The sequence below is a fragment of the Perognathus longimembris genome, chromosome 20 (genome assembly GCF_023159225.1).
Source record: "Perognathus longimembris pacificus isolate PPM17 chromosome 20, ASM2315922v1, whole genome shotgun sequence".
Lineage (NCBI taxonomy): Eukaryota > Metazoa > Chordata > Mammalia > Rodentia > Heteromyidae > Perognathus > Perognathus longimembris.
Genome location: NC_063180.1, coordinates 23,976,221 through 24,109,492, shown reverse-complemented (window position 1 = coordinate 24,109,492; position 133,272 = coordinate 23,976,221). Strand labels below are relative to the sequence as shown.

General features: G+C 53.5%; 16 protein-coding genes across 17 annotated transcripts in view; 14 read left to right on the top strand and 2 right to left on the bottom strand.

Annotated features, from left to right (window-relative positions):
* Window positions 1-5,534, bottom strand: part of LOC125368112 — a 16,366-nt gene extending 10,832 nt beyond the window's left edge. Inside the window, exons 1-6 of the mRNA XM_048368969.1 lie at window positions 5,132-5,534; window positions 4,675-4,947; window positions 4,366-4,413; window positions 3,278-3,535; window positions 2,406-2,502; window positions 2,029-2,146 (exon numbers count right to left, since the gene is read on the bottom strand). Coding sequence (XP_048224926.1) covers window positions 2,029-2,146; window positions 2,406-2,502; window positions 3,278-3,535; window positions 4,366-4,413; window positions 4,675-4,947; window positions 5,132-5,534 — 1,197 coding nt within the window. The remainder of the gene's footprint in view (window positions 1-2,028; window positions 2,147-2,405; window positions 2,503-3,277; window positions 3,536-4,365; window positions 4,414-4,674; window positions 4,948-5,131) is intronic.
* Window positions 5,535-8,358: 2,824 nt separating this feature from the next.
* Ctu1 (cytosolic thiouridylase subunit 1) lies at window positions 8,359-12,491 on the top strand. Of its 2 annotated transcripts, none has more exons than XM_048329366.1 (3): window positions 8,359-8,594; window positions 9,659-10,207; window positions 10,813-12,491. In XM_048329366.1, the coding sequence occupies exons 2-3, from the start codon at window positions 9,700-9,702 to the stop codon at window positions 11,421-11,423; spliced, it is 1,119 nt and encodes a 372-aa protein (XP_048185323.1). In that variant the 5' UTR covers window positions 8,359-8,594; window positions 9,659-9,699; the 3' UTR covers window positions 11,424-12,491. The 2 variants fall into 2 exon arrangements, with proteins under 2 accessions (XP_048185323.1, XP_048185322.1); XM_048329365.1 differs by lacking the exon at window positions 8,359-8,594 and adding an exon at window positions 8,872-8,920.
* Window positions 12,492-17,931: 5,440 nt separating this feature from the next.
* On the top strand, window positions 17,932-22,270 carry Klk14 (kallikrein related peptidase 14). The gene is made up of 5 exons (XM_048329381.1): window positions 17,932-18,174; window positions 18,861-19,035; window positions 20,714-20,967; window positions 21,215-21,351; window positions 21,819-22,270. Exons 1-5 carry the CDS (start codon window positions 18,081-18,083, stop codon window positions 21,969-21,971), a joined length of 813 nt encoding a protein of 270 aa, XP_048185338.1. The 5' UTR covers window positions 17,932-18,080; the 3' UTR covers window positions 21,972-22,270.
* A 4,473-nt stretch (window positions 22,271-26,743) lies between these two features.
* Window positions 26,744-34,477, top strand: Klk13 (kallikrein related peptidase 13). The gene is made up of 6 exons (XM_048329380.1): window positions 26,744-26,772; window positions 27,616-27,690; window positions 31,399-31,588; window positions 31,870-32,138; window positions 33,600-33,736; window positions 34,243-34,477. Exons 2-6 carry the CDS (start codon window positions 27,639-27,641, stop codon window positions 34,429-34,431), a joined length of 837 nt encoding a protein of 278 aa, XP_048185337.1. The 5' UTR covers window positions 26,744-26,772; window positions 27,616-27,638; the 3' UTR covers window positions 34,432-34,477.
* An 8,730-nt stretch (window positions 34,478-43,207) lies between these two features.
* Window positions 43,208-47,855, top strand: Klk12 (kallikrein related peptidase 12). Its single transcript, XM_048368968.1, has 5 exons — window positions 43,208-43,244; window positions 43,729-43,906; window positions 44,489-44,745; window positions 46,380-46,513; window positions 47,700-47,855. The coding sequence occupies exons 1-5, from the start codon at window positions 43,208-43,210 to the stop codon at window positions 47,853-47,855; spliced, it is 762 nt and encodes a 253-aa protein (XP_048224925.1).
* A 2,307-nt stretch (window positions 47,856-50,162) lies between these two features.
* Window positions 50,163-53,718, top strand: LOC125338540 (kallikrein-11). The gene is made up of 6 exons (XM_048329389.1): window positions 50,163-50,195; window positions 50,998-51,072; window positions 51,494-51,650; window positions 51,940-52,205; window positions 52,994-53,130; window positions 53,435-53,718. The coding sequence occupies exons 2-6, from the start codon at window positions 51,036-51,038 to the stop codon at window positions 53,585-53,587; spliced, it is 750 nt and encodes a 249-aa protein (XP_048185346.1). The 5' UTR covers window positions 50,163-50,195; window positions 50,998-51,035; the 3' UTR covers window positions 53,588-53,718.
* A 2,003-nt stretch (window positions 53,719-55,721) lies between these two features.
* Window positions 55,722-59,953, top strand: Klk10 (kallikrein related peptidase 10). The gene is made up of 6 exons (XM_048329379.1): window positions 55,722-55,786; window positions 56,211-56,304; window positions 57,537-57,711; window positions 58,280-58,554; window positions 58,780-58,913; window positions 59,279-59,953. The coding sequence occupies exons 2-6, from the start codon at window positions 56,220-56,222 to the stop codon at window positions 59,429-59,431; spliced, it is 822 nt and encodes a 273-aa protein (XP_048185336.1). The 5' UTR covers window positions 55,722-55,786; window positions 56,211-56,219; the 3' UTR covers window positions 59,432-59,953.
* Window positions 59,954-63,669: 3,716 nt separating this feature from the next.
* LOC125368110 (kallikrein-9-like) lies at window positions 63,670-69,069 on the top strand. The gene is made up of 5 exons (XM_048368967.1): window positions 63,670-63,712; window positions 63,879-64,035; window positions 66,308-66,573; window positions 68,463-68,599; window positions 68,914-69,069. The coding sequence occupies exons 1-5, from the start codon at window positions 63,670-63,672 to the stop codon at window positions 69,067-69,069; spliced, it is 759 nt and encodes a 252-aa protein (XP_048224924.1).
* Window positions 69,070-69,736: 667 nt separating this feature from the next.
* LOC125368109 (kallikrein-8-like) lies at window positions 69,737-74,077 on the top strand. Its single transcript, XM_048368965.1, has 7 exons — window positions 69,737-69,925; window positions 70,460-70,526; window positions 70,658-70,804; window positions 71,168-71,360; window positions 71,607-71,869; window positions 72,643-72,776; window positions 73,922-74,077. The coding sequence occupies exons 1-7, from the start codon at window positions 69,737-69,739 to the stop codon at window positions 74,075-74,077; spliced, it is 1,149 nt and encodes a 382-aa protein (XP_048224922.1).
* Window positions 74,078-79,310: 5,233 nt separating this feature from the next.
* Window positions 79,311-84,109, top strand: Klk7 (kallikrein related peptidase 7). Its single transcript, XM_048329384.1, has 6 exons — window positions 79,311-79,395; window positions 79,937-80,062; window positions 80,389-80,548; window positions 80,956-81,203; window positions 81,380-81,516; window positions 83,710-84,109. The coding sequence occupies exons 2-6, from the start codon at window positions 79,990-79,992 to the stop codon at window positions 83,863-83,865; spliced, it is 774 nt and encodes a 257-aa protein (XP_048185341.1). The 5' UTR covers window positions 79,311-79,395; window positions 79,937-79,989; the 3' UTR covers window positions 83,866-84,109.
* A 4,826-nt stretch (window positions 84,110-88,935) lies between these two features.
* On the top strand, window positions 88,936-93,147 carry LOC125368108 (kallikrein-6-like). Its single transcript, XM_048368964.1, has 5 exons — window positions 88,936-88,975; window positions 89,554-89,710; window positions 90,226-90,473; window positions 91,927-92,063; window positions 92,983-93,147. Exons 1-5 carry the CDS (start codon window positions 88,936-88,938, stop codon window positions 93,145-93,147), a joined length of 747 nt encoding a protein of 248 aa, XP_048224921.1.
* Window positions 93,148-96,415: 3,268 nt separating this feature from the next.
* Window positions 96,416-100,867, top strand: Klk5 (kallikrein related peptidase 5). The gene is made up of 6 exons (XM_048329377.1): window positions 96,416-96,491; window positions 96,685-96,774; window positions 97,755-98,013; window positions 98,702-98,958; window positions 99,038-99,171; window positions 100,611-100,867. Exons 2-6 carry the CDS (start codon window positions 96,702-96,704, stop codon window positions 100,761-100,763), a joined length of 876 nt encoding a protein of 291 aa, XP_048185334.1. The 5' UTR covers window positions 96,416-96,491; window positions 96,685-96,701; the 3' UTR covers window positions 100,764-100,867.
* Window positions 100,868-106,587: 5,720 nt separating this feature from the next.
* Window positions 106,588-109,111, top strand: Klk4 (kallikrein related peptidase 4). The gene is made up of 5 exons (XM_048329391.1): window positions 106,588-106,651; window positions 107,436-107,604; window positions 107,945-108,195; window positions 108,274-108,410; window positions 108,911-109,111. Exons 1-5 carry the CDS (start codon window positions 106,588-106,590, stop codon window positions 109,061-109,063), a joined length of 774 nt encoding a protein of 257 aa, XP_048185348.1. The 3' UTR covers window positions 109,064-109,111.
* An 8,454-nt stretch (window positions 109,112-117,565) lies between these two features.
* On the bottom strand, window positions 117,566-120,919 carry LOC125338541 (kallikrein-1-like). Its single transcript, XM_048329390.1, has 5 exons — window positions 120,874-120,919; window positions 119,557-119,716; window positions 118,335-118,621; window positions 118,116-118,252; window positions 117,566-117,763 (listed from the first exon to the last, which is right to left on the bottom strand). Exons 1-5 carry the CDS (start codon window positions 120,917-120,919, stop codon window positions 117,608-117,610), a joined length of 786 nt encoding a protein of 261 aa, XP_048185347.1. The 3' UTR covers window positions 117,566-117,607.
* Window positions 120,920-127,623: 6,704 nt separating this feature from the next.
* On the top strand, window positions 127,624-131,125 carry LOC125368107 (kallikrein-1-like). The gene is made up of 5 exons (XM_048368963.1): window positions 127,624-127,675; window positions 128,318-128,477; window positions 129,451-129,743; window positions 129,836-129,975; window positions 130,970-131,125. The coding sequence occupies exons 1-5, from the start codon at window positions 127,624-127,626 to the stop codon at window positions 131,123-131,125; spliced, it is 801 nt and encodes a 266-aa protein (XP_048224920.1).
* A 1,523-nt stretch (window positions 131,126-132,648) lies between these two features.
* Window positions 132,649-133,272, top strand: part of LOC125338543 (kallikrein-2-like) — a 4,187-nt gene continuing 3,563 nt past the window's right edge. Inside the window, exon 1 of the mRNA XM_048329392.1 lies at window positions 132,649-132,694. Coding sequence (XP_048185349.1) covers window positions 132,649-132,694 — 46 coding nt within the window. The remainder of the gene's footprint in view (window positions 132,695-133,272) is intronic.

Genomic DNA, 133,272 nt, shown 5'->3' with positions numbered 1-133,272 from the left:
GGCAGTGGGGAGAGGAGAAGAAAAGGGGTTCCAGTGAATTGGAGGTCCCTTCATCCACACATCCACCAGAAGGCTCTGAGATCTGATCAGCAGAGCATAAAAACCAGTAGTTTTTCTAGACACTGAAAGAAGCAGGCTGAGAAAGAAAATCAGTTCCATATACAAGAGCCTCAACCACAAGCACAAATGCCTAGGATTAAATCTAACCAAAAAGGCTAAAATACATTTACAGGAAAATCATAAAACCTTGAAGAAAGAAACTGAAGAAGATACCAGAAGGCAGAAAGACCTCCCCTGCTCGCCCCTCCCCCTAAGAAAGAACCAGACCCACCTGCCAACTCCTTGATTTTAGCCAAACTAGACCCGCTATGGACTTATGGGACTGTAAAACAATATTTTTAAGTGATAAGTTTGAAGAAAGGTCATGAAGATATATGTTAGCTTGGCACCAGTGGCTCAAACCTGTAATCCAAGATGCTCAGGAGGCTGAGATCTGAGGATCCCAGTTTGAGTCCACAAGACTCTTATCTCCAGTCAAACACCAAAAAGCCAGAAGTGGAGCCGTAACTCAAGTGATTAGAGCAAAAAGGGTCAGGGACAATGTCCAGGAGTACAAGCCCCAGGACCAGTGCACACATACACAGAAATGGTGTATGTTTAAGAAAATAAGTTTGAAGCTTCTTATTTATGTGATGAGTGGGGAGGGATGGTGTCTCCCTGGGGGGCAGGGCCCCTCCCCAGTGCCCCACCCACACAACAGCATTGTCTACACCACGGCCAGAGACATGCACCTCCCCTTTTCCCAGGATGTGTACAGTAAGATCCAGTCCTGCTTCAAGGAGCTCCACTGGGCCAATTCCAAATGGCAGAGGGACCAACGCTACCCCTCTAACTGGAAGTCCATCCAGTCCCTCAGGCAGCCCCATCGTTGGGCTGCCAGCCACCACCTCTGGGCTCCAATGTCCCTGCCCTTCTCTTTTCAGCCACACTATGGCCAGATAAGAAGTGAAAATGAAAATTGAGTGGCATCTGTTTGTCATCCATGGCTGTGGCCGCCACACTCCACATCTCCAGGCTCATTTCCTGTGGTTAGCCCTGGCCTCTCGTTGTCTTCCTTCCTCTTTGCTCTTCTACTCGCCAGTCAGTGCAATGTGTCTGAGTATTAGGACCAGCTCTACCCTATGCCCAGCCTTCAAATGACCACCTCCAGACTCTTCCAGGGCAATAACAGAAAATACAACTCAAGAGACAGAATGAGAAATCAGATCCTGGAAAGGAATTAGCATCCACCTACAATTCAACAACAAAGGAATAAATAATCCAACTGCAAAAGAAATGAAGAAATACCATCTATTATAACCACTATTAAGAAAAAAAGGAAATATGACAAAAAAGAAAAGAAAAGAACAAGGGTTGAAGGTGGCGTTGCGTTGAAGTTTTAGTGATGGAATTTCCCACCTGATCCCACCATCCTGCCCATGAGTATATGCTCAAGAGAACTGAAAATAAAATTTCGGAGAGAAATTCGCATGTCTGTGCTCACAAAAGTCCAAAGGTGGTAGCCATGGCAAAGTCTATGAATGGATAAATGAAGAGAATGTATATATGTGCAGTGGATTATTACTAACCTTTAAAAACAGAAGGAATACTGTCATGTGATCATGTGGAAGGGCCTTAAGGACATATATTAAGTGAAAAAAGGCAGTCACAAAAAGACACATAGTGCGTGAGCCCACTTGCATGAGCCACTTAGAGTAGTTAAATGTGTAAGAATGGAAAGCAGAACGGTGGGAAAGCAGAATGATGGGTGTCAGGGCCTGGGAGAAAGCAGAGTGGAGGCTGCTATCTGTTCTAATAAGATGGAGAACTGGCTGGAGAGGCCCTGTGACCCTTAGAGAAAGAGAGAAGGCAATTTGGGTCACACTCAGCAGAGCAAGCTAGAGGGCTGTCCAGGAGGTGTCCAGGAGGGACGCTGAATGTGGCCACACCCCCACCATGCGTCTGTGAAGCCACGCCCACACCACTCACCTGCGAGGCCACGCCCACAGCATGTTTGGCCCTGCCTGGGTTAGGGCCAGTGCTGGGAGCCCCCACACCTGCTGTGGCTGCCGCTGGCTTTGCTGACTTCCTCCTGTAGGACCGGACTCTGTTTAAGGACACCAGGGGGCTTTTCAGGCTGGCCAGGCTGGGATGCAGCAGGCAGAGCCTCACCCCCACCCAGGTTCCCTGTTAAACCCTTCTAGTCAGGTGGAGATGGGGGGCAAGCTAGGCTGATGCAGAGGCTCCAATGTTGAGAAAGGAGTAACATGGACGACCTGGCTTCCAGCCCTCAGCTATCCAGGTCCTTCTGGGTCTGGGCTGGGGGTTCTGAGCCTGGCTTGCCCTCCCCGCACCTCAGTACTCACAGGACAAACAGGAGGCAGATGACCAGGAAAAGCAGGGTGACCACGCCAGCGCCCCCAACAGCACCCAGCATCACTCCTGTCAGAGACCCTGCTTTGCCTGGGGAAGGAGGGGGGGGCTGTTTTGTGGATTCCCCTCCAGAATCTTCCTTTTTTCTCCTTCCATCCCCCACTATCCCTGCTAGTCTGCTTTCTAGGCCTCTTGCTCAGACACAGAGAACAAGGAGAGGGTGCTGGAGAAGGGAGGCCTGGGCCAGGTCCCAGAGAGGGGGCCTCCAAAGCCCTAGCTGTAGCTCATCTTCATTGGAAATTACTACTACTACTACTACTACTACTGCTACCGTTACTATTATTTGATGGTGCTGAGTTTGAATTCAGGGGCTCACCCTTGCTAGGCAGGTGCCCTGTCACTACAGCTACAATTTCAGACTTTTTTTTTCTTTTTTTGCTTTAGGCTATTCAAAAGACAAAAATCATGGTCTAGCATTTTTGCCTAGCAGGCTTCTGATGGGGACCCCCCTAACTAGGCCTCCCTCCTAACTGGGGTCGCAGGAATGCCCCACCATGTCCAGCTTGTCCGGATGAACAGTGAGCCTCCCAATCTCCACTTCCTGAGTAGCCAGTTACAGGGATGAGTCATCATGCCTGGACTCATTTTTATTCCTTTTTTTTTTTTTAATCATAACGATGCTATTTTTCACATTGGTTGCTGAGTTGGTTGGTTTGGCCCAAGAGAAACTAGCCAGCGAAGCCCTGGGCCCCAGGGAAACTCCAGGCCTTGCAGCTGGGCTCCTCTTTGAAGCAGAGGCAGCTGACTTTGGGGTGGGGTGGGGGCTTCCCTCCTCCAGTCCCTCTCCAGCCCAGCAGGCACTCACTCTGTGGGGAGATGGTCAGGGACACATGCCGGGCACCCAGGGTGTTCTCAGCTCGGCAGGTGAACTCCCCTCCTCGCTGCAAGTTCACTGGAGAGAGTTCCAGCATGCCTGGGTCAGAGGGCTGAGTGGGGCACAGGCTCAGGTTACCCCAGGACCAACTGAGCCTGGCAGTGGGGTAGCCATCTGTAGCACAGAGCAGGCGAAGAGCTTGGCCTTCCAGAACTGAGATGGATGAGCCATTCCTGAGGGCTTCTGGGGCTGCAGAGAGAGATGGGTGGTCAGATAGACAAGAGAAAGGAGGGCAGAAGGACAGCTGGGCCCACAGAAGGGAATGCACATCCATGCACACATGCACACGTGCACACACGCACACATGTGCACACACATAGAGATAGATAGGACCATTCATTGCCCATTTCCATTGATAGAATAAAACCAGAGCCACCCACTCCATTATCCAGGGATGCCCACAGAACCAGGGCCCACCAGGAAGTGGGCAGCACCATCCTGGAGCCCGAGGACCGACTGCGATCTCCCAGGTACTCAGGGGATGAGCCAAGGTGAGGACAGCTGAGGTCCCAGGTCACTTCTGGGGAGGGATGGAGCTGTGGGAGCAGAGTGCGGTGCAGGCTGTGCATGTGTGTCCACGTGGCTGCATCTCCTCCACAAGCAGAGACCCCAGGTTGTCCATGTGTGTTCACATGGCTTGCATTTCCTTCACAAATGAAGACTCCCCCCTTCCTAGTTGTCCACACGTGTCCACGTGGCTGCCTCTCTTCCGGGAGCAGAGACCCCGGTTGTCCACACATGGCCCTGTGGCTGTGTCTCCTCACGAGCAGAGCCTCCAGTACTGGGGCAGGAGGCAGACATGTGAGGACACGCAGGTGGATGGGGATGGGAAAGCTGGGTCCTGCCACGTGACTGTCACCTGTCCCTGTGTTGGCTGAGGGCCATGAAGTCTGGAGGGTGAGTGGGGAACATGATGATGGTCCCCCACAAGGGGCCTCTGTCCACAGTGAGTCCAGGGTGGGGAAGGCCATGTTCCTGAGGTAGGGGTCCCCTCACCCCACCTAGGAGGCTCCTCCTACCTGAGCTGGCTCCTTCAGACACTGACAGGGTCAGGTTCTGTGGGGCGTCTGAGACAGGAGAACACAGGAGGTTCATCACTGGTGTGTGGCTGGCTGGACATCCATCATCCATCCCCAGGAGTTGTGTAAGCAGGGAGAGGTGGGGGCTGCATCCTCCTTCCTCCCATGCCTAGCCCCCTTGTTTCCACTGCCCCCCTTGCTCAGCCCCCATTGCTGCCACCCCTGTGCCCAGCCTCCCCCTTGCCTCCCCCCCCCTCACATCAGTGTGTCCTCTCCACCAGACACTCAGGGGCCCAGCCCAGCTCTCACATAAAACGCTGAGCTGGACGGCTGTCCTTGTGGTCACATTGGTCGTAGGCAGGGTCACCTGGCAGGTGAGGTTGGTGCCATGGTCCTGAGGCCGGGGGGTGAAGGTGAGCACTGCCGACTGGGTGTCCTTGGGACTCAGGGAGGACACAGAGGCCCCCCTCCAGGAGAAGATGGGGGGTGTCCCCTGCTCACAGGCCCAGGGCACAGAACAGGTGACATTACTGGGCCGGCTAGCTTCCAGGGTCCCCGGGATGAGGATGTTAGGGGTTAGGGCTGGTGAAGAGGGGGGAACACAGGGTGTCAGGAAGGAGGCCCTGAGGAAAGCCCACACTCTGACCAAGCTCCTTCCCAGAGTCCCTCATGTTCTCCCTTAGCTCTCCCAGGATGGGGTCCCATTGGATCCTCCCTGTGGCCCCCCCATGACCCTCCCCAGGACCCACGTGGAGCAGGGACTTACCTCTCACTCTCAGGAACAGTCTGTTCTCAATATAACTATAATTCAAATTGCCCCTCTCTAGTCGAAAGAAGTATTCCCCCTTGTCCTTCGCCCTAGCGTTTCTGATGTCCAGGGAGCAATTGTTGCTCTTGGGGTCCCCGAGCAGGTGGAATCGACCCTTGTTCTCCTCCTGCACCTGTCGATCTGGGTCATTTGTGGCCACCAGAATGCTCAGACTTAAGGTGGTTCCAAGCTTGTACCAGTAGCCACGGACTGGGATCCTGTCCCGCCTTGACTCCCAGGGGTAAGAGAAGTGGCAGGGCACATGGACACATAGGCCCTCCTGCACTGTCACCTGCCTCTTTACCTGCAGGGTGTACTGCCACCCCTCCACCTCCAAAAACAGCAGAAGCAGAAGCCACATGTCGGGCTAGTGCTGTGGGTTTGCCATTCGCAATCTGTTCCTTTGGGCTCTTCTTTGAGGAACCAAGTACTGTAGGACTTGGAGGAGGGGCTGCAGAAAGGGAAGGAAGTCAGGCCTGCTCAGAGGAGGAGAAGGAAAATGAGGAGGAAGAAGAGGAGGAGGAGAGAGAGAGGAAGTGGAGGAAGAAAGGGAGGAAGCCCTAACACAGGTACTGCCAGGGCTCAGTCAGCACTCTACCCTCCACGGTCACCCCTGGACCTTGACAGTAGAGAGAATCCCCCATCTCCTACCCCTATCTCCTCCCTCCTTGGTGATGTTCTTCCTTTGTGGGGGACATTGCCTGCATTGTAAAAAGCAGGTCCTCTCTGATTGCTCCCTGATGGACTGTGGGTGTTGAGGCCAAGAATGAGACTAGAGGTCAAGAGAACCAGAAGGCCCCACCCAGTGAGCAGCTGCCCCTCGCTCCCCTCCCTTCCTCCACAGCAGACCTGGACACCAAACCCTAGGAGTCAGCATCCACTGGGAAGGAAATACACATTGATGTTGGTGCATCTGGAATTGGTGGCAGGATGCTAGGTGGGCCTGGGAATGGGGATGATTCTCAGGCTGAGTGCTGGGCTGCTCTGGCCCGTGCCAAGGTTTCATCCCAGGCCAGGCACCAATGGCTCACACTGCTAATTCTAGTTACTCAGGAGGCTGAGATCTGAGGATCCAGCTCCAAAGTCAGCCTGGGCCGGAAAGTCATCGAGATTTTTACTCCTTTGAACCACTAAGAAGGCAGAATTGGAGGTGTGGCTCAAGTGGTAGAGTGCCAGCCTTGGGCAGAAAGAGCTAAAAGACAGTGCCCAGGCCCTGGGTTCAAGCTCCAGTATTGATGTGCACATATGCACCCCCCCCACACACACACCTCACTTTCTGCATCATATCCTGAGAGCCTCTGGGGCCCCTTTTCTTGTCCAAATACTGCTGTAGTAGAAGCAGTTACAACATCCCTGTGGTCAGAAGGGCCCACCCCACCCCATGGCCTCTCATTTGTAAAGAAAAGCAGAAGCAAGAGGGCAGGGCATGTCGGCTCAGTCCTGCCACCCCCGCTATTTGAGAAGCACAAGGAGAAGCATTGTGGCCCAAGGTTAGATAGACCTCAGAAGAATGTGAGAACTATCTGAAAAACAGGCTCCAGCAGAAAGGGCTGGGCACGGTCCAAGTGTAAGCACACGTGAGGCCCTGAGTACAGAGAGGGGGCCTGAGGACACAAGGGAGAAGCTTGACTCAGGTGGAGAGAGCTAGGCTGCCCTCTAGATCCATGCATTCCACTCAAAGGACACGGAGGTCCACAGTACACGTGCCATCATTTGAACGTGTACCTCCAAATTTCAGATACTGAAATCCTAACTCCCATTGTGATAGCAGACAGCCACTCATGACCTGACGTAGAATGCTCACACTCAGTGTACAGTTCCTTTCACTCACCTACTATGTCAGAGACCTTCAGCCACCTACCAAGTTCTGCACCCCATAAGTGACTTATTTCCTCCCACAGGGGTCACGGCACTGCCCCGAGGGGGTGCCTCCTCTGCTCAGGACAGGTTCTGGCTCTAGGGAGCCCTAGCAAAGACTGGTGCTGTCCAAGGTGCTGGTGCCCACTGAGCTTCCTTTGGAGCTGTCTGCAGCTCTCTGGAAAAGCCTGATCATGCAGAGCAGAAGGTCAGGGAGTGAGCTGGGGAGACCCTCTCATGTCCACCTGAAAGGAGGAGCTTCCGGGGAAAGGAAAAGATCTTTGCTGCTCTCCCCGCCCCCCCCCCCAATCCTCCTGCCCATCTCAGGAATGTCCTATGTGCAATATCAGTGTTGTCAACATTGCCGGGACAGAGAAGGTGGAAGCTCAATGCTGCCTCCACACGGTGATGAATGACACAGGGAATGTTTGCTGGTCTGGACTTGTCTTTGTTTTTTGTTGTTTGTTTTATTTATTTACTTATTTTTTTGTGGCAGGGTCTCATTATATAGCTATTCTGGAAGGCAAGACACAGCCTAGGTTAGCATTCATCTTTCAGCCTTCTTGTCTCTGCCTCCCAAGTGCTAAGATTACTCAGGAGGTAGAGACAGGAGGACTGTGAGTTTTCAAGGTCAGCCTGGGCCCTCCTCTCTGGCCTGGGCAACCACAGCTCCAAGACCCTGCACAAAGCAGGAGCCTGTGGAGGCTGGAAAGTGGGCACGGCCTCCAACGCGTCTGCGGAGGAGGATGGAGGCCAGGCAAGGCTCGAGCTCAAGACATTGGAAGGCTCGAGGAGAGAGATCAGAGGAAGTTGGTCTTGGAAGTCAGGGTGTCTACGATCTCCCAGATCCTGTTCAGGCCTCTCTTGCCGATCCTCCATCCTCGGGCTGCACCTCTGGTTTCAGGTGCCATGCTGGGCACTCTTTTCCCACCCAGTGTCTGCACAGTGGTCCCACTACCTAGAACCAGGCACACGTGCAGAAATCCTGGCCCCCAAATCGCTGACAGGTGAAGGTCTCTGAGGGGTGAGAAACCCTCCACCACTAACCAGACCCCTTTCTGGCGCAACTGCGCACGCGCACCACTCCCAGAGAGCCACCGACTCCAGCTGTGGAAACCGCCTCGCGCATGCGCCAATTCCAACACACACAGACACACACACACACTTTCATCCGTAACTCCAACACAAAGCAGAAATCACACGCCCAGCAATTCCTTTCACTGCCTAAACGCACACAAAGTCAGCAATTCGCCTCGTTTTACGCAGCCACAGCAGTAGTCGTACAGTACGCCAGGCTCCACCGCGACCGGCCGTACGCGCGCGCCGAAGAGAAGCCCGACAGCGTATTTAGGAAGTAGGCAGAACAAAAACAGAACCGCAAGCGTTGTCGGGAGTTGTAGGCAAGGCAGACTCGAAGACGCTGGTGTCTTGGCAGGACTGTTGCATTCTGGGAGCCATAAGCCGGGCTGTTCCAAAGCCTTCTGGGAGTCGTAGTCTCAGAGCCACTTCCGTGCCCAGTTTCCGCGTTCTAGGCGCGTGGAGCTCCGCTCCGCGTTTCGTCCGGGTGAGTGTTCTTTCTCCCGCCCCCTGCCCCCCCCCCCCTGCCATCGGGTCGGCCCGCCGACCGGTGCTATGGTGACCTGGTAGAGTTCAGGGTCTCTCTATATCGGGGTGGCGACACTCGCCTCTGGTTTCCAACGCCTGGGTCCCAAATGCCGGAACTCCCACTTCGGGCACTGTGATCTGGCCCACCTCTTGGCGGGAGTCAAAAACTGGGGCGGGGTGTGTGTGTGTGTGTGTGTGTGTGTGTGTGTGTGTGCGCGCGTGTGTGGTTGGGGTGGGTTAGGGGAAGCTGATCAGCTGTGACAGATGAGCCTATGGTCACAGTTGGTGAGTCCTGAGGGACCCCTGCTGGGTTGTGACGGAAAAGGAACCCCTGACATTAGAAGCTATGGGGGGGGGGGGGGGCGTGGAGTTAAAGCCAGTGTGGTGAAGGAGACCAGCAGATGACATCAGAGAAGACGCCACGTAGCCTCTCACGGATCATTAGCATTTATTAGAGTGAGATGAGGCTGAGCATTGGTGATACATGCGTGCAATCCCATTACTGGGGAAGTGATGGTGGCAGGGTGGAGTGTTCGAGGCCAGCCTTTGCCCAGAGAGGCCCTGTCTGGATATATGAATGGAGGAGTGGATATATATATATATATGTATATATGTGTATATATATATATATATATATATATATATATATATATATATATATATATATATATATATATATATATATATATACTTCAGGCCAGTCTGGGCTGCATATAGAGAGCCTGTCTCAATCATCTAGGTAGAAAGAGCTCTATTAGATATAGAAAGACTATATAGACTATAAAAACCTATCAGTCTCTATCTATGGGCAACCTAGTCTCTATGGCAAGTTCCAAGCCTATGTAGGGATCCTATCACAATCAGCCAACAAGTAAGTAAATAAAGTGAGATTAGACCCGTAGCAGGATGCTAGTTCAGGAGAAACCGTCGGTCTGGTAGACTAAACCTGCCAGCCGCTGAGATGGTTGCCAGCTTGGAAGCTGCAGTCCTGGCTTCACGTGTAACCCACTTCTCTCTGTGCAGACGAAGGCCGACCTCTCCCACCAGGTCTCGGTGATACGACCATGCCGGCCCCGACATGCGCCTCCTGCCAGGCGGCCCGCGCCGCTCTCCGCCGCCCGCGCTCGGGGCAGGCGCTGTGTGGCGCCTGCTTCTGCGCTGCCTTCGAGGCCGAGGTGCTGCACACGGTGCAGAGGGGCCGCCTGCTGCCTCCGGGCGCTGTGGTGGCGGTGGGCGCCTCAGGCGGCAAGGACTCCACAGTGCTGGCACACGTGCTGCGCGCACTCGCGCCACGCCTGGACATCACGCTGCACTTGGTGGCCGTGGATGAGGGCATCAGTGGGTACCGGGACGCGGCGCTGGCGGCTGTACGGAGCCAGGCGGCCAGCTGGGAGCTGCCCCTCACCATCGTGGCCTATGCAGACCTCTTCGGGGGCTGGACGATGGACGCTGTGGCCCGCAGCACGGCCGGCTCGGGCCGCAGCCGCTCCTGCTGCACCTTCTGCGGGGTGCTGCGGCGCCGCGCGCTCGAAGAGGGGGCGCGCCGTGTGGGAGCCACGCACATTGTGACCGGTAGGTGAGCGCGTGCACAATGGCGAGCTGGGCAAGAGGGGAGGGCTCTGAGAGGGCGCTAGGGCGCATGCCGAGACTTGGGCCACGGAATCGTGGACCTGACCTGGGGAGCATTCGGGTCTGGACGTGGGGCGCGCACACCCAGAATCGGGGCTAGAGACACCCCCCCCACCCCAAAGGCTCCTCGCTGGTGAGACCAGGCTGGGATGGGGCAAAGGGTCCAAAGACTTAAGTCCTGACCTGGGGATATCCTTGGCCCCCTACAGTCCCTCCCGGGGTCCTGGCTACCCAAGGTTACCTGGGGTTCTCCATGACCACTTTCCCCTCCAGCCCCTCCTGGGGTCCTGGCTATCTGGGGTTACCAGCATCTCCATGACCGCTTCCAGCCCCTCCCAGGATCCTGGCCGTCTCGGGTTCCCCGGGTCTCCATGGCCCTCTCCAGCTCTTCCCGTGGTCCTGGCTCTCCAGGGTTCCCGAGGTCTTCATGACTCCCTTCATTGTCTGCACTCCCAGGGTCCCCCTGCTCCCCTCCTTGCAGCGACCTAGTGGAGCAGGGTCTGCGCGCCCTCTTGTGCCCTGACCTGCGCCCGCTGTCTCCCCCTCAGGTCACAACGCGGACGACATGGCAGAGACCGTGCTCATGAACTTCCTGCGGGGCGACGCGGGGCGGCTGGCCCGCGGCGGGGGCCTAGGGTCTGCGGGTGAGGGTGGCGCGCTACCGCGCTGCCGGCCGCTGCAGCTGGCGTCGCAGAAGGAGGTGGTGCTGTACGCGCACTTCCGCCGCCTGCGGTACTTCTCCCGCGAGTGCTCGTTCGCCCCCGAGGCCTTCCGCGGGCACGCGCGCCAGCTGCTCAAGCTCCTGGAGGCGGCGAGGCCATCTGCCGTGCTGGACCTGGTGCACTCGGCCGAGCGCCTGGCGCTGGTCCCCGCCGCGCGCCCCCCGCGCCCCGGCACCTGCTCCCGATGCGGAGCGCTGGCCAGCCGCGCGCTCTGCCAGGCCTGCGCGCTCCTGGATGGCCTCAACCGCGGCCGCCCGCGGCTGGCCATTGGCAAGGGCCGGCGCGGGCTGGACGAGGAGCTGGAAGATGCGGGGCCAGGGCCAGAGAGTAGGGGGTCGGGGTCTGCTGCTGCTGAGTCCAAGGCTATCCCTGCGGCCCCTCCAGTCCCCTTGGGCACAGGTGAGGGTGGAGGTAGGGCTGGAGCCTGGGAGCTGTAGTCCCTCTGGGCCCGATGTTATTTATGCCAGGGTCCGGAGGGTGGGGGTGTATGGGCTGCACATCTGGGTCTGGGTGAGGAGGGGCTGGTCACTGAACCCCATGGTGGGGCTTGGATGGCTCAGGCTGGTTCAACCCTATTTGCCCACAGAGAGGTAAACAAAGTCATAGGATGCGTGCAAGCACTATCTGCAGACAACTGTACTTAAACCCCACCTCGACCTCCAGATTGAGCTGGCCTGTGCGGGCTGGGCCCCTCTCAGGTCTCCTGTCTTCCTGTCCCCAAGAAGGATGGGCTGGTGGGCTCCAGTGACAGCTTGGCCATGTAGTAATAACCTTCTGATTCCTCCTCTGAAAGTGGAGTCAGCTCTGGTCTTTGGGGTGGACACTGTTGAGAGAGATGGGAAGCCTGAGGTGGATGTGTCAGATATGGAAGGGGGGAGGTGGTCAAGTGTCTCCAGAGACCTGCCTGCCAAGTGGCCACCAGGGGCGCTAGTTTCCGGTTCCCAGGTCACAGAATGCAGGCGCTGGAAGGGGTGAGACCCCAGCCTTCCCAGGACTTGTTCTCAGCCACCTCCCCGTTGCTAGCCTGGGTTTTATTGTCCTGCCTTGATACTTCCCCTTCGCCCACCCAGCCCTGGACAGGAGACACTCCCAGCCCTCCTACCCCAGCCTTACAGCCTTCCCAACCCCTTGGACTTCCTTTCTGTTTCATGGAGCTGGTGGGCAGGACATCGGGCTGCCCCAGGTTACCCCGGTAACAGCATGGGGTAATTAACCATCCAAGTGTTCCTCCAGCACTTCCGTATGTTGGGGTGGAGGGGCTCCAGGGGCCTGATCTCCTGACTGACATTGTTCAAGAGACCCAGCAGGTGTCAAATAAATGTTTAACATCAGATAGGAGTGAATGTCCCAGCTTTTTTTCAAAGGAGGGATGTGGGGAGAGGAGGGCTCCAAGAGCCTTTGAAGTAGGAACCCATATTTCAGCCATAGGCATTGGAGCAGAGATGGCATAAAGGCAAAGAAGCCAGCAGTCCTCTGCAGGGGAGAGGGCTCCCTGGGCAGAGGAACAGAGCCAGGAGGTGGGAACAAGTTTGTCCAGCTGAGAGAGCCATCCAGGGTGGCTAGATCAGAGGCAAGGGAGACAAACAAGGTCAGAGGCAGAGCCACCTGTAATGCATAAGCTCCTGAGTTCAATCCCCAGTGCAGGGCCGAGGGAAGATGGTCAAGATCGTTGCCTGTGTACCTGGCACTGTGCTGAGGAAGCATTCCTGCCTCTGGCTCAGTGAGGAGACTGGTGTGATGAAGGGTAGGTGGAGGCCCCCAGAGGGGGCAGTGACACTCAAGGTCACACAGCAGCAGCTCCAGAGGACAGGAGACTCTTGGTCCTTTTGTTCCACAGCCTGCTGGAGGCCATGAGATCCAACTCTTTTTTTTTTTTTTGCCAGTCCTGGGGCTTGGACTCAGGGCCTGAGCACTGTCCCTGGCTTCTTTGCTCAAGGCTAACACTACCACTTGAGCCTCAGGGACACTTGCAGCTTTTTCTGTGTATGTGGTGCTGAGGAATCAAACCCAGGGCTTCATGCATGCAAAGCAAGCACTCTACCACTAAGCCATATTCCCAGCCAAGACCCAACTTTTGTTTACAGGTGTGTTTTTGCATTTATCCCTGAACCTAAGGAGATCAATAAGTTAAGTTCCCAGTGCATTGGGGCTTAAAAGGCCATTAGCCGGTCTCTGAAGACTTGGGAAGGTGCAGTTTACAGCTTTGGCCACAAGGGGGCACCATGACCTCACTTGTGCACCAGGTGGCCACTGCATGGCTGCCAGTGTTCAGTGCTCTCTGCTACATCCCCAGATCTGCACAGTCCCCAAGGACAGGAGATCAAGAGGACCTTTGACCTCAGGACCCCTGGGTTTGTTCACTTATCCCCCACATCTATTGAGGCAGAGCTCTGTAAGACGACGGCGAAGGAGAGAAGCTAGTCTAGGCTAGCCCAGGTACAAGTGTGATGCTCTAAAGTCCGAAGAGCAAAAGATGAGAGGGTGCCTTAGGGTCTCAGGTAGAGACCCTAAGTTCAACCTCCAGTACTGCCCAAAGGGGGGAAGATGTGCTCACCAACAAAGTTCAGAACCTCTCCACACTCAAGGCACAGTTCAGAGCTGAAAGAATGACAGGAATTCAAAGATCACGTCAGTCCAGGAGGTACACAGAGAAGTGAGGGTGTCTTCCCATAGAGAGCATTGTAAATTCCAAAGACTCTTTACTGAGAGTAGATGGGCTGGCCAGGCTGTGGCCTTGTAAAGACAGAAACCCTGCACACCACAAAGGACCCTTTCTACTTGCTGAACATGGTCAGGAGCATTCTCTCCCTGAGGGAGTCGAAGGTAGACATTACCACCTTCTACCTCCATGGGCTTTCCCACGGCTGTCTCAGTGGGGACCACCACCACTCTGGGAAGAATTAGGCTCCCAGATGATCCCACTGGCTCAGCTGGTTCCCACACAGTCCCTGCCACGTGCCAGGCACCAGACCTCACGCTACAGCTCCAGCAATGAAGGAGGCAGGCAAGCACCATGCCTTCACCCAGCCTCAGCAAGACTTGTCTTTCTTTCATGGTTGGCTCCTGAGAGCCAGGGTGGAGAGTAAAGCCTATCTTGTAAGAGTTGACACTGATTTGGCTGAGTAAGAAAGGAGATAAATAAAACATGAGGGGTGTCCAACTTGGATAAGTGCCATAGAGAGAAAAACACAGCAACAACAAACAAGGAAGCAAGCAGTTACCAATTAAAATGAAGCGTAGGGAGTGAGTTGAGATGTCAACTCCGAAGATGATGGGGAGATGAACTTTCATGCTGAGATTTGAAGGGTGGAGTGGTGGGGGGACTGTGTCTCAGGCAAGAGGAACAGCCAAGTCCAAGGCCCTGAGGTAGAGAGACACCAGCCCCATCATCAGAGAAGGGGTCTGCAGATATTGGAAGGTTGCTACATGCCAACTGCCCTGGGGCATTTGGGTTTGATTTCAGTCACAGTGGGCCCTCGCCTGGCTTCGGGATAGGCCTCAACAAGACTCCAGCCCCTGGATGCCACATGGGGGGGTGAACGTGGCTCTGGGTGGGAAGGTGGGGGAGGGGGTTGAGCACAGAAGCCGCATGACCAGTTCAGATGTTCTTGCACCTGAGCAGGTGAGAGATAAGGCTGGCTGGCTTGGCTTGAAGGAGGCCGAGAGGAGATAAGTGGGCGTAATCCTTGCTCTATTTTGGAGCTTGGGTGACAAACTGCCAAAGCAGGAGGTGAAAAGAGCCAGGGAGAAATCAGACCACACCCAGCTCTTGGCCCAAGCAGCTGAAGGGAAGATTGGGGGCCATGGGGAGTGACTAGGGAGAAATGGGAAGGGGAGGGGAGAATACTGGAGAAAGAAGGGAAATGGGCACAGCGGCTGGCACTGGGGGCACACAGGGAGTGCACTTATGATGCACACCTAAGAGCAAATGAGCCAGAGAGGTTGGGCCACCCCAGAGCCACCTGGTAGGAGTAGAGCAGGGACATGAAGCCCGGTGGGCTTGGGTTCAAATTCCGCCTCTGTCACTTGCTCACCACCCAACATAGGGCACGTGGCCTCATTTGTCTTTTCACCTTAGCCACTTTGACTAACTTTTCTGAGGATTAAGTGTGATGCTGATGGTTTAGCCCTCAGCAACTTGTTTGATGTTGGTGCTTGGTAAGAGAGGGACCCACATTTGCTCACACAGACGCAGGGGGCATCAGGAGAGGGCCTTTGTAACCTGGCCTGAGCTCTCTTCTCACATCCCCACCCAGCTCCAGAAAGCTGCACCTCCGCCAGCACGGAGCCCTACCACAGCCTCCGGCTTCGCTTCCGTCACACCTGTCCTACACCGCAGCACGCCAGGCCCACCCACCCTCTGTAACTCTCTGTGGTCACCCACAGAGCCTTGGCCTCCTGAGGCCGCCCTCCAGCCCAGGCACCTTTTCTGCCGGAGAAGGTGCCCCCCCCCCCCCACTATTTGCCCGTGCCCTGTCCCCTGGTAGCATCCTCAGCCCTCTCCCCCCCCACCCCAGCCTCCTGACCACTGGGAAAATAGAAGCTACTAGGAGGGTGTGGCCTCTACTTCCTGGCCTCCACCTGGTCTACGCCTCTTCCTCTTCCTCTCCCTGGAACAATGGGAAGGCAGTCCTCCCCTGGTCTGGGGTTAATCCCACCACTTAGCTGGCTGCCCTGGCTCCACTCACGGTGCCACCTCAGAGCCTTGTGCAACCCCGGGAGGAGCCTGACCTCATCCCCACTTCCGGGTCCCAAGCATGCAGGGGAAGGTTCCCCCAGGCTCCATCACTCAACACTCCATTCAGCCCATCTGCAAGAGACATGGACCAAGGCCCTGGCAGACGGGAGAGACCAGGACACTTCCCTTTCCTGCTGAGAGGCCTTGGGCAGCCACAGCCTCTCTCTCTCTCTCTGCCTCAGTTTCCCCATCTAAAACGGGGGTAAGAGAGTGCCTATCCCGGGTGTACCTCACTTCCACCTTCCATTCCCTTCCTATCACCCTGGTCTCTCTCCTCTAGTCCTAGACCCCTCACACCCCCTCTACCTCAGGATGTTTGCACACCCTTCTCCCTCTCACAAAACCTTCAGGACTGGGGACTCAGTATGTATTGTATTTAGTTACTTCCTTTTTTCCCCTTCCCAGATTATAAGGCAGCAATTTATTTTTGGTCTATTTTATTGTTGTTTCCCATTCCTAAAACCATGAAGGAAATATGTATACATGAATATTGATTGACAGAAGGGAGGAAAGGCTACAGATAATGGTTCCAGTAGAGCACCACCTGGCCAAGCAGGAGGCACTGAGTTCAAGCCCCAGTTATCTACAAATGAAGGAGGAAAAGGAGATGACTGAACAACAAATGTGGCCTGTGTTCCGTCACATGCAGACTCTAGATTTAAAAGTGAGCAAATGAGATGACATGAACATTAGAAGGGGACTCACACCTGTCATCCCAGCTACACAGGAGGCTGAGGTCTGAGGGTCACAGTTGCAAGCCAGCCAGGGCAGGAAAGTCCGTGAGATTCCTATCTATAGTGAACCACCAAGATTAGAAGTGGAGGTGTGGCCCAAGTGCTAGAGCGCTAGCTGTAAGTGGCCCCAGTACCGGCACATATTAGAAAAAAACATAGGGGAGAGGAGCTAGTGAGGGGAGAGGGGTGGAGAGGGCATTGAGGGAGAAGAGGACGAAGCCCAGTGTACAATAAAATATATGTAAACAAATAAAAATGTCTCCACACACCCCGGTCTCCTGATTTGTACACCCCCATCTTGTGGTCAAGTCTGCCCACCCCCCTGGTCATCTCTGCTCACCCCAAGCCCCTGCACACCCCAAGCCCCTGCACTTCTTTGGGGCCTGCACCAGAGCCGTGGGTGTGCATTAGAGAGTGTGTGTGTGCATGGGCGCGTGTACGTGCCCCCACATCCAAGTAGCTGTCCTGCCGTGTCATCGCTCAGAGAAGCCCTGGCCCACTGCTGCCAGCTGCTCCCTCCTGCCGACCCCTCCTGTGTGCCCAGGGCTTTTCTGCCATGCTGGTCAGGCTGGGTTACACAGGCGCTGCTCCCCATGGAGTCGCACATGTGTGGGACAGGTGTGTGGCCTGGGCCACAGCCTAGCATGGCTGGCAGAGCAAGGCCTGGGCTGCACTCCACAGTGGCCGGCCGGGGGAAGGAAGTAGCCTGGAAGCCTGCCCCCACATAGCAGAGGGAGGGCTACCCCCTCAGGAGGAGAGGGCAGCCCAAAGGGGCTGAGTCACCCAGCCCCTTTCCCCCAGGGTGGGGGCTGTCATGGGACTGCAAAGGCCAGGGACAAATTATAATCATTAGGGAATTTAAGAGGCTGGGGGAGGGGCTGAGGAGGGCAGGTCCTCCCCCAGGTCAGGATGGAACCCCCAGGACCAGGACCAGCCCAGGCTCACTGGGCCTCCCCCCAAGCCACCCCTTCTCCCTCCCTCCCCCCTTCCTTCCCAGCACTTTCCTCTGAACCCCTACCTGGATTTCACTCATCTACCACCCAATCCACCCACCTAGCATCCCACCAGCCTGCCCCACCTGGGATCACCCTCCCAGGCTGCCATCCATATTTTAACATCTTTCACTGGGGCAGGTTCTTAGCCTTTGCTTCTTTGGCTGGTGAGGTGGGAGATGGAGGAGGGGAAGAGGGAGGGAGGGAGGTTCAAGGGAGGGAAGGATGGATGGAAGGAGGGAGGAAAGAGAGAGGGAGAAAAGGAGAGGGAAGGAGGAAGGGGAGAGGGAGGGAGGGATAGAGGGAGGAAGGAAAGGGAGGGAGAAGGGATAAAGGGAAAAGAGGGAGGGATGGAGGAAGGGAGGGAGGGAGGGAGGAAGGGGAGAGGGCGGGAAGGAGGGGAGCAGGGAGTTCTGGAATGGAAACTAGGCAATAAAAAAGGCAGCAGGCCAGTGGGGGCAGGGCAGCCACCTGACCAGGGATAAAAGGCTTTGCTGGCGTGGCTGGGGAGACACCACCCCACTTCCTTGCACCACACAGGAGGGACCTGACCAAGCATCCTTGTCCTTCATCCCCACCTGAGGACCCCCAACCCCACCACTCATCCATCCTCCAGTCTGTCCTGCCTCCATGTCTCTGGGGGGCAGATTCCTTCTCTCCCACCTTCTACCTGCATCTGCTAGAATGTTCCTTCTTCTGGCAGCACTCCACATCTTGGCTGGAGGTAAGAGAGCAAGGAAACTTCTGGAGTGGATGCTGGGGGAATCCTGGTCATACAGAACAGGGGCCAGTTTGGGGGTGGAGGCTGTCCTCACTGTGAGTTGGGGGAGCTTGTAGGAAATGCTGGGGTCCCAGAGGAGGCAGTCGGAGGGGGTGGAAGAGGTGAGTAAAGAATTGGGGGCCTCCAGGGTACTTGAATGGGTCCTGTCAAATGGTGGCACCCAGGACTCTGCTTGGTCACAGTGGGGCACAAATGATCTGGCAATGATGGTTGTGGTGGGAGGGTGGGTGGAGGGGGACTGAGGGGTAGGATCATGGGAGGAGGGTGTCCCGGAGCAACTCTGGGGAGCAGGACGGAAGGGTGAAAGTACCCATCAGCCTGTGGGCCTCAGCGCCCTGTGGAGGCAGCCAGGACGAGGGCACCATGGGCATCATCGTTCCAGGGAAAGGTCACTGAGGGAAAGATCTGGAACAACCTGGGTCTGGACACCAGAGCTATGGCTCTAGTGGCAGAGCCACATGAGGTCCTGAGTTCAATCCCCAGTACCTGAAAAATAAGAGCTACCCTTGCTAGTTATGTTAAGAAAATGTTGGGCACAGAGAAGTGGGAGACTTGGGAGTTTGGGGGCCCGTGCAAGGGTGGTTGGGTTGGAGAGAATTGGGTCACTTGCTCGGCCTGTCTACTCCTAGCCTGGGCACAGAGCCCGGCAGAGGATGACCACAGGATCATTGGCGGCTACACGTGCGTGCCGAACTCGCAGCCGTGGCAGGTGGCGCTGCTGGCCGGCCCAGGGATGCGCTTCTTGTGTGGAGGGTCCCTGCTATCCAACAAGTGGGTCATCACCGCCTCCCACTGCTCCCGCCCGTGAGTGACCCTCCCTCTGGGCCTACACCAAGTGTGTCCCAGAGTCTTGAGCCCCAGAACTCAGCCAAGAACCAGAGCACATGGTAGCCACGCGGGGGGGGGGGGGGGGGGGTTGGTGGTGGTGGTGGTGGTGGTGGTGGTGGTGGTGGTGCTGTCTACTGAAGAACCTAGAAGGAAAGGCAAAGCTCAGAAGATAGAATCAAACTAGAATTCTTGAACCCAGAACAAACGTGTTTTTTCTTTTCTCAACGAAATCTACCCCGGCAGTTCAGAACCTCTCAGCGATGTAGAACAGAACAAGGGGCCTGTGGGCCAATCTATTCCAGATCCCTTCTAGATCCAGGGCACGGGATCTCAGAGCACTACCTAGAACCCAGAATCCAGTTCAGAACATAGACTACCCCCAAGTCTAGAACATATCTCATAGCTGTAAGGATATTGAGTTGGAACCTGAAACTCATTCCTGATCTAAGTAAGGCTGAGCTTGGAGTTGAACCTACAGCTCCTCTTTGAGCATCTCAGCACCCTGAGTGCTGCTTAGAATTTCTTTCCCAAAATAGAGACCATAATCTAAAGACTCTTAAGAACTAGGAGCCCCTCCCAGATTCTGCACCCCAGTCTTGACGTCAAAGTCCAGCTTACATGGTCGCCTATAGCCAGACTAACACCCGAAAGTAAAGCTCAATCCAGAACAGAGAATGAAGCTCAGAGAGCATCAAGAGTAATATACAGCCCAGAACAAAATCCAGCTTTTAGTTCCTCTGATCCTGGACATGATCTAGAGCTCTATCAAGATTTACAACTTCATCTTAAAGTCTGGGGCTCAGACCAGAGTGAGAATCAATAGCCAAAACAGCAACCTATTATTCACTCAGAAATAGAGTCTCCTAGAACCAAGAGTTCACACTAGATCATAACCAAGAGTGTAATCTAGAAAAGAGGAGCTCACTGCAGAACTTGATCTGGATGAAAGTTCCTACCATGTTCCAACACCTGTAATCTAGATCACCTAGAGATCTCTTGCTATGGAACCTCAGCCTACTCCGGAAGCCTTCACCAAAATCCAGAACCCAAACTGAAGTCACACCACAGAGGCCAGTCAGAGGAGAACTCTTAGCTCATCCTAAAGCCAGAAGCTCACATCACAATCTAGAAGTTGGGCTAGGGAGTTAGCTCAGGGGAAGAGCGCCTGCCTGGAGAGCACAAGGCCCTGAGTTCGGTCCTTAGCTCTGGAAAAAAGAAAAAAAAGCAGAATCTAGAAGTTATGTCGTGGTCTGGATGCTCTAGAATCTAGACTAGAGTCTCTAGAATTTAGAACTCAGAGGCCAGACTAGAACCAGCACAGGGCCTATGTTAGCATATGGATTCTGATGGAAAGCCTAAAGCTAGAATGTAGAGGCTTATTAAGAACTCAAAGTGTAGAAGTCTTCAAAGCCCCAGGGACAAAGCCGAGAGAACTCAAAGCATCACCTTCCACCAAAGCTCGGAACTCAAGCGCAGTGTGAGAGGGGAGTCGGCCTCCGGTGAGGCAGAGTGAGGCAGGGCGAGGCTGGGCCGGGTGAGACCAGGGCAAGCTAGTTGCAGAGGAAGTCTCCACACCAGGGAAGGGAATGGGTGGGAGAGGAGGAGGGTCTCTGGGTGGGCTCTAAGCCATGTTACTCTCGGGGTTCTGGGCCAGGATCCTTCACGTGGCCCTGGGAAAGCACAACTTGAGACGGTGGGAGGCCACCCAGCAGATCCGGCGTGTGGTTCGCCAGGTGCCGCACCCCCAGTACAATCCCCGCACCCACGACAATGACCTCATGCTGCTGGAGCTGGAAAGGGCGGTCCCGCTGGGGAGGGCCGTGCGGCCCATTGCACTGGCCTCCACTTGTGCCAGCCCTGGAACACCGTGCCGGGTGTCGGGCTGGGGGACCACCTCCAGCCCCATCGGTAAGAACGTAGCATCCTGGGGAGATGCAGCTGGGCACCTCCTCAGTATGCCAGCAGAGGGCTGGGGTCTGGAGCCTGGGTCTGAAGGAGGAGGCTGGGGTCTGGAAACTGGATCTGAGGGAGGAGGCTGGGGTATGGGTTCTTGGGTCTGAGGGAGGAGGTTGGGGCCTGGACTCCTGGGTCTGAAGGAGGAGGCTGGGTCCCCGCGTGGGGTATGCCCCAGTGTTGACCCCCTGTGTCCCCACAGCCAATTTCCCCCCCACCCTGCGCTGTGTGAACGTCAGCATCTTTTCGGAGCAGGCCTGCCGCCAGGCCTATTCTGGAGCCATCACGTCCAACATGGTGTGCGCTGGCGTCCCCCAGGGCGGGAAGGACTCTTGTCAGGTGAGGCAGGTCCCCGTGCTGTGGGAGGCCCTGTCTGGGGAAGAGCACCAAGGCCCCCAAGAGCCGAGGGCCAGTGGAGATGCAGGGAACAGAAACCCAGGGCCCTGGGACACATCCACACCCCAGCTCCTCAGATAGCAAGCAGGGGAGGTGGTGAGCAAGGCCAGGGAAAGCACGGAGTGAGGGTGCCTGGTGTGTTCGGACACCAGCGACCATCTCTGAGAGGGGCAGAGGCAGAAGGAATGAAGATAGCATTCTGCAGACAGAGAGAAGGTGAAGGAGCCAGGACCCGCACGTGACAGACATGGTGGGGAGGTGGGGGCCACCAGCGTGGGACACAAGTGCAGGTCCAGGGAAGAGAAGCCGTGCCTCTCTGGGGCCTGAGACTGGGACTGGGGTGGGAGGTTGAGTCTCCCTCAGCTTCCCTCCCATGGCCTCAGCCTGATTCTGTCTCTGCCCCCCACCAGGGTGACTCTGGGGGGCCCCTGGTGTGCGAGGGGCAGCTCCACGGCCTCGTGTCCTGGGGGATGGAGCGCTGTGCCATGCGTGGGTACCCCGGAGTCTACACCAACCTGTGCAGGCACCTCGGCTGGATCCAGAGCATCATTCAGCGCCCCTGATCCCCCAAGCGACTGCTTGTCAGTGGTCCCTCTGTGTCCTCAGACCCAGGGGTCCAGGCCTAGCCTCCCCCCCTCAGACCAGGAACCCCCACTTCCACGATCCTGACTTTCACTTCTGGCTGCTGTGCCCCACCCCATCCCAGTCTGGGAAGCAATGGCTTAGGTTTTCTCTCTGCACCTCAAATATCACTGTCATGTTTCAAGACCCCCCCTTTGGGCTCTGAAGCAGCCACACAAATGCTCCAAAGAAGACACTTTTCAAAATCTTCCATGTGTCTAAAATTGAAATAAATGCTAACAAAAAGGGAACTGTCTCGGGTTTCATTCACCCCCTTTGCCCGGTTTATTGAAGGCACATCCACAGTGGCCTGTTGTGTCCCGACAGGGGGCTGAGTGGGGAGGGGGCTGAGCTGCTTCCTGGGGTCTGCACCCCACCAGCCATGCAGCTCAGAGCGTCAGGGTCGAGCCAAGCCCACAGTGGGACCCAGGGCAGAATTCCTCTGAGTTCTAGACAAGAAACAAATGGACACAAGGTGCCCCAACCCTGTCAAGCCTCAGGAAAGTGTGAATGAATCACACAAGTTCAAGTCCTGACAAAGCCATTCTGTCAGCCAGGCCCAGTGACTCATGCCTATAATCCTAGCTACTCAGGAGGCTGAGATGTGAGGAGTGGGGTAGAAAGCCAGCCTGGGCAGGGAAGTTTGAGTCAGGTATCTCCAATAGCCACTAAAAAGCTGGAAGGGGCTGTGGCTCAAGTAGAAGAACACTGGTATTGAAGGAAAAATGCTCAGGGACAGCACCCAGGCCCTGAGTTCAAGTCTCAGTACTGGTGCATGCACGCACATCCCCGCACACAAGTTGGATGTGTGCAGAGGAATTCAAGAGAGACCAAAGTTTTAGTTCAGTAATGAAAGGAGTATGTGATTCCCTAGCAGAGCAAACTAGGGTCCGGAGAGAAGCATGCAGATAACACAAAAGCAATGGAGTTTGGGTTTAAACATGGAGATGTTGAGTGGGTAGCTGGATGTGAAGACAAACGTTCAAGAGCAAGGTCTGGCTGGCAGAGATGTTAAATTACAGGGGGGTGGGGGGTGTCAGTGGCATGAGGATGGCACGTAACGCCGGAAGATGAGATGAGATCACACGGGCCCAAGCATGGAGTCCTAGGAGGCTTCCACCGTGGAGACACCAGGAAGAACAGGAGAAGCTGGTGCCACACCCAGAGGAGGAGGAGCTAGTGAGCGAGTTCAAGTTCCATTACCAGCTCATACACAAACCTTGTTCTGCTACGGAAATGCAGGGGAAATCACAGCATGTATGGGTACCCATGAGACTGCCTTAAAAAGTTCATACTTGGTAGCTGAGTACCGTGGCTCATGCCTGTAATCCTAGCTATTCCAGAGGTTGATATGTGAGGATCTCAGTTCAAACCCAACTCAGGTAGGAAAATCTGGGAGACTCTATCGCCAACAAACCACCAAAAGGCTGGAAGTAGAACTGTAGCTCAAATGGTAGAGCACTGAGCCTGGAGAGGAAAAGCTCTGGGACAGTGCCCAGGCCCTGAGTTCAAGCCCCAGGACTGGTGTATGCATGCGCTCACGTGCGTGCGCGCGCACACACACACACACACACACACACACACACACACAAACTGATAGTTGCAAGACAGCTAACTGCTAGCTAGAATATAACGCCCTTGAGAGGCTGTGAGTGGATGGGACACTGGGCCAATTGAAGAAAACAAGAGAGCACAGGACCTGTGCACAGACACAGGGAGCTGGCGAGGTGGACGGTGTAACCTTTGCTAGTCGGGTGGTGCCGTGTGTGGATGTGGAAAGGCAGGGGACCAGAACCCCAAGAAATGCCAACCCCATTCCAGAAAAAAAACAATCCATCCATTTCTCCAGGAGTCCCGCCTCCCTGGATGTCTCATCATCATGGACCCCTGTGCCTGTGGGCTGGGCTCCCTGCGGTCCACCCTGTGCGTCCCTCTCTGTGTCTTCTTCCCTTGGTGTCTCTCCTGGTCTCCCCCTCCCTTCACACGTGCAGGGGGGGGGGGCTCCTCCTCCTCCACGGCCTGGGTGTGGGGCCTGACTTTCTCCACCCAACCAGCAATTCCAACCAGAACTTCCAGTTTCTGCTTGACAAAGAATCCCATTTTGAAGCCAAGCTAGGGTGAGGCCTCTTCTGGGAGCTTTGGCTGGCCTCCATCTCTGCCTTTGTTTATTAACTCAGTGTACCTCACCGGGGTCCCCAGTCCTTACTGGGACAGCTCCTAATCTCCTTCAGAGGATGATATAGCTCATTTAATGCAGCAGATGTCATGCCCCGGGCCACTTGACCCACAGGGAAACTGAGGCATGGGGCAGTCATCCCCTGGGATCTCACACCCTCCGCTTCCACAGGCTGAACCATCAGGGATGCCGTCTCTTTTTCTAGTCCCAGTCCACCTTTCTCCGGACCTGCTCTGTGCAAGGGAGAGGCGGGGATGTGTGAGAGATGGTGCCTGGATCGGGGCCAGCCTCGATGTGACTTCCAGCCGTGGGATCCTTGTTGTCTTGATAATCAGGTGAGGGGGCGGAGGTGCCCAGCCCTCAGTGGGTCCATGACCTCGCGAGACACCCAGCACCCTCACCTCCACGCTGACCTGGCACTCACCCCTCGGCAAATGCCCAAACCAGCCAGCCACCTCAACTCTGAGCCTCCAGCCTCTCCCAAAATGAGAAAGCTTTTCTGGAAGCATTGGGGCTAGGGCCACAAGAGGGCACAGGTACCCCAAACTGCCCAAGCAACCCCGTCACCTCAAGTCACCCAGCAGCCTCCCTTTTCACCCCACCTGAACCCAGCTCTGCTCTGCAGGAATGAACTGGTCGCCCACTCAGAGTCCGGCCCTAGGAGGCGGAGGGAGCAGAGGGTGAGGACTCCCAGGAGCCTCTCTCAGACAGTCACAGGACCCCGTTGCCGTGACCAGTCCCCACTCCGACCCCACAGCCCCTGCTCCCCCAAGCAGCCCCAGGCAACCCCATGTCAACACCCCAGTATCCAGCGCCCCCCCCCCCGCAAGGAGAACCCCTGTCAGCAGCCAGACCTTCCCCCCAGCTACCACCCGCAGCCCCCACCCTCCTCACCTCTAGATCCCCCAAACCCACCCCTTCCCTGTGCTCCCCTCGCTGGTTGACTTCCTTAGTGTCTGCCAGCAAAATCCCAGAATGCTGACCACAAATTCTCTTCAGATACTGGTGCGTGCGTGTGTGTACATGCATGCGTTCGTGTGTGTGTGTGTGTGTGTGTGTGTGTGTGTGTGTGTGCTGGTTCTGGGGCTTGAACTCATGGCCTTGGCCATTCACTGTTCCTTAGCTATTTCATTCAAAGCTAGCACTTTACCATGTGAGCCACAGCTCCACTTCCACCTGGTTTATTTTGCTTGTTTGTTTGTTCATTTTGGGTGGTTCAATGGAGATAAGGGTCTCCGGAACTTTCCTGCCAGGGCTGGCTGATCGTTGGATCTCAGCCTACTGAGTAGTTGGACTGCACGTGTGAGTCACCAGCACTTGGCTCAGATTCTGTATTGAACTCAATTCATTTTCCTGATGAAAGGCTTTGAAATAGTGTTTTCGTGAAAAAAAAAATAGTAGAACACTCTTTTGATTTTGTGGTATGTTTTATTTGTCAACGAGTGACAGGACAACTTTAAAGTGTAGATCACTAATAGCAATACAAATTATTCTTGTCCAAAACCAGGAAAACAAATTTTGTCAGGTGAAAATATAATTAACCACCACCGACACCCACACACCACCATGTGGAATAAAGCACTTTTACACACACTGCCATATTGCATCTATGTGTGTGGTTTTTCTTCAGATCTTACTGGTACTGGCACTTCATGGTAAGTCAAGATAAACACCTTTTGTTCCCCCTGAGACAAGAGTTGTGTTGTGTAGCCCAGGCTGGCCTTGAACTCACGATCCTTCTACCTCTACCACCTAAATGCTGGGATTACAGGTGTGTGGTGTGTGTGTGTGTGTGTGTGTGTGTACTACCATGCTTGACAAAAGCCTCAAATCTTTTTTCCCCAAATATTTTTAGCATGTATTACTAGCACAAAGGAGTTTTCACTGTGACAATTCCATAGATGCATATGATATCATTTGAACAACCCCCACCTAATATAAACTATGAGTCCCCTTCCATTCCCACCAATCAAATTTGACTCGTTCATTGGGTAGATGTGAGACTTGTAATTAGAACTTTGTTTCAAAAGTCTCTTTTAGCACTAGATTTGGAGATCATTCCAAACTCCCAGAATATGGAGAGACACCAGGGTCCGTGCAAAACCAAGCCATTACCTGAACCCCACTATCTGTTCCCCACTGCCTGTACCGACATCTGACTGATGACACCAGGTGTCTCTTTCCAGCCTTGGCTTCTTTCCAAATTCTGACCCCACCTCTGTCCTCCTAATCCCTAACCCTGCCCCCTCCACCCCCTGGGGTTAATGTATGGGCCCCACCCGGCCACAGTTCCAGAAGACGCCCACGATCCCCAACCACCACCTCTTCCTCCTTCCTCCCCCCCCCCCTCAGCCCCCAGAACCCGTTCCCTCCCCACCTCCCTTCCGGGACTCCCTCACCCCTCGGATCTGCCCCTAAAGGCATACTGACCCCAATTGCTCCCCAGTCCGGATCCGGATGTGAGGCCAGCCTGGGCACCTGCCCCTGTCCACGCCTCGTGCCCGGCCGCAGCCTCCTGTCCTTCGGAACGGGGGTGATGGAACACGGTTGGCATCTCTAAATTTCGGGTGAGAAGGGGTCAGAGGTGATAACTGGGGATTGGGGTTCAGAAGTAAGAGGGGGTGGGGGCCTGGCGAGGTGTGTGGAGGAGGGCCACGGAGGCTAGGCTGGAGATGCCCTGCAAGATGGGGATCAGGAAGGGGGGCTCCCCCTTGGCCCTGGGCCTGCCGGGAAGTTCACAGTGGGTTCACGCGGTGTGGGCGGGTCCAGGCCCCGGTCCCAGCCTGTCCTCTGGGCCCCGCCCCGCCGGGGACCAGCCCAGGCTGGGGGTGCCGGAGCCGTCGGGGGGTGGAGAGGGGGAGTCAGCACCGGGAAACTGAGCGCTGGGGGAGGGAGTGCAGGGGTTAAAAGCCATGGGCCAGGGCTGAAGTTGGAGGCAGCTGGCGCTGAGCTCTCCTCTGGGGGCCCTCACTCAGGTAGGGCCATGGGGGGGGGGGGGCTGGGAGGGGAGGGAAGGGGGACACCGGGAACATGCGGGGCAGCTGAGCCTGCGAGGTGGCGGACTTCGGTGGAGGTGGGCGCAGGTGCAGGGAGATGATGGAGAAAAGACCTGAAGGACAGCATACCCCGGTGAGGACCACGCCAGAGAGGGGGTCCAGGACTAGGGATGGAGAGGGGGGCAGGACCCCGTGCTGGGCGTGCAGGAGGTTGGGGGGAGGGGGGGAGGGAGGGAGGGCATAGGTGGGCCCCGGTGCACACGCCCCTCCCCGCCCCCACCCTATGGCTGCAGTTGGGGGATGGGCAGGTTGCAGGAATTAATGAAGTTCAAGGCTGGAAGCTCAAGTGTAGAGCTTCAGAGGTATGGAAGGGTCCAGGCTCCCTCCTCACTGCACCCCTCAATCTCTCCCCAGGCCCCGAACATTCCAGAGTTGTCATGTGGCCCCTGGCCGCCATCGTGGCTTGCCTGACCCTGACCCTGTCAGGGGGTAAGTATGGGGGTGGCAGCAGGGGACAGGGGTGCCAGGCCAGGGGAGGGGGTGTGGGGCCCCCAGCTCCACCCCTCCTGCCCCCACACGGCAGCCTGACCCTGCTTGACCTGCTTGCCAACTGGGGTGGCCCCACTGACCCCCCCACTTCCTTCACCTCTGACCTCTTGGGTGAGCCAGCTCGGAGGGGGGTCCCCAGGGCAGCATGCCAAGCCCCAGGCCGGGTGGGCCTCCCTGACAGCCAGGAGAACTCGAGTTCAAATGCTGATGCTGCGGTTTTTGAGCCAGTCACCGGGTTTGCAGGTGCCCACGTGGGTGGTTTCTTCTATAAGATGGAGTCCTCCCAAGCTTTCACCCCAAGCCTAGGAAAATGGGGGGAACACTTGGGCCCGATTTGTCCCACTCTCCATTCTCAGATCCTTCCAGAACCTTCTACTTTGTTCTAACCTTAATCCTTGGGGTGACTCCACCCAAAATTTGTCCCCAAAGATGCCTTGCTTCATATCTGAAACACCCTTCCCTGCCTTTGCAGGCAAGGCCTCTGGCAACTCAGTGAAGGCACGCACGCATCATTCATTCACTCACTCATTCATTCGTTCCTTATGTAAGCAGCTCTTAAACACTGGGCACTGTGCTGGCTGCTATCTCGACACACAGAGATACACCATTGTGACTGCCTTTGGCGCCCACAGGCTAGCTGGCAGAGATGCAGACATTATTCAAGCAATTACTCAAATAATTAGCTAATAATTAATTAGGGAGGTGAGGTGAAGGTTTGAGGAGCGAGGGGGGTGGGGGGCGGCTAGAGAGATACAGCACAAGTTCCCAGTCTGCAGGACCTCCCAAAGGCTCTGCAGGTAGACAGAGGGAGGGAGGTCCAAGCGCCTGGCACCCTGTACCTAGCACCTTGGCCAGAGGTGGGGCAGCTGCACTCCCAGGATTCCCTCCCTCCCTCTCCTGCTGCTGCACCCTGGGCTGTGAGCCCACATGCTGTGTCTTGTAAAATCCTAAACAGCCTGATGAGGTAGGTGCTTGATAATTACGCCCATTTCGTGGCTGGAAATCCTGAGACTAGGAGACAGGAGGACACAGAGAGGCCTGAGTCAGGATCCTAATCCAGGCTGTCCGCCCTGACCATCATGTCCTGGGCTCAAAGACCTGTAAGCCATCTTCGTGGCTTCTGTCCCTAATGAGCTTCTTAAAGTCAGCTCAACGCCAGGCGTGGCAGTACACGCCTGTAATCCCAGTGGCTTGAGAGGAGGAAGCAGGAAGATGGGGAGTTCCAGGCCAGCCAGGCAAAGTCAGTAAGCCATATTATAAACAAAATACAAATAAAAGGGTAGCTAGGATTACAGGTGTGAGCCATCAATTCTCCCTTTTTTTTTTTTAGCTGAAACAAAAGAACATTACGAAGTAATATTTACATCATTGTTCTGAACAGACTTCACTCTCCAGCTTCAAAATAAATAGAAGGCAAATGAAATAATGACAGTAAATCCTAGTGTATGTTTGCTTGGCTGGACCATCTGAAACCACAGCTATTTTGCTCTTTGTTTTTGGACTCTTAAATATTGCTATTTAGTAAATAACTTAATGCATTTCAGGTGTTTTGCTCCTGAATTAAAAAAAAAAAAAAGTCTGTCTTCACCTGATGTTAAAAGTGAAGACCAAAGCCAGACACCTGGCTCACGGTGGCTCATGCCTGTAGTCCTAGCTAGGACTCAGGAGGCTGAGATCTGAGAATGGAATCAGCTAAGGAACAGTGCCCAGGCTCTAAGTTGAAATCCCAGTATCAGCACCAAAAAGAGAAAGAAAGAGTGAAAGAGGAAGAAAGAAAGAGAAAGAGAGAAGTAGACAGAGACAAAGACAGACAGAAAGAACTGGGTTGCAATTTAAGTCACTCCCACCCCTAACTCCAAGGCAGGTGGGGTCCAGTCCCAGGGCTCACTGTGTGAGCAAGAAGCTGGTCAGGGGGAACAAGGGCTCCCATCCTAGCTAATAATTAGTATGAAGTTTCCACGTGTGCTGTGTGATTGGAACTCAGGGTGTTCCTGGGCCCTGTAACGACACAGCACCCCCTACCTGCTGTTCATCAGCACCTCCTATCTGCACTTCCTCACCCAAGGGATCAACCAACTGCAGATGGAAAACACTTCGGGGTGGGAAAAAGGGCACCAGTGCTGAGCATGCCTGGGCCTTTTCTCCCTGGCATCCGTCCCTCAGCTCTGTGGAGCCAACTGTTTACAAAGCAGTTGGATTTTACGAGGCTTCATAAATCATCAGAAGTGATTGGAGCTGGAAGGGAGGATGTGTGTAGGTTTATAGAGTGCCTGGAGCACCCCTGTATTCAGGGCCTGGAGTGTCTGGTGTCTCCCTTACAGACCCACAGACATGAAGGGATGCCCATACTCCTTGGCTGGGGAAACTGAGGCTGGTAATTTGTACAAGGTGGTGCGATTTAAAAAAAAAAAACAGCATGTTCATGACTAGACTCTATGCTGCACTGCCCACAGCTGTGCCCCATTACTAGACACAGGGCTTGGCACAGACATGGTTCACTTACTGAGGACTCACTGTGTGCTGGGTCCAGCACTGAGCCTGAAGGATGGCACTCCAATTAGTGAAGGCATCTCTTGTCAAGGAAGCTTACAGTCAAGGTGGTGGAAAAGGAAAGAAGGAAGAGAGGGCGGAAAAAGGGGGAGAAGAAGGGAGGGATGGAGAAGACTGGGTTGGAGGACTGCAAAGGTATAAACATTTAGGGTGCTGACATAATCATCAGACAGGATTTGTCCCAAGATGGTGACAGGATATGGGGAGAAGTGGATTGTCAGGACATCGAGTACATCAGACTTGTGTGTTATGAATGACAAAGGAAAGAGGGAAAGCGAAGTTGACCCCTAGGGTAGGGGCTGAGCACTGTGGTGGGAAAGAGAGGAAGGGACAGCCTGGGTTGAGAAGACTGTAGATGACATGAGTCTCCAGCTAGTTCAGCAAGAGTACTTAACCTGTGCTGGTACTTTAAGGTCACGGAGGCACCCAGTAAATAAGTGTTGGAGGAATGATGAATGGATGGGTAGGTGGAAGAATAGTTGGATTGGGGGTGGGTAGGGGACAGTGAGTGAAGGGTAAGTGGGTGGATGGATGATGGATGAATGATGATGCGTAGATGGATGGACGGATAGTTGGGATGAATGGATAAAGGATGCTGGGTGATGGATGGGTGGTGATGATGTGTGAATGGATTCAAGGATGGATAATGGATGGGTAGATGATGGATGGAAGGATAGATGGATGAGTGGATGGAGGGGTGATGGATGGATGGGTGATGAATGAATGATGATGGATGCAAGCTTGCATGGATGGTGAATGGATAGATGGAGGATGATGGATGCAGTAACATAGATCAGTCTGAAATCCAAGATGGTACAATGATAAGATGACATGGATGGAGAGAAAGCTGAGCTCCTACTTATCAGAATCATCCTCATCCCAGTGCCCATCAGATGGACTAGCTCTTCTATAGAAAAAAAAAGCAATATTTGTCCTGACTCATCTCCACCTGATAGAACATGGCAGCTCCCAGAGGCTAACAAATGAGTCCTCAGTTCCTGGTATCCAGGGTGACAATCCTACCCTCTTCCCTGTCATCCAATTCTCACCTAATTCCCACCTTGGACCCCATTTTTCTAATGTTTCTCTTCTTTACAGGCATCTCCAAGGACTACCCCAAAATCCTCAATGGCACCAATGGCACCAGCGGTTTTCTCCCAGGCGGCTACACCTGTCTGCCCCACTCCCAGCCCTGGCAGGCCGCCTTGCTGGTGCGAGGCCGGCTGCTCTGTGGGGGGGTCCTGGTGCACGCACGATGGGTCCTCACAGCTGCGCATTGTAGGAAGGAGTATGTGGGGGATGGGGAGGGGCTGGGCCCTGGGGATGGGACTGAGGAGGTACCTAGGGGCAGGACCTGGGCCTTGGGGGCGGGGCCTGTGCCGGGGAGGGGCTGGGGCGGGGCCTGGGGGCACAGCAGGATTTAATGGTGAGGCTGGAGGCTGGGCTGGGACAGGCCTGGCGGTGGGATTGTGTTTGAGGGAGAGGCAGCTGGGATGGGGAGTAAGCTGGGTGGATGGGGGATGGGGGGGGCTTGCATTCTGCCCTAAGGACTTCTTGCCATCCTCACAGGGGGTATACCGTTCACCTGGGCAAGCACGCGCTGGGGCGCAGGGAGAGAGGAGAGCAGGTGAGGGAGGTGGTCCGCTCCATCCCCCACCCTGAGTATCAGGTCAGCCCCACCCACCTGAATCACGACCACGACATCATGCTCCTGGAGCTCCGGGACCCCGTCCAGCTCACTGGCCAGGTCCGTGTCCTGCCGCTCTCCCGGGAACCCTGCCTGCCCGTGGGCACCTGCTGCCGGGTGTCTGGCTGGGGCACCACCACCAGCCCCCAGGGTAAGCCTAGAGGCCTAGCAGGAGTGGCCGGGGAAACTGAGGCAGTGGTAGGAGGGAGGATCTCCTCATAGACAAAGACATGAAACACGTAACTGTATACATTTATTTATATAATAGTATACGATAACAAACCCTCTTGTGCAACTACTTAAAGATAATTTAAACATTATATATGAGAATGAATAGCAATAAATAGATACTATACTAAAATAATAAGCAACATTGTATGCTATATATATTTATATATTGACAAATAATAAATGACCAATGTTTGATTTAAATTTGTATTTATTTGTAAATAGGTTATTGTAACCTTATATATTCCAACCTACATATAAATGAATCATCTGATCTTATTTATGATATTTATAAATATTATTTATTTATAAAATACATAGGCTATACATATTAGGATATAGTATATGTAAATCCTTTAGGAATAAAAATATAAATATGTATGACATCATCATACATTGGTAGGAATAATTTGATGTTGTGTGACTGAGAATTATATCAAGTTTTTGTTTTTTTTGTGCTGCTCCTGGGGCTTGAACTCAAGCCTGGGCTCTGTCCCTGAGCATTTTCACTCAAGGCTAGTGCTCTACGGCTTGAGCCACAGCAACACTTCTGTCTTTTTTTTTTTTTTTTTTTGGTGGTGGTTTATTGGGGGTTAGAATCTCACAGGCTTTCCTGCCCCAGCTCGCTTTGAACTGTAATCTTCAGATTTCAGCCTGCAGAGTAGCTAAGATTACAGTGGTAAGCCACCAGCACCTGGCCGCTATATAATGGATAAGCTATGTTCTATAGTTTATGTTATGAATTTAAATACAACTCAGGTTGTAACATGTATTTACAAAGAGTACTGTGTATTTCATCAGTTATCCATTAAGTATATTTACAATCTAGAAATACACATATTGACACCTACTGTCGATTTACCCATAGCCCTGATATTGTCCGCATTATAAATACACCTGTTGCATGGATTACAATACATATATTTACATATTCTAGATGTACATTATAATTTATAATGCGCTTGGAGTGTAAATATAGATGAATGACTGCACACCATGATATGGTTACATATTAACAACTGACAAATACATGAACGGCTGACGGCACCATGTCTGGATCTCTAGAAACCATGGTAGCAGCAGGCCAAGCCAGGCCGACCCTTGCCCCTCACTCTCTGCTGGGCTCTTTTCAGTTTCTTCAGCTCCCCCTCTCCCATCACCCCTTCCCCTCTTCCCACCTCCAGTTCTCTGTCTCCCCAGGTCCTCCCTTCCCCTCTGCACCAGGTCCTCCCTTGCCAGTCCCCCACATGTCTCTCTACATTCTCTTCCTTCCCCATCACCCCCATCCATTTGCCCTCCTATGCTTTCCACCCTACTCTCCTTACAAATTCAGGGCTCAGCCTCCTCCCCACAGGCTCCCTGAGACCCTCTCTCTGTTCCCCAGTGAGTTACCCCCAAACCCTGCAGTGTGCCAACATCGAGCTGCGCTCTGATGAGGAGTGTCGCCAGGTTTACCCCGGGAAGATCACCGCCAACATGCTGTGTGCCGGCACCAAGGAGGGCGGCAAGGACTCCTGCGAGGTGAGGCCTGGGTGCCAGGCAGGGCTGGAAGGAAACAATCTGCCTCCAGCTCTGGGAGGGGGCACTGGGCTTTGTATGGAGAGCTGCCCTGATGCCCAGGGTGGCAAACCGATTTCCCCTTCTGCTTCTGCTCTGACTGAGCGCCTACTCAGATCCCTGGCTGCTACGGTTTCAAATGGGAAGCTCTGAGTTTCAAATGACAGAAACTCAACCTGGCCTTAAGCAATCAGCAAAAAGCTCACTCTTGTGGCTGAACATCCAAAAGTGTGTGGGCTTCAGGCACAGGTGGATCCAGGTGTGCAAAACATACTTTGGGAACTCTGTCTGTCTCCCTCCCTCTCTCTGTTGGTGACTCCATGTGTCTGTGTGTCCCATCTTCTATCCCCCATCTTCTATCCTCCAGTCTCCCCATCTCTGCACTAATAAGATCTCTCTCTCTCTCTCTCTCTCTCTCTCTCTCTCTCTCTCTCTCTCTCTCTCTCTCTCTCTCTCCACCCCCACCCCAGGGTGACTCTGGAGGCCCACTGGTCTGCAACCGAACCCTCCACGGCATTATTTCCTGGGGAGACTTCCCATGCGGGCAGCCCAACCGTCCTGGCGTCTACACCCGAGTCTCCAAATACGTGGATTGGATCCTCAGTACGATACAAAAACACCAACGGCAAGAGCAGAGATGGACGAAGGGCCCACAGTAAAGGCCAGGCTGGTGTGCTGCCCACCCCCTCCACCATGCCCACTCTCTGTCCACTCACCCCTTCTCTGTCCCTTTTCTCCAGGGTGCCTCAGTAGAAACGGAGGCCTATGTTGTCTGGGCATGCAGTCTGCCCCATTCCGTGTCTCAAGAGCACCCTGTTGTTGGCCTGTGTTCCCCAGACACTGCATACCCATAACACAATGTGCATAGAGCACCCCAACCTGGACAAAACCCCTGGTCTCCATCTGCACCACCACAGCTGCCATAAAGCCAGATGTTCCATCCTGGCCAACTTCCCTTAACCAAGGCTGGGCACTGGTGGCTCACACCTGTAATCACAGCTACTCAGGAGGCTGAGATCTGAGGATTGAAGTCAACTGGGACAGGAAAATCCATGAGACCCTTATGCCCAATTAACCAGTAAAACAAAACAAGCCAGAAATGGAGCTGTGGCTCAAGTGGTAGAGTACTAGAACTGAGAAAAAAATCACAAAACAAAACTCAGGGACAGTGTGCAAGCTCTGAGTTCAAGTCCTAGCACAACGAAAAGAAAGAGAGAGAGAGAGAGAGGAAGGAAGGAAGGAAGGAAGGAAGGAAGGAAGGAAGGAAGGAAGGAAGGAAGGGAAAAGAAAGGAAAGGAAAGGAAAGGAGGGAGAGAAAACAGGAAGGGAGGGAGGGAGGGAGGGAGGGAGGGAGGGAGGGAGGGAGGGAGGAAGGGAGGGAAGGAGGGAGGGAGGGGAGGAGGGAAGGTGGAAGGAAGGAAAAGAGACAAAGAAAAAGAGAGAGTGGGGAAGGGAGGGAATTTCTTACAGTGACTCTGGGTCCTCAGAATCTCAGTTTGGATCTCAGATGCCCCAGTCCACTTGACACCCCCAATTCTCCAATGCCAGCTCGCCAACACCCCTCTTTCAATCCCCATACCCACTAATCATCACTGGCGCTCTGACTGCTACAGTGATGGCCCCACAGGGCCTGCATTCTGGACTCTGCTGCCCACCACATCCCCTGTCCTCTGTCTGTGTCGTGCACCAGTCCTGCGACCCGCCGTGCTCAGTGTGCCTTCCTCTAATCTCTGCCTGGGACCCCGAAACAGAGTGGTGAGGTGCTTATACCTAGTATCTGCTTAATGCAAATCCCTGCTTTGAATAAGTCATAAAACTTGGAGCATCTTTATTTATTTTATTTTGTTTTGTTTTGTCTAAGATGGGGTCTCACTATATAGTCCAGGCTGGCCTTGAACTCACATCCTCCCTCTAAGTTTGTAGGAATATACCATAATAAACAGGTGCACAGCACTGTGGAAGAAGAAACACCACGAGCTTGCACACGTGATTTCTACTGGCATCAGTGAGTTGTACCCGTATTTCATCCCCATGTACCATACATGCGGGCAAGCCACCACGTACCCCACCCCCATCCCTGCCCTTTCACTCCCCATGAGCTTCATTGCTCCATTTCCACGTGTATACATAAGATCTGCCCCTCCCCCTTTTATTTCTTTTGCTGGTCTTGGGGCTTGAACTCAGGGCTTGGACACTGTTCCTGAGCTCCTTTTGCTCACAGCTGATACTCTACTGCATGAGCCACAGCTCCACATCTAGTTTTCTGTGGTTAATTGGAGATAAGAGTTTCATGGACTTTCTTGCCCTTGCTGGCTTTGAACTGGGGTCCTCAGGTCTCAGCCTCCTGTATAGCTAGGAGTACAGGCAGGATTCACTGGCCCCTAGCTAATATCTGCCCTTTAAATTGCTAACCATCAGACTGGGAATGTGGCTTAGCGGTAGAGTGCTTGCCTAGCATGCGTGAGTTTGATTCTTCAGCACCACATCAGCAGAAAAGGCCAGAAGTGATTCTGTGGCTCAAGTGGTAGAATGCTAACCTTCAGCAAAAGTAGCTCAGGGACAGTGCCAAGTTCAAGCCCCAGGACTGGCAAACAACAACAACAACAACAAAAACAACCAGTTAATCATCTGGCACCTGATAAGGTCTGCCCTTTAAATAGCTAATCATCTAAGCCAACTTTTCCGCAGCACTCAGAACTGCAATAACAAATGCAATTAAGAACACAATAATCAAGATAACAGCAAAGATACAAGACAACCAAAATAGACAAAGGATTACTTTAGTTATTGGACAAGATACACAATACCCAAAGGTACACAGTGATACACAATATCTGGAGACACACAATATTGAAATGGAATAAGGACAAAAAGAGACTGGGACTAGGCCACTAGTTGGCCCAACTTTCTCTCTACCTGAGAATCAAGAACTAAATACACCAATAAACATTTTTGAAAAAATATTTTAGCCAGGCACCTGTCAGCTACTCAAGAGGCTGAGATCTGAAGATTGCTATTCAAAGCCAGCCCGGGCAGAAAAATCTGTGACACTCTTATCTCAATTAATCGCTAGAGAAACTGGAAGTGGAGCAGTGGTTCAAAGTGGTAGAGTACTAGCCTTGAGCAAAAAAGTTCAGGTACATCACCCAGACCATGAGTTCAAGTCCCATGATTGATGGGGGGGGGGGGGGGGGGAGGGACAAAAACACCCAAAACTTGCTAGTCTGACTAAGTAGTTCAAACCTGTGATCCCAGCTACTCTCCTGTAATCCTAATTACTTGATCAGGTTCAGGCCAGCCCAGACAGAAAAAGTTAGCAAAACCTCATCTGAACAAAAAAGCAGTGTGGGGCTGGGGATATGGCCTAGTGGCAAGAGTGCTTGCCTTGTATACATGAAGCCCTGGGTTCAATTCCTCAGCACCACATATATAGAAAATGGCCAGAAGTGGCGCTGTGGATCAAGTGGTAGAGTGCTAGCCTTGAGCAAAAAGAAGCCAGGGACAGTGCTCAGGCCCTGAGTCCAAGCCACAGGACTGGCAAAAAAAAAAAAAAAAAAAAAAAGCAGCGTGTTCCCAGCTGTGTGAGTGTCTCCTGGCCCAAAGCTGGTCCCAGGCAGCAGACCAGACCTCTGAGAAATAACTAAAGCAAAGAGGAGCAGAGGCGTGGCCCACGTAGCCGGGCCTGTGAAGCCCAGAGTTAAAACCCCAGCATTACCTATGTAAATAAACAAGTAATGTATAAGTAAATATTTGTGTGTGTTTGCTTCATTTTGTTATTTATTCACAGTGAGAGGTCTCACTGTGAAACACAGGCAATCTGGAATTCACAATCCACCTGCCTCAGCTTCATGAAAAACTTGGGACTATAGGCATGTACTACCCTGCCTGTCTTGATAACCTTTTTCAAACAAAAACCACATCACACTGACCTTCAAGGTCTGTGGGTCAGGCAGCATTGCTTTTGCAGGTGGAAAGCCCTGGAAACAACTTGGGCAGAGTGAATACTTAATAAGAGGTGGGTGCCATTGTTATTGTTACCGCAGAGTTGCTCTTATTACAGACATAATTGGTGTGGCGCTGTGTCTCCCAGGTCCTCAAGCCAGAGCCAACTGCTTTGAGTGACAGCTGGGGATTTCGGAGAAGAGGCAGCCGCCCAGAGCTTCCTGTGGAACAGAAAATAATGACATGGCTGAGCTGGAGAGTCTTAAGTACTCACAACACTAAGTCAGGACAGCCAGCCAGGCTTAGCCTCCAGCCTCCCTCCTCCCTCACCTGGGATTTCAAAGCCACCTGCGCTTTTGGCCCAGGGGAGTTTCTGTGGGGAAGGAATGCATTCCACAGCTGGTGGAAGGCACAGTTCCCAAGGAGTGGGAAAGGGGCTTTGTCAAGGGGTAGCAGCTGGCTGACATTTCCTGGCATTTGTCCAGCTGGGTTCAGCCCTGGGAAGAACTTTCAATTTACCCTTCCAGAGCCCCATTGGGGGGTATAATGCCACTGCCCCAAGGGAAGCTCACGGGTGATTTTGCCCCATCCAGGCTAGAGGGGATACATGCCCCAGAAACCCCAGAATGTACTTCTTCAGCCTGGAAGGTCTGTAACAGGTCTGTAACTTAGTCCTGACTCCTGACTGGGGCTACCATCAACTAAAAGTAGGAGGAAAGTCTGGCACCTCTAGCACTATACTGCATGTGCGTTTGCTCTGAGTCAGTCAGGTAGGGTGGTGCATGCCTTTAATTCCAACATTCCAAAGCAGAGACAGGAGTATCGCAAGTTCCAGTTCCGTCTGGACTATATAAAAAAAGGTAAATGAAAATAAGATTTTGTTGTTGTTGTTGTTGTCATGGGGTTTGAACTCTGGGCCTGGGTGCTGTCCCTGAGCTCTTCAACTCAAGGCTAGGGCTCTACCACTTGAGTCACGGCACCACTTCTAGTTTTCTGGTTAATTGGAGATCAGAGTTTCATGGACTTTCCTTCCCAGTCTGTGTTTGAACCTCCATCCTCAGATCTCAGCCTCCTGAGTAGTTAGGATTATAGGCATGAGTCACTGGTGCTCGGCTAAAAATAAGATTTAAAAAAAAAAAAAAAGAATTCTTGGGCTGGACACCAGTGGCTCATGCCTATAATCCTAGCTACTCAGGAGGCTGAGATCTGAGGATTACAGTTCAAGCCACCCTGGGCAGGAAAAGACATGACTCTTATTTCGAATTAACTCCCTCCAAAACAGAAGTGGCGCTGTGGCTCAAAGTGGTAGAGCGCTAACCTTGAGCAAAAAGAAGCCAGGGATAATGTCCAGGCCCTGAGTTCAAGCCCCATGGTTAGCAAATTTTTTCTTTTGTTTTGTTTTGCCAGTCCTGGGGCTTGAACTCAGGGCCTGGACACTATCCCTGGCTTCTTTTTGCTCAAGGCTAGCACTCTACCACTTGAGCCACAGTGCCACTTCCAGCTTTTTCTATATATGTGGTGCTGGGGAATCGAACCCAGTGCTTCTGCATACGAGGAGAGCGCTTTACCACTAGGCCATATTCCCAGCCCCCTAAAATTTTTTTAATTAAAAAAAGTAAAATGAGTTCCTGTCCCAGTAACATATCCTGCAGTAATCAGACCTGTTTTGCTTTTGCACAGGACACAAAGTAGGAGCTGGAGCCTCACACACAGCCCTGGAGTTAAAAACACACCAGTTTTGCTCACCCATGCCAGCCCCGCCAAAGCCAACCAATGAGCTGAGCCATTTTACAACTGAGCTCAGGCAATGACCAATCAGCTGTAGGCATTCTCTGCAAGTTCAATCCTATTTTGCATAGGGACTGACCAATCAGGAGTGGACACTCTCCACTACCTTGAATTCTTTATTTGCATACAACAACCTAGATGGGAACTTTTGGTGGGAATTTGTCCTATGTAAACCATTAAGCAATACTGATTTAAAATTTTTTTTAAATCCTAATAAAATCTTGCCTGTATTCTCTGGGTCTAGTCTTTCTATCACGACTAGGTTCAACAACCGGCTCTGGTAAACACATTGTGATGTTTGCCCAATGGCAAAATCAGCTGAGGACACATTTCTAAGATATATTCCCACGGTTAAGCCATACACGGTTATATTTGGTGTGCCAAGGCTCTACCCTTCCGGTGTTGTGTTGTTAACCCTCACATGGGCATTGTGCCAACTGCATCTTTCTACCGAAGCACAGAAGTGACATCATACTGTTGGGTGCAAACACCAATACCATGGGTATGGTGTCATATTGATGATGTCATACTGACAGTGTGCACCTTTGTTCAAAGGAATTTGTCTGATCATTCCTCCAGGATATGCAAACCCTCATGAAGCAGCTTATACACAGTCACAATTTCTGAAAGTTGTTTGTTTAGAATGAAGAACTCCCTCCATCTCTGACTCTGTCAGAAAATGAAAACAAAACAACAAAAACCCTAGGTACTATGACTCTTAGCAACCCAAAAGTAAAACAGATCCAAGCCAGGGAGTGGTGGCTCAAGCCTGCTACTTACTTGGGAGACAGAAATTGGAAGTATTACATCCCTGAACAAAAAAAAATTGTAACAGACAATGCCTGGGGAGGAGAGGGGGCTGTGCTCCTCCCACTCCAAGCAACAGGTGACACCACCAAGGTGCACCCACCCATTCCAGGCGAACTCGCTGGAGAGAACCAGGTTTAGCCCCGGAATCTGGGAACTCCTGGTTTTACAGACTCTGCAGAGGGAACAAAATACTATTGTGAAGGAGCTAGGAAGGACAGGCGAGGAGGATGGAAGTTGGAGGAAAGGGTCTTCTTGGGAAGGAAAGAAGGAGGGAGGGAGGGAGGAAGGGAAGGAGGGGAGAGAGGGGAGGAACATGCAGACATTAAAAGGTGAAAATGAAGGCAGCTTGGAAAACACAAAAATCTCTGGACACCCAAATAACCTCCATACTGACTTTCACAGTGGCTGCCAACAGTGTAGGAGTTCCTTGAACTGAAATAAAATAAGGAGGAGGAGGAGGAGGAGGAGGAGGAGGAGGAGGAGGAGGAGGAGGAGGAGGAGGAGGAGGAGGAGGAGGAGGAGGAGGAGGAGGAGGAGATACGATTGTCAAGGGAAGACTCTGAGGAGAACCAATGGGCTGGGGAGGGGGGTGATGTGATTGTAAATTTTGTGTAATAAAAAACAATGAAGCTGGGCACTGGTGGCTCACACCTGTAATCCTAGATATTCAGGAGGCTGAGATCTGAGGACTGCTACCCAATGCCAGCCTGGGCAGGAAAGTCTGTGAGACTGTTATCTCCAATTAACCATCAGAAAACCATAAGTGGTTCCATGACTCAAAATGGTAGGGTGCTAGCCCAGAGTGAAAAAGATCAGGGGCAGCACCCAGGCTCCGAGTTCAAGCCTCACAACTGACCAAAACAATAAGGGGAGACATAGAAATGGAGGGACATGGAGTGAACAAATGTAGCAGTGGTCCTCACTGGCCACTATGTGGAAAATGAGCTACACAACTGTGGGTGGGGACGGGAGGGGAAAACTGGGAGAGAGCAAGGGAAGAGATGACATTGTCAAAAAGAAATGCACTCTTTAGCTGACTTAGATAACTGTAACCCCTCTGTACATCACCTTTATAAGAACAACTTTTTAAAAAGTTAAATATAAATAAGAATGAGCCAGATAGCTAGAAGCAGAATGAGAAGAGGTGTGGATGGGGAAAGATGGACGACAGAGAGAGAGAGAGAGAGAGAGAGAGAGAGAGAGAGAGAGAGAGAGAGAGAGAGATTATGGATGTCAGAGAGAGATGGAGAAAGAGAGAGAGTTGATCAAGAAGTCCACAGTTGGGCTGGGGATATAGCCTAGTGGCAAGAGTGCCTGCCTCGGATACACGAGGCCCTAGGTTCGATTCCCCAGCACCACATATACAGAAAACGGCCAGAAGCGGCGCTGTGGCTCAAGTGGCAGAGTGCTAGCCTTGAGCGGGAAGAAGCCAGGGACAGTGCTCAGGCCCTGAGTCCAAGGCCCAGGACTGGCCAAAAAAAAAAAAAAAAGAAGTCCACAGTTTCACGTGTTGGGTAGTGTTCTAGGATGAGGGAATATCCCACTATAAATCTAAACTTCTGACTCCTCATGAAAACCAGAGCGGTTTCTAAGGCTGAGCCAATATTATATCTAGCTATCCAGCTCCCACCCAAAGCGGAAGGATGACTTTTATTGGCTATAAATTACACCTTAATAAACTTGATTCCTCCAAAATGCACAAGAAGGGAGGGGTTGTGTTTGGTGGCTTCAGACAGTAAATCAAAAGCTAAAGTTTTATTGTTCTGAAAACAGACAGATGCAGAGTGCTGAGACAGAGGAGAGAGGAAAGATGAACAGGGGGTGGGGGTAGGACTTGTCATTTTCCTGCCTTCTAGTTCCCCTTCCTGTCTGTCTCTAGTGCCTTTCCTGGTTTTCCCTTTGTCCACCCTATGTTTCTATATCTTCCTTCTCTCTCCTTTGCTTTCTCCCTTTCTCTCTCTCTCCCCATGAGTAAAACCAGCACAGGCTTCTCTCTCTCTTTCTCTCTCTAGCCCCCCTGCCCCTTTCTTTCTTTCCCTGTGGATTTCATTTAATCAACAAAAGCACTTATGGTAAAGGAAAACCTTCATGGCATCAGATAATCGACTTCATCACACATATAAATATATACCAAGATACACGGAAGTCCTCCAGGGTGCTCAGAATTAACTGTGCCTTTAGGAAACCCAACTAAAATCTTCTTCAGAACCCAGTTTGGGAAACCTTTCTGTCCCGTCCCGCGGGGGCCCACCAACTTTGTCATGGCTCCTCTCCCCTCTCTTCCCCTCCCCTCCTCTCTCTTCCCCTCCCCTCCCCTCCTCTGTCTCAACTCCGTGAGCTTGCTGCAGGTCTCCCTTTTCCTGATGACTCCTCCTGTCCCTCCCCACCACCACCAGAGTGGGGATTAGAACCCAGCTCCACAGTCACCCTGAGTCATCAGGCCTGGGCCGCAGGCTGGCCCGAGACAAGGGAACAGGGGGTGGGGCTGCGTCTTCCCACCTCTGGTTTCCTTCCTCCTTCCGCACTGCATTTAACTGTGAAGCTGTTAAGTGTCATTAGCTGAAGTGAACTCAACGCTGAATTAAAGCATTCTCCACCTGGGAATGGCCCAGGTGAGGACAGCCCAGGCAGCCACACGGGAGAGGACAGGTAGGGCGCCATCCCAGGTGGATCGTAGCAGAGGAAAGGACAGGCAGGTAGGTGGGCAGCAAGATAGCAGAGACACAGACAGGCCGAACCAGTGACAAACACATAGAGGATCCAGCAAAGACACAGGTGAGAAAGGGGCAAGGATGGAATGAGATGCAGGGGACAGGGAGAGACTGAGTGAGGACAGGGGTACAGGACCCAGAAGGGCCATCTCTGAGATTCCCCATCCTTTCCTGCAGGCCCACCATGAGGCCCAGAGCCTTTATGTTCCTGGTTGTTCTTGGTGAGTTATCCGGGCAAGGGAAGGGTGGCACTGGGCCTGGGCCCCCCTCCCCATAAGGAGGCCAAAGGGACTTACCCCACACCCCATGGACCTCTAAGATCACAGGTCCTGCCTGCCGGTCTTCTTCTACTCTCCCTGTACCACTTCAACCTCCTATCTCTCTGGAGTGTATCTTGTCCCTACGTCCCTCCTCTCTTTTGAGATTCACTCCTTCCTTCCTTCCTTCCTTCCTTCCTTCCTTCCTTCCTTCCTTCCTTCCTTCCTTCCTTCCTTCCTTCCTTCCTTCCTGTCCTTCCCTCCCTCCCTCCCTTCCTTCCTCCCTTCTTTCCTTCTTTCTTTTCTTTTTCTTCCCTTCTCCTCTGCCTCCTCCTTCCCCCCACTTTCTCTTTCTGTGTTTTTATGCACCTCTCTTCCTGTGCCCCCTTCTTTCTCCACCCACAATCCTCTGTGTCTGCCTCCTCACACCCCCCCTCCTCCACTTCAGCCTCCACTGCTGGGCCAGGCGCCAGTCAAACCGACCTGGAGAGGATTTTTGATGGGGTGGAGTGTGTCCGGAATTCTCAGCCATGGCAGGTGGCGCTGTTTGAGGGAAACAACCTGCGCTGTGGGGGTGTCCTCATTGACCCTGACTGGGTTCTCACAGCTGCCCACTGTAGGGGCAGGTGAGCTGGTGTGCACCCCATCCTGGGATGGGCAAATGTGGGTGCTGGGGGGGGCAGGGCCTCCTGGCAGGTGTCACTCGCCCAGGTAGGCTTGGGGTGAGTGGGAAAGAGTGGGAAGCTGGTCCTGCAACAACAGTCAGGAGTTAGATGAGGAGGAGGACTTCCACAGGAGTGTGCCTGAGGTGGAGCAAGGTGGGGGAGGGCCTGGGAGGGTCCTAGATCTTATCCCCCTTCCCTTCCCTCTGTGGAACCTGTCTCCCCCCACCCACCCAGTCGGGACTTGGGGTCCTCACAATTCTCCTGTCACCACCCTGGGCCTCAGTGGTCCTGAGGTGCACAAATGAGCCCTTCTAGGACAGGTGCTCCAGGGAGTCTTGTGAAAGGGGAGACCAGACACAAAGGGACAGGGAGGCTGGGGGACAGGCAGAGCCAGGGCAGCGCTGGCTAGACATGGGAAGATGAATAGAGAGATCACCCCAAGTGGAAAGACTTCTCAAGATCCAGACATGCCAGGACAGACTGACAGAGAAAAGGAGCTGGGGTGGGGGCTGTCCATCACCAATCCCTGGTCTCCTCCAGCAGGTACTGGGTACGTCTGGGGGAACACAGCCTGAGCCGGCTGGATTGGACAGAGCAGATTCGCCTCAGCACCTTCTCCATAACCCACCCCAGCTACCAAGGAGCCCTTCGGAGCCATGAGCACGACCTGCGGCTCCTGCGCCTGGGGAGAACCGTCCGCCTGACCCGCAGCGTCCAGCCCCTGCCCCTGCCCACATCTTGTGCCCCTGCTGGGGCCAAATGTCACATCTCAGGCTGGGGAACCACCAACAAGCCATGGAGTAAGGGTGCACCAGAGTCAGGGGGCAGGATGGGGAAAGCCTGGGATGGCCAGTGAGCAGTGAAGAGTTGTGACACCAACAGAGTGTGGTGGCGCATGCCCGTAATCCCAGCTCCAGGAGGTGAAGGCAGTTGGATTGTGGGTTCAAAACCAGTCTGGAGGCTGGGAATATGGCCTAGTGGTAGAGTACTTGCCTTGCCCTGGGTTGGATTCCTCAGCACCACATGTATAGAAAAAGCCTGAAGTGGCGCTGTGGCTCAAGTGGCAGAGTGCTAGCCTTGAGCAAAAAGAAGCCAGAGACAGTGCTCAGGCCCTGAGTCCAAGCCCCAGGACTGGCAACAAAAAACAGTCTGGGCAAAGTGAGGGAGATCGTATATTGAAAACAAAATACAAACCAAAAGACTGGGGGTGTGACTCAAGGTGAAGAGCAGTTGCCAGGTATGCATGACGTCTTGGGCTCCATCACCAGAGACAGGGGTGGGTGGGGAAGAGTTTGGAGGGGGAAGGGGCCAAGGCATGGGGTTATACATGAGAATCATGGTTGGGGTCACAGGCCATTGTGGACCAGAGTGTTAGGAGCAAAGAGGCTGAGGGGTTGGGTACGGAGTCAGAGGCCAGAGGTCAAGGATGTGGTCAGGGGTCAGGTGATGTCAGGCATCTATAAATAGAGTGTTAGAGGCTGAGTGTTAGAGGCTCAGGTGTTAGAGGTCCCTGGAAAGCTGAGATCCTGGAATCTAGCCGTCTGCGCAACCGGTCAGAATCTGAAGATAAGAAGACCTTATCTCATGTCCGAGGGGCCTGCAGTTCGGGTTCAGGGAATCTACAATCAAATGAACTAGGATCGAGAGATATTTTGGAATTGGGATGGAGAAAATGAAGGCTTCCAAGGCCAGGCATGGTGGCTCCCACCTGCAACCTGAACCATAATTAAGGCGAAAACGGAGAGCATTGCGGTTCAAGGTTAACCTGTGGGGAGAAATTGTGAGACTTTATGTCAATAATCAAGCTGAGCCTGGTTTTTACACACCTGAGTTCCTACTATGAGAAAGGATCTCTATTGAGGTTGGTCCTAGACAAAAACTTGAAAAGTAAATAAAGCAGAAAAGGGTAAAGGGAGGTGTGACTCTAGAGCTCTTCCCTACTAAGCTTAAGACTGAGCTCAAACCACAGGACTATAAAAAAGAAAAGAAAGGAAGGAGGGAGGGAGGGAAGGAGGGAGGGAGGGGAGGGAGGGAGGGAGGGAGGGAGGGAGGAAGGAAGGAAGGAAGGAAGGAAGGAAGGAAGGAAGGAGAAGGAAGGAAGGAAGGAAAGGAGGAAGGAAGGAAGGAAAGAGGGAAGGAAGGGTTTAGAAGCTGCATAGCTGAGGTCCCAAGTGCAGACAAGAATGTGAAGTCAGGAGACAGGAGACGTGAGGGGAAGCTGGGGTCATAAGGAAATGGGTTGGTGGTCACTGGTCAAGGGGACTGGCCAGTGACCTGGGATCAAGGGTTACAAAGACATTGAGTCATCCACCTGAAACTCAAGGGGTTTTAGGATTGTAGAGGAGGCTGTGGGGTGGGGCAGAGTAATTGATTTGCATGGACTTCTTTGGGGAGCTTGGATGGGACTCTACAACACATATCTTCCACCCCCCAGACCCATTCCCAGACCGACTCCAGTGCCTCAACCTCTCCATCGTCGCCAGTGACACCTGCCAGGCAGTGTTTCCTGGGAGAATCACAGACAACATGGTGTGTGCCGGCGGCCTTCCAGGGAAGGATGCATGTCAGGTGAGTGAAGGCAGGCTGTGCCTGCCGCCCAGGACCAGGACTGAGAAGGAAAAAGGAAGTGGAGAGCCTGTTAGACAAGTCAAGAAATGGGTCCAGGGGAGAGAGATGAGCTGAGAAAGGCGGGGGAGTAGCGAAATAAAGAGAAAAAGAGACAGAATTCAAGAAAAGACTGGGGAGTGGAGCACCCAGAGAGGCAGAGGCAAGATGCTGAACAAATAGAAGGAGAGAGGAGACAGAAAAGGAAACATGGAGTAGGGGACCCAAAAGACAGGAGTGGAGGAGGGCAGAGAATCAGCCAGGATCTGGAACACAGGATGAGGATCAGAATCTCTGCAGTCTTAACTTTCCCCTTACGTCCTCCTCTAGAGGATTCTGTCCCAAACTGAGAGATCAAGATTCAGGGATGGGGGCTGGGGATATAGCCTAGTGGCAAGAGTGCCTGCCTCGGATACATGAGGCCCTAGGTTTGATTCCCCAGCACCACATATGCAGAAAACAGCCAGAAGTGGTGCTGTGGCTCAAGTGGCAGAGTGCTAGCCTTGAGCGGGAAGTAGCCAGGGACAGTGCTCAGGCCCTGAGTCCAAGGCCCAGGACTGGCCAAAAAAAAAAAAAAAAAAAAAAAGATTCAGGGATGGAGACAGGAAAGGTCCAGTGGACTGTTTCACCTCTGACCCTGCCTCACCTCTGACCCTGCCTCCTTGCCCTCCTGGGTATCCTAGCCAGGGAGCCAGCCACTGCCCCTAAGAGAGTCCTCTATCCTTATGAAGTCCAGCCTTCCTCTGGGGTTGGTCATTGGTGATGGTGTTCTCTCTCCTGATTGGTCAGAGCCCCAGCCATTGTCCTTCAGAGAACTGTCTATGACTATACAATTCTGCCCTCTTTCCCTCTGATTGGTCATTGAAGGTAGTATTCTCTTCACTTGTTGGGCAGAACTCCAGTCATTGTCCTGAATTAACCCTCTACCCTTTCCTCTTAGAATCTCGCCCTCCTTCCTTGAGATTGGCCTCTAGGGTCAGTGTCTTCTCTTCCCTTAGTTAGCAGTTGTCATTGTCTTCAGGTGTGCTCTTTTCATGGGACCAGGCTTGGAGCCACAGTCCTCAGTGAGGGTCTGGGAGTGGGCTGGGCATGGGGGAGGAAACAAGGATCTGCCCCTTATTCCCACAGCGCTCCTCCTTCTGTCTTCCAGGGTGACTCTGGGGGCCCTCTGGTGTGTGGAGGTGTCCTTCAGGGTTTGGTATCCTGGGGTTCCGTGGGGCCTTGTGGACAAAAAGGCATCCCAGGAGTCTACACGAAAGTGTGCAAATATGTGGACTGGATCCTGATGGTCATGAGGAACAACTAGCCTACATCACAGATCTCTAGGACTTGAGGGCTGCTCAGAGCCTTGGAGCCCAAACATCTTCGTCGCTCTCAGTCCCCACTCTTGTTGATCCGGGGGAACTCTGTGGATTTCTGAGTCCAGGAATCCACATCCCTTCTGAGACTTGGAGCTGGGAGAGCTGGGCATTGTCTAGAATAAATGTCTTATCAATGAAGAACAGCCCACGTCTGTCTGTTTGTCCCTAGATGACCTGAGATTGGAAGGAGGCCTCACCAGACCATAGAGATCTGGGGAGCAGGGGTTGAGCACTTGCTTTGAGTTTAACCCTAATCACACACACACACACACACACACACACACACACACACACACACATACACACACATTTCAGAAGACATAAAAAAAGATTCAGGAAAACAGTAGAAAAAAAATACTTCCAAAAATAAAATGAAAGGCTGTTTTTCCCCGGCGATCGTGACACAGTACCCAAAGTATATAAGATTTCCAATGGCTTGAGAACTAGAAAAAAAGAAAACTTTCCACTCTGAATTACCAAGTGAAAATTACAAAAGTTGGCTGGGTGGGGTGGCTCACACCTGTTGTTCTAGCTACTCAGGAGGCTGAGATCTGAGGATTGAAGCCAGCTGGGGCAGAAGTCTGTGAACGTTTTATTTCCAGTGAACAACCAAATAAGCCAGAAGTAGAGCTGTGACTGAAGTGGTAGAGTGCCAACCTGAGTTCTAGTCCCATTATTAACATGAGAGGAAGGGAAAGAAGGGAAGGAAGGAAGGAAGGAAGAAAGGAAGGAAGGAAGGAAGGAAGGGAAATTGGTATTTAACAAACTGTCTATAAAACAACACTTCCTCCACCCCTAACCAATTACAGCTGACTGCTCTGTGCCAAGCATACATCGTATTTAGTAGGTTTTCATATCCACTGACTTTTATACATCTCCAATAGTCCAGGTTGAAAAGCGTCAGGACCCAAACTAGGTCCTGCCCACTTGTTCTGCCTCCACCTTCTCTTCAGGAAAGGAGAACCCCTTCCTAAAGGGATTCTGGGGTCACGTAGAAGAGGGACTGGGGGTGAAAGAGAGGGAGAGGCTCTGAGTCTCACTGGGCCGAGCCTCACTAGTCTGAGCCTCGCTGGGCTGGCTCTTTCCAGCACTTTCCAGCAATCTTCATCTCACCCCCACCTGTCACCTGGGCAGGGCCAGCAGCCCCATCTTGCAGATGAAGAAACTGAGCCTCACTGGGGTGGAGTCCCTACCCCACGTCAGTCACCAAGGTAGGAAGAGGCAGAGCCGGAGTTTGAGGTCAGAGCCCAGGCCTACCCCGCCTTGTTCTGCATCTGGTGACAGAAGAGGAAGCTCCAGGAACAGATCTGGCCGAAAACAAACAAGCTGAGAGAAGTGGGGATCCGCACCCAGATTTCCCAGATGAGGAAATTGAGGTGTCTGAAGGATTGGCAGGCATCGAGCCGGGGTCACCCAGCATCGAGTAAGTGCACAGCTATCCCAGATGTCTGGTGTTGGAGGCCTGGTCGTGGAGGGGGTGGGTGTGGGGAGCAGGGAGGAAGCCATAGAGAAATGAGGTTCTAAAGGAAAAGGGGGGTCAGAGGCCTCTGCAGGAGGGTTCATCTCCCTTCCTTGGGCCTTGGCTCTCACAGGCCTCGACCTGTCTCCCCCTCCCTCCCGTCCTGCCCCTTCGCCTGGCAGCAGCCCCACCTCTGTGACGCCCCAGGTCCCCCCTCATCCACCTTGGAAAGGAGAAGGAGGCCAGGGACTGGCTGGGCCTGAGCTCTGACCAGGGAAGGGCTAGGCAGAAGGAGACACACTGGGACTAGATACAGTCCAAAGAGCCACAGAGAGATGGAGAGACAAAGAGAGACAGAGAGATGGAGAAAGACAGACAGAGATTGAGAGACAGAGATAAAGATGGAGATACACAGAAACAAAGAAAGCGAGTGTGGGAGGTCACAAAGAGGAAATCATAGGGACAGAAACCTAAAGATTTAAAAAAAAATCACTCAAAGAGGATTACAGTATGGCAAGCAATGAAAGCGAGGCAGAGTTGGGAGAGACACAAGAGAAAGAGAAGGCTGACCACCTAACAGAGTAGAGGGGCTTGGAGAGGTGACAGAGGCAGGCAGGCAGCTTGTCTCAGGGCTCCTGGCCCAGGGAGGGCCCCCCAACACCCCGCCCCCAGGGCGATAAGGCAGGGCTTGGAGGCCAGTCATCCTGGGCCCGCCCGGGGCCACCCCCTGCCTGCCTGCCCGCCCGCCTGCCTAGTGCCTGGTGCTCCGACCCAGCCTGCCAGCAGCTGCCACCGCCGGGCCCCTAGAGCTCCAGCCCCAGAGCCTGTGAGTCGGGAGGGAAGGGAAGACCCCTTTCCAGGAGCCTGCTATCCTGGACACTGCCCATACCCATCTCCCTCCTCTCTGTCTGGCCCTTCTTAGTTGGTGGGGGGTCGGGTGAAGGGAGCTTTCTTCCCCTCTGTGTGCCTGTCACTTCCAACTAGCTGCCCCTAAACTTGATGCCCTCTGACCTCAGCCCCAGTGACTAAGTCCAGCCCTTTACCCCCACCCCCACTGGCCAGGGCAGCTGAGGGCACTGGCCCTCCCTCCCCTGGCCAGCCCCACCCAGCTCTGTCCATCTGTCCTTTCAGAGGGCCAGGGGTTCGGGAAGGAGGAAGGGAGGAGAAGGGGTTCAGGATAGAACCTCATACTGAGCCCCCTTCTTCACTAGGGACAGGACTCACAGGCTCACAAAGTGGGGGGATTACTGAGTGGGTGACCCCCTGCCCCCCCCCCCCGTAGTCCCAACCCTAAGCCTGGGACCTGGCCGGGTCTTATAAGCAAGAAAGAAGACACCTCTCAAAATGTGCCCAGGAGGCCCCTCGGCCAACTGAAACAAGGCCAGTCTAAGACTTGCCCAACCAAGCCCTTCCCAGCTGCTTTTCAACACCCTCCTTGGCATTCCGGAAGCTTCTAGCTTGGATCCTGCCCCCTTTCCAAGGCCACTCTGAAAGTTTAAGTTCTGTGTGGGGGGTTTGAAGATGGTCTAAAAGGGCTTCTTGCCCCGCTCTTGCTTCTCCTTGGGGAAGCTGGCAGGGAGATCAGAAAGGCCATTGGTGATGAGCGCTCTCTTCCTCCTTGTTCCCAGAGGCACCTGGGGCCGGCCCCACCCCCCTCCAGGCCGTGATGATTCTGCGATTCCTCACCCTTGCTCTGGTGACAGGTACAGGGGCAGGGGATGGGGTGGGCAGGGCCCTCTCTTCCTGTCTCACCACTGGCACAGCCAAGGCTCAAAATACCGAACAACCCAAGTGATATCTGCATGGTGACAGATACTCTGGGCTACACCAGACAGGGTCCCCTTACAATCAGAGGGAGTCAAGGAGAGACCCGAGGGCCCAGAATGCAGGGGTGGGCATGGGTTACTCAAAGAGCTCAGGACTGCCATTTACTGACCCACCAAGACGGAGACACTTTAGTTCTGTAGTGCCTGGCCCATACATTTGCCCCACACCTCCTCTGGCTCACCGGGTTGAGACTCAGAGCACCCATCCTCTCGGTCTCCCTGCCCACCCTCAACTCTAGACGTCTGGAGCCTTTCTCTTGTCATGCCTAAGCCCCCTCTTCGGTCCCCACCCCTGCAGGGCATGTAGGGGGAGAAACCAGAATCATCAAAGGGTACGAGTGCAAGCCTCACTCCCAGCCCTGGCAGGTGGCCCTGTTCCAGAAGACAAGGCTCCTCTGTGGGGCCACCCTCATCGCCCCCAGATGGCTCCTGACAGCAGCTCACTGCCGCAAGCCGTGGGTGCGGGGGCTGGGGCGGGGCTGGGAGGGGGCAGGAAATGGAGGGACAGAGGGAGAGGGGCTCAGCCCAGAGGGGGCTGTGGGGGTGGCAAAAGAAGTTGGAGATGAAGCCAGTGGTGCAAGTGATGGCACATTGAAGGTGGCGGGCTAGGGGCTAGGGATAGTTTGTTTGCAAGGGGGCTGCGGTGGGCGTGGGGCTTGGAAGACCCCTAGGTTCTAGAAGGTGTCACCCCTTCCTGTTCCCCACCACCACCTTCTGTCTCTGACCACATCTCTCCCACCTTAGCCGTTACCTGGTCCTCCTGGGGGAGCACAACCTGCATCGGCGGGATGGCTGCGAGCAGAAGCGGACGGCCACCGAGTCCTTCCCCCACCCCGGCTTCAACAACAGCCTTCCCAACAAGGACCACCGCAATGACATCATGCTGGTGAAAATGGCGTCGCCAGCCATCATTACCCGGGCTGTGCGGCCCCTCACCCTGTCGCCACACTGCGTCGCCGCGGGCACCGGCTGTCTCATCTCCGGATGGGGCACCACGTCCAGCCCCCAGTGTAGGGGCTCTGGAGGGAAACGTGGCGGGGGGGAAGGGGTGGAGGTGAATGTGGAATGACACAGGAGACCACAGGACCCTCAAAGATGAGGTTTAGAGGGACACGGGACAGGGTACTGGGGCAGGGGGACATCAGTAAGTGAGGTCAGACAAATGAAAGATCCAAAAGTCAGAGCTGAAGAGGGCGAAGGCGGAGAGAGAACAGGGCACTGTGGCCATACCTGTAATCACAGATACTCAAGAGAGAAAACAGGGAGAAATTCTGTTCCAAACCAAGGGAGAAAAAAAAATGAGTGAGACCCCATCTCAACAAAAAAAATCAGGTATATTGGCGCTTGTTTGTCATCCCAGCTATGTAGGAGGCCGTAAGTAGAAAGTTATCAGTCTGAGGACAGCCCTAGGCAAAAACACAAGAGCCTATCCAAAAAACAACAACAACAACAAAAAATCACTAAAGCAATAAAGGACTGAGTGCATGGCTCGTGAAATACAGCACCTGTGTGACAAGCAGAGGCTGCGAGTTCAAATCCAAGTACCAGCTCTGTAACTCCTTAGTGTAGGGCCTCCAGGGAGGGCTGGCCTTTCAGGATTGCTTTTCTTCTCTATTTAATGAAAATCAACACAGCCACCAGCAGGATTAGAGTAGAGAGAGCCACAGAAGGAATGTACTCAATCTGTTTCCCGTTGCCATTGTGACAAGCAGAGATGGACTGGCTGCAGGTGGAAAAGCCCAGGGCAGAGAGGCAGGGTCCCTCCCCCACCCCTGCCTTGTCCGTGATGTCTCCACAGTGCGCCTGCCCCATTCCCTGCGATGTGCCAACATCTCCATCATTGGACACAAGGAGTGTGAGAGCGCCTACCCGGGCAACATCACCGACACCATGCTGTGTGCCAGCGTTCTGAAAGGAGGCAAGGATTCCTGCCAGGTGAGCAGGCTGGGCCCAGCCTCACACTCCTCCAGCCCCAGCCCTAGCTTTGAAATCTACACATAGACACAGCCCCAACCCCAACCCCCCCATTTCCTTGAATGAGATCGTTGGGTCCACGAGCACCTCCATGTCCAATCCCAGCCATCCCCATCCCCATCCCCATTATAACCCCAACCTCACTCTCCAACCTGCCTCCAGTCCAAGGACCAGTCCTGTCTTCTGGATCCCACCTCTGTCACCACCCACTTCTGTACCCCTCCTTTGCCCTGACTGGGTCTTTCTCTCTCCTCTCTCTGCCCAGGGTGACTCCGGAGGTCCCCTGGTCTGTGACGGTTCCCTCCAAGGGATTATCTCCTGGGGCCAGGATCCATGTGCAGTCACCAGAAAGCCCGGGGTCTACACAAAAGTCTGCAAATACGTGGACTGGATCCATGAGACGATGAACAACAACTAAACAATTATACAATGATAGTTGCCACAGGCTGACTCCTTCAGTGTTTTCCTTGTTTGTGATCTAATTTCTGTTCTTTCTACTCATCAGAAACCCTAAGCCAGAGCCACCTCCCCTCTTTGTGGACTGTATCACAGGCGTTAGCACTTGGGGCTTCAGAGTAAGCTGTGATTCTGGAAATAACGGTTGTTATTTTGTTTGGTTTTCTCTTTAGCCCCAAGGATAGTGCCTGGAATTAACCAAAGTTTCAATAAAATAAGTCAGATGAATGGATGAATTTACTGAGTGCTTATTTTGGGCAGGATCTGGGTATTGATGGTTCCTGTTTGTCATCCTAGCTACTCAGAGGTCTGAACATTGAGGCCCAAAGCAAGCCAGCCTGGGCAGAAAAGTCTGTGAAACTCTTTATTTCCAATGAACCACCAAAAAGCCAGAAGTGAAATTGTGATTCAAGGGGTACAGTACCAGCCTTCAGGGTAAAAGCTAAGGGACAGCGCCCAGGCCATGAGTTCAAGCCCCAGTACACACACACACACACACACACACACACACACACACACACACCAAAAGAAAAACCAAAACTACACAAAATCAAAAATGTAACTTGTTGACACAAATGATCTGGATGATCAGGGTTGCCATATTAGAAAGCACCAACAGACCATCATTATCACAAGATGTTTGATTGGAAAGCTGAGCTACACCACCCCCAAAGTTAGTTCAAATCTTCGTTTCCTATTTTTTTCTTTCTACTCTGTCACCCTTTGGTGGTTCTAGGGTTTGAACTCAGGGCCTTCTGCCAGACAGGAGCTCCACCACTTGAGCCATGACCCTAGCCTTTTTTGTTTTAGTCATTTTTCAAATAGCATCTCAAGTTTTTATCCAGCTTGGCCTGGACCTTGGTGTTCCTGTTTATGCTTCCCACATAGCTGGAATGATAGGTGCCTATCACTTTGCCCAGCTTATCAGTTGCGACAGATTGATAGCTTTTTACAAACTTGGGCTGGCTTCAGTCCACCATCCTCCTGATCTCTGCCTCCCAAGTAGCTGGGCTCACAGGTGTGAGCCACCACGCCCGGCTTTAACTCAGTTCTTGACGGACCAGATGTTGCATGAGTTGTCTACATGCTCTGCTCACCTTCTGGGCTTGGTGGCCAGTATGAGGACGAAGAGTCCAGAGCTGAAACTAGGGTTTTCTGGTTGTTGGGTGGACTGTCTTGTCACGCCCTCCCTGGTCCTTCCACCTCTCACCCAAAAGGAGGGAGTTGGCCCAAGTCGTGTTGATACCCTTGCAGCTCAGGCCTCCTGTGATTCACAAACCTGTGCGTCACCTGGAGACACAGGTGGCAGGAGGGCGTGAGGTGACTGCATGCAGGTGTGATGGCGTCATTGCCCTCAGCACGCACAGGATCAGCTATGGGGACCCGGGAGCCCCTGTCCCATCCACAGAACACCTGTGCCCCTCCTCGCCCCTCCTGAGTCCGCTTCCCTCTTCCTCATGCTCTGTGTCTTAGCTTAGTTCTCTCTACCCACACCACAGCCCCTCTTCTCTCCTCTCTCTGCCCACACCCCTAACTCTCCTCTCAACCTTGGTTTATCACAGCCTTGGGGAACTAGTCTCTGTCCTTCCCTCTTCCTGAGCTCTCAGCCTTCCTTCCTTTTCTTCTGGTTTCTCTCTCTCTCTCTCTCTCTCTCTCTCTCTCTCTCTCTCTCTCTCTCTCTCTCTCTCTCTCTCCTTCCCCAGTTCATTTCCTGAGTGACCATCACCATCACCCATCCTCCTACCACCCAGATCCCTGGAGCCATGGGACCCCCCCCATACACCTCTGCATCTGAGAACCCTCCCAGTACACCCCCACAGCTGAGAAGACTTCTTGGAACACAGGGTAGGGTATCCCTCCCCACAGGGAATCCAGCTCCCCAAAGGCTGTTTTGAGGCACCCAGGAGAAGCCTGTATTCCAGGGCCCCACCCAGGGCAGGAATCTGAGGCCCAGGTTGAGTGCCAGCCCCACCCACGTATAATAGGGGAGAGAGAAAGGGGAGGGAAGGAGTCCCTGGGGGGAGGGTGGGGAAGCTTCCGGGATCTTGCGGGTTAAAAGGGAAGATCTGGCTGGGGTCCCAGGGCAGAGGATTCTGAGGGCCCACACCGCAGGGCTGGGAAGCTCCGAGTCTCCACCCTGTCTTCCCATTGGCGACTCCAGGTGAAGCGGTGCCCTCCGCCCGGCTGGGGTGGAGTGCCCGAGGATGGGTGGTGGACCCTTGGGCCAAGGGCAGGTGCCTTGTTGGGGCTTCGATTTCTCTATCCGCAGGATGGGGAAGTCCCTCATCTGGGAGGTTTGGGAAGAGGCCACCACTGGCTCAGATCCTCGGCCCCCATCCCATCCTCTACCATGGGGGTGAAATGGGGCACTGGGCGCGGCTGGCAGCCCAGGCAGCCTAGGCACAGAGAGCGTTAGCCTCCGGCGTGGGGAGGACCGCAAGGTGCCGGGAGTGGCCTGGGCTCCTCAGGACTCTGGGTGGTCCTGGTTGGGCTGGGGTGGCCCAGGCCCCGGCAGGCTGGGCCCTCAGAGGTGGGGGGTCTCAGGAGAAGCATCAATTTTAACCCTCGCTGCCTCCCCAACCCAGGTCCTAGCCATGAGACCCCTGCTCCTCTCCACTGGCCCCCGTGCACGGGCCCTGGTGAAGCTGCTGTTGCCGCTACTGGTGGTGCAACTTTGGGGTGAGCTGGGGGGTAAAGGATATAGGGAACAGGGGGCAGGAGGTCAGGGGACAAGGAAGCAAAGGATGGGAAACAAGAGGACAGGGGGCTGGGGGCTGGGGAACAGAGGACAAGGGACAGGGGGCAAGAGGCCAGGGGGACAGAGAATAGGGGACAGGGGATGGGGGCTAGGAGGACAGGGGATATGGGCAGCAGGAGCACTGGGAAAGGGGAAGGGGCGTGAGCTATCACCAATTCTAGGACCCCGGCCCAGCTTTCAAGTTCATGGGGTAGGGGTAGGGAGTAGAAGGTAGGGGGTACAGGGACCCTTCTAGCTCCATCCCTGAGAGCCCATCCCTTCACCTCTTGGATCGTTGCTCCCCTCCCGGAGCCCTGCAGCACTCTCTCCTCTCATTCCGACTCTACCCTCACTCCGCCCTACGTTGTCCCGTAGTGCCCTCCCGCTCTTTTGCCCTCACCCATTTTCCAACCCTATCTGATGACGCCCACCCCTTTTCTCTCCCTGCATTCTAGTCCCACCAGCCTCTGGCCACGCCCCTTTACCCGCACATTCCTTCAGCCTCCGCCCCCTCCCGCCAGCCGCGTTCTGTCTCCGCCCCCTCGGCTGCCGCTCCGCGTTGTCTCCGCCCCTTTTGCTGCCACTCTACGTTGTCTCCGCCCCCTCGGCTGCCGCTCCGCGTTCTGTCTCCGCCTCTTCTGCTGCCGCTCCGCGTTGTCTCCGCCCCCTCGGCTGCAGCTCCGCGTCCTGTCTCCGCCCCCTCGGCTGCCGCTCCGCGTTCTGTCTCCGCCCCCTCGGCTGCCGCTCCGCGTTGTCTCCGCCCCCTCGGCTGCCGCTCCGCGTTCTGTCTCCGCCCCTCGGCTGCCGCTCGGCGTTGTCTCCGCCCCCTCGGCTGCCGCTCCGCGTCCTGTCTCCGCCCCTTCTGCTGCAGCTCCGCGTTGTCTCCGCCCCCTCGGCTGCAGCTCCGCGTTCTGTCTCGGCTCCCTTATCTCCCAGTGTACTCGCCCGCTGTTTTCTTAGGCTGTGTTTGAACCTCGCTACCTTTCGGCTGTCTCCTGGCCCGCCTGGCCTGTCTCGGTCATGCTCCACTCTCTGCGCCCCGCACTCGCACGCCTTTCTTCTCCACCCACTTTCCCCCTCCCTCGGCCTCGCGCGTCGCCCCCAGTCCGACCCCACGCCCAGCCCTCGCCCCTCAGGCTCTGACCTCCGCCCCCTACCCCCTGTCTCTCTGCAGCCGCAGAGGCGCTGCTTCCGGGAAACAGCACGGACTCGGCGGCCTTGGGCGCCCCGTGCGCGCGAGGCTCGCAGCCCTGGCAGGTCTCCCTCTTCAACGGCCTGTCCTTCCACTGCGCTGGCGTCCTGGTGGACCGGAGCTGGGTGCTCACGGCCGCGCACTGCTGGGACAATAAGTAGGGGTCGCCCCGGAGGGACATGCTGGGCAGAGAGGGAGAAAGCTCAAGCCCTGAGACACGCCCTCGGAAGACACGCCCCCGGGAGGACACCCCCCGTGGGACACGCCCACTTGATAACACCCCCCCCTCTGGGACCCGCCCCCCCCGGAGGACACCCCCAGAGGGCAGGGGATGGGGTGCGGGGGCGGCTGGCCTGGGGCTCCTGGTCCCAGGCCTTTCTGCAGGAAAGGCTCGGCTTGGACACCAGGGGGCGGCGCGGGCCTTTCCGGTGTTCCGCCGGCTTTCTTGGTACCCTGCGGGCTTGGAGGACACAGAACGTAGCTTTGACGCCCCTTGTCGTGGGGCCCGGAACTCAGAACTGAAAGGAGCCCTCATCCCGATGAGTTTCCACCGGGGAGGAAGGCCCGGGTGGAAAGGGGTACTGCGTTCCCAAGGTTCCCAAGTCGACACCTGACATCCTGGGGTCCTCACCTGGCCCCACTCAGTCCCAGGCCCCGAGGTCCCGCCTTGTCCCTCCTGGGACCCAATCTTGGGGCCGCTCTCCAAGGTGGATTTTCTTTCCAAGGCCGCTGTGGGCTCGGGTCGGGGACGACCACCTGCTACTTCTCCAAGGGGAGCAGCTGCGCCTGGCTTCCCGGGCCGTTGTCCACCCCAAATACCGCCGAGGCCCGGCCCCAATCCTGCCCCGACGGACCGACGACTACGACCTAGTGCTTCTGAAGCTGGGCCGGCCCGCCGACCTGGGGCCCCGCGTGCAGACGCTACGGCTGCCGGTCAGCTGCACCCATCCCGGGGACACCTGCCACGTGGCCGGCTGGGGCACCACCGCAGCCCGCAGAGGCGAGAGCTAGGGCTCAGGGCCTGTGGGGCGGGCTCTGAGTCAGGGCCCTGGGGCTGGGCCTGGACCCCTGGGTCTGAGGGAGGAGGCTGGAGCCTGGATGCCTGGGTCTGAGAAAGGAGGCTGGGGTCTAGACCCCTGGGTCTGAGGGAGGAGGCTGAGACCTGGACCCCTGAGTCTGGGGGAGGAGGCTGAGCCTGGGGCTCATTCAGTATATTCCTCTTCAGTGAAGTACAACAGAGGCCTGAGCTGCTCCCGGGTGAGAGTCCTGAGTTCTAAGGAGTGTGAGCTCTTCTATCCAGGCGTGATCACCAGCAACATGATCTGTGCAGGACTAGACAAAGGCCAGGACCCTTGCCAGGTAGGAACTGACCTCAAAGGGTCTCTGACCTGTGGGAGGAGGGGAGGACTGCCCTGCCCTGCCCTGCCCTGCTCCTGCCCCTGCCCTGCCCCTACCTCATACCTGTGCTACACACATGTCTAGTCCCCAGTCCCTTCTCCTGGTCCTTCTTCATATCCCACCTACCATGAGCCACAGCCCACAGCACATCTCCATTCTCCCTTCCCAACCCCGAACCTCCAAATCCTCTTCCTCCTCCTTTCCCAGGGCACCCCAACCTCATCCCTAACTCTCACCCTGAGTCCCACTGCAGGGACTCCACCCCTTCCTTTTCCATCCCTTCTTGGGCCCTAGTGGCAGATCCCACCTTTGTTCTCTCCCCCCAGAGTGACTCGGGCGGCCCTCTCGTATGTGGGGACACCCTGCAGGGTGTCCTGTCCTGGGGCATGTACCCCTGCGGCTCTGCCCAACACCCAGCTGTCTACACCCGAATCTGCAAGCTGGTCCCATGGATTGAGAAGACCATCCGCTCCAACTAACCTTACCACTGCCCCCACATTCCTCCCACTGCCCCCACCCCACACTTGGGTGCACCTGCCCCTCACTCCTCCTGCCCACTGGAGCTCTTGGCTCATGCTGGGGCCCAAGGGCAGAAAGTCAACGTCAAGTTTGTTCAAAGAAGCAAGAAAGCTGGCAGTCTTCTGAAAGTTTCTGGAGCCATGGCACCTAGTTTCTGCTACAGCCCACTGCTATATGCCCCAAGATAAGCTGAGTGTCCTCTCTGTGCCTTGGTACTCCCATCTACAAGATGGAGACCATGCAGTGCCCATCTCTTAACCACTGTGCGCGTCAATCTTTGTGATTGTTGGGGAGTGCTGAAGGCAGTGAGCCTTGAGCACAGAATAAATGTTATCTGATGGTGCATGCCTGTGACTACCCAAGGGAAACGGGGGGGCGGGGGGAAATGTCTTCATTCCCAAGCAACCCCAGTCCCCAATGGCTGATGGGAAAATCATGCCCCACACTCCCCCATGACTGGGCACAGACAGCATCCAGTTCCTGTGTCCTAGCAGGAGCCAGGCTATCCGTGACTTGCCTAGACCCAACCTCTTAGCTTTCACCTGTAATCCTAGCTATTCAGGAGGCCGAGGGTCCACCCAGGCAGGAAAGTCTGTGAGACTCTTATCTCCAATTAATCAGCAAAAGCCCATGTGAGCTGTGGTTCACATGGCAGAGTACCAGCCTTGAGCACATAACTAAAAGAAAGTGCCCAGGCCCCGAGTTCAAGCCCCGGGATGGGCACACCACACACACACATGCACACACACACACACACACACACACACACACACACACATCATTACTCGGTTTGTTTTTAATTTCTCCGGACCTTTCCTCCTCAGGACACTTTCTGTACAAATATTTCTCTCCTGGGAGGGATGAGGGCGAGATTACCCACAGAACCCAGGCAAAACTAGTAGGCAGCTTCATGTAACCCAGTGAGAGTCATCTCCAATGAACCAGAAAAAAGCCCAAAGTGGAACCATGGCTCAAGTGGTAGAGAGCCAGCCCTGAGCAAACACAAAACAGACAAAAAAGCTCAGAGACAGTGCTCAGGTCCTGAGTTCAAGCCCCAACACACACACACACACACACACACACACACACACACACACACACACACAGCCCAGTTGCTTTTGTGTATCCTTTCCAACATGTTTATAGGGAAACTACTACATGCCAATCCCGGCAGAGTCTGGGGAAGGTGGGTGTCTGAGGTCTGAGCATGAGGCGTGGGTGGCGTCTCCCTAGGGTTTGCTCTTCCCCATCCCCTCTTCCACAGCAGAGCAGCAGAACACAAAAGAGATGGGAAATATTCTCACTGGATTTCTGCATGAAAGCAATTCACCAGTTCCTTTTGCTCACCCCAAGATGTTTACTGAGTTTACTGAGCCCAGCCTGCTGCCAGTCACCAAGCCCTGCCCTCAAGAAGCTGCTCATCAGGTTGTGGAGATGACCAAGCCTTACATTCTTGTCATTCTGGTCCCTCCACTCGAAGGCCACTTCCTCCAGGAGACCTTCCTGGATTGCCCCAGGAAAAGGGCATTGGCCAATAATCTCATTTGTTTATTTCTTTCTCTGCTTTTTTTCCTTTTTTCCTTCTCTCTTCCTCCTCCTCTTCCTCCCCCTTTTTTCTTCTTCAGCAATACTGGGGATTGAAGTCAGGGCTTCTTGCTTTCTATATAACCACTACACCACTTGAGCCATACCCCCAGACCTTTTGCTTTTAGTTATTTCTGCTGGTTGGTTCCACATAGAGTCTTCTGCTAACCTTGCTGTGGCTTGGCCTTCAACAGAGATCCTCTGCCTCTACCTCTGCCTCCTGAGCACATTCTGGGATTATAGACATGTGCCACCACATCCAGCTCATGTTTCAGAGAGGGTCTGCTAACTTTTCATCCAAGCTGGCCTTGAACTTCCATCCTCTTGTCTCCACTTCTGGAATGGTTGGGATTACAGGCGTGCACTGACACACCCAGCTGTTTATTTCTTTTGTAGTGCTTGTTATAGCTTGAATTATCTCATTTACCTGTTTACCTGATAATTGTCTGTGTATCTCCCCCCATTCCTGCCCCAACACCTACACAAAATCAAGGCAGGCAAAGCTGTAGATCTTTGCTCACTGCATTTTTCTAAGCACTTACTACAATGCCTGGCACACAGCACACCGATGACTGACCCTGGAACACAAATGCATCAGTGTTGTCACAAAGGAAGTACCAACCATACCATGGAGAGTCAGAGAAGGCTTTTCAGATGAGGGGACATTTGCATAGGGTTTGAAAGGTTAAGTAGGAGTTCGCCAGCTAGAGAAGAAAAGCTTTTCTATCACTGATACATGGCTCTGAGCAAATGATGGAAATGTTCTTCCTACCACAAGTTCTCCCTCTGTGAGAAGCAATACCAGCACGTGGCCATGCTGATAGGTTCTAGGAAGCTCCATGAGACTCATTTATTCAACACTGCAATGTGCCATTCCCCTGCCTTCTCCCTGAGTACTGAGATAGAACCTAGAGCCCTGAGCACCCTTGACAAATGCTCTTCTGCTTGGTCCATACCCCCAGCCCTTTCATTTATAAGACCCTCTTGTTTCACCTCCAGTGTAGCTAGGGTGAGAGGCACGCACTACCCCTGGTCTTGCAAGTGTTTCATAGGTGTTCATTCCTGGAGTTCCCCCACAACCTTTTTGACAGATGGAGTGGCTCAAAGGGATCTGAGGTCTTGACTTGGGTCACAAACCTAATAAAGAGCAATCAGGAGCCCTGGACACAGGTGGTCCAGTCCTAGATGCTGTGGCCCAAACCAAAACATGATACACACTCCAGTGGATAGCAGTAAGTGGGCAGAACTGTGGGTTCCTGGTCCCTGGAAAAACCAGAGAAGGCATCTTGGTGGAGGGTTATTTAGGCTGGGTCTTAAAGGATGAGTAAGAGTTCATCAGAAAAAGAAGGGTATGGAGAAAGATATTCGCTCACTCAACTACCATCTCTTAAGGACTCCTGAACCCTGCCCAGGACTGGGTAGTCCTGGGGACACAGAGATGAGTCAGACCAAGAGCTTGGAAATGTGCAGAAAATATTCTCAAGAACTGGCAAAGATCTGGAAGTATTATTAATGATAGAAGGTAAGGCCAGTCACTGGTGTTCATGCCTGTAATTCCAACTACTTGGGAGTCTGGGATCTGAGAGGATCATGGTTCAAAGCCAGCCTGGGCAAGAAAGTTCATGAGACTCTTTTTTTATTTTTTTGCCAGTCCTAGGGCTTGAACTCAGAGCCCGAGCACTGTCCCCGGCTTCTTTTTTGCTTGAGGCTAGCACTCTACCTCTTGAGCCACAGTGCCACTTCTGGTGCTGAAGAATCAAACCCAGAGCTTCATGTGTACGAGGCAAGCACTCTACCACTAGACCATATTCCCAGCCCCAGTTCGAGACTCTTATCTCCTATGAACCAGCAAAAAGCTGCAAGTGCACCTGTGACTCAAGTGGTAGAGCACTAGCCTTGAGCAAAAGAGCTCAGCACCCAGGTAGCACCCAGGCCCTGAGTTCAAGCCCCAGTACCAACACAAGGGGCAGGGGGGCTTGGTTTCAGGCAGGTTCACAGGCACCAGGGTCCTTGGGGAGGGGAAGGTGTGGATGGGACAGGGTGTGACCTGATTTCTCTACATTGTTGGAAGGGCCTGGGTGCTACCGGGAAGGGACCCCCATCCACACAGGGTAGGGTGTGTTCTGTGGATCAGTGTGCTCTTTGCAGCCTCCATCGACTCTGGGGTCTTCCCTACCTGTCCCCCTCTCCTTGCCCCCCACCATCCTCTTTCCTCCTGTGCCTCCCTGCTCTTTTCCTTGGAGTCTCAGCCCCAGACCCATGAGAGGGGCTCTTCTCCATACAAGATGGAGCTTGTTCTATCCCAGAATGACTTCTCCCTACAGATCCTCCTCCCTTTCCTCCAGGCCACAGAAGGTTCCAGATGTAGATCCAGCAGCTTGAAGTCATAGGAATGGGGCTCCTCTCTCCTTGCTTATCCAGAGAGAGGACCCCTGCATGGCCTTCCCTCCCTAGGGCCCTATGCTGGGGCTCCAGGGCTTCCCCCTCCCCCAGGCATGTTTCTCAACCCCGATTAATCACAGGGGCGGCCCCAGGGAGGAGGAAGAGAGAACATGTCTTACCATAAAGAAGGAGGCACCAGGCACGGGCTGGAGGACCTAGGCACCTGGAGGTCATGAGGCTGGCGTTCACCTGGATTCTTCTCTCTCTCCTGGCAGGTGAGAACCTATGTTTGTTCCTCCCCCAGGGCAGTTCACGCTCTTATCTTGCCTCTGCTCCCCCCCCCCACCCTGCCAGCTGTGGCCAACTGGGCAGCCTCTCTCAGGTCCTCCTTGCACACATGCGTGAGCCGACCCTCTGACCCTCTGCTTTCCCCCACCCCAGGGCATGGCAGGGCCAATACCCGTGCCATTGGTGCTGAGGAATGTCCCCGCCACTCACAGCCGTGGCAAGCCGGCCTCTTCTACCTCACCCGGCTCTTCTGCGGAGCCACCCTCATCAGGGAGAGATGGCTGCTCACAGCTGCCCACTGTCGTAAGCCGTGAGTGCCCTGCTGTGACCACATGGCAAGGGGTCAGGGGACAGGCTGGGGGACAGGGGCAGGGGACAGGGTGGGGGACAGGGTGGAGGACAGAGGGAGGGGGACGGAGACACAGAGGGCCTCCCTATCACAGGAAAGACAGGACTGTGCAAGGCCAAGTCCCAACTCTTAAGATGAAATAGGATAGAATTTGTGGAGCCCCCTCAATTCTAAAATCCCAGAGTTCCAAAGTACCTGGTTCTAAGAATCTAAGAGTCAAAGTCTGCTCTTAAAATCTTAGACTTTGACCACTAGAAATCCAGTCACCAGGAACCAGTGGCTCACATCTGTCACCCCAGCTACTCAGGAGGCTGAGATCTGAGAATCACAGTTCTAATCCAGCCCAGGCAGGGAAGTCTATGAGACCCTTATCTCCAATGAACCAGCAAAAAGCTCAAAGTGGAGCTATGACTCAAGTGGTAGAGCACCAGCCTTGAGTGAAAAAGCTCAGGAACAGCTCCCAGGCCCTGAGTTTAAGCCCCAAGACCAACACACAAGCACACACACACACACACACACACACACACACACACACACACACACACTTTAGAAATCCAGAATCCTCCAGTGTTGGACCCATCAAATTCTAGAATCTTGGACCCTCTAGACTAGCCAGTACCCAGTGGAGTGTGGCAGCATAATGCCCACCATGCAATTAGGACAGCCGTTGTTTGTAGTAAGCCTTACCCCCTCCATGTGGTCAAAGGCTTTTCAGGTGGTGGGTGATGGAATCTAATGACAACCATTCTATAATCTTATCTTCAAAGTATTCTAGACCCATGGAGTAGCGACATTTACAGTCCTAGAGGCTTTCACTTACTCACCCTATCTTAGGAGATATGATTTCTAGAATTCTAGAGCCTGGAACTAAGAAAATTCTAGAAGCCTATATTTACAAATGTGTCAAATCTGGGGAACTCAGTGTCCCAGAATTCTATCATTATAGGGTTTCCAAACCCCAAAAGCTTTACTTCTGACAGTTTTTGGAGCCCCTGAACCATTTAAATCCTAGACTGTTAAATTTCTAAAAACCATATTCTAGGGTGAGAAAATTCTATTCTTCCTGTTCCAGAAGAGTATAGAACGCTAGATTCTTGAAAGGCTTATATTTGATGCAGAAAACATGATCCAGAGGAAACACAGACAGTTGGAACCTTAGAGCCCTAAGATGTCAAAACTTTCAGTATTCTAAATGCATGCGTGAGTTAGGATCTTAGGATTCTAAAATGTTCGATTCTGGGTGTTCTAATAGGATTCTAGACTCAAAACGGTGCCAGAATCCCTCCCCTTTTTTTTGGTTTGGTTTTGGGGTTTTTTTTGAGACAGGGTGTCACTATGTACCCCGAGCTGGCCTCAGACTTGAAATCCTCCTGCCTCTGCTTCTCAAGTGTGGAGACTATGGGTGCAGGGCTCATCATGTGTGACTTGGGAATCCTCTACATTAACTCTGGATAAGCTATCTTTCTTCCAGGAATAAAGCACAAATGATGGTTCCAGATGAAGACCGGGAATTTCCCATCATGCATAGCTCCGCGATGAACACAAGCTTTGGTCTCAGGCTAGGAGAACTTTGTATTGACTTAGCCCCAAAGACAAGAGGGGAAGAAAAGTAGGTGGGAGAGAGATTCGGAGGCAAGATGGAGGTGGAGAGGCTCAATTCCAGGCCCAGAGCAAACAGCACCAGGGTATAAGAAAGGGACAGAGACAGGAGTCATATCTTAGACTCCTCAGGCACCAAGTCCCCTGCCTTTAGCCTTGTGCCTAATGTCAGAGGGCAGAGGATGGGGGACAAGCAGACTTCCACAAGACACTCAACTCTCTAGAGTATAGACCTTGAGCAGAACACCTCGAGCTGGAACTTCAGCAAGATCGCCTAAGGTTAGGTATCAGGAAGAAGTGATGAAGGGGTTGAAGGATGTGACAAATAGGAAAAGCCTGAGGCCACGGACGCACCCCAATTTGGGAATTTTCCATATCCTATCCCCCTGTATGCACACACCCCAAAACAGTCAGAGCCACTCCCATAGAAGCCACCAGACCTGTGGTGGCAGGAGGTGAGGTTGTTATGGTGTGGAAGGTGGGGCCCCAGGTGCCCACAAGGGACCTCTCAGGTCAGCACTGAGGCTTCAGGTGGGCAGAGGGAAAGGTGGCTCACTAGACAAGAGGGGATACCAGCAGTCAAAAAGCCAGATTAGGGGACCAGAAAGCTTAGCTTCTGTCATCTGTCCGACAGGTTCCTGTGGGTCCGCCTTGGGGAGCACCACCTGTGGAAATGGGAGGGCCCTGAGCAGCTGTTCAGAGCCACCGAGTTCTTCCCGCATCCTGGGTTCAACAGTGACCTCAGCGCCAATGACCACAACAACGACATCATGCTGATCCGTCTGCCCAGGCCAGCAAGGCTAGGCCCTGAGGTGCAGCCCCTCAACATCAGTGAGACCTGCGTGGACCCCGGTGCCCAGTGCCTCATCTCAGGCTGGGGTGCCGTGTCCAGCCCCAAGGGTATGGCCTTGCCCCAGGGTACTTCCTTATATTTCATGACTGGGGTCCACTACACTGATCCTCCATCTCTTCCTTGTCTCCTCTCTCCCACTCTCCCTCCTTCTCCACATATCAACTTCATTACATATTAGTGTATTTCCTCAAATCCAAAATGTTCTAGATTTTAATGGATATCACTATTTTAATGAATTATTAAGAATGCAGAAAAATGTCAGGTGTGATGATGGCACATGCCTGTAATCCCAGCATTCAGAAGGCTGAAACAGAAGGATCTTGAGTTCCAGGGAGGGGGGGAGGGGGGGAGGGGGGAAGGGGGGAGAGGAGAGAAGAGAGAGGAGGGAGAGGGAGAGGGAGAGAGAGGAAGGAAGGAACGAAGGAAGGAGGGAAGGAGGAAGGGAGAGAGAATATTGGGGAACAAAAAGTGACATCAAGCTGGGCACCAGTGGCTCATGCCTGTTATCCTAGCTACTCAAGAGGCTGAGATTTGATGATCATGGTTCAAAGCCAACCCAGGCAGGAAGTCTATGAAACTCTTATCTCAAATTAACCACCAGAAAACCACAAATGGCACTGTGGCTCAAGTGGTAGAGAACTAGCCTTGAGTGAAAGAGCACAGGGACAGTGTCCAGGCCCTGAGTTCAAGCCCCATGGCCAACAACAACAACATAAAAGGGATATGGACAGTCAGACACCTTTGACTGGAAAACACACCCTGATTTCAGAGACATTGGAAGGTAAACATACATACAACTTAGAGCTGAAATAAAGCCTGCATCTCCTTCTCAGTCGTTACATTAGGCATTCCAAATAATAGTATTGCTATTAGTAACAAATATTTCCAGTGTTCAAAACATCTTGGAAAAAAGAATCAGTCAGAATTCGTGGCTGACAATAAGTCAAACTTGGAAAACTTTATATAGAAAGCCAATTCTCTGGGCTCATTTGAAAAATTTAAAGGCCTGGGCAGGGGACACACCTCAGAGTGGCAGAGAGGGTCTCAGCACACCAAGGCCTCTGGTTCCATCCTCACCACTGCAAAAACAAGAAACAAAAGCAAAACAAAAGCAAAAGCCTCAAGACCACACACCCTCATACCCAAGCCCCCTAGGCAATCCATAGAGGCTGCCCCAGACATGAGTTCTCTGGCTCAATGCAATCCACCCCACTGGCTGCTACCTGGCAACTCCCTCCCCCCACCATACTTCTATTTGCCTAGCAAAGGGTCCCCTCACCCCATGCAATTGAGTCTGTGCCCAGGTGTTATATAGACATAAATGGGGTTCATCTGTAATCCTGGATATCTCTGTTACCTGCGTAAGTTAAGACATTTGTCTTCTAGTTTCTTGGAGCTCTGCCTCTCCCTGTTTCTCTTCTCTCTACTTCTGCTCTGTCTCCCTCCTCTATCTATCTACCTGTCTCCCCTTCAATTTGAATGTACCAGGATTTGAACTCTTGGCCTCAAGCTTGCTTATGCAGGATCTCTACTTTGGGCAACATCCCCAGACCTGGGCTTGCCTCTCTTCTCCATCTCTGAATCTTTTTTTTTTTCTTTCTTTCATTTTGGTCATGGGGCTTGGATACCCTGAGCTCTTCAGCTCAAGGCTAGCGCTCTACCACTGAGCCACAGCACCACTTCGGGTTTTCTGGTGGTTAATTGGAGATTAGAGTCTCATGGAGTTTCCTGCCCAGGCTGGCTTTGAACTGGGATCCTCAGATCTCAGCCTCCTGAGTAGCTAGGATTACAGGTGTGAGCCACCTGTGCCTGGCTTTATCTTTGAGTCTTAAGTAAGCACCATTTGTTTCTGTGGAAGACCTGCAGGGGAGGCCTGGGGACAGGGTGTGCAGAGAGCTGGGCAGCTGCTGACCCCTGCAGTCTTCCTCCCAAATAGTGCAGTACCCGCTCACACTGCAGTGTGCCAACATCAGCATCTTGAACACCAAGCTCTGTCACTGGGCATATCCGGGCCACATCTCTGACAGCATGCTCTGTGCCGGCCTGTGGGAGGGAGGCCGAGGCTCCTGCCAGGTGAGACCCCACTGGAGAAAGGGAGGCAAGCTTGCCACTTTGTTGGGTCTTAGGGGAAGCGGGGAGGGCAGATGGCTGGAGCCCCAGAGCGTCCTGAGGCAAGAGAGAGCTAGGAGGTTGGAATGCCAGGGCAGCGGGTTGAGGGAGGAGGGTCCCCAAGCTTCTTCTGCTCCTGGGCCTGAGGGTGAAGAAACTGGAAAACCGGATTTGGAGGAGGGGAGAACTGGAACCTTGCCAAGGAGGAGGAAGGGACGCTGTCATTCTTACAAACAGTTCTGTTTAACAATTTCTCTACCCCCGCCCTCGCTGCACAGGGTGACTCTGGGGGCCCCCTGGTTTGCAATGGGACCCTGGCAGGCGTGGTGTCCGGGGGCTCCGAGCCCTGCTCCAGACCGCGGCGCCCGGCTGTCTATACCAGCGTGTGCCACTTTGGGGATTGGATTCAGAAAACCATAGAGGAAAACCAGTGAGCCGTCCCACCCAGGACCACCAGGAGAGCAAGGCGGGCGCGGGTTCGGGGGTCACCGCAGCCCCAAACCTCAAAGGTGTCCTCCCTGAACCTCCTACCGAGCTCTGGACAAGCTGACTCTGCCCCTCAGGCTGTGCCTGGCCAGAGAAGGCCACGCCCCCAGCACGCAGCAGACAAGGCCACGCCCAAGACCACGCCCCTCGGCGCCCAGTAGACAATACTCCGCCCGAAGGCCACGCCCCAGACGCTCCGCAGAAAAGACTCCGCCCCCTTTGGCCCTGTCACCGAGAAACGGCCCCACCATGTGGCTCCTCCTTCCAAGGAATAACTCTGCCCAATGGGACGTCTTCTCCTCTAGACTCCACCCACTTGGCCACGTCTTCTCACAGAGGCCCCGCCCCTGCGATGCCAGCGGCACAGCAGCCACGCCCATGTGGAACTCTGACAACGTTGGGTTCCGCCCCTCGCGGTCCCCACCCTGGGCGGGCCCGGGGTTTGAATCCTGGCGCGGAGGACTGGAAGAGTCCGGGAGGGTATCCAATCCTTTGGGGACGAGTGCGTGACTTACAATAAACGCGGGAACCCACTTCCTGGTGCTGGCGGTGTGGGATGCAGGGGGTGGTGGTGAAGGGAGAAGGAAGGAAGCCCGCCTTTCCCGCAGCCCCTCAATGCCGGGCCTGACGTGGCCTCCACCAGCCGAGGGCAGCCAGGCCCTCCCGCCGCCCCCAGGGGAAGGGGAAACCAGGTCACGACGCCTCCCAAACCTGCCTTCCCACATCCCGCACCCCTCAGACCGAGGGTGGGCCAGGCTGTCCTCATCAGGCTCGGCCAGGAAGACCGGCCTTCTTCCGATCCGGGTGGGTTACTGCGGCAGCCCCCTCCTCCAAGACCCTCCTGGAGGAAAACCAGAAACAATCCGGCTTCAGTCCTACCTCAGACTTGGGGGACTGGGTCCCAGCCTCCTCCCTCAGACCCAGGGATCCGGACCTCAGTCCTCCTCCATCGGATCCTGGGGTCCAATTCCAGCCTCCTCCCTCAGACCCAGGTCCAGACCCCAGTTTTCTCCATCAGACCTAGGGATCCAGACTCTAGCCCTCTTCCCTCAGACCCAGGGGTCCAGATCCCCAGCCTCCTCCATCAGACCCAGGAGCCCAGACTCCAGCCCTCTTCCCTCAGGCCTGGGGTCCCAGCACTGAGCCCCTCCTCTCCCTCACCTCAAGAGTCTGGAGAATCCAGTCCCTCCTCTGTCAAGATTTGGGTCCAGCCCCTCCGCCCCTCCTCACACACACCCAGGGCTCCCAGCAGCTCCCCTGCTCTGGGCTGGGGGAGGAGGCGGGACGGGGGCGGGGACTCCCAGTTAAAAGGCTGAGAATCTTGTACCCGGTGGACAGAACGGAAGTACAGGGGCCTCAGCCACTGAATCCGAATCAGGTGACCACGCCCCCCGGATTCTGGAAGGTGAGGTGCAGAGGTGCTCAGACTCTAGCCTAGAGCCCCGGGTTTCCCTCTTCCGCAGAGCCCAGACCCCAGCTCCCTCCTCCCCAAGACTGAGGGATTCCCACCCTCCCTCCCCTTCTCTTGGGATACAGGAATCCAGTCCTGCATCCTCTGCCCCACACTTAGACTAAAAATAAAATCTGGGGTCCCTTCCTCTTCTCAGCCCCTCTCAGAAGCCACCATGTCCCGCCAAGCCCTGGTGTGGACCACTCTGCTCTTGCTGCTGGGAGGCCGGGCAGGTGAGGGGGACTGAGGTGACCTCTGAGAGGGGGGCAGGAGGCAGCTGAGGGGGGACTTACCTGGTGAGGTGTGAATGCAGGTGGTGGCCTGGGGGGATCTGGAGCAGGGGACAAGACATAGGTGGGTTGGGTGGTATGGGGGAGAGGAGGCGGTGCTGCCCACGGGACCTGGGTCCCAGGACGTATGTGGAAACATGCATGATGACGCAAGGTCTGCCGTGTGTGTATGTGTGTGCACGCACCCGCAAGCGGCTGCTGGGGCCTCAGGCGAGATACTGGCATGACGAAGCATGCAGAGACCCGGCTGTGTATCCGTTTGAACCCACAGTGGTTTTCCTGGTCCTGGCACTGCGCATGCGTGAGGGTGGCGCCCCATCCCCTTCCCTCCTGCTGCAGGACGCTCCAGGGCCCAGGGCTCCAAGATACTGGAGGGTAAGGAGTGCAAGGCCCACTCGCAGCCGTGGCAGGCGGGTTTGTTCCAGGGCCAGCGACTCATTTGCGGAGGGGTTCTGGTTGGCACCAACTGGGTCCTCACAGCCGCCCACTGCAAAAAAAAGTGAGTGATGACTGGGCACAGATGGTGGGAGGGAGCTGGAGAAAAGAAGGCTGGAAGAGTCCTCAGAAGAGAAGGCTAGACCTCTGGATCTGATGGAGGGAGCAAGACCTTTGGGTCTGAGAGAGGAGGCTAGATCTGGACCCCTGGGTCTGAGGGAGGAGGCCGGGTCTGGACTCCTGTGACTGAGGGAGAGGAACTGTTGACAGAGTCAACTCACCCCAAGCTCACCCTCTCCTGAATTCCCAGGAAATACACAGTACGCCTGGGAGACCATAGCCTGCAAAGTAGAAATGAGGGAGAACAGGAAATGTCTGTGGCTCAGTCCATCCAACACCCGTGCTACAACAACAGCAACCCAGAGGACCACAGTCATGACCTGATGCTAATCCGACTCAGAGAGGCTGCATCCCTAGGATCTACTGTGAAGCCGATAGACCTGGCGTATCAGTGTGCCCACGTTGGCCAGAAGTGCACCATATCCGGCTGGGGCACGGTCAGCAGCCCCCAAGGTAATGGGCTTGGCTGCTGCTGGAAGAAGAGAAGCTAATTGGTCTAAGGGATCCAAAACCACTGGCAAATCTTCCTGCCCTGTTTTCTTAGGAAAAAGCCAAGAAGGAAAAGTGATGGGGTGGAGGGGAGGGGGGAAGGAGGGGGGAAAAGAAATCTTGAAAGCCCCCAGAGCAGAAGTGGAAAACACAAAGGAACAGACTATTTAGGATAAGCCAGAAAGGTCAGCACCCCAAGCACCTTCTTTCACAGTCTCATGGAATCTTAACAGAGTTTAGATAGATGGACTTTTTAGGGATCCTGTGAATTGTTTTTCCTCTTAAACCCCAGAAACCTAGCCTCATCCCCTCTTCCCTGTCACCCAGGGCTCCAGACCCTTCCTCTCTCTTAAACTCCAGTGACCCAGCTCCCCAATTTCTTCTCACCTACACTCCAGGGTTGGGAGATCCTTTGAAAATTCAGAATCTAGCCTCTTACTTGATGTCACTGTGAAAGCAGTTGAGGCTCAGCTCAGAAAGGCAATGAGGGCTCTCCGTGCCCCTGCCTGTCAGACTCCTACGCACCAATGAGACAGGGTATTGCTATAGAAACAATCTGCTCATGGGTGAGGCGATCAAACTACAAATCTGAGCCAGCCCATGGTTCCCACACAGCTGTGGATGTTCCTGAGAGAGGGGTAGACACAGGCGAGACTGGAGAACAGTTCAGGAGGGAGGGTAGACCAAGGCAAGACCATAAGAAAAGAGTTATGTTTTCTTGCTTCTCCCCCACTCAGAGAATTTTCCTGACACCCTCAACTGTGCAGAGGTAAAAATCTTTTCCCAGAGGAAGTGCAAAGAGGCCTACCCAGGGAAGATAAATGCCGGCATGGTCTGCGCGGGCAACAGCAATGGTGCCGACACATGCCAGGTAAAGAGGGCCTTCTAAGCTCCCCTCCAACCTCCTACCCTGCAGATCTAGACCCAAATCGTGTGTGTGTGTGTGCATGTGTGTGCTGGGGTAGGACGCCAATGAGGAGTTAGTATCCAAAGCAATTATCCTTGTCCCTACAAAGTGAGGACCAGGTTCAGAGAAAGGCAAACTCTCTCTCCCTGGAGGTTGCAAAGCACTGAATAGCTGGCCGTCATCTTCTCAAAATGAAGCCTAAGATGTGCTGAGGGAGACTAGGAAAGGCTCTGAGGTCAGCAATTCCACAGCATCATTTCCTGGGATTTGTGTAAACTCCAGCAGTAGCCAGGGAGGGAGTCCACCATTTCTCTCTGGTTAGGGCCTCAAGGGTGGGTCCCTTCTCTTGCCATTGGCTCCCTGGGAACAAGGATGCTTTGCCTATTGGCCAGGAAATGGCATCACTGACTTCATTGCCACATCAGGAAGCTCCCCCCTCCCATGCCCACTCCCCGGGGTTGTCACAGGTAGACATTCTCCTTCCTGTTAGCTGTAACTCCATCTGGTATCCTCTAGGGCTTCCTTCCACCCTTGGTCTTTCACAGGAGCTCCACCCCATTGTTAATGACTGGTCTATGGAGACAATACTTTCTTCTTCCATTGGCCAAGCGTGGTGTCAGTTCCATCGCTGTTAATATGGAAGCCAATCTTTTGGGTTCTTCCATAGAGACAAGTTACTGAGACAGAGGTCCACAGAGACAGTGGCTCTCCCTTCCTCTCCCACCCTCCCTTCCTTTCTTTGTTCCTTTTTTTCCTTGCTCTTTCCCTCCTCCTCTCTCTCTTCTTCTTCTTCCTCTCTCTTGGTCCTTCTTCTTTCCTCTCTCTTTTCTCTCCTTTCTCTTCTCTCTTCTTCCCTCACCTCTCCTCTCCTTCACACTGCTCTTTTCTCCTGTATGGTAACTCAGGTCAATAAAGAAAACAGCTAGGTCCTCTCCATCAATCCCCACTACTACACTGTCTCGGGATTGGAAGTCCAGCCTATCTCTCCTGCTTGGTCTCTAAGAGCAGTGCTCTTCTGATTGGCTACAGGAGACCAATCACATTAAATGAGCTCTCATTAAATGTATGCTGCTGCATCTTAAGGAAAATCCCTCCCTGTCTCCACCCAGGGCGATTCCGGGGGTCCTCTGGTGTGTGATGGTGTGCTCCAGGGTATCACATCCTGGGGCTCAGACCCCTGCGGGCGGCCTGAAAGACCTGGCGTCTACACCAACCTCTGCCGCTACCATGACTGGATGAAGAAGACCATGCGTAACAGGGGCTGATCTAGGGGGACCCTTGGATGCCCCCCAATAAAGTCTCAACCATGGCTGGCTCCTTGCCTGTCTGTGTTTGGACCCTGCAAGGGGGGTGAGGAGGTGAGGAGAGTGCATATATCCTGCTGATAGGTTTGGGTAGATCCGAGGACACTGAGATCCTATAAGCAGAACCACTCCCTTTTGTTCTGAAAGGATTTGAGGGAGGGAGAAGGGAGAGAAAAGAAAGTTGATGTCACCCCTGGAGCTTGAGCTCAGGACCACCAACTCAAGGTCTGACCCTCTTACTTGGCTTTTTCTCTTAATGCTGGTGCTCTACAAATTGAGCCACAGCTCTGCTTCCAGCTTTTTGCTGGTTAGTTGGATATAAGAATCACTCCAATTTGCCTGCCCGAGTTGGATTTGAATTGGGACCCTCAATTCTTGAATAGCTAGGATAATAGGCATGAGTCACTGACACCTGGCTTGGGAAAGATAGTCTTGAGATGATTCTCAGTTTTCTGAGCAGCTAAAGCATTCTGTATGAACATGGAATGGGGAAGACCCTGCCCCCATCCTCTCCTTCCTCTTTTCCTTTTGTGAGACAGAATCTCACTGTGTGGTCCAGGCTGGCTTCCCACCACCATCTCATGAATGCTGAGATTATAACAAACACTACCATGCCTCACTCCTCCCCTGTTTTCAGTGTTGTGTGTACTTAGGAATATGGAAATACCACGAAGTGGTTAAGCAGCCACAAATGAATACCCATGAATCTACCAAAGAGTTCAAAAAACAAAATACTTTTGAGAGCCCCCGCGCATCCAGAAATCTTTCTCGCAGTTTAGAGCTGTCTGGATGCATCTGTGGGGGAAATACTGGCTCCAAATTGAAGTGGGGAGCAAATGGACTTTGGAGGATTTTCAACCCAGAAAAGGTCAAACCTTATACATTTTATGTAGTCAGGAGTTATTATAAAGATACAAATAATCACTGTCACGATTTCCCAAATTATATTCTTAGAAAAGAGAATGTGCTTGTTTCATTTTATTTCTTAATAAAAGATAATTTGATGTACCTGGGCTCACCTGTTCTCCTTTGGCACATCATGAATCACTGGCCAATTGTTTGACTGAAGCCTTGTCATGTGACCGGTCTCACCCAATCAGTGGCTGTTTGGCATATGGGTCGCTGATTGGCTAATTGTTTTACTGCTATCCTGTCATGTGACCAATCCCATCCAATTGGTGGCTATTTGCCGTCCTGTGCTAGGAAACAGGATCTTACATAAGGTGTGTGGACAAGTGAGATTCCATGCACACTTTATACTCTCCAACTCTATTGATCCAGCTTGAACTGGGCTGTCTTGGATTCACCATTGTTAGTCCAGAGAAAACTTGGCCTGGGTCATTCCTTCATCAGAGTGGGTGGGTGGACTGGGAGAATTATGATTGACAGTTTCACCAGTCCCACGGGAGATGACAGAGCATCTCCCAGAAAGAAGTGGGATACTGTTCTTGAAGGAAGAGGGAAGGGAGCCCAGGAACTCAGAAACAATGGGTTTCAGAACACACAGGCTGAGTCAGGCAGGATTGGAGTCACCATGTCCAAGATTGCTCTGGGCAGGGCACAGCTGGTGGGATGGTCAGGTGCCAGTTCTCACGTGTGAATGCGAGCTGCTTGTATGAGTCACCCAACAGAGGTTCAGTAGGTAGGTCGTAGGTCTGAGGGTGAGGACACTAGGTGAGTCTTAGCAACAGGGGCTGGAATTCACCTCCAAAGAGCTGTGATTTGGGGCAATGTGGAGTTATGCACCATTAATGGAACTGAGTGTGTTTAGAGAGAGGTGGGTGAGGAGGGAACAGAAATGTTTCCTTCACAGGTATGTGCCCTGGGCTGATAGTTGATACCACAGGCTTCTGAATCCCCAGCATGCAAATTTGAACTGACTCTTCTTCCTCCTTAGCTCTGTGACTCAGTTCAAGTGATCAAACCTATACCCCTTTCCTCTCCTCCTCCTCCTCTTCCTCCTCTTCCTCCTCCTCCTCCTCCTCCTCCTCCTCCTCCTCCTCCTCCTCTTCCACCTCTTCCTCCTATTCCTCCTCCTCTTCTTCTCCCCTTCCTCATCCCCCTCTTCCTTTTTCCTCCTTCTTTCTTCTTTTTCTTCTCTTCTTTCTCTCCCACTCTGGTACTACTGGGGTTTGAACCCATGGCCTGTACTTGCTGGCATGCAAGTTGAACCACACTCCCATTTCTTTTGCTTTAGCTTATCTCTCCGATAGGGTCTCAAGCTTTTGCCCAAGCCAACATTGGACTTTAATCCTCCTCCATCCAAACATCTGAGGGGACAGGTGTATACCACACACACCCAGCATGATCTAACTTCTCCTGAACTTCCATTCATAAACCAAGAGCGAGCGTCCTCACTTGGGCTGAACCTGAGGAAGAACAGGGAAGTAAGTCTGGGAAGCTGGCACTGCCCCACCCTGTGGGTAGATAAAGATAGAAGCTGCTTCCTGCTCTGGGTGGTGGAGTCAGGGAGCTGATGCTAACTCAGCGTCTGCCACATGCCTGTCCTTTTTTTTTCCATCCATCTTTCACATGATTCTCCCAGTGCCTTGGAGAAGTAGGCCTTGCTCCTTACTTTAGAGAAAAGTGATAAGACTCTCACAGCGTACTTGTGAGGTGACGTTCTTTCTGTCACACCCCGAGACAGAATGGCTCAGGCGACACAAGGCAAGATTCAGACATAAAGTGGTGGGTCTGTGAGTGCCAGCTGCTGCAAACTAGTATTTATTTAAGTGCCTCCTGTGTTTCTGGTCTGGGCTGGGTACTAGATACATATCCTCTGCTCATGAAGACTGGGATCTAGCAACAAAGCCAGATTAAATAATTAGGGCTATGGCTTTTAGAATGACAGATATGTAATGCACATCTAGCAATTTTGGAATGGATAAACAGGGCTCTCAATGACACAGCTCTTTCTTTTCTAAGCGATCACTGAAAAGGCAGAGGGGTGAGAGAACCCGACAATGAAGATCAGCGCTGGAGTAAACAACTGCAAGTCTTGCTGAAATTCTTCTTGGGCAGGAAAGAAGCACACAGATGACTGGATCCTGGAGCTGTGAAATCCCATGGCCTGAGAGTGCCCTCTCCAGTCTCTCTCTCTCTCTCTCTCTCTCTCTCTCTCCTCTCTCTCTCTCTCTCTCTCTCTCTCTCTCCTCTCTCTCTCTCCCCATGATCTGGAAGGAGAACATTCCTCAAGGCTAGGGTACTGCTGAGGATCTGGCAGAGTCAGGATTCCAGGTCTGGAATGGAGTTAGCAATGTGTCCACGCTCATGTGGAGTGAGCCAGCATGGGTTTATGTTAAAGTAAGTGTGACGCGAAGGAGCCTAATTGCATGTGAAGTTGAGGAAAGGAAAAAGGAGCTGGGGAGAAGGCTGAGGTAGAGGTGAGGATAGACTCTGAGGCAGGAACTGGACGGAGATGAGCAGAGGGAGGTCTGGAGTCAGCATTTGACTGACATTGGATCACTGTTGGGGGCAGGATAGATATCAACACAGGTGTCCTGGAATATGACAGAGACTAAAATTTGAGTTGCACATGGAACAGGTTTGGGACAGGCTATGGTGACAACTTATAGTTGAGGTCCAAGTCCTAGTGTGTGTTGATACTTAGAGCCATAAGCTCAGCCAAGGTGCAGGTTCTGAGTTTAGATGTAAATCAGGCTAGGTCAAAAATGAGGCAGGACTGGGGGTTAAGGCTGGGTACCACTTGCAGTTTAGTTGTGTCAAGATTACACTTGAAACCTGGGCACTGGTGGCTCACATCTGTCCTCCTAGCTCCTCAGAAGGCTGAGATCTGAGGGTCACAGTTCAAAACCAGCCTTCTCTCCAAGTAACCACCAAAAAGTGAAAGTGGTACTGTGGCTCAAAATGATGGAGTGCTAACACGGAGTGAAAATGCTCAGGGACAGCACCCAAGCCCTGAGTTCAAGCCCCACAACTGACCAAAAGAGAGAGAAAGAGAGAGAGAGAGAGAGAGAGAGAGAGAGAGAGAGAGAGAGAGAGAGAGAGAGAGAGATTATGCTTGCTGTCAGGCTCTAAGGCCCTTCTCCTGGTGAGAAGCAGTTGACACCTGACCACCTTTTCCACAATTGGCACTGCCATCCTTCCATCAAGGGACAGAGGCTTGAACCTCTGACCACCGCACCACATTCATGCCTCCATTCTCCCCACTGCCAAGTCCTGTCGAGTCTTTCTCCTGAGAGCAGCTTTAATCTAATCTACTTCCCAAAACTCAATCTAAGTCACCCCCCTCTCTCACCCAGACAACAGTAATGATGTCTACCTGGTCACCTACCATCCCCACATTCCCCCAAATCTACTCTCCAATGTCAGCCAGGGGGACTTTTTGGAATGACAGATCTTAGGTTGGGTGTGGTGACACACGCCTATAAATCTCAACTACTCAGGAGGTAGAGATAGGAATATCATATTCTGTGGCCAGCCTGAACCAAAGCTCAAGATGCTATCTGAAAGACAAACCCGAATCAAAATGATCAAGGCAGGGAGAACTAAGGTCCAGGCTCAGCCAGGGAAACCCTATCTGAAAAGTAACAAAGAGGAAAAAGGGCTGGAGGCATGGCTCAAATGGTAGAGCACCTGAGTCCCAACCACCAAAAACGTGAGGTGCTAATAATACAGAGATAAACCCAAGTGCAATAGGATTTAGAAACATGAGAACACAGGCCAAATAATAGTAAGCAGGTGGAGCCAAGCAAGTGCCACGTTTCCATAGAAATGCCGGGAGTGAAATCAGGCTCAAAGATTCAACAGGATCCAGCCTGTACAAGCCCTCACTTGCTGCTCAGAAAGCCCCTCTCTGGGACACGGGGGGAGGTGGGGAGACGGGTACAGAGTCGGGGGGGGGGGAAGAGTCTACACAACCTCTTCCCATAGCAGGATCCAGGCCAGAGCCTTGTCCCGGGCCTTTGTCCCTCCTTGAGTTTTTCCCCAGCCCCTCAAAGCCCATAAACCTCATCCCTGTGTGAGTGGGTCACAGGGAGGAGATAACAAGGGGCAAGAATGTACGGGGGTGAACACCTGGGCATGGCCCCATGCGCCTGGGAGGGTGGAGAGAGCTGCATGGTATCTGTGGCTCCAGCAGCCCAAGGGACACGAGATAACCCGAAGCCCAGCTTGGGAGGAAGGAGCTAGAGTGGGCCCCACCCGCGCCCTGGGGTGCTGGGGCGGGGGCGGGCTGGTATAAGAGGGCGCTCCTCCAAGGGCTGGCACGCTGGGCTCCCAGCTCAGGCCCTGGCTGACATCAGATCAGACCCAGCCAGGTACGAAGGGACCTCAGCTGCGGGGTGTGCACAGGGTGGAGAGGGGGACCCTAAAATCTCTGGACCAGACCATGAAGGCTGGAGGTTTACTATGGGGAAGTCCCAGGGGAAAGAAACTGAGGCTCCAGATATATAAATACACAGGCAGCACAGAGAGGGAAGCTTAGGGGACAGAGGCCTTGACTCCTGAATCTGAAAGTGGAGGCTAGGTCTGGACCCCTGGGTGTGAGGGAGGAAGATGGGCCTAGACCCTTGGATCTGAAGGAGGAGGCTGTGGTCTGGACCTCTGTGTCTGAGGGAGAGACTGGGGTCTCAATCCCTGTGTCTGAGAGAAGAGGCTGGGCCTGGACCCCTGAGTGTGAGGGAGGAGAGCTGGGGTCTGGACCGCTGTGTCTGAGGGAGGAGGCTGGGCCTAGACCCTAGGTCTGAGGGAAGAGACTGGGCCTGGACCCTTGAGTCTGAGGGAGGAGGCTGGGCCTGGGCTTCCTGGAATACAGAGGAAACCTCCATAGAACTCTTGCTTCCTTCCTCTCATCCTCAGCTCCAGCAGCAGTGGCCAGTCCTCCTGAGGTGAACAGAGAGGCTGAGAGCACCATGGCGCGATCCTCTCTCCTTTTCCTGCTGGCTCTGTCACTGTGCTTAGCCCTGGGGATCACTGGACAGGAAGGTGAGGGCTTTTCCTGGGTCACCATGAATGGTCCTCCTGGAGTCCTCAAATCTGAGACCCTTCTTCCAGGCCAGCTCCCTTCCCTGCCGAGCTGGACGGTGTAGCCCCACGGTGCCCCAGGTCCCTGCTTGGCCATACTCACTGTCTGTCCATCATTCTTGGTGGCTGTCTATGGGCCATCTGTCCCCCGGTGGCCTATGAGCACCCCTCCCACCTCCCCATGAGCTCCTCTGCCCGTCTCCAGCACAGCCCACCGCTCTCCCTTTGTCTCTGCCTCTCTCCACCTCCGTGCTGGCTACCCACAGTGTCTCCATGTGTCCATGCAGATCAGGGCAACAAGAGTGGAGAGCGGATCATCGACGGCTACCCCTGTGAGAAAGGCTCACATCCCTGGCAGGTGGCCCTACTCCGAGGCGACCAGCTCCACTGTGGGGGCGTGCTGGTCCACGAGCGCTGGGTGCTCACTGCCGCCCACTGCAAGATGAGGTAGGCACCGCGCTGTCCCGCGTGGGGCTGGTCCCTTTCGCCAGCTCTCCTCCCAGCTTCCTGGATCTCTGAGTCTTCCCTCCCTGTGTGTCTGTCCTCTGTCTCTGAGTCTGTGTCCCACTCTGTATTTCTGTCCTGTCTCTCTCTCTCTCTCTCTCTCTCTCTCTCTCTCTCTCTCTCTCTCTCTCTCTCTCTCTCTCTCTCTCGGTCCACTTCTACGTGTCTCTGTCTATCTCTCTATCTCTGTCTGTCTCTATTGCTGTGTCTCTGTCTCTTTGTCTCTGTCTCTGTCTCTCTCTCTCTCTGGATCTCCCCCACCACCTCTACAGTTCTGTCTCATCTTTCTGGGTCTCTGGCCCCTCTCTGGGTCTCTCAGTGGAGTCTCTGAATATCTCTCCTTCTCCCAGTCAGTACACTGTGCAGTATGGCACTGACAAGATAGGTGACAGGAATGCGCAGAGGATGAAGGCCACCAAGTCAGTCCGCCACCCTGGCTACTCCACAAAGACACATGCCAATGACCTCATGCTAATCATGCTGAATAGGCCTATCAGGATGTCCAGCAAAGTGAAGAAAGTCAACCTGCCCACCCGCTGCGAGCCTCCAGGGACCTCCTGTACTGTCTCAGGGTGGGGCACCACCACCAGCCCAGTCGGTGAGGCCTGCAAGGAGCCAGGGGCACCAGCTCCTCCCTCATGCCCAGGGGTCCAGGCCCAGCCTCCTCCCTCACACCCAGGGGTCCCTACCCCAGCCTCCTCCCTCCAATCCAGGGCTCCAGACCCCAGCACCAGGCACCAGGCCTTTAACTGACAGCTCTCCCCCCACCCCCAGCTACCTTCCCCAAGGACCTCATGTGCTCTGATGTCAAGCTCATCTCATCCCAAGACTGCAAGAAGGTTTACAAGGACCTCCTCGGCAAAACCATGCTGTGTGCCGGCATCCCAGATTCCAAGACCAACACCTGCAACGTAAGCAGCCCTCCCCACCCAGCCCCCACCCCGGAATGCCTCTTCTTAGCGCCCACTGCCAGGTGACCAATCTCCTCTGGCCATACATGGGCAGAGCCTCTTGAGTTCTTGCTGCTTCTTTTTGCTGCTTGTGGGAAGCAGCAGCCCATTCAGGGGTTAGAGTAGGCCTAGAGGAGGGCTTCATGCAGCTGAGAGAGATGGGGCAGGGGGGAGGGGAACTGTGGGATCGGGGGGAGCAGTTCAAGAACACCATGTTTGAGATAAGTCATAATCTAAGCATGGTTTTGTTTTGTCTCATATTTATGTATTTATTTTATTTTATTTTATTTTATTTTGAGACCCATTCTGTATTTAACCTAGATTGGCTTGGATTTACTGTGTAGCCCCAGGCTGGTCTCAAACTCTCCATCCTCCTGCTTCAACATCCCAAGTGCTAGGATTAGAACAAGCTCCACCATTTCTAAACACAAATTTCTTTCAAATGCATGCACACACACACACACACACACACACACACACACACACACACGGTGCACAGTGAGCTGAATATCACAGTTTTAAATAAAATGTGGGTCTGTCTGTCCTACTTAACTTTATCTTGCCTCCGGCATTGTAATGGAGCTGTTTTTACTATAAAATTTGGAGCTGAGCATAATGGCTCATGCCTATAATCCTGGCTATTCCAGAGGCTGAGGTGTGTAGAATCACAGATGGAATCCCAGCCCCAGAGAAAAGCTCACAAGACTATTCAAACAATAAAAAAGCTGGCCAAGTCACACATGCCGACATCCCAGCTCCATGGGAAGCATAAATAGGATGAGCATGGTGCAGGTGTACTTGGGCAAAAAACGAGAACATAAGTATCAAAGCAAACAGGGCTGGAGGCTTGGTTCAAGTGGTAGCACACCTGCCTAACAAGTGCAAAGCCATAAGTTCAAACTCCAGTACTGCTAAGAAAAAAGAAATTGTGATTAGTGAGATTTTTGTTGGTTTGTTTGCTTAATGCATAGGCCTCATTGCCTGACCCTAGTCCTGGTTTTGAGGATAGAACTAACATGTTTGTCCTCCAACTCCTTCTCCTCCTCCTCCTCCTCCTCTGTCCTTCTCCTACCATAATCACCTCTGTCCATGTTTGGACAATGACTCTCACTCTCTGTGCCAAATTCCATTTCATTCCTCCTCTTTGTTGCTGACCCATGTTTGGCCAGCTGTCCTCTCCCCTCCACCCCCAACGACCCTCCCATGTCTCCTCACTCTCAGATCTCAGGGCAAGTGTTAGGGATAAAGGGATAGGAGAGAGAATTCTGACCTGGAGAAACTGCCTTCTCCCCTGGCTTGGTGAGGGTCAGCTTGGTACATGTACAAGATCTCAGTGAGTGAGTCTCACATTGAACAGCCTTGGGCTTGAATGAATGCTCTCCTGTTATGTTTGGAACCCTTAGTGATATTTGGACAGGAAGCCAGGCATTGCCATTTTGCTCTGAGTCCTGCAGCTGATTTGAGAGTTCCAGCCCCTGGTTTCCAAAGATGCCTGGTTCCCCCTTCCCATCCAAAGGTGCAGAGAAGGAAATCCCCCCTCCCCACCTCCCATAGTACAGTGCCAACCAATGGGCTTCATCTGAACATAATTGACACATTACTACCTGGAAGTCCCACCCCCATTTCCTCCAATTAGTTCCATTGGCCAAGGCTCAATCCAATGTCTTTGAAGAACACAGTTTGTCCATTCCATGACAGTAGCCCTTTCTGCTTTCTCATTGGTTCCCAGAAACAATGGGTCTTTCTCATTGGCCAAGGTGTTCTGGTAGACAGAAGACTGAACTGGGGAATGTATGAGACTGAAGGGGTGAAGGGAGCAGAGGACTCTAAGACCAAAGCTAATCTTCTCTTCTCTTTCTTTCTTTCTTCCTTCCTTCCTTCCTTTCTTTCTTTTTCTTTCTTTCTTTCTCTCTCTCTCTTTCTTTCTTTCTTTGCCAGTCCTAGGGCTTGAACTCAGGGCCTGAGCACTGTCCCTGGCTTCTTTTTGCTCAAACCTAGCACTGTACCACTTGAGCCACAGTGCCACTTCTGGCATTTTCTATATATGTGGTGCTGGGGAATCAAACCCTGGGCTTCATGTATACAAGGCAAGCACTCTTGCCACTAGGCCATATTCCCAGCCCCCCAAAGCTAATCTTGTGGTGTTTCCCACAGGGTGACTCAGGGGGACCGCTGGTGTGCAATGACAACCTGCAAGGTATCGTGTCCTGGGGAACCTTTCCCTGTGGACAGCCCAATGACCCAGGGGTCTACAGCCAAGTTTGCAAGTACACCAGGTGGATAAACCAAGTCATATCAAGGCGTCGCTGACAGACAAGCGAGGCCAAGCAACTGTGTACTGTCAAGAGAAAATCCACAGAAATCGGGGCGTCAAGGTTGACGAACAAGTCACTTCCAGCTCTACCTTTCTTCAAAGATACTTTCAAACCTCAAAGCACACCACATCTGTAAACCAGTTTTTAAAAAAATGTCAAGGATCAAAAACCAAAGGGAGAAAAGAAAAGCCTCACTGAGGTGGTGGGTGTTGTAGGGAGAAGATGGCTGTCAATACGGATAGTCTTCACCGTAACTGGGGAACACATGTATGGCTTCGACCTAGTGATTCTACTTTCACAGAATAATAAATTGTTTTTTCAAAAAGTGGAGTGAGATTTCAGTCCATCACCACCTGGCTGTAGCAAAGAGGAGAAAAGGCTAGAGAAGCCCCAGAGTATGTGGCTTCCATCACTGTCCGGTGTCTCCCCGGTTGTTAGAAAGAATTGTTAATCCCATGGAAATGTGAAATCTGCACAAACAAAAACACATGTGATCTTAGTTATGCAAAATGGCCCCAGGCTCCCACTCAGACCCAGGGGCCCAGGCCCCAGCCACCTCCCTCAGACCCAGGGGCCCAGGCCCCAGCCTCCTCTCTCAGATCCAGAGATGCCAGACCCCAGCCTCCTCCCTCAGGCCCAGGGGCCCAGGCCCCAGCCTCCTCCCTCAGGCCCAGGGGCCCAGGCCCCAGCCTCCTCCCTCAGACCCAATGGTCCAAACCCCATCCCCCTCTATTAGACCCAGAACTTCAAATCTCAGCCCCTTCCCTCAGACCCAGGAGTCCAGACCCCAGGATCCTCCCTCAAATCTAATGATCCAGACCCCAGCCTCCTCCCTCAGACCCAGGGATCCAAACCCAGTCCTCCTTCCTGAGACCCAGGGGTCTAAACCCCAGTCTCCTCCCTCAGATCTGGGAGCCCAGGCCACAGCCTCCTCTCTCAGGCCCAGGGATCCAGACTCAGTCCTCCTTCCTCAGACTCAGGGGTCCATACCCCAGCCTCCTCCCTCAGACCCAGGAGTGTAGTTGTCATCCTCTACCCTCAAACCCAGGGGTCCATGCCTAGTCCCTCCTCAGACCCAAGGCCTCCTCCCTCAGACTCACACGATGGAGCCCGCCACTTCCTTCAGACCCAATTTCCTTCAGACCCAAGAGTCCAGATCCCAGCCCTCCTCTCTCAGAGGTGGAGGTCCAGGTCCCATCTCCCTTTTCCCTGGGCTTGTGCCACATGTCAGGAGCCTCAAAAAGCTTTGGCCATCTCAGGAGAGATGGAGGCCTATCGACATTTCCTTTCCTACAAGACTCCCCTACAAACAAACATCCAAACTACATATAAATAATAACACCAGAGGTGGACTGAGCCTGTGTGTGCCTGACACCCTGTTCCTGTTTGCTACTGGAGGCCAGCGTGCAGGGCGTGACATGATACCCAGGCTGAATTCATGGGAAACAGACTCCATTGCTCTACCGGAGGCGAGTTATGTAATAGAGGCGAAGGAACAGGGCTTCGTGGATTCAAATCACACTCCTGACACCTCCAAACTATTCTCCCTCCCTCTCTGCCTGTTTCTGTCTGTGTCTGTCTGTCTGTCTCTGTCTCTCTCCCTGTCTCCCTCTGACTCTATATCTGTCTGTCTGCATCTGTATCTGTATCTGTTTCTCTCTCTCTCTCTCTCTCTCTCTCTCTCTCTCTCTCTCTCTCTCTCTCTCTCTCTCTCTCTCTCTCTCTGTTGCTAGGGACCGAACCTGCCATCTCATACATGATAAGTACAAGCTTTATCATTGAGTCACCACCCGTCAGTCTGTTCTCATTTGGTTTTGCTTTGCTTTGTTTTTGTGGTTTTGCATCTTGCTACAGAGCCTCATCTGATCTCGAACTCTGGATCCTTCTTTCTCAGCCTCCGGAGCACTGGGATTGGCAGGCATTTGCCACAGTGCCCAGATAGTTGGCCACTCCCACTACATTCCTTCCCTATCTCTATCTCTGTTCCGTTTCATCTTTAAAATGGGATACACAGCACCTATGCTTTCAGTATGACAAAGATTAAGTTTGTGTATAAAAAGTACTGAAAACCTGTCAGAGACAGAAGAAGCATTTGATGAGCATTGTCTTTTTATTGTGATTTCTGATATTTTCCCCTACTGGTACTCTCATTCATAAATATTTCCTTTTTGAGGTGGGGAGGGCATTATGGGGTTTGAATTCATGGCCTTGGTCTTACCCAGGTAGGTGCTCTGTCACTTGGACAATTTGGCAAAGCAAATCAACAGAAAGACAAATGCCAAGTGACCAAGAATGCATGGCGGGTAGTCAAGGAAGATGGATTTGGCTGGTCCGTGGAGAAGGAGTGGGGTTGAGCTGGCTGGCCACCATCATTGGAAGTGGAGTTCCAATTCAGGTTCCTCCACTTCCTGGGTGCTTGACCTTGAGCAATTAAGTTCCCTTCGGAGGAACGCAGGAGTGGGCAGAAGGAGGCCCTGTGTCACCACTGGGTCAACATTTCCTAAGCTTCCTCTGAACCAGGTCCTGCTCACGTACTGCAGACTCCGCAGTGAGGCAGCCCCAGGGCCTGCCTTCAAGGAGCTGGGGGGCCCATGGGGGAGACAGGGCCTCGATCCAGATGGCCCCCATCCAGGCTGACTGGAGGAAGGCAGGTGCTATGGGTGCTCATGTGAGAGACTGACCAGCCTTCCACGGCAGGTGCACACTGGGTGGTGATCGGGAAAGGCTGCCTGGAAGAGGTGACTGGAAGGGCAAGTGGTGACTGGCAGGAAAAGGTGGGAACAGCATGTCCAGGGAGAGTTCAGAGTCTCGCAGCCTTTCCTGGCTGGAAAGATCCTCAGATCTCAGCCTCTGGAGTCACTAGGATTACAGACACGAGTCATCAGTTCCTGGCCTTGTATAATGCCTTTTAGAACATTCCAAGAGCCTAGCGACAGTCTGAGCACACATGCATTTCCTCCAGAGACAAGAGGAGACCCAAAAAATGACAAGTAGAGTCAGCAAAGCTAGGAGAATGGGAGTGGAAGGTGCAGAGACAAAACAGAGGGAAAGAAAGATGGAGCTCAAGGCAGAGGGAAGCGAGATATACAGGCAGAGACTGGGGCGAGGAGAGATGCCCTCCAAAAAGAGGGGATATGGGTGGAACCAGAGACCCCAGAGAAGGGTGGGAGAGAGCCAGGGGGGGTCAAAAGTTCTGGAAGACTGTCATTCAGGGCAGGACAAAGGGAAGCCATGGACCCAGCCTCCCACCACCCTTCCTGGAAGAGGAGTTGAGAAACAGAGATGCACGCGCGTGCGGGTGCCCAGCCACGGCCCTGGGAACAGAGCCCCATTGTGCTGCCCTTTCCCCATCGCCCGCCCAGCCTGGGCAGGGAGCAGCTTGCTCACACCCTTTCTCACCTCTCCTGGGGACAGGGAGGTCATCAGCACCCACAGAGGGACTTACAGACACGTGAGTCACCCCGACTGCCCTGAACCTGAGTGGTTGGTTCCAGTGCCAGTGATCCAGGGCAAGAAGGAGGGCTTGCTGGCTCCTGAGCTCTCCCGGATGGGAGACAAGATGGGAGTCATGGAGGCCGGGGAGCAGTGATGGAGGCCGGAGAGCAGCAGTTCTTCACATCACAAGCTACACTCAAAGAAGCATCCTCAAAGAAGCATCTGTCTCTAACACTTAAAAACCTAACACTAAGAACTAGCTCCAGCCCTCTTCCCTCAGTCTGAGGGGTTCAGACCTTAGCCTCTTCCATCAGACTCAGGGGTCCGGACCCCAGCCTCCTCCCTCAGACCCAGGGATTGAGGCTCCAGCTTCCTCCCTCACACTCAGGGGTCCAGGCCTCAGCCTCCTCCTTCATACCCAGGGGTTCAGACCCAGCCCTCCTCCCTCAGACCCAGGTGAACCAAGGCTAGTTGCCTCCTTCCTGGAACTGAGTCAGGGGTCATGGGTAGCTGATGTGGGGGCAGAAGGAATGTGGGCAGCCTTCTCAGAAGGAAAAGGGAGGGGCTGACCTTGTGACTGGGAAACTAGGGGCTACTGGGGTATAAAGGGACGTAGAGGCCCAGGGACGGGAGTCTGGGAGGCCAGGAGGCCAGGCAGGCTCTGGGTGGCAGTGACCTGTAACTCTGTGCCGTCTTCACTCCCATTGGTGCTCCCTCTGCTCCCAGCCTTACTGATTCTCTCTGTTCCCTGTCTTCAGGTCAGGAGATGCTGTTCTTCTCCTCCAACCCAAGAACGCTGGGTCCAGCAGGTAAGACAAAGTACACACACACACACCACACACACACACACACACACACACACACAGCCTGCAGGTACAACAAGGTGCACCCCCCATACACATGGCCTGCAGGTCAGACAAGGTACACCTCACCTCTACACACACACAGCCTGCAAGTGTCGGGGGTGTTCACAAGGTAGGTGCAGAGCCAAGGCATGGAGAAAAGAGTCCCACTGAAGGCCAGGCACTGGCATTCACACCTGTAATCCTAGCAACTCAGGAAACTGAGGTTGAGTACTGTGGTCCAAAGCCAGCCCCAGAAGGAAAGTCTGTGAGACTCTTCTCTCCAATTAGCCACCAAAAAAAACAGAAGTGGTGCTGTGGCTCAAGTGGTAGAGCGCTAGCCTTGAGTGAAAAAGCTCAGGGACAGCGCCCAGGCCCTAGTTCAAGCCTCAGGATAGGCACGCACATGCTCACACACCCCACACACACGTTCCACAGATAGGAAGATAGGAAGCTCCCTAGGCTGACTCCTGGTTACTGGGAAAGGAAGAGAAGCAAGATCTGAGGACGCAGAAAGGAAAGGTCCCCGAGTCTCATGGGGAGTCACTGGGTCTAGGGAGTTCTCCAGGCTCTTTCCTTTGCAGATTTCTTAGCTGGAGGACAGGGGATGGGGGGTTGGGGCGGGGGGGGGGGAGAAATCAAGAAAGGACAGAGGTCAAGTAGAGCAGAGCAGGGCCAGCCAGGGAGGAAGGGGAGGGGGAGGAGGGAACAGTGCCAGGCTGGGCTTCAGGTGGAGGCTGTGGCACTGACTGATGGAACGCTTGCCTCCCTGTCCCCCAGGACTCGCCATGAAGACACTGAGCCTGTGGACACTCCTCCTTGCTTCAGGTGGGGGCGAGCAGAGTGGGGACTGTGATGATCTTGTGATGGGGAGGGGGGTGCTCTTGGGGAGGGAGTTGAAGATTGGGGTGGGGGCTCAGGAAGGAAGTCAATCTGGGCCTGGGGTTAAGAGTTTACAGATGAAGCCAGGAGCCAGCAGCTTGCTCTTGTCATACCAGGTACTCTGGGGGCTAAGAGCTGAGGATTGTAGTTCAAAGCCAGCTCAGGTGGGAATGTCTGTGAGACTCTTATCTCCAGTTAACCACCAAAAAGCTGGAAGTGGAGGTGTGGCTCAAGTGGTAGAGCACTAACTAGCCTTGGGCACGAAAGCTAAGGGACAACACCTGGGCCCTGAGTTGAAGCTTCAGTCCTGGCACAAAAATAAATACATAAATAAACAAATTTTTGCAACCAGAGTATAGGATGAGTTTAGCTGTGAGGGCGGGGACATAGATGAGGTAGTGGGAGGAAGGAGGGAGGGTCTGGTTGGGAGTGTGATGGGGCTGGGACAGGACCTTAGCTGGGGCTGCCCTGGTGGACATGCCTGGCCCTCCAGGCCCCTCTGTGACTCTGTCCCTGTCCCTCAGCCTGGACGGAAGACCAGGACAAAGTGGTGCATGGCAGACCCTGCCACCCGAACTCCCACCCCTTCCAAGCAGCTCTCTTCAACTCTGGCCACTTGATCTGTGGCGGGGTCCTGGTGGACCAGCAGTGGGTGCTCACAGCGGCCCACTGCAAAAAACCGTGAGTGTCTGCTACCGGCGGGGTGCAAGGAGGCCCTGGAAGGGGGTTCAGGCAGAGATAAGAGGGCCCCAACTGGCCTCAAACCTTGATCCTCAGCTCTCTCCACCTCTGGAGTAGCCAGGATTACAGGTGTGAGCCACCTGGGGGTGGGGGGGAAGCCCAATGCATGCAATATCTCTCTCTCTCTCTCTCTCTCTCTCTCTCTCTCTCTCTCTCCCTCTCTCTCTCTCTCCCCTCTCTCTCCCCCCATCCCCCCTTGTGCTTGATGCAAGCACCACTGGAGCCACAGCCCAGCATTTTCACCCTGGTTGGGTCTGTGGAGGCAGAATCCACAGAGGGCTGACTGAACAAAGTGCAGGGGGAGATGAGGCAGGGCAATTCTGGAGACGTCCAGAGGATGAAACTGCCCTGCGCTGGGCCGGGTGACACAGGCCGTGTGATTTCCGACCTCCCTGGCTTCTCTGAAGCCTCAGCTGCAGCCCCAGGGCTCCAGGTGAGACCCAGCTCCTTCTCAGGCAACTCCAGATCTACCTGGGGAAGCACAAACTCCAGCATCAGGAGCGCTCCGAGCAGCAGGTCCACGTGGCCCGCATGGTCGTGCACCCCAACTACAACCCCAGAACCCACGACAATGACCTCATGATGCTGCGTCTGGCGCACCCTGTGAAAATCTCTTCTCGGATACAGCCAGTGACGATGGAGACCAACTGCTCAGCCCAGAAGTCCAGCTGCCTCACCCTGGGCTGGGGCAAGACAGAAGAAGGTCAGTAAGGGTAGGGACAAGCCCTGGGGGAGGGGCCAGGGAAAAGGCCAAAAGGAACTCGGAATGGCAGGTCTTAGTGGGCTGTGGACAGGGACATTAATGGCAGAACCCAAGGACCAGTGTATTAATGGCAGGACCCAGGGACCAGTGTATTAATGAGCAGAAGGTCCAGGGAAGAGAGGAGGTTTAGCATTTGGGGGCCAATGAGTGTCCAGCCAATGGAGAAAGCAGACAAAGCAGTGAAGAGCATGGAAGGATGGGCCATAAAATGCAGGGCCATAGCCAGGCGCTGTGGCTCACACCCGTAATCCTAGCTGCTCGGGAGGCTGCGTTCTGAAGATTGTAGTTTGAAGCCAGTCCAGATAGGAAAGTCCATGAGATTCGTATCTCTTAGTAATCAGAAAAGGCCAAAAGTGGAGTTGTGGTTCAAAGCAGTAGAACCTCAGGGACAGTGCCCAGGTCCTGAGTTCAAGCCCCAGGACTGATACAAAATTAAAATACAAAAAGGATTCCCTGATGAGAAGAAAAGTTTAAGAAAGGAAGAAGTAACCCGAGGAGACCAGTTGGTTGCAAAAGGCAACCAAATGGAGTACATCAACTGACAGAAAATGGTATCGAAAGTATTCAAGGGACAAAGCCAGCACTCAGGAGGCAGAGGTGCTTGGCCAGTTGTGTCTCAAAAGCAAAATATGAATTAATGGGAAAGGGCCAATAGTCAAGAGGAGTCACTAGAAGAGGATCTAGAGGAAGAGACAGGTCTAATAGATGAGCAGGAACCACTGAAGGTGAGTGAAGAGCAAATGATGATGATGATGATGATCATGATCATGATGATCATAATAATAATAATAATAATAGCAACAACAATAATGGATCACTGGATGAAAGACCAATAGGAAATGAGAGCCTACAAAGAAGAGTGGGGTCAATAGCAAAGGACTAATGAGGGAGATGGACCATTGAATGAAGGGCCAATAGGAAAAGAGAGTTAACAGAAGACAGAGCTGATTAGGTAAGGACCAACTAAGTAGTGACTACTCAGAGTGACTAGTCGTTGGGGCAAGAAAGGCCCAAGGAAGGACAGCATTAACACCCTAGCAGGGTGCAATAGAAGAAGAAAGTCCCAAAGGTCAGCAGGAACTTCCAAAAGAAGGCAGGACAAATGGTAGACAGGTGGAGGAAGGACCTAAGAGAAAGTGAGAATCAATAGGAAAGGAGGATTAGGGAGAAGAGATGATCAAGAAGGAAGTCAGGCCAATGAGAGGTAAGCGCCATGGGGAAAGGCACCAATCAGGAGGCTCTGACCATAGAAATAGTAGGGGGTGTCTAAGCATGACAGACAGGCAGAGGGGACCAATGGGAAATAAGGACAACTGGGGAGTGGGAGTAGAACAGTTGGGGAGGTCTGGGAAGGGTGGGGCCTGGTGAGTCTAACCCACCTCTTTCCCAGCAGGTGTTTTTCCTAACACCATTCACTGTGCCAACGTCCACTTGGTGCCTTGGGCAGACTGTGAGCGTGCCTACCCTGGCAAGATCACCCGGAGCATGGTGTGTGCCAAAAATGACGAGGAAGGTTCGGATTCCTGCCAGGTGAACCAACCCAGACCTGCTGGCTAGAAAGCCAAGGACACCCAGCCAGAGACAGGAAGGGAGAGACACTGACTAAAACAGAGCTGCACCGATATTGGAAAACCAGTCCAGAGGCAGGAAAGAGGGAAAAGCCTCAAAACCACATGAAGAGACGCAGCAAGGGTCAGGCAGAGATAGACAGCCAAATACAGAAGGTAGAGACCAAGAGATTCAGAATAGAGGCAGGAGCTATGCCAGCCATCTCCTCCTCCTCCTCCTCCTCCTCCTCCTCCTCCTCCTCCTCCTCCTCCTCCTCCTCCTCCTCCTCCTCCTCCTCCTCCTCCTCCTCTTCCTCCTCCTCTTCCTCCTCGTCTCCTTCCTTCCTTTCCTCTCTTTCTTTCTTTCTTTCTTCCTTTTCTTTTTTTCTTTTTCTTTGCTTCTTTCTTTCTCTCTTTTGTTTGTGACCCTGTGGTTTAAACTCAAGGCCTTCAATTTGCTAGATGGGCACTCTACCACTTGAGTTATGCACACCCTTTTTTCCCCTCTATCATTCATTCTTTCATTATTTTTAGATAGGGTCTCTCCCTCTCTCCCTGAGGCCAACCTCAGGTCAACAGTCTCTTCTCTATACCTCCCTTGTAAGGCTGTCTGTCACCACCACATCCACCTTGCTCTGTGAAGTTGGGAAGTCTTGCTCAATCCCCACTCTCCTCGCCCCCTCCCCGGCTGGCCTAGAACCTCCTCAACAATCCCTGCCTCCTGCATGCGTGGGATGGCCAGGGGTTTCTATTCCAGAAATCAGGTCATGAGTGCAATGCACCTTGGCCAGGGTCACCCCTTCCTTCATTCTCCCCCCTTCCCCACCCTTCCCCATTGCTTTTCAGCCACTCTCCCTCTCCCTCTGGGTCTCTGAATTGTACCTTCTCCCTCTTTCTGGCAGGGTGATTCTGGAGGCCCCTTGATATGTGACAAACGCCTCCGGGGCATTGTATCTTGGGGTGACTTCCCCTGTGGATCAAAGAACAAACCAGGAGTCTACACTGACATCTGTGTGCACGTCAAATGGATAAAGAATGTCATCGGCTCAAGCAGCCCATGCTTGTGACAGCCCACACTTGACTTCCAACCCCACAGTATGGCCCCACTCTTGACCTCTGACCCCACTGTCTGGCTCCTCAAGATTCCCACCCCATCCCCTGCTTAGATCTAGCCCTGCATGCTTAATAAAGGTTCAAGACCATAGACTCTGCGCTCAGCTCTCGCCTGTGACATTAGAGCGGTCGGGGCATGAGGCCCCTAGGTGGACATAAAGTTCCAAGCCCATGAAACACATGGGTCAGTACACCCCACACACAGACACCAACTGGAAAGTCTGGATTTGACACTAATAAAAGCTTTTTGTCCTGGGCACCAGTGGCTCACGCCCGTGGCTCACACCTGTCACTCTAGCTACTCAGGAGGCTGAGATCTGAGGATCGTGGTGGGAAGTCAGCCCAGGCAGGAACGTCTGTGTGACTCTTATCTACAATCAACCAACAGAAAACCAGAAGTTGAACTGTGGCCCAAAGTGCTAGGGTGCTAGCCTTGAACAACAACAACAAAAAAAAAAGCTAAGGGACAGCACCTAGGCCCTGAGTTCAATGCCCATGACTGAAAAATGAAAAAAAAAAAAAAAAAAAAAAGGTGCCAGTCCTAGGACTTGAACTTAGGGCCTGAGTGCTGTCCCTTAGCTTTTTCACTCAAGGCTGGCTCTCTATCACTTGAGCCACAGCTCCACTTTGAGCTTCTTGACAGTTGACTGTTGATTAGAGTCTCACACAGTGTCCTGCCCAAACTGGCTTTGAACCATGACCCTCAGATCTCAGCGCTCTGAGTAGCAGGAGTGACAGGTGTAAGCCACCAACACCTGGCAGTTTTCCACTTCTCTTCTGTCCATTACAGCCCAGTGTGATTGCTCCCTGCCCCAGGAAGGTTCCTGGACTCCTCTACCTCATGCTAGCCTTCTCAGATGGTTCTCCATAGACTGTCTCCATGGACTACAGTAAAAAACAAACCAACAGGGAGGAGAAAGCGACTGGAGATGGTTGTGTAAGGGTTGCGGTGAAAAGAGACAGGATGGGAGAAGGCAGCAGGGGGCAGATGGTGGAGGCTGGACTTTGTCCTGGAGGCAGCAGACAGCCATAGAAGGGCTGGGAGCTTGGGCAGCAGAATGGACCAGAGGGGACAGACTGGGGCTGAGGGCCAGCATGGCGGGGGGGGGGGGGGTGTCATGGTGCCAGTGGAGAAGATGAGGCAGGGCTGGGGCTGGAGCAAGGTAGCTGGGTAGAAAATCTCCACACAGAGCAGGCTGGCTGGACGGCATTCCCATGGAGGGATGACAGGGTGAGGGAACCCCAGCAGACATCCTGGGTGCCAAGGCACAGGTGACATGGCTGGAAATGTAGGTCACCAGGAGGGAAAGAGAGTGACCCTGTGGCTCTGAGAGAAAGGACAAGGCCCATTTGGGTGCTGGACAGGCCTAAAGACCTTGGACTTCGGAACCCAAGAAGCCCAGCATGGTGCACCTACCTGCAATCTCGGCTACCTGGGAGACACGGGCAGGGAAGATCTGGAGTTCAAAGCCAGCCAAATCAGAAAGACTCTGACACACAAACAAAACACCACAGAAGGGGCAGGTTGCAGCCCAAATGGGCTCAAATAGGCCCAAACTGGTTTTCGTCATTTGGAATATCTTCCCCCTTGGGGACTCAAATCAGTCTTGGGGTTCTGAACTCCAGATTGGCACCCTGTTCCTGCCCTCGGGGAGAAGAAATCCAACCTAGACTGACACACCTTATCAGTGACAGAGCTGTGTCCAGCATACCACACAAGCTCTCCTTGCTAGCGTGGACACAGATCAGGAAGATGTGAGGCAGGATTGGATGGAGAAGGGGAGACAGAACAAAGAAGAGGTCAGGAGAGGCAGCCCCAGACAGCCACCTCTGGGAGGGCCCAGTCACCTGTCAGGATCCCCACCCAGTGTCCCATTTCCCAAGGGGCCAGAAGCTGCCGCCCCCTGTTCTGGCTCTCAGCCTCTTTTTCTATCAACAGGTAGCCCTGCCCAGCTCCAGCACCCACGCCCGGCTATGCCTCCCCAGCCAAGGGACGCGCCGGGCCTGACCTGAGTCTCCTTCTGCCCAGTGGCCTGGGCCCAGGTGAGGGGCAAGGGGGGTGGGGAGCTGAAGGGTTTCTCTGGCCAGGAAGACGGAGAGACAGACAGACACACGACAGACAGACAAAGAGAGAGACAAGAGAGAAAGAGAGAGAAGAGGAGGAAGCAACAGATGGAAAAGATCTTGACAGCAGGTTGCATACACCCAGAAAAGGACTCAGGGAAAGTCTTGGGGATGATGGACTTGCTCTCCATCTGGGCTGCAGTGATGGTTTGATATGTGTGTGTGTGTGTGTGTGTGTGTGTGTGTGTGTGTGTGTGTGTGTGTGTGTGTGTGTAAACTCACCTGGTTGTATGGTTTTAAAATATGCTGCGGGGCTGGGAACATGGCCTAGTGGCAAGAGTGCTTGCCTCCTATACATGAAGCCCTGGGTTTGATTCCCCAGCACCACATATATAGAAAATGGCCAGAGGTGGCGCTGTGACTCAAATGGCAGAGTGCTAGCCTTGAGCAAAAAGAAGCCAGGGACAGTGCTCAGGCCCTGAGTCCACGGCCCAGAACTGGCAAAAACAACAACAACATAAAATATGCTGCAACATAAGGCAGATGGAGTGACAAAATGCTTGAGAAATCATTGGAGGTAGATTCAATTGAACCATCACAAATAGTTCACAAAGACAGATAGACAGCAAGACATTGAGACCCAGAATGACAGAGAGGGAGATACAGGGACAGAGAGACCTCAACGCAGAGACAGGACTGAGATGGGCAGAGAGAGGCAGAAAGTGAGAGGGACAGAGACAGAGGCAGAGAGTGAGAGGGACAGAGACAGAGACAGAGACAGAGAGAGGCAGGCTCAGGAAGATTCCACTGAGAAAGGCAAACCTCAGTTGAGAGGAAGAAGAGTTTCAAAAGCAGACACAAAGACAGAAGGAAGAGAGACAGACAGACAGACTAAAGCAGGGGGAGGCCTAGGCTGACCTGGGCCCCCTCCCCATCCTCCCCAACCCAGGGAGGAAGTGAGGGAGGGAGGGAGGGAGGGAAGGAGGGAGGGAGGAGGAAGGGAGTGGCACCTGCTTGAGAGGGGGTGGGGGTACTCTGGGGTGGAGGCAGGGGAGGCCAGAGTGATTGCTAAGGCCTGATGGGAGGGCCTTTCTACAGAAGGGCCCCGGGGGCCTGTGGGTGGTTATAACCTGGCTGGTGGTGGAGCCTAGGCGAGAAGGCTGTGAAGACCAGGACGTCTGCGGCTGAGCTGGGAGCCTGGCCCCCACCCACTGCCCGGGGACACAGGGCCTCGGCAGGTGAGGCCTGTGGAGGGAGGCTGTGGTCTCACTGGGGGCTGGAGGGGGCTGCCTTCCATCATCAGCCCCTGGGTGTCAGCTCCACCCTGGTGGTAGAAACTTGGGATCCTGTCTGTGTAGAAAACAGGGCAGGGAAGGGAGGGGAAGCGGGGTGGGGGCTCTGGGAATCACCTCACCCTCCTGTTCCTACACCAGGCGCAGTGGTCATGGCTACCACAGGGTCCTCCCGGATGTGGGTGCTGAGCATGGTGATGACGGTGCTGGTTCTGGGGGTCACAGGTAACCACCCCTCTGCCCATGCATGTGCATGGGCATAGCTCCAGCAGTGGGCGAATGCATACAAGTCTGGGTGGGTTGCAGTGTGTATGTGTGTGTGTGTGTGTACGTGCACGCATGCATGAGTGTGTACAGGCACATGTGTGTCTGGATGGCTTTTCCCACCTTGAGTAATAGGGTGTGGCCCGTGGCACTGACCCTCAGCCACCATGTGTGCAACTGTGTGACAGAGGATGTGCATTTCAGCCTGTGTGTCTCTGCCACAATGTGGGCCAATGTGACACAGTGCGTAGCCAGGCTGGCCACGTGGCCTTGCCCGTGGCTGCGGGTGCCTGGGGCTCCCGTCTTCCCCTCAGCGTCACCATGTGCCACACAGGGGTGCAGTGTGTGGAGGTGGGTGACCGTGCTGGGAGGACCCATCTGTGGGCGTGGGGCTGCAGCTGTGTCTGGAGAGGGCTCCATGGAGGGGTGACTGTCTGTGTGCCCAGGGGCTGTGAGGTGACGGCCCAGCTCTGGACCTGGACGGGCCTGTCCTCACATCAGGGAGTCTGTACGCAGAACTAACTGCCCAGCTCCTGGAACCCAGCCCCACCGCCATGACCCTGGGGACCATGGCCTTGTCCCTGTCCCAGCTTGTCATGGCAGTCTCTGCTGTCTCTGGCCCTCACCCCACCCACTTTAGAAGCCCAGTCCCATCCCCACAGCCCCTGCAGGCCTGACCAGCTGTGACCTCAGGCTGTCCAGAGCCTCTGTGCCCAGTGTTACCCTCCTTGGTGTACCCCGCATTCCCAATGAGCTCTGGCCAAGCCCAGGAACCCTTGAAGTCTAGCCAAGGCCCAAGACCCCCTTGGCTGTGGCCCCACCCCTTCCCCTCCAGCCTGGTGGGGCCCCTCATCATCAGTGACAAGAGGAGAGTGCAAGCTTCACCTTCTGGTGCCCAAACCCCACCCCAAGTCAAAGCCCTGCCCACTTTCTGCCACCAGAGCCTGTTCTTACAAATGATGCTGTCACCTGTAACAATCCCTCTGACAAGGAGACGTCTGGAGACAGCCGGGACGTGGACTCCAGGGCCCGGGATGACTCCAGATCAGATAGCAGCCCCCGCATTGTGAATGGGTCGGACTGCGATAAGGACACTCAGCCATGGCAGGCCGCGCTGCTACTGGGGCCCAACAAGCTGTACTGTGGGGGGGTGCTGGTGAACCCCCAGTGGGTGCTCACGGCCGCCCACTGCAGGAAGCCGTGAGTGACAGGGCCCACGAGGCGCGGGCAGGCATGGGAGAGGGGGAGGGAGGGCGGGGGACCCAGGAGACCCAGGTAGAATTGGGGTGCGATTAAGGACCAGGTTGAAGAGAGCATGGTGGGGGTGGGAGGGCTGGAGGTCGGGAGTGTGGGGCTGGGCTGCACTGGGGTTAAGGCAACCGCCATGGATGGAAGGGTTTGGGATGGAGATGGGGTTGGGACTGGTTTAAATCCAGGTGAGGTGAGGATAGAGATGGGGCGGGGGAGGGGAGGAGGGAGGGTGGCTGGGGCAGGCAGAGGATGGGGGTGGAAGGTAGGAAAAGATCGGAGGTGGCCCAGTACAGAGTTGGCTGTGGCTGGATTTGGGCTTGGGATGGAAATATGGATGGTTTGGGGTAGTGGAAGGATTGGGGTGGGGGTTGGGATTAGGGTGTCTAGGATGGAGGATAGGGGGGAATGAGGAGGAGTTGGGGTCTACATGGGGGTGGGAGGAACCGCAGAGCTGAGGTAGGGTTGGCAGGTGAAGGATGCTAGGTGGTTGATTGGGGTTGACAGCTCCTGAGTGGAAACTCAGGGTTCTGGGTGGAGGAACTGGTATAGGATTGAGACAGAACCAGGTTCTGTCACAGTTGGGGTTGGGGCCGAGTTGGGGCTACCTGTGAGCCAGGCTGATCATGACCTTCCTCAGGGTCTACCGAGTCCGCCTCGGCCACCATTCCATGTCCCCCGTCTACGAAGCCGGGCAGCAGATGTTTCAGGGGTCCAAAGCCATCCCCCACCCCGGCTACTCCCACCCCGGCCACTCCAACGATGTCATGCTCATCAAACTCAACAAGAAAATCCAGTGCACGCACTCTGTCAGGCCCATCCACATAGCCTCCCAGTGCCCGTCTGCCGGGACCACGTGCCTGGTGTCGGGCTGGGGGACCACCACCAGTCCCCAGAGTAAGTCCCCGGCTCTCCCGCCCCCACCCACAGCTCCCTCTCCCTCGGCCTCCGCCTCTTATGTGCCTCCGTTTTACAGATAACTTTCCCAAGGTCCTCCAGTGCTTGAACATCACTGTGCTCAGTGAGGACAAGTGTAAGGACGCCTACCCAGGACAGATCGACAAAACCATGTTCTGTGCCGGTGACGAGGCAGGCCGAGACTCGTGCCAGGTGAGGCTGGAGACGTCGGGTCTCTGTGTACCGGTTAGAGCTATGCCGATTTTACATTCTAGAGCAGCACCATCCAATAGAAACGACATGAGAGGCTAGGTGTGGTCGAGTACCCTTGTAATCTCAGCTACTTGGGAGGTAGAGATCAAGGAGATTGTGGTTCAAAGCCAGCCCAAGCCAAAAAAAAAAAAAAAAAAAAAAGGCAAGACCTCATTTTAACAGATTACCTGAGTGTGGTGGTTCACACCTATCATAGGTAGGAAGGTTGTAATCCAGGCTAGCCCTAAACAAACCCCCAAGACCCTATCAGGAAAATAGCCAAAGCCACGAAGGCATGGCTCAAGTAGTAGAGAAATGGTCTAGTAAATGCAAGGCCTGGAGTTCGGACTCAAGGTAAGGGTATAACTCAGTGGCAGAGCACCTTTGTAGCATATACAAGACCCTGACCCCTAGCACCAGAAAGAAGGGAGAGGGAGCACAGGACAGAGGAGGGAAGGGGAGGGGAAGGGAAAAGAGGATAGGAGAAGACAAGGGGAGGGGAAGAGAGGAGAGGAGACCCCATATCTAAGAGATACTTACCTTCATATAACACTCACTACAGTTTTATCTGTACACAAAGAAAAAATGGTATATATAGATATTTTGCCAGTCCTGGGGCTTGAACTCAGGGCCTGGGCACTGTCCCGGAGCTTCTTTTGTTCAAGGCTAGCACTCTACCAGCTTTTTTCTGTTTGTGTGGTGCTGAGGGATCGAACCCAGGGCTTCTTGTATGCTAGGCGAGCACTCTACCGCTAAGCCACATTCCCAGCTCTTGCCTGTATATTTTGAAAGAGGCATAAACAGAAGAATCAAGATCTGAAGCCAAAAGTGGGAGACCCTATCTAATTAAACCATAAAGGGCTGGGCTGTGAACCAAGTGGGCATGGCCATGGTGGGCGTGGTCCTGGTGGGTATGGCAATGGGCGGGGCTATGGGGGAGTGACCTGGTCAGCGAGTGGGCGTGGCCGCGGTGGGCGTGGTCCTGGTGGATGTGGCAGTGGGCGGGGCTGTGTTGGGCCTGATGGAGGTGGCTTGGTGGGCGTGGTCAGACTGGTGCTGTGGGCAGAGCTATGGGGGAGTGATCTGGTCAGCGCAGTGGGCGGTCCGCAGTGGGCGTGGCTAGGTCACCAGGGCTGACATGGCATCTGCCTAGCGAATTCCCTGAGTTCCCACCCTGAAGGTTAATGACTCTCCCCCTCTGTGTCCGCCCTTTACCCACCGCTTCATCCTGGCCCTTCTGCCCCTTCCATCCTCCTGTCTGCTGCCCTCTGCCCATCTCCATCTGGGGGGCTCCGGCTGGTCTCGATGTGCCTCCTCTCGCTGCCTCTCTGCCTCTGTCGGTACCCCTCCCTCCTCCTCCTCCCTCTTTCTCCTCCCCCTCCCCCCCCCCCCCCCCACAGGGCGACTCTGGCGGGCCTGTGGTTTGCGATGGCCAACTCCAGGGCCTCGTCTCCTGGGGCGACTTCCCCTGTGCCAAGCCCAACAAGCCCGGCGTCTACACCAATCTCTGCCAATTCAAGAAATGGATTGAGGATACCATTAAGTCAAACTGATGGCTGCGCAGAGCCCGGCACACTGGGGGCCCCCACAGAAGCAGAAGCCCCATTTCTTCCCAAGCATGTCAATCCTTCCAGCCCTCTCTGGGGCCCCCTGAATTGGGGCCACACACACACACACACACACACACACACACACACACACACAGGGGCCAGACCCTGTCTCTCTATGGGGATCCTGGGACAATGTCTAGAGTGCCCAAGGGCGGGGGAGTGACTCAGTTTCCCCAGGGCATCCTCCCTCAAGATCTAGAGTACCGCCTTCTCTGTAGCCATGACCCACATTTTTGTCCTCAAAATAAAAGGCTGAAAAGAAGCAGCCTCTGTGTGTGTGTCCTTGATTTTGCCTCCCAGGCTGGATCTGCTGCACTGGGTCATTTGGCCCCCAAGAAACCAAGACCAGCGGGCTGCTCTCTACCCCTCCACACACCCAGGCCTCACAGCTGCTCTGCACTAAGAAAGTCATTGAAGTGAGAAGAAAACAGACCAAAACTAAATGAATATTCTTTTGGGGGGGTTTTTTTGGTCGGTCATGGGGTCTGGGTGCTGCCCTTGAGCTCTTTTTGCTCAAGAGTACCTCCCTACCACTTTGAGCCACAGCACCGTTTCTGGTTTTTGAGTGCTTCACTGGAGTTAAGAGGGACTTTCTGCCCAGCCTGGCTTCGAACCTTGATCCTCAGATCTCAGCCGCCTGAGTAGCTAGGATGACAGAAACGAGCCACCAGGGCGCAGCCTAAAAAAAATATTCTTCGGCGTGTTTGACTCCCATTTTCAGCACCAGGAACATTCACCCCGTAAGACCCTCCTTTCCTGTGAGGCACCTCCTTCCCCTCCTCCCCGTGAATGGCTTCAGGAAAGGCCTGTGATTCTCTCGCGAAGACCTGTGGTTCTTTGTGGAAACTGAGCAGCTAAGGGAAACACAAGGCGTCTGGCCAGCTTCTGCACCCACCCCATGCCCCCGAAAAAGAAAAGAACATATTTGAAAAAAAAAAATAAAGCAAAAAAGGACTGAGGACACGGCTCAAGTGATGAGTGCCTGCCGCCCTGAGAATGGAGGAGACGTGCGGGGCCTGCACACAGGAAGCAGACAGGATCTGCGGTGCCCGGGGCCATCACAGCCCCGAGGACAGGCACACCCCACCATGCTCGGGCTTTTCTGTTGAGATGAGGGTCTCTTGAATTTGTTTCTCCAGCTGGCCTCAAACTTTGATACTCTTGGCCTCCACCTCCCCAGTAGCTAAGCAGCCGCTGTAGGGTGAAGTCCAGCTGCAATTCCCTTGGAGTTTTCCAGGTTGCTAAGAGAAGGGAAAGAGCCGTGTTGGCTCTCTTCTCCCAAGGCAAGGTGATGGTCAGAGGTGGACCAGGCACCTTGGGGTTACCAGAAGCACAGCTCGCACCCTGCTGACTTCCTCCACGTCAGGAAGAAGAATAAAATCAAGAGTGTTTGGATAGGGTACTTAGCTATCCCTATGGCTGACCAAAAGAGACTGGTGTGGGAAGGGAAGTTTCTAGAAACCAAACGCCGAGCTGAGACCTTGAGTAGATTTTCCTTTTTCCTTTAGAGGACGTGTCTTTTCTGGCACTAGAGATAGTTCCAGAAGTTGGAAGATAGGGTCTTCTATGGAGGGCAAGTAGGATCTCACTCAGCCTGCAGTCGTCCACGCATGTGGAGGAGACACGCCCCATGGTGGTGCAAGAAACACGCTTGGCTCCCTAATAGACACTCACTGAGGCTGCAAAACAAACCCCATAGCTAACGCCAGGGGCGAGGCCAGCGCCTGGACAGCCAGGCGGCCAGAGGGAGAAGGGAGCCCAGAGGGCTCGGCCTCAATGGCATCCCTGCTGCTGGCTCACTGAGGATGGAGGAGGTCCTGATTGGGGGGGGCGGGGGGAACACCTGGTTTGGTGCTCCCAGATTACCAGGGGTCACCACACCACACCCAGGCCACACTGGCCCCCGGCTGAACCAGGGACCTCCAAGAGAAAGATAAATGTCAAGATCCGGGGGAGGAAAATCAAATATCTGTGAAACAGGAAAGGCTTCCTAAGATGTTGGCAGCACTAATCAAGCTGGGCGCGGCAGCTCCATCCTGTAATCCCAGCTACTTAGGAGGTGGGTACAGGCGGATTATGAGTTGAAAGCCAGCTCAGGCAAAGTTAAAAGTTAGTGAGACTTTGTCCCAAACACAAAATACAAATAAGATGGCTGGGATGGGGGACAGGGGGGAGCTCAAAGGCAAAGGCAGTGAGAAAGTGATCTGTAATTCTAAAATGGACAAATAATACGTAAAACAACTGTGAATCAATAAGAACAATGCTTTTATCAAACCTGAGGTGATGCGTAAGAACAGGCAATTTGCAAACAGAACCCCAAATGCTAGACGGCCACTCTTGGGGTTCAGTTATGACCAGGAGAAGCCAGCAAGCCTGGATGCAGGGGTGGAGGGTCAGGATGAACCGCGCAGTCGAGTTCCACAGGTGGAAGGGCAGCCCAGGGGTTGGATTAAAGCAGCAAACACACACCCGGTGACTCAGGGATTCCTTTCCCAGCCTGGAACCCAGAGTCTGACACGCCCACTAGTGGACACACACCACACACAGAGTGACTCATGGGGCATGATGAGGCGGCCACAGCCAGGACACGAAACTGTGACAGAAACGCGGCCAGCAACCACGAGACACAGGACCAGTGAGCAGAGGGATGGAGCACAGCTGAGCAGGGGGTTGGAGCACGGGTATATGACCCCTCGCCAACCTGAATGACTCTGAAGAGCAGAGTTGTAAAGAGGTGTTAAGAGTGCTGTCTGTGCAGGGCTTGTTTCTAGGGTTGCCAGGCTGAGCCACTGTTGCTGAGCTCCCTGTTACCCCCACCTGCGGGTGTCTGCAATCTGTGGTCATCATTGCTCAGTCCACTATTTTATTATGTGCTGCAAGTGGTGAATTTTATCGCCTGCATTTGTGATCCAGGTGCCACTATACAGACTGGTCCATCCTCAGCTTTCAATTGCTCTAAGCAACACTACAGTACAGTAAACATGGTACATAAACCCTCCTCATGGCCACCACCGCAAGAAAATGAGTGCTGACATTTTCCTCTGTGCCCTGGACAGCCTCTGAGCCAGGCACAAGCCCACAAGGTGGTGCTACAGATCCAGGGCCAGTGGTTCTCCCTTACAAATCCTCCAATCCCCACTAGGTGGCACTGCAGAACTGCTGTCTCTGGTTCTCCCCTGCAAATCCCCTGGTACCCACGAGATGACGCTAAAGGACACTGGCCTCTGGTTCTCCGCTGTGAGTCCCACAGTGTCCACAAGGTGACACTGCAGGATCACAACCGCTGGTTCTCCCCTGCAAATCCCCCAGTGTCCACAAGGTGGTGCTGTCAGATCACACTTTCTGGTACTCCCTGCGTGTCCTCTGTGATCCATAAAGTGATGCTGCCTTTGGTTCTCCCATGTGAGTTCCTCCCCACACACACACACCCGGTCCTGATGAAGTGGCACCGAAGTGGCACCATCAGATCACAGCCTCTGGTTCTTCCTGCGAGTCCCAATCGTACCCACAAGGTGGCAGTGCCAATCCAGAGCCTCTGGTTTCCCCCACAAGTCCCCTGGTGTCCACATGGTGGCGCTGTTGAACTATAGCCCCTGGTTCTCCCCTGCTAGTCTGCTGAGGTCCGTGAGGTGGCGCTGTGGGTCCAAGAACATACACATACCAACACACACACACACACACACACAATTATATATATACACATACATACATATACCCAACCCTGTACTATAAATTCCATATTATATCTATGCTTTATTATGTTTATTTATTTACACAAATGCCTTTGCTCTGAGCCATTCTCTGCAGACACTGCAACCACTTTGGAATGCCACTTTGGGGAGAGAGCGGATGGATAACATCTTTATGACCCAGGGACCCCAGGGGGACAACAGAGCCTCTTGGGGTAGTGATGACTCCTACTAACCAGTGATGACAGCCATAACAGCTTCTCTGGAACCTTCCAGAAACAAATCGCCATCCACCAGAACTACTTAATGGCTGTGCCTCCTTGTCCCCTCCTCTGTCTATAAAGCACAGGTTCCCTGTGCTGCCTCCCCCCACCCCACCCCAGGGCTGAAGGAACCTCAGATTTCCTCTGCACTTCCCTTTCTCTCTCCTCTCTCCTCACTGCTAGAGGGGACCCCGGATTGACTACCCCATCCTGGGCGTGTCCCGACAGGAATCGCTTGCCCCAGCTTTGTGAGTTCTCTTACCCACACTTCTCTCTCCAGAAGACCAGGCTGCTTGTCGCCTAACGCCCAGGGTTGTCACCTGCCTCTGGCTCTCAATGGCCTTCAGCTGGGCCTGCAGCTTCCCTGGGCTTAAAGGCTGCACTGGGCCCTGGCAAGGGGCAGCCAGGATGGCCGGGCAATTGGCCTGCCCCCCACCCCCGGCTCAGTGCCCTCGGGTGTGGGGGGGGCTGCTCTTCTGCCATCCACAGTGCTGCTGTGGTGCCCCCTCCCTTCCACTCCCAGACCCTGGGCGTCTTCCCCCAGTAACACCAGCTCACCTCTCCCTGACTTCAAGCTCCACACAGGACACAGGGGCTCAGGCTGAGGCCCGGGGGCAGCACTGTCCTCCAGCCTTCCTTCAGCCGCCCGCTCTCCCCCTCGGAACAGCCCCCACCTGTGAGCTCTGCACCCCAACTTGGTCACGGTTGGCATCAGCTACCTCCATCCACCTCCTCGGGAGGGCCTGTGGCCCCAAGGAGATGGAGAAGCCGAGGAAGAGCCTGACACAGACGGCACCCAAACTCAGACATGGGGCAGAGGAGACAGCAGTGAGGATGGAGGAAGGGAGAGAAAAGAAAGCAAATAGAGACAGACAGACAGACGACAGACAGAGAGACAGAAAGATTTGGGCAAAGAACTGCAGAGAGTGACAAGGAGAGTCAGGAAGAGATGGATGGGAAGACGTGGAGGGAGGAGGGAAGAGAAAGAATGAGAGGGGAAAAAAGGAGGGGAAGCAGAGGGAGGAGGAAGAGATGGAGGAGGAGGAGGAAGAGATGGAGGAGGAGGAAGAGGAGGAGGAGGAGGAAGAGGAGGAGGAGGAGGAGGAGGAGGAGGAGGAGGAGGAGGAGGAGGAGGAGGAGGAGGAGGAGGAGGAGGAGGAGGAGGAGGAGATGATGATGGTCTGCAGAGTGGAGGCTGGGTGTCACCCTGGCTCTGGTCCCTGCTTCCAGCCCCCTGGTCCCCCTGCCGGCCACCGGGGGGCAGGCCAGCCCAGCGGCAGGGTTTATAAGCCGGGGCCCCTGTGGCCACAGCAGCGGGTTCTGAGCCCCGAGGCGGCCAGGTGAGAGCGCGGGTGCCCCGCACAGCACAGCCCGGAGCCCTGCGCTCCGCTCCCCGCCCCGCGCCCGGTGCGCCCCGGACTCCTGCTCCAGAGGATGGGGCCCAGCCCTGCCTCGAATCTCCATCTCTGCCTGCGTCTCGAATCTCCATCTCCATCTCCATCTCCACCTGCGCGTCTCCACTCCCAGGCGCTGAGCCCGCAGAAATGGAGATGCTGGGGCGGCACCCCTCCTCTCCCTCCCTCCCCATTTCTCCCCCTCTTCCCCTCTCCCTCCCTCTCCTCTTCTTCTCTCCCTCTCTGCCCCTAAGCCCTCCCCCCTCTCTCTCCCTCCCTCTCCTCCGTGGTCCCACCCCCACCGGGTAGGGGGTAGGCCGTGTGGGCTGCTGACTGACACCCCAGGGTCCCACGGGGACAAGAAGTGGGGCGGGGGTCTCCAGGTTCATCCCAGGCCCCGTTCTTATTTCCAGGTTCTGACATGACAGTCACAGCGAGAACCCCCTGGGGCTGGCTTGTGGGGTGCCTCCTCTTTGGGGTCACAGGTATGGGTGTGTGTCTGCAGAGGACGCGGGGTTGGCTTCGTCGGTGGTGGGGACTGCGTCACGGTCCCCCGGGTGATGTTTCTGGGTGACACGGGTTGTGTCTGGGCATCCTGGGGGCAGGGCTGGGTTGGGGCTCGGGGGGCAGCACGCTGCCGGGTCTGTGCCTGCTTCGGGGGGTCTCCAGTCTGACACCCTGGGAGCCGCGTCCGTCGCGGTTTCTGCTCCCTCGTGCTGCGGCCCTGCTGGCCAGGTGAGCGGGGCAGGGCAGAGGGTGGGGTCCTGAGGGCGGACGCCCCTGCTCCTGCGGGGAGCTCATCCTAGCTCCCCCACCCTGCTGAGCTTTAACTCTCCCCAGGGACCTGGCCTGACACCCCCAAACCTGTTCCCACCCCTGAGCTGTGTGCCTGGGCTGGTGGGATCTCCCAAGCCCGGCCCCCCATTCAGAGGGGCTCTAAACAGTAATTCCCACCCCTGACTTCTCCCCCAGACCCTTGTATTGGCCTCCACGGCTCTGGCCACCCCACCCACAATCACACTGGGCCCTGAAAGCCCTGGACCCCTCAGATGGGGACCCGCCCTGCAGCCCTGACCACTGAGCCCCGCATCCCTGCAGAGGCCCCGCCCCTGAACCCCTGGGCGGGCCTGGTGGGCGGGGCTCAGCCGGGGCTCCACCCCTGACATCCTGACCCACACCCTGGAGCTCTGAACCTGCCTCTGGGGGGGCCCCCCAGTCCTGACCCCGCCCCCAGTCCTGGCCCCGCCCCGTCCCTGACTCCGCCCCCAGGGTCTCTGGCCTCCCAAAGCCACAGCCACGCCCAGATCATCAACGGGGAGGACTGCAGCCCCTACTCGCAGCCCTGGCAGGCAGCTCTGTTCGCCGATGATGAATTCTTCTGCTCCGGCGTCCTGGTGCATCCGCAGTGGGTGCTGTCGGCTGCTCACTGCATACAGAGGTGGGGCCGGGCGGGACCTGCAGGTGTCCTTAGCTGGGGCTCAACATCAGGCTCTGCTGGGCGCCCCAGTGGGTGGTTGCCATGGGAACTGAGCCTGGACTAGGGGAACCCAGAGGGAGCACCGGGCAGACAGATGCTATTGCTTAGGAAACAAGCCCTACGCAAGACAAAATCCCAGTTCAGAGGCTGGGTGGGACCCCCAGGTAGCTGCCTGAGGGCTTCGGGTGGTGGTTGAGGAACTCTTAGCACAGCATCCGACTGGGAAGGGGGGTTGGGGTGAAGGACAGGATAGGGGTGCCAACGCAGCTGCAGAAGATCTCATCTTCCCCCTGGCCCTCAGCTCCTACACCATAGGGCTGGGCCTGCACAACCTGGAGGCGGAGCAGGAGCCTGGCAGCAGGAAGCTGGAGGCCTTCCTCTCCATCCAGCACCCTGACTACAATCATCCTTTTCTGGCCAACGACCTGATGCTCATCAAGTTGAACGAGTCAGTGGTCGAGTCCAACACTATCCGGAGTATCCCTGTGGCATCGCAGTGCCCCACCCCTGGGGAATCGTGCCTGGTCTCTGGCTGGGGTCTGCAGAGGAACGGTGGGTGATCTGCCTCTCTGTGGGGGGTCGCCCCTATCCATCCAGGAAGGGCCTGACCCCCCAAGCTCTGGGTCCCAGGCAGACTGCCCAGCCGGCTCCAGTGTGTGAATATCTCCGTGGTGTCTGAGGAGCGATGCAAGGAAGTCTTCTCGCCCGTGTACCACTACAGCATGTTCTGTGCCGGCGGAGGCCCAGATGGCAAGGACTCCTGTCGTGTGAGAAAGGGGGACAAGGAGGGGGAGTGGGGGGTGGGGTGGCAGGTCGCACAGACATGCGGTGAGAAACACTGATGGAAGACACCAGGCAACAAAGAGAGGGAGAGAGGAATACAGAGAGAGGAAGGACGAGACACAGAAACTGAGGAAGACAGAAGCACAGGGAGAAAGGGGAAAGCCTCCGGATACATGCAGAGAGAGGTGAAGCACAGACAGACAGACAAAGGAGAGGCAGAGAAAGACTACAAATGACACCCTCGGGGGAGCAGCCAGCTGTGAGGGGACAGTGAGCAGGACCAGAAGGCCTTGGGACCTTGAGCTGGGACTTCCAGGTGGCAGGTGTGTGGTGCTGGGTGTTTTGTTGTGTTGCTTTGCGTTCTGTCTTTGCCTCCCAGTGTCATTTGGTTCTCCTTTGATTCCATGTTGTAGCGCCTGCTCTTTGGGTCTCAGTTCTGAGACTCTCTTCTCTCTCTTTCCTCCCCCTCCCTTCCTAACAACAGGGTGACTCTGGGGGCCCCATAGTCTGCAACAGATCCCTTCAGGGCCTCGTATCCTTGGGACTGGACAAGTGCGGCCAGCCCAGTGTACCAAGTGTCTACACCAATCTGTGCAAGTTCACCAACTGGATCACGAAAACCATCCTGACCAGTTAGTTCCAGAGGCCCCAGCGTCCTGCTGAAGGAACTCAACCCCACCTTCAGCCAAGAACCCACACCTTTAGCCACTTCCTCAGCGGGAGCCCAGACCTCCTCCCTCAGATCCAGTCTTCGTCCCTCAGACCCCATCTTCTTCCCTCAGACCCCGGAGTCCAAACTCATCTGAGTCCTTTCTATACATACTGTTGCCTAGTGACCCCATGTTGACCTGGACTTGCCACCATAAAGTTGGTTTTCATCTTTATTTTTTATCCCTTCCCATCGATAACAGAAATAAAAGTGTGAGTAGAGCCCAGGAGTGTGTGTGTGTGTGTGTGTGTGTGTGTGTGTGTGTGTATGCAGCACCTTTTCTGTTTCCACCACCGGTCTCAGATTCTTTCTGCCAAGTCCATGGAGAAGATACAGAAATATGGAAGACAAGATATCCAGACATTTCCAGACATAGAATGAAACGCACTGTCCCAACCTCAGCCTGGTGCCAAATGCCCTCCTAACCCACAAGACTTCCACTCCTGTGTACACACATGAACAAACTCACGCGGCTGGACACTGTGGCTCACACCTGTCATCTCAGCTACTCAGGAGGCTGAGATCTGAGAACTGAGGTTCAAAGGCAGCCTGGGCCGGAATGTCCACAACACTCTTACCTCCAATTAACCACTAAAAAGCCAGAAGTGGAGCTGTGGTTCAAGTGGTAGAGTGCTAGCCTTGAGTAGAAAAGCTCAGGGACAGCACCAAGGCTCTATATTCAAGGCCCAGTACAAGCACAAAATAAAGAAATAAACATCTTGACCTACATAATATATATGCCTAGGGATTTACATATGTGTGTGTGAGCATTTTTTTTTTTGCCAGTCCTGGGCCTTAGACTCAGGGCCTGAGCACTGTCCCTGGCTCCTTTTTGCTCAAGGCTAGCACTCTGCCACTTGAGCCACAGCGCCACTTCTGGCCGTTTTCTATATATGTGGTGCTCGGGAATCGAACCCAGGGTTTCATGTATATGAGGCAAGCACTCTTGCCACTAGGCCATATTCCCAGCCCGTGTGTGAGCATTTTTATAGCTCAACAGCCCAAATCAATAAACTGCATAAATGAATTGTGCCAGGCCCATACAATAGAATATTCAGTCACAAAAGGCAAATGAAGCTAATGCAAGCTTAGACAGCGAATCAAAGTTCAGGAACAAGTTGGACCAAAAGCAAGACCCTAAACTAGCCAAAGCATAAAGGGCTGGAAGCCAGGCCTCAAGTAGTAGCATACCTGCCTAGCAAGTGCAACGTCCTAAATTCAAACCCCAGTACCACCAAAAATAAATAAAATAAAATAAATCAACAAAGAAACAAAATGTTGACCATGTTGAAAACATGATGCTAATTGCAAGAACTCAGACACACACACACACACACACACACACACACACACACACACACACACATATGCTGTGTGTTGTCTATGATTGCCTCAATAGAAGAATCTCAGGCTGGTGATTTCTGGGAGTGAAGGGGGATGGAGAGGGGGAGAGGCTGCTCTAATGGACACAGGTACACAGGCTTCCTTTGGGAAGGATGAAGATGTTCTGAAATTGATAATGATGGGGGTGGTGTGTAGGTTTCAGTCAGGAAGCCCCCCCACCCCGGAAGGCTCAGAGGATGAAATATTGGTTCCCAATGTTGATGTTGAGCTGTGACTCTATGGATGCCCTCATTCACAAGTGAGTTCATAAATCAGAGGTATTATTGGAAAGTGGTGGAAACCAGCAAATGGGGCCTGGATGGAGGAAGTAGGTCATTTGAAGGTTAAACCTGGAGCCCCACCACCTCTTCTCTGTTTCCTGGCTGCCATGAGGGGAGCATCTCAGCTCTGCCCCACCCTCCCCATGACAAAGTCTATCCTGGCCTCACACCCAAAGGAGCCAGATGACCACGGACCAAACCCTCTAACACCATGAGCCAAAATAAATCAACCCTCCCTGAATAATTCCTGAATATTCTGTCACAAGGAGGAAATGTGATGAGTATCATTGCATAAGAAAATGAACATACAAGCCAGACACCGGTGGGTTACACTTGTAATCCTAACTACTCAGGAGGCTGAGACCTGGGGATCATGGTTCAAAACCAGCCTGGGCCGGAAAGTTCATGAGACTCATCTCCAATAACCACTCAAAAGCCAAAAATGTCACTGTGACTCCAAGTGGTAGAGTGCTAGCCTTGAGCTAAAGAACTCAGAGACAGCACCCAGGCTCAGAGTCCAAACCCCATGACCGACAGAAAGAAGAAAGAAAGAAAAAGAAAGAAAGGAAGGAAGGAAGGAAGAAAGAAAGAGAGGGAGAAGGAGGGAGGGAGGGATGGAGGAAGGGAGAGAGAGAGAAAAGAAAAGAAAATGAAAATGAGCATACTAAATATTGACAATGGAAACATCTATGTTTCAGAACAATGAAAACAATAAAGAACAACACACTGGGTGTGGTGGCTCACGCCTGTGGCCCCAGCTACTAAGGAGGCAGAGATTGGAAGGATCACGGTTTGAGATTCATCCTGACCAAAAACAACTTTGAGACCCCCATCTCAACAAAACAGTCAGGTGTGATTCGATTGCAAGGAGAAGGAAAGAGGAAGGAAAAGGAGAAGAGGAAAAAGGACAAGGACAAGAGGGAGAAGAAGGAGGAAAAGGAGTAGGAGAAGAAGGAGAAGGAGAAGAAGCAGCTGACAGCATCAGGGAATTCTGAACAAATATGACCACTAGGTAACAAGTAAAATCTGGATTTTAATATATGCTTGCAGTTTTCCTTTAAAATCTATCAAACTATCAAAGAACATGTTAGACAAGGCTGAAGAGAATATTAGTGAAATGGGATAGATGTTAGAAGAAATTATTCAAAATGCATAGGTAGAAAAGAACATAGATAATGTGAAAGGGATACAGAATGAGGTGATGGGGAAATTCCTCCCAGAAGGGAGAACAAAGAGAGAAAAACAATGCTAAAAATCATCATCATCTGCTGGAAAAATGTAACTCGAGGGCTGTGTTCTGAGTAAGATGTTAATGAAAATCCTTGTCTAGACACAATAAAGTACAGAGTTCCAGAAACAGAGAGAAGTTGCTAAAAGAAGTAAGAGCCAAAGGTCTAACCACCTATAGGAAAGCAATTAGGAAAGCAGCCAGATTCACAGCAGCAATTAGGAAATCCAGAAGAGAGGTAATGACTACACAACAACATAAATGCACTAAGTGCCAGCAAGTGTACATTTCACAACAATTAACTGTATGACGTGTGAGTTTAACTTCAATGGCTGTTTTGCTTTGTTTTTTAGCGTTTTGAGACAGGCTTTCGCTATATAGCCCAGGTTGGCCTCAGACTCAAGATCCTCCTGTCTCTGCCTCCTTAGAGCTGGGATTACAGTAATGAGCCACCATGCTTGGCTACCTTCCATTTAAAAAAAAAAAGGTAATATCAAAAAATTTTTTGAATACTGGAAAACAACAGTTTGAAAAACTGATCAGAATTCATTTGTTCTAAAGTCGTTCATTGTTTTTGGGAAACAGCTGGGCACACAAAAACATATGCCTATGCCTACAAAAAAAAAATATGACTATGTCAGATAAGAAAAATCTGGGGTGATGACTGAAAAACTAAAGCAGCTACTAAATTCCAAACAAACAAAAAAGGAGACGTGATGTTTGGGAAGCCCCCACCCAATCAAATTAACCAGAAAATCCAGTCATCTTGAGCGGCGGGCGAGACGGGAGGGTGGCCCGTCCCACACGAAGCTGGGCGCGGGTGGACGGCTGCTACATGACCTCACTTGCGTGGACCTCGGAAAACATGCTGGCTCACAGAAGCTGGGGGGGAATGGGTTGCTACCAAGACTGGAGGGTGGAGTGGGGCTGGGTGGGTCGCCAGAGCTGAGTTATCATTAGGAGTGAGGAGTCCAAGTGTGTTATAGCATGCATCGCAAGGCGGCCACAGATAATGATAACATGTTGCAGCTTTAAAAAACTAGAAGAAGGTACTTCCATCTTGAGGAGTTTAGATCTCTCTTTCTCTCCTCTCTTCTCTCTCTTCCTCTTCCTCCCCCTCTCCTTCTCTCTCTCTTCTTCCTCTCTTTATCTACCTCTGTTGTTACTATCATCAGTCCATCTTTGGGTGGCTGACCCCTTGTATTTGTTGGTGGCTCTACTTCCAACTGGGTCTCCAGGCTCCCAGTCTCGAACCCAGAGCCCGAGGCAGGAGGGAGGCTGTGAGCACCACATTCCCCCCTCCCCCATAGACTTGTGTTTTATCTCTGCCTTGTTCCCTGATTCAGAGTCCCCAAGTCCTTTGGAATGTAGGTGACAGGAAAATCCTTTGCAGTGATGAGGGAACCCCAGGGCTTCCAGAAGGGAACAAGATGCAGGGAGATCAAGAGTGGAGCTTAGAGTAAGGGGACAGGGCTGGAAATGGAGTTGATCTGCCACCATGCCCACATGACAGAGGCACCACAAATGTCCCCAAAGCATGTGATTGCTGAGAACTGGTGGCCGTCATCCTCGTTACTCAAGAGGCTGAGATCTGAGGATCACAGTTCAAAGCCAGCGTGAGCAGGAAAGTCGGTGTGACTCTTATCTCCAATGAACTAGCAAAAAAAGCTGAAATGGAGATGTGGCTCAAGTGGCAGAGCACCAGCCCTGAGCAAAAAAAGCTCAGGGACAATGCTCAGCCGCTGAGTTCAAGTCCTCAGGCCGGCACCAAGAAGAAACAGTTGAATCCCAGTAGCATGTAAAAGACAAGCACATACAATTAAAATAAAGTTAAATTAAATGTAAGTCTGTCATACAATTATAATACAATTCAAGATTTTTAAATTACTTTTATAATCTAGTCTTTCATCATGTGTGTCATCAAATTTTATCTTATTGTTTGTAGACACCATCATTACACTACTTGCTGTCATTATCAGTTAATTCCCACATGTTTGTCTTGGGATGGATTAGATGGGCGAGGTGGAACTGACCACCCTCACCCCTGCATCGCTCCCCCTCTTCCCCCTTTTGCCTCTCCCTTAAACCAACCTCCCCACGCAGAGACAAGCTGCCTGCACCAGAGCCCTCAGCGACCCAGTAATCCTCAGTGAACTTCTAGAACTACCCAGTGGTTCACGAAGTGCAAGTCAGTAAGGTTGTCCTGTCAGCCTCTTACCATATCCTCACAAAGGATCTTATCTCCAGACTCAAGACTCAATTACCCCCACCCAGCCCTAGACCCTCAGCTCCCTGTGCAGAGGCTGGCCCTGAGGCCCAAAGCCAGACATCCCCAGGAATTTCCACATGCTGATCCCAAGAAAAGGTCATCCCCGCCGCCCAGACCCCCTCTGCTACTTTCTGGGAAAACATTGCTGTTGGGGTCTAGGTGCTCATTTGGGTGGCAGCTGTGGTTGTGTTCCTGCTGGGATGGCAGAGAGGAGGGAATTACAGCAGGAACTGTCTGGCCCACAAAACCAAGCAGAATTACACTCTGCGTTTTGACAGTAAATGCCTGCTGACATCTGGTCTAGAGTCCAGTGAGGATCCCAAACCTCAAGCCCTGGAGTACAAACACTGGTGAGACTCACAGCCAACTACAGACTTCAGAGCCAGGCTCTTCTACAGGCCCTGACTGAGGCAGGACCCCAACCACACAACCACGCTACAGAGATGGCGGACATATACAAAGAGATGGGACAGAGTTAGGCAGAAGGGATGAGAGAAAAGAAGAGAGAGAGACTGCGAGAAGATGGAGAGAGAGATAAAAACAATCATATGGGCTGGGAATATGGCCTAGTGGCAAGAGTGCTTGCCTCATATACATGAAACCCTGGGTTCGGTTCCCCAGCACCACATATATAGAAAACAGCCAGAAGTGGCGCTGTGGCTCAAGTGGCAGAGTGCTAGCCTTGAGCAAAGAGAAGCCAGAGACAGTGCTCAGGCCCTGAGTCCAAGCCCAGGACTGGCAAAAAAAAAAAAAAAAAAAAAAAAAAAAATCATATGACACTTAAAAAGACCAAATAAACTGGGCACCAATGGCTCACACCTGCAATCCTAGATACTCTGGGGCTGAGATATGAAGATCATGGTTCAAAGCCAACCAGAGAAGGAAAGTCTATGAGATTCTTATCACCAATGAACCACCAAAAAGCTGGAATGCATAGAGGTATGGTTCTGGTAGCAGAGCACCAGCCTTAAAGGAAAAAACTAAGGGACAGCACCCAGTACCTGAATTCAAGCCACAGGACTGGAACAAAAGACAGACAGACAGACACAGAGAAAGAGACAGAGACTGGAAATACTTTCAAAGGCAAAATGACAAAACTAAAATGAGAGAAGGAAGGTAGCAGAGAGAATTAGACACGAGGAAGTAGAACATGGAGGGAAGAAGCCCTGGGAGGTAGAGAGAGCTGCTAGAGGTAGTGGGGGGGGGGTCCCCGACTGAACCCCTCCAGGAACCAGGATCTGGTTAGATTCAGGGCAATCAAAGGAAATTCACAACTTGGTGGCTCCTGCCATCTAGTGGTCAGAGCTGAGAACTGCTGCTAAACAGCCTCTAAGCCAAGGGGCAGTAGTGTCCCAGGAAAGAATATTTTCCTCCAGAAAGATCCATATGACCAAGACTAAGAAACTGCCTAGAGGGGCTGGGGATGTGGCTCAGCGGCAGAGTGCTCGCCTAGCATGTGTGAAGTCCTGGGTTAGATTCCTTAGAACCACCTAAACAGAAAAGTCCAGAAGTGTTACAAGTGGTAGAGTGCTACCCTTGAGCAAAAAGAAGCTCAGGAGCAGTGCCCAGTCCCTGAGTTCAAGCCCCAGCCCTGGCAAAAAAAGGAAAAGAAAGAAAGAAACTGCCTAGAATTCAGAGTCAGGGATTCAGAGCCAGGGTGAGCACCCTCCCCAGACTATTCCCTGGCGGCTCGGGGAGGGAGATGCTGAAGACCTCAGAATCCCAGAATCATCTCCCCATTGTTGGATGGGATGAGAGGATCACGGCAGACCTGATCTGACTCTTGAGGAACATCACCACACTGTCACAATGTGTGTGTGTGTGTGTGTGTGTGTGTGTGTATGTGTGTGTTGTGCTAGTTGGTACTGGGGCTTGAACTCAGCATCTGGGCTCTTGTCTCTAAGCTTTTTTCATCCTCAGATCTCAGCCTCCTGAGTAGCTAGGATTACAGGCATGAGCCACTGATGCCTGGCATAAGATGCAGTCTGGAAGGACGGAGCAGTGGGCAGGGAGAATATGCCTGGGCTCTCTCTATTGGGGCTGGCTAGCCTTAACAGCACTACCCCACTCTCACCCTCATCTCCAACCTTCCATGGCCCCAGCTCCGCTATCATTGCCACCTTCCATTCCAGTCAGGAGAACAGTAGCTAGCCCAGGATGGCCCTTTCTGTGTGGGTGCACTCAGCTAATCACTGAATGCTCCAAGGAAGCAGAGTGTAAAGTCAGGAGAGTGGGAAAGCTGGTGTGTGGAGAAAGGCCTGTCTCTGACTGTGGACAAGTTTTGGGTTGAATTCCTCCACTTTTTCATCATGGTGCTGTGTCCTGGCCATCTTGGTGCCTCCAAGGAGCTGGAGCTTGCCCTGGCTCTTTAGCTCTGCATTGTGGATTTAGTGCCCTGTTCTGTGACCTTGTGTGTCTGCTGGGTCCCTTCTGCTGTAACTGGCTCCCCCAACCTCTCTTCACTGTGCAGGCAGAATCTGCAGACAGGACACAGATCTGGCCCTCCCCTTTGACCTCCAACTAGTCCCCAGACTAAGCCTCCCTCACCAGAGTCCACCCTGTGTCATCCTGCCACCACCCACTGGGTCTTCACAGTGTCTGCCCTCCGGAGGTCCCACACTCCTCAGGTTCTGCCCCCGGGAGCAGCCACAGACTGAGCCAGGACACTGTGACCAGTTTGTGAGGCCCCGCCCCCACGCCTAGCTAGGCCCCGCCCCCAGCACCAACCCATACTAGCCGCAGGGATGCCTAACTTGGCCACGCCCCGGAGTATAGCCAGGCCTCCCTCCACCTATCAGTCCTCTCAGGCCACGCCCACACTCCTAGTCAGGCCCCCAGGTGTCCACACTAAGGCCACGCCCACTCGCCTAGCCCTGCCCTGTGCCAGCTCAGGCCACGCCCCCAAGCTCCCATCTGTTCCCATCCTTGGCATTTGCCGCAGCCTGGTCCAGGAAGCAGGCACCTTCCTGGGAACGTGGCCTGCGGTCAGCCTTCCGCAGCCTTCCCGCCCCCTTCCCGGCCACCTGCCTCTGCCTCCGTCTCCCACCACCCCCATGATGCCCCAGGCCTCACAGGAGGTCGGCCCAGCGCCTCCAGACCCTCTGGGCGTTCTGGACCCTCCCCTGGGTCCCAGCCTCTGTTGCCCCTTGGTCATCCACATTGGCCACAGCCCCATGCCCTACCCCACCTGCCACTGGCCAGGGCAGATGGGGATCTAGGCTTATGGGCCCCAGTGGCTGGAAGCCAGATAAAGACAGGAGACACTGGTGTGATGCGTATTTGGCTTTACTGGGAGTGGGGAGAAGCTGGGCTCAGGGGTTACTGGCCATAGTGTCTTCTATCCACTTCTTGTACTTGAAAACATAGGCGAATAAGGGTGGGGAGTTCGGGGCGCCACATGGGAAGTAGCCCCATGAGGTGATGCCTTGCAGCTCCCCATCGCAGACCAGCGGGCCCCCTGAGTCTCCCTGGAAACAGGAATCAGAGGCAGTGAGAAAGGTCTGTGGACCAGACCCAAAGACAGAAGTCCAACGGGGGGGGGGGGGGGAAGCAGCCCCAGAGGAAGGCAACAGGATCCAGCTGGAGGGGCCAGAACAACTGGACTGCCCTCCCCTTCCGGCTCCTCTCCCAGGGAGGAAACTGAGGCACTGGGGTGGGAACTATGCCTGGGCAGCCTTGGAGCAGATGGGGGGCAGACCTCAGTTCAGAATCTGAGTCTCCTGCCCCAGCCCACTCCTGGGGCTGGAAGGCCAGATAAAGGCAGACCACGATGAAGACTCCATAGATAAAGGCCCCCACACACATGGAGGTGCTGCTTACCACACAGGTGTCCGGGTGAGCCGGTGGGTTCCCTGCACACAGCATGAACTCTGTCACATCCTGGGGATGTGCTTTTTCACACGCTTCATTCGGCAGGAGCTTCATCTCCATGCACTGGAGTTCGTCTGGGAATTTGACTGTGGGCCAGGGAGCAAAAGGAGCAGTTAGTTCACCCAGCCGGGGTGTTTCCCCCTAGGCAGTCCTGGGAGGCCCACTTACATTTTTCTGATGCAATGCTGCCCCATCCAGAGGTAACGCAGGTTGTGCCTATCTCTGCTTTCTGGGTGGGCATGCTGGCGGGCTTCACGGCGTCGGTGATCCGGACCGGCTCTGTCAGACGGAGGAGCATCAGGTCATGGCTGTAGTCTACTCCTGGAACGCGATCGTGTAACTTAGCATAGCTCATGTTGAAGCCTGGGTGTGGGAAGCTGCCACTGACAAGGGAGAACTGAGCCTGCTCTTCATCTTCAAACAGGTTGTGGCGACCCAGCCAGACCTGGTAATTGCTGTGAGGAAAATGGAGGGAGTGAAGATGGAGGAGGAGCCCGGGCAGGGACCTTGGAGCAGGGTGTACTGGGGTTCCAAAGAGAGACAGAGACAGTGAGAAACAGGAAGGGGGAGGAGAAGGACACCTCTAGGGAAACTGAGTCAGCTAGGGGGAAACCAGAAGGGCAGTGTGTGAAAGGCACACAGAGGAGAGCTGTCCACGGTGGAGGATGGGGACGGGGAACCTAGGGAGCAGGAAGGAGGGAGGTGAGGATGCAAGGCAGAGGCCATGAGAGAGACAGAGGAGGAGGGAGGGGAAGAGCAGGACTAGGCAGGGAGGGGAGCACGGTGGGAAGGAGGGCCAGGTTCTGAGCTGCCCAGCTGCAGCTGGGACTGGGCTGAGGGCTTCCCAGCATGCAGGGCTTGGCCTGGAGCCAAGGTTGGTCCCCTCCTCCAGTGTCCTGCTCCTCCCTATTCCTCCTCCCTCAGTGGCTCCCACCCAGCTCCAGCCCCTCCAGGCTCCCGCAGGGCTCTGCAGGGTGGACAGAGGGGAAACTTTCCCTTTCACACAGTTGGGGGCCATCCTTTCCTTTTCTAGGGGGTGCCCTGGGGTCCATTCTGGAAGTGTGGTCAGCAGAGAAGGAAGTTAAGGAAGACAAGTGAGCAGAGACCCAGAGAGACAGACAAGGACAGAAACAGGGACACCACATCCGGGAGAGACGGAGACAGAAAAAAAGATGACAGAGACCCAAAGACACCATGGAGAGACAGAGGCAGACACAGGGGGGCCGTAGACAGGGGGTCTGCCCCAGAGCATCCTCTCTTCTTCCAGCACCCCTGCAGGCCCTCCCTGGCCCCTCAGCCCCTAGTCTGGCATGAGGGAGTCTGGAAAGCCACTGCCTGCTTTCTCCTGGAGCAGTGCTGCTCTCCTCCCCAGCCCCTGGCTCCTACTCACCTGCTGAAGCAATGGGCAGCCGTCAACACCCACTGGGGGTTCAACAGGACGCCCCCACACTGGGGGCTGCTAAAATGGTACACCGCCACCTGCCAGGGCTGGGAGTTTCTTTCACACTCTGAGCCTCCGACAAGCCGATTCTGGACATGGGGTGCAGCACCTGCAAAGGGTCAGTGGAGACCTGGGCTCAGGATTTGATGCCTCTGGAAAAGTGCAGGGCCTGGGCTGGAGATGGGGGTTCCTGAGGGCTGGGGGCTCATCCTGAGTGGGAGCGGAGCCAGGTAGATGATGCTACCACAGCATCTAGAATGTGGGTCTCCGGATTGGGCTAGGCAGGGACAGTTAGAATGTGGGGTTCCCAGGTCCAAGAGAAAGGGCAAGAGGCAGGGCTCTGGCTGTGAGAGGGCTCCTGGTGGCTTTGAGGTCCTTCCTGTACAGCAAGAATGTCATCTTGGGGTAGTGGGTCCATGAGAACAGGGCTGTGGTCGGGATGGGATGGGCACTGGCAGGGTCACTGTGGCCTAGGGTGAGGGGTGCTGCTCAGGGAGAAGGGGTTTGTGGTCTGAGCACTGGAGAGATTTGAGGGCCTTCTCAGGACCATACAGAGAAGAGGTTGAATAGGAGACAGTAGAGAGAGGGAGTTAGAATCACATGTTGGGGTGCCTAGGAGGGCAGGCAGGAGGGCCTGGCTGGGACCCCAGAAAACCAGAGCTGTGCAGATGGGAGGGGGCAGTACACAGGTGGGGAGGAGCTGGAGCTCATGGAGGATAAGAGCTGTAGAAGGAGGGGAGTCTGGAGGTGTCGCCTGAGGGAAGACTGGGGTGCTGCATGGAATGTAGCAACAGAGATAAGGACATTTGTGGGCTTCCCCACATGAGATGGGGAGCCTTCTGGTGGCCCCCACCAGTTAGCAGGATTGTCTGGTGGACTGTGGGACCTCCATGGGAAGATACTTTGCTGGGGTAGGAAAGACACTGAGTATGCTGAGATTTGGGGAACCGCAGGCTCAAAGGTCACAGGGAAATCGAGGGTAATGGTGGAGAGCCCAGGATTGGGGCTCCTTGGAAGCATGGGTGAACCCCTAAGAGACAGATAGATGGCCCAGGGCCTCCTTTTTGCTACTGGCAAAGGAGGGGTGAAGGTTCTGGGGCAGAGGAGCCAGTGCAGGGAGGAGGGCAGCGGGCAGTGCCCTGGGAGGCACAGGTCTAGGACAGGCTATGGGTTGTGGTCCCAGATAGATTAGAAAGACTTACAGGAGTGAAGACAATGTGGGATCCAGGACCTCGGCCCCCTCCCACAGGCTCCCCACACTCTCACCAGTCCCCCCCAGAAACATGATGAGGCACAGAACCAGGAGCCACATGGTGGCAGAGGTGTCCAGGGGCAGGCGGGTCATTAGCTAGGAACTGGGAGTCTTGTGGAACCTTTAAAAGCCCTTATTATCCACCAGAGCCCCACCCCTGCCTGGTGCTGGCCAGGCCCCACCCCTGCTATGGAGGCCAATGCCCCCCATCCCCCAAGGGTGCCTCCCCAGGCCAGGCCTGCAACATCAGGCCTCGCTCTGGTCTGTAAAGCAATAAAGGCCAGGCAGGGGAGGCCACAGAGGGTGGAGAACTAACTGACACAGCCCACACACACACACACTCCAAGTAAGGCTCCACACCCCAAGTCCCCTCAAACACCAGCAGCCAGGCCTCTCATTTCCTTCATCCTGTGGAGTTGAGATGGATCTATTGATCACCTGGCGGGGACATGTGCAAACTGCCGTAGTGAAACCCTCCACTTCCCCGTCTTGAAGGCAGGGAATGATCACACCCCACACCATGTAGACCCCACACCATGCCATCAGCTACAGCTGAGCACCCAGAGGCTGGCCTGCCCAACACAGGACGCCATGCCATACCACACGGGACCCTGGCCAGCTTCCATCCATCCATGGATCTCAAATCTCTACACTGTGGTTCATAGCACTCTGTCTCCTCAAGGCCCAGCACACCACACACACACACACACACACACACACACACACACACACACACGCCTCAACACAAGGGCATATTTTGCATGTCCATATCAAGCCTCCATCTTCCTCCTGCCCTCATAGAGAAGTGACAAGGCTGAGGACACAGATCAGGGGGACAAGGGTCATTCAGGAAGGACAAGGAAGTTGTCCTGTAGGGAAAGGTGGAACACGCAGATTGCACAGAAAGAGGTCTCCATCAGCCTCTTACGCTTCTCTAGGACTTCAGAGCAACAATTAACAACAATAATAATAACAACATATTTGTTGTGGGCTATCAAGGAGACTTGGCAAGTGGTCTTACAAATGATATCCCTAGGATAACAGATGTGTTTAAAGTTCAGGATGGTAAACACAATGTGTCCCTTATAACAGACACAATGTTTAATGTCCAGTATAATGGCATAAGATATTCCTTCAGATCTAATTTGTTTGTGCTCCAGATAACAAGAGACTATGTCATAAAGGGAGAAATACTAGACAGGACTGCTCCCCGCCTCCTTCCCTTGTAAGATGAGGGATTGTTCTTCTCAGATGCCTCGCCACTGGGGCAAGCCACGGTGCGTGCTGAATCTTCCTGGAAGGTTCCTATCTCCTCTCTGATCTGGGGCTGAGAGTGGCCACACATGGTCAGGAACACCGTACTGCCCACCATGCCAGGACCAGTAAAGCCCCTGGACCCAGGGTCTGCTGTGCTTTACCTGTGTCTCTGAAACGACAGGAGGTTACCTGATTTGTTTGCATGTCAATAAAATATCAGACTCATCAAGAGTTCTTGGCAAACAGTTGGGCACTGCCAGCTGGAGATGGAGATGAGAGACGGCAAACAAAGCTGGGTGCTTTATGGGGGGACGTGTGACCTCAGGAGAAGCTGGATCCTTCTGGATTGTTCCAGACAGAACCTGTTTATACTTAGTGTTAAAGAAAATTTCCTGTCACCGGTTTTCCCCCATACCCTCATCATGCTTCCACTGTTGGAATTACATAAATCAAGATGGCTCACCTTCCGGCAGGGCCCAAGATAGAGGCCAAGTGTGTCCCACAGCCCATCAGACACAGGCTACATGCACCTGCCTCTGGATCTTCTGTAGGACAACTCTCCATCTCCTGTCCCAGACCTCCTCCCTCTGCTTTGCGCCATCTGAGCCTTCCATATGCCTTCTATATGCCTTCACTCCAGTTCTCCATGGTGCCTTCACCTTTGCAGTAGATGTTGCCCATTGCCATCCAGCTACTGAAATATAAGACTCTGGGTTTGATTTCCAACAACCACAGCCCTGTGTCTATGAGATTCGAGGGTGTTCCTCAGGACAAACACAGAAACGTCAACTCTTTATACAGTTGAGCTGGAATTTGAAGCTCCTAGCTCATCTGTCTTCCTTCTATCCATGTTGGCCAGAACAATTAGGAGCTACTTTCTTATCTCATTATAGCTATTACTGTTAAAAAAAAAAAATCTCTTTCACGATGTCTTATATACTGACCTTCCAGACTTCGCCTCTTGTTAATTCGGGCTTCCCCATGGTAATATTTTGTATGTCTCCGTGTTTGTCATGGGTTTTCAATGCTGATGTTGTTACAGAAAACGAAGTCACCAAACTCAGCCAAATTTCAGCACCAGACTGAAAACCCAGAACTAGTTCAGAAAGCTTACCCCTAAAGTTCCACCCCTGTAGCATCATCCTAAGTAGCAAAATCTAGCTAGGTTATGTGTGTTTCAGTCACGAGAAAGAGTTCTTCTCCCAGAAACCTATTTTTTTCTTTAGTTTTTAAGGCTGAATCTGATTGGTTGAGTCCCACAGATATGAAAGACAAGGTAATTATGTGAATTTTTTTTCTCATTTGTATCTTCAGTCTCTTTCTGGTCCATCTGGTTACAGTTTGTTTGTTTGTTTGTTTGTTTGTTTTGCCCAGTCCTGGGGCTTGGACTCAGGACCTGAGCACTGTCCCTGGCTTCTTTTTGCTCAAGGCTAGCACTCTTCCACTTGAGCCACAGCACCACTTCTGGCCTTTTCTATATATGTGGTGCTGAGGAATCAGACCTAGGGCTTCATGTATACAAGGCAAGCACTCTTTCCACTAGGCCATATTCCCAGCCCCTATGTAGTTTCTGTGGCTTATTATTGATTTCTAGTTCCATTCTGAATTGTCAAAAGACGCATGAAATTGTTTCAGAGTTTTGCTTTATATCTTAAAATGTGACTTATTCCAGAGAAAGTCTGTGGGCTGCTGAGGGAAAAAAAGGATGCACCCTACAGTTGTTGACTATAATATTCTGTAGATTTTGTTAAGTTCCTTATGCTGCCGTTTGATGTTGAAGTTTCTTGAATTTTTTTTCTGGATGATCTAGCTGTTGATGGAAGTGGGATCTTGACATCACTCACTATTATTGCATCTGGACCTATCTGTTATTCAACATCAAATTGAGGACACCCAATGTTCAATGCTTATGTATTTAAAATTGTTAAGTATTATTTTTCTTCTCCTCTTTCTCCTTCTCTTGACTCTTCTTTTCCGAGACAATCTCCCACAACCTATGCTGGTATTAAACTTGCTAAGTAAGCCATGCTGGTCTTAAACATTTAATTCTTGCCTGCCCTTGCTTACTGAGTGCCAGGATTACAGGCATACACCCACATTCAACTGTCATATTATTTTGATGGATTATCTTTATTGATGGATGTAGTCGCTTTCTTTATATCTTTTGATTGATGTAGGCTTTAAATCTACTCAGATAAGAGTATGGCTACTCCTGTTTGTTTCTGGTTTCTACTTGCTCCTTCTTATATTACTTTCCGTCTTTTACTTCCAGTCTCTGTGTGGGAGGTGTTTCTTACAGGCAGTAAGCATTTGAATCTTTTTTGTTTGTTGTTTTTTTTGTTGTTGTTGTTGTTGTTGTTTTGGCCAGTCCTGGGGCTTGGACTCAGGGCCTGAGCATTGTTCCTAGCTTCCTTTTGCTCAAGGCTAGCACTCTGCCACTTGAGCCACAGCGCCACTTCTGGCCGTTTTCTGTATATGTGGTGCTGGGGAATCGAACCCAGGGCCTCATGTATACCAGGCAAGCTCTCTTGCCACTAGGCCATATCCCCAGCCCTTGTTGTTTGTTTTAAATCCAGTCAGTTTGTGTCTTTTCATTGGAAAGTTAAGGCCATTTACAGTTAAGGTTATTGTTAGGAGATATTTTCTGGTTCCTATAATCTTGTTGATTTTCCGTAGCTTATTGGAGTGTTGCTTGGTTGTTGTTGTTGTTGTTATTTTTCTCCCTATTCACCTTAGAAGTTTTTTTTTTATTTTACTGACACAAACAAGCTTGACTCTTTCCTAAATACCATTTGTTCATTTATTCCTCTTTTCAGATTTGTTATTTCCTAAACTTTCAAGTTTGTGAATTCTCTGCCTACTTAATGGGCCTTGCAGTTATGATCATTGGGAGAAGAGAGGCAGACAGAAGTAACAAAAACAATTTAATTTAACGTAGTAAAAAAAAAATTAAACATCAACTACACCCCCAAAAGAGTTAGGAAATAAAGGAAATAGAATACTTACAAACTAGAACTTCAAAAACTGATCAAAGTAGAGCTGAATCTGGCCCTGTTCTCCATCACCTTCCCCCCTTGAGCATGGCCCCCACCCCCACCCGAGCAAACCTGTGTCTGTGGATCCAAACCCATGTCACAGCCCATTTCCTGAGTCCACATCGATTCTGCAGTGGTTGCCTGCTCAGTCAGTGGAAGGAGGAGGCCAGACGATTTATCTAAGACTCATGTAGATGTCGGGAAAGGGCATCTTCCACTCTCATATTTCTAAGATTTCTGTGTGGTTCTTTTTCAGAGCATGTATCTCATTAGTTAACTGTTGTTTCATATTCTGCAATGTCTTCCTAAATAATTCATCCTTGCCTCTGAATCCTATAGGGAGATAAGAACAGTGCAAGAGGATTCTGTCCCCACAGTAATTTGTCCCACTGAGGAGGCACATGGGATGAGCAATCCTCCATCTTACAAGGAAAGGAGGCTGTACATCCCTGCCTGGTATTTCTCCAAGTTGGAGATAGCATCTTTGTTTCCTGAACATAAACAAGTTGTGCCTGTAAGAACATATTATGCCATCACATTGGACGTTAAACATTAGGTCTGTTATAAGGGACACATTGTGTTTACTATCCCGAACTTTAAACACAGCCGTTCTAGTAGGCACACCATTTGCAAAACCACTTGCTGCCAAACCTCCTTGATAGCCCACAACAAATGCTCTAGGTTTTTGTTGTTGCTGCTGTTGCTACTCTGAAGTCTTACAAAAACATGAGAAGCCAGTGGAGACCTTCGTCCCAGAACCAGCAGCATGTGTGTTCCATCTTTCCCTACAGGACAACTCATAGTTCCTTCCTTAACACCCCTCATCCATCTGATCTGTGTCCTTTAGCCTCACCCAGGTTCTAGGCAGAGTTCCCTCTGATGGCAGAAGAAGGTACAGAGTTTATATGGCTATCATGGATGCCATCTCCATCCATCTCCACGAAGTGATGGATCAAGAGTACAAAAGTTACAGACTTTTCTTTCAGGACTGGCTTTGAACCATAATCCTCTGGATCTTGGTCTTCCATGAGGCCCTTCTCTTGAGTCTAATTTGTAACACTCTGCTTATGGGTGTTTACAGTTTGAATTTGTGTATGAAAGATGTTAGTATTGGGATAAGTTAGGATAGGTCAGGTTAGTTTGGGTGGGGTTGGATTAAATTAGGTTGGGTTGTGTTATATTAGGTTAGGTTGGGTGGGTTAAGTTAGGCTGAGTTGGCTAACATTGGGTTGATGTGTATTGGATTGGTTGGGTTGTGTTAAATTAGGTTAAGTTAGGCTGAGTTGGATTGTATTGTGCTAGTTGTGTTGGGTTAGGTTAAGTTGGGTTGTGTTTGGCTAAATTGGGTTGGGTTAAATTGGTCTGGGTTGTATTAGGTTAGGTTAAGTTGAGTTAGATTGGGTTAATTCAGTTGAGTTAGGTTGAGTTGAATTAGGTTAACTTGGGTTGAGTTGGGTTAAGTTGGGTTGGGTTAAATTGAGTTGGGCTGGATTGGGTTAGATTAGGTTCAGTTAGATTGGGTTAATTGGGTTGTTTAGGTTTGGTTAAGTTGGGTTGGGGTTTGGTAAATTTGGCTTGAGCTGGAGTTGTCATTTTGGCAATGGATTGGATCATGTCCAGTTGGGGTGAACTGAGTTTTATACAATTGAGCTGAGTGCATTGTGATGAGTGAGGAGAGTTGGGTTGATTGGTGTGGGGTTGGCTTTGGTAAGTTGAATTGGGTTGGGTTGAACTGGGCTGGGGCTGAGTTGTGGATGTGGACAGCCGTAGAGGTAGGACCCAGGGCCTAGGACTTCCTCCCTCAGGCTGAGACTTGTCTCTCCACACCAATAGAGAGATACAGCTCAGACTCCAATCAAGAAGATTCCACCCTTTTACTCCAGTCCTCCTGGCCTCCCCTTGTTAGTATCTGCACACACTCTGCTCTTGCTCCTCATCCTAGGTAATTGTGAAGAAGACATCGTGAGGCTCTCATGCAGCTGGAGCACACAATCTAGTTTTGCAGAAACAACCAGAATTACCCAGCTATTGGGAACCTAGGACACTATATTTCAAGATGCGGTGAAAAGACAAAGGCCTCATATTTTGATTCTGCGAGATGAAGGGAGCCAGATATCTCACAGCTTCGGGGCCGTATTTGAGGGGACACAAGGCCGCCAGGAAGCAGGGTGCTTTGTTCCTGGGTCTCCCTGCACAGTCTCTGTCCGCAGAAGCAAGTGCTCTGTCCCACTGAGGCTTTGCCTCTGGCAGTCTCCAGTGTGAAGCAGGCCCTGGAGACACCAGGTGTGCCTCATTTTTTATGCCCTTCATGCCACTGATGCCCAAGGGGGGTGTCCACACCCAGAACCATGGGCAGAGCCTTGCCAGCTTCTGCGTGACCAGGGCAGCAGAGGAGGGGCCCATGAAGGATAAAAGCTTTTAAAAAGTCTTCCCAGCTCTCAGCTCAGCACCCGGCTGCCTGTGGACGCCGCCATGGCCATGCAGGTGCTGGTCCTGTGCTGGGCTCTGTCCCTGGGGAGGTCAGGTAAGGAGGGAAAAGGGAGGAGGAACGAGAAGGCTCCCTGTGGTCTTGCTGCCCGGGTCATCCGGAAGCCTACCCCTCTCCTGCCCACCTCCCCAGCCTAGTCCTCCAGCCCACCCGCAGTGTCAGGCACTTCCCTCGCTCCCTCAGGCTCACCTGGAAATCCTTTCCTAGTCTTGCCATGTGCTAGAACCTTCACAGTCCCTATTGCATCGCCAGGCCCCAGCTTTCTTCCTACTTGCCATGGAACTTTCTCCTTTCCCTATGTAAGAGTTGGACTCCAACAATGATTCCCTCTGTTCAGAGGAATATTCTAGAACCCAGAGTATCCCTGAAGTCCTTGGTGGACCCGGCCCATGGCTCTTGAGGGGAGTCACAGGAATTGAGGAATTCCCATGTCACCATGGTAACTTCGGCGGTCCTGCTCAGCCTTCAACCCTATCCTGAACTTGGAGTCCATTCAGAACCTTAAAATCGCACCCCACAACCTCTGGCAAATCCCTGCCTTCCCCACCACAAGCCCTCCCCATTGAGCCAAGTGGCCATCACAGGCCCATCTTCCCAGAAGCCCTCGCTCTACCCCCTGACCTCATGCCACAGCACAGGCCCCTCTCCTGGGCCCCCTGACCAGTCCCCTGTCTGCAGGCGCCACACCCCACATCCAGTCCAGGATTGTCAGAGGCTGGGAATGCCTGGAACACTCCCAGCCATGGCAGGTGGTTCTAGTCCACTCTGGCAAGATCAAGTGTGGGGGAGTCCTGGTGAACCCCCAGTGGGTACTTACGGCAGCCCACTGCATCCAAGAGTGAGTAGGACCTGGGAAAGGAGGCCTGTCTACCTCAGGGGAATAAACAGCTGGCTTTGTCCCTGGATAGCCTCCACAGGGGCTGGCACCAGAGGGAGAGGCTGGGCAGAGCCCCGTGGCCTAGGAGAGGCAGAAATGGACCAGGACCCACAGCTGCCTGGGTCTCACTATGTCTCTCCTCCTTGCTACTCTCTAGGTCCCTTGGTGTCTGGCTCTGCGTGTGTCTTCCTACCGCTGACCTTCAGACTGTCTCTCTTCCCTTCTCCATCTCAGTATCTCCCATCTCTCTGTCTGTGTCTGTGTCTCCAAGCTGTGTATCTACATGTGGCCGTCCCTGCATCTACCTCCCCTCTGCGTCTCTGCCCACCTACCTCCCTCTGGGTCTGTTTCACTTCTCCTTCTCCAGCTCTACTGGCCAGATTCCCATAATGGGACAAAGAGGGACTCCAGAGAAAAGAATAAAGGTCCCCAGGGGAGCCTGGAGGTGCTGTAGCTGGGTGGGAGCAACTGAGGAAGGAGGAAGAAGAGAGGAGTAGGGCACTGGAGGGGGGGATCCCACCTTGGACTTCAGCCCTGCATGCTGGGAAGTCTCAGCCCAGTCCCAGGTGCAGCTGGGCAGCTCAGGCCCTGCTCCTCCTCCCCTCACTCCTCCCCTTCCTCCCTTGCCTTGCTCTTCTCTTCCCTTCTCCTCCTGTGTCTCTCACATGCCCTCAGCCTTGTCTCCTCAACCCCCTCCTTCCTGCTCCCTGGCATCCCACTGTCCCCCTCTGTCTCTCATCCTCCACCCCTGCACCTCTGTTTATCTCTGTGTGCCTTTCACACCCTTCCCTTCCTGCCCCCGCACTGACTCGATTTCCCCAGTTGTGTCTTTCGTTTCCCCCTCCCTCTGTTTCTCATTCACTGCTTCTCTCTTTGGGGTCCCTCTACACCTGGCTCCTCCTCCATCCTCACCCCCTCCATCAATTTCCCTCAGCAATTACACTGCCTGGCTGGGTGGCACCAACCTGCTTGACATTGCAGAAAAGGGTCAGTGCATCCCTGTCAATGCCAGCTTCCCGCACCCACAATACAACATGAGCCTGGTGAATGACCACACTCCGGGCCACGGCAAAGACCCCAGCCACGACCTGATGCTGCTGCGCCTGCTGCACCCCGCCAAGATGACCGGCGGGGTGCAGTTCCTGGAACTGCCGCTCTTTAGGCTGGCAGAGGGGACCACGTGCACTACTTCGGGTTGGGGCAGCGTCAAGCAAGGCCCAGGGACATGTAAGCACCACCAGGACCGTTGCACACAGGTGGGGGGCTGAGAGACAAAACAGCCATGGATGCTCACAGCCCTTTTCCTCCCCGCCCTGCAGATGTGCAAACGTACAAACTGCACTGCGCAAAGCTGGAGATCCTCAGTAACAAGTGGTGCAGGCACATCTACAGCAAGAAGGTGACGGACACCATGATCTGCGCAGGAGGCCTCCAGAAGGAGGTCGGAGGCCCCTGCATGGTAGGCTGCTGTCCTCTGGCTGGAGGCTGCAAAGCAGGGTTCAGAGAATCTGGCTGCAGGGGGTTCCCTCCTCTCAGCTTCGCCCCTCATGTCCTCAGCACCCCTCCAGATCCCTGGGCACCCCTCACTGCCCCGCCCCTCCACCCAGCATGTCACCAGGGCTAGCCACACACCCAGTGCTCTCCCAGATCCTGCCTAGATGGCAGAGATGGCTTCTCACGTAGGGGTATCTGTTCTGGGGGCATAGAAACAGAGAGCTCACCACGGACATGGGGGGTCAGGGGTGACAGTTAAGGCGCAGGGGAGGAGGAAAGCAGTGGCAAGGAGGTGAGAGGAGCCTACAGCTGACTCAGGTGAGCACCGGGAGAAGCACAGGGAACCGCAGGGAAAAGGACCAGAGGGCAAGGGGCAGCCGAGGCCTGTGTGGCTGGGACAGGGAGCAGGATGAGAAGGAGCAGCGAGGGCAGAAGGGCTTTTCCTCTGGTGAGTAGGGGCAGGCGCAGGGCAAGGCCTGGCTCTGGGCTCACAGGTGCCCTCTGGTGGTGATGTGGGGACCAGACTGTGGGGAGGGGGACAGGGCTGACCTAGCTCCCCCAACCCTGATGAAGCTGGGTTGTTTTTGTTTGTTCGGGTTGGGGGGGGGGGTTGGTCATGGGGCTTCAACTCATGGCCTCAGCACTGTCTCCGAGCTCTTTTTTGCTCAAGGCTAGCGCTCTACCACTTTGAGCCACAGCATCACTTGCGGTTTTCTCATGGTTAATTGGAGATCAGAGTCACACAGACTTTCCCTCCCAGGCTGGCTTTGAAACTAGACTCTCAGATTTCAGCCCCTTGAGTAGCCCCTTACAGGTGTGAGCCACTGACACCCACTAGGAGCTGGGTTTTGACATCTCCTCCCAATGACCAGGACCCCTGCCAGAACCCATCTTCTTCCTCTGTCTGAGAGCTAGGCTGGCTGGAAGAGCCTAGACAAATTCTCTCTTCCCCCACCCAGGGTGACTCTGGGGGGCCGTTGGTCTGCAATGGTGTGATCCAAGGGGTGGCATCCTGGGGCCTCTCCAGGTGTGGTGTCTTTGGCTATCCGAGCATCTTCACCCGAGTGCAATCCTATATGAAGTGGATCGTGGACACCATGGCAGCCAATCTCTGATGCCCACATTGCCTGCTCCACCATTAAAATAGAATGTAGCAAATTCTGTTGTCCTCTGGTGTGTGGGTGTGTGTCTGTGTCCTGGCCCTAGGGCTTGAACTCAGGGTCTGAGTGCTGTCCCTGAGCCTTTTTGCTGCAGGAGGGCTGAATAACAGCTGGATGCCCAGCCAGGGATGGGCCTCAAAACTAAAGAATGCACCCACAAATCCTTATGCAGTGTCCCAGGAGGAGAGGGGAAGGAAGAGGAAAGAGAGAGTGTGATGAAGGAAGGGGGAGGGAAGGAGGGAGGGAGGGAGGGAGGGAGGGAGGGAGAGAGGGAGGGAGGGAGGGAGGGAGGGAGGGAGGGAGGGAGGGAGGGAGGGAGGGAGGGAGGGAGGGAGGGAGGGAGAGAGGGAGGCATCTCATCTCAAGCTGATCTGGGAACAACCAAAAATGGAGACAGCAAGAGAGTAGGGACCTTGCAGGGCTGGGAGAGGACCTGAATTCCAGGAGCACAGGGCAGAGGCAGCTGTCAGCTGGGAGAGTTGTGGTCCCGCATCTGGAACCAGGGATCTGCCTGCGGGATCCCTGATCTGCATTCTCTCACAGGACACCGTAAGAAGGGACAGTGGTCATTTCTCCACGAGGAGTCTGAGTGGAAGTTTGCTGTCCCCCTGTCCCTCGGCAGGAAAGCCCACACTGGGATGAGCTGAGTCCCTCGACAGGAGGCAGGACACAGCCCCACCCAGGACCCCACCAAGCTAACTCACAGCCCTGTGTGTCCCAGCCTCGCCCTGATGTCCCCCAGCCTCCTCTCCAGCACATCTCTTCCTCTCCAGCACTCTGTGTTGCCTCCACATCCCCCTTTCCCTTCTCCGGCTCTCCCTCTCTCCGCCCCCCCCCCTTCCCTCTCTCTCCACTCCCATTCAGCACACACAGTCTCCACTGCTCTGTGTCTGGACTGGAGAACACTAGGCAGGGGACTGTGTGGAACCCTAAATTTTTATTATGAGAAAACAGACTTGGAGGACTAGATCCTGGGCATGAGAGTACGAGAACCAGAGGGTTCTGAAAGTTTTAAAGGAATACATGAGAAGATGGAGGATTTGCATCTTGGCCCAGTGGAGTGCGGGGCCCAGGGTATCACAGAGTCCATAGTGCTGGCCACTTGGGGGACATTGGGTCTTGAGGGGTAAAGAATTTACATGAGATTTAGGCACATGAGACCTTGTTTGGGGTGGTCACCCTGGATCTCTCTTTTCAGGCTGTGTTCTTAGATGGAGGATCCCTGAGCCACGAGCTCTTCCCCCCTGGGATTCGTCCAGCTGTATCCACAGAACAAAGAGTCCCGAGTACTCCTCCTCTCTTGGCAAAGCTTTTGGTGGAAGGTGTCCAGGTCTCTGTATCACAAGCAGGACACCAGCCAGCCTCTGGGTGCCAGCCAGGCAGGGGCAGGGTCCCGAGGCAGGGAAGGGCTTATAAGTCTCCTCTGGGAAGTTAATTCAGCTAGGAGCTCGCCTCCTACCTGGACACCTCTGGTCAGCATGTGGTTCCTGGCTCTGGGTGTCGTTCTGTCCCTGGGGGAGACTGGTGAGACAATGGGTCATGGGAGGGAGGTCTGGCTCTCACTTCACCCTTACCCTGTAAGTCCTCTCCCCCCACCCAGCCTCACCCCTCCAACCCACCACCCACCCCAGACCAGGTGCCAGGCTTGCTCTAGTATCTCATGACCATCAATATTGCCAAACCTTCCCCAGCCCTGATTCCCACCCAATTTCCTCCCAGGAACTCCAGAACTTCCTTTTCTTTGCACTACCAGTCACTTCATTAAAAGGGCAAGTTGGGAGTCACCTTTGTCCTTGTGGGGTTCAAAATCTTCCCAGACCACGTGCTAGTGGCTCACACCTGTCATCTGAGCAATTCAGGAAGCTGAGATCTAAGAATCAGGGTTCCAAGCCAGACTGGGCAAGAAAGTCCATGAGACTCTCATCTCCAATTAACTCCCAAAAAGTTGGAAACAGAGCAGGGTCTCAAGTGGGTGGAGCACCAGCCTTGAGCAAAAAATCTAAAGGATAGTGCCCAGGCTCCAAGTTCAAGCTCCAGTAGTGGCACCAAAAAAAAATAAAATCATCCCAGGACTTCCCTTAATCCTGCCAAGTCTGCTGTCC

What these genes read in the sequence shown, in the direction of transcription:
- Klk12 (XM_048368968.1), top strand. Translation starts at nt 43,208, where the DNA reads ATGAGGCCCAGAGCCTTTATGTTCCTGGTTGTTCTTG. An exon ending in AACCACCAACAAGCCATGGA is followed by an intron (nt 44,746 to 46,379) that starts GTAAGGGTGCAC and finishes TCCACCCCCCAG; the next exon opens with ACCCATTCCCAGACCGACTC. An exon ending in CAGGGAAGGATGCATGTCAG is followed by an intron (nt 46,514 to 47,699) that starts GTGAGTGAAGGC and finishes TCTGTCTTCCAG; the next exon opens with GGTGACTCTGGGGGCCCTCT.
- LOC125368110 (XM_048368967.1), top strand. Translation starts at nt 63,670, where the DNA reads ATGAGGCTGGCGTTCACCTGGATTCTTCTCTCTCTCCTGGCAG. An exon ending in TCTTCTCTCTCTCCTGGCAG is followed by an intron (nt 63,713 to 63,878) that starts GTGAGAACCTAT and finishes CCCCCACCCCAG; the next exon opens with GGCATGGCAGGGCCAATACC. An exon ending in GCTGCCCACTGTCGTAAGCC is followed by an intron (nt 64,036 to 66,307) that starts GTGAGTGCCCTG and finishes TCTGTCCGACAG; the next exon opens with GTTCCTGTGGGTCCGCCTTG.
- Klk14 (XM_048329381.1), top strand. Translation starts at nt 18,081, where the DNA reads ATGTCTCTGGGGGGCAGATTCCTTCTCTCCCACCTTCTACCTGCATCT. An exon ending in ACTCCACATCTTGGCTGGAG is followed by an intron (nt 18,175 to 18,860) that starts GTAAGAGAGCAA and finishes GTCTACTCCTAG; the next exon opens with CCTGGGCACAGAGCCCGGCA. An exon ending in GCGGGAAGGACTCTTGTCAG is followed by an intron (nt 21,352 to 21,818) that starts GTGAGGCAGGTC and finishes GCCCCCCACCAG; the next exon opens with GGTGACTCTGGGGGGCCCCT.
- LOC125338541 (XM_048329390.1), bottom strand. Translation starts at nt 120,919, where the DNA reads ATGTGGCTCCTGGTTCTGTGCCTCATCATGTTTCTGGGGGGGACTG. An exon ending in CATGTTTCTGGGGGGGACTG is followed by an intron (nt 119,717 to 120,873) that starts GTGAGAGTGTGG and finishes GACCCTTTGCAG; the next exon opens with GTGCTGCACCCCATGTCCAG. An exon ending in CAGCATTGCATCAGAAAAAT is followed by an intron (nt 118,253 to 118,334) that starts GTAAGTGGGCCT and finishes CCTGGCCCACAG; the next exon opens with TCAAATTCCCAGACGAACTC.
- Klk7 (XM_048329384.1), top strand. Translation starts at nt 79,990, where the DNA reads ATGGCGCGATCCTCTCTCCTTTTCCTGCTGGCTCTGTCACTGTGCTTA. An exon ending in GGGGATCACTGGACAGGAAG is followed by an intron (nt 80,063 to 80,388) that starts GTGAGGGCTTTT and finishes GTGTCCATGCAG; the next exon opens with ATCAGGGCAACAAGAGTGGA. An exon ending in GCCGCCCACTGCAAGATGAG is followed by an intron (nt 80,549 to 80,955) that starts GTAGGCACCGCG and finishes TCCTTCTCCCAG; the next exon opens with TCAGTACACTGTGCAGTATG.
- LOC125368107 (XM_048368963.1), top strand. Translation starts at nt 127,624, where the DNA reads ATGGCCATGCAGGTGCTGGTCCTGTGCTGGGCTCTGTCCCTGGGGAGG. An exon ending in GCAGCCCACTGCATCCAAGA is followed by an intron (nt 128,478 to 129,450) that starts GTGAGTAGGACC and finishes AATTTCCCTCAG; the next exon opens with CAATTACACTGCCTGGCTGG. An exon ending in AGGTCGGAGGCCCCTGCATG is followed by an intron (nt 129,976 to 130,969) that starts GTAGGCTGCTGT and finishes TCCCCCACCCAG; the next exon opens with GGTGACTCTGGGGGGCCGTT.
- LOC125368108 (XM_048368964.1), top strand. Translation starts at nt 88,936, where the DNA reads ATGAAGACACTGAGCCTGTGGACACTCCTCCTTGCTTCAG. An exon ending in CTGGGGCAAGACAGAAGAAG is followed by an intron (nt 90,474 to 91,926) that starts GTCAGTAAGGGT and finishes CTTTCCCAGCAG; the next exon opens with GTGTTTTTCCTAACACCATT. An exon ending in AAGGTTCGGATTCCTGCCAG is followed by an intron (nt 92,064 to 92,982) that starts GTGAACCAACCC and finishes TCTTTCTGGCAG; the next exon opens with GGTGATTCTGGAGGCCCCTT.
- Klk10 (XM_048329379.1), top strand. Translation starts at nt 56,220, where the DNA reads ATGAGACCCCTGCTCCTCTCCACTGGCCCCCGTGCACGGGCCCTGGTG. An exon ending in GCGCACTGCTGGGACAATAA is followed by an intron (nt 57,712 to 58,279) that starts GTAGGGGTCGCC and finishes TTTCTTTCCAAG; the next exon opens with GCCGCTGTGGGCTCGGGTCG. An exon ending in CACCACCGCAGCCCGCAGAG is followed by an intron (nt 58,555 to 58,779) that starts GCGAGAGCTAGG and finishes ATTCCTCTTCAG; the next exon opens with TGAAGTACAACAGAGGCCTG.
- Klk13 (XM_048329380.1), top strand. Translation starts at nt 27,639, where the DNA reads ATGTGGCCCCTGGCCGCCATCGTGGCTTGCCTGACCCTGACCCTGTCA. An exon ending in GCTGCGCATTGTAGGAAGGA is followed by an intron (nt 31,589 to 31,869) that starts GTATGTGGGGGA and finishes CCATCCTCACAG; the next exon opens with GGGGTATACCGTTCACCTGG. An exon ending in CACCACCACCAGCCCCCAGG is followed by an intron (nt 32,139 to 33,599) that starts GTAAGCCTAGAG and finishes TCTGTTCCCCAG; the next exon opens with TGAGTTACCCCCAAACCCTG.
- LOC125338540 (XM_048329389.1), top strand. Translation starts at nt 51,036, where the DNA reads ATGATTCTGCGATTCCTCACCCTTGCTCTGGTGACAG. An exon ending in GCAGCTCACTGCCGCAAGCC is followed by an intron (nt 51,651 to 51,939) that starts GTGGGTGCGGGG and finishes CTCCCACCTTAG; the next exon opens with CCGTTACCTGGTCCTCCTGG. An exon ending in GAGGCAAGGATTCCTGCCAG is followed by an intron (nt 53,131 to 53,434) that starts GTGAGCAGGCTG and finishes CTCTCTGCCCAG; the next exon opens with GGTGACTCCGGAGGTCCCCT.
- Ctu1 (XM_048329365.1), top strand. An exon ending in AGCCACGCACATTGTGACCG is followed by an intron (nt 10,208 to 10,812) that starts GTAGGTGAGCGC and finishes TCTCCCCCTCAG; the next exon opens with GTCACAACGCGGACGACATG.
- LOC125368109 (XM_048368965.1), top strand. Translation starts at nt 69,737, where the DNA reads ATGCCGGGCCTGACGTGGCCTCCACCAGCCGAGGGCAGCCAGGCCCTC. An exon ending in CCGGCCTTCTTCCGATCCGG is followed by an intron (nt 69,926 to 70,459) that starts GTGGGTTACTGC and finishes CCCGGTGGACAG; the next exon opens with AACGGAAGTACAGGGGCCTC. An exon ending in CGCCCCCCGGATTCTGGAAG is followed by an intron (nt 70,527 to 70,657) that starts GTGAGGTGCAGA and finishes CTTGGGATACAG; the next exon opens with GAATCCAGTCCTGCATCCTC.
- Klk5 (XM_048329377.1), top strand. Translation starts at nt 96,702, where the DNA reads ATGGCTACCACAGGGTCCTCCCGGATGTGGGTGCTGAGCATGGTGATG. An exon ending in GCTGGTTCTGGGGGTCACAG is followed by an intron (nt 96,775 to 97,754) that starts GTAACCACCCCT and finishes TTCTGCCACCAG; the next exon opens with AGCCTGTTCTTACAAATGAT. An exon ending in GACCACCACCAGTCCCCAGA is followed by an intron (nt 98,959 to 99,037) that starts GTAAGTCCCCGG and finishes TCCGTTTTACAG; the next exon opens with ATAACTTTCCCAAGGTCCTC.
- Klk4 (XM_048329391.1), top strand. Translation starts at nt 106,588, where the DNA reads ATGACAGTCACAGCGAGAACCCCCTGGGGCTGGCTTGTGGGGTGCCTC. An exon ending in CTGGGGTCTGCAGAGGAACG is followed by an intron (nt 108,196 to 108,273) that starts GTGGGTGATCTG and finishes TCTGGGTCCCAG; the next exon opens with GCAGACTGCCCAGCCGGCTC. An exon ending in ATGGCAAGGACTCCTGTCGT is followed by an intron (nt 108,411 to 108,910) that starts GTGAGAAAGGGG and finishes TCCTAACAACAG; the next exon opens with GGTGACTCTGGGGGCCCCAT.